This window comes from Sorex fumeus, unplaced genomic scaffold (genome assembly GCF_029834395.1).
Source record: "Sorex fumeus unplaced genomic scaffold, SorFum_2.1 ptg000030l, whole genome shotgun sequence".
Classification (NCBI taxonomy): domain Eukaryota; kingdom Metazoa; phylum Chordata; class Mammalia; order Eulipotyphla; family Soricidae; genus Sorex; species Sorex fumeus.
This window is the reverse complement of record NW_026606087.1, coordinates 26,750,292-26,894,470: the sequence shown is the minus strand read 5'-3', so window position 1 is coordinate 26,894,470 and position 144,179 is coordinate 26,750,292. Positions and strand designations below refer to the sequence as shown.

At 40.8% G+C, this 144,179-nt stretch overlaps 3 protein-coding genes and 1 non-coding gene across 6 annotated transcripts in view; 3 read left to right on the top strand and 1 right to left on the bottom strand.

Annotated features, from left to right (window-relative positions):
- Nucleotides 1-2,626, top strand: part of RAB30 (RAB30, member RAS oncogene family) — a 96,409-nt gene extending 93,783 nt beyond the window's left edge. The window contains exon 5 of the mRNA XM_056116276.1: nucleotides 2,022-2,626. Coding sequence (XP_055972251.1) covers nucleotides 2,022-2,272 — 251 coding nt within the window. The 3' untranslated portion in view covers nucleotides 2,273-2,626. The remainder of the gene's footprint in view (nucleotides 1-2,021) is intronic.
- A 28,583-nt stretch (nucleotides 2,627-31,209) lies between these two features.
- LOC130025651 (small nucleolar RNA U13) lies at nucleotides 31,210-31,311 on the top strand. Its single transcript, XR_008792775.1, has one exon. It is a non-coding gene; the product is annotated as a small nucleolar RNA U13 (small nucleolar RNA).
- A 6,286-nt stretch (nucleotides 31,312-37,597) lies between these two features.
- On the bottom strand, nucleotides 37,598-57,368 carry DDIAS (DNA damage induced apoptosis suppressor). Of its 2 annotated transcripts, none has more exons than XM_056116178.1 (5): nucleotides 57,237-57,368; nucleotides 45,025-45,153; nucleotides 42,390-42,551; nucleotides 41,758-41,875; nucleotides 37,598-40,457 (listed from the first exon to the last, which is right to left on the bottom strand). In XM_056116178.1, exons 2-5 carry the CDS (start codon nucleotides 45,135-45,137, stop codon nucleotides 37,887-37,889), a joined length of 2,964 nt encoding a protein of 987 aa, XP_055972153.1. In that variant the 5' UTR covers nucleotides 45,138-45,153; nucleotides 57,237-57,368; the 3' UTR covers nucleotides 37,598-37,886. The 2 variants fall into 2 exon arrangements, with proteins under 2 accessions (XP_055972153.1, XP_055972154.1); XM_056116179.1 differs by having other exon boundaries at nucleotides 57,230-57,237.
- On the top strand, nucleotides 56,809-141,236 carry PRCP (prolylcarboxypeptidase). 2 transcript variants are annotated; one of them, XM_056116180.1, is made up of 9 exons: nucleotides 56,809-56,940; nucleotides 100,437-100,577; nucleotides 107,567-107,668; nucleotides 113,305-113,486; nucleotides 113,797-113,954; nucleotides 115,042-115,214; nucleotides 129,765-129,929; nucleotides 130,557-130,744; nucleotides 140,320-141,236. In XM_056116180.1, the coding sequence occupies exons 3-9, from the start codon at nucleotides 107,573-107,575 to the stop codon at nucleotides 140,534-140,536; spliced, it is 1,179 nt and encodes a 392-aa protein (XP_055972155.1). In that variant the 5' UTR covers nucleotides 56,809-56,940; nucleotides 100,437-100,577; nucleotides 107,567-107,572; the 3' UTR covers nucleotides 140,537-141,236. The 2 variants fall into 2 exon arrangements, with proteins under 2 accessions (XP_055972155.1, XP_055972156.1); XM_056116181.1 differs by lacking the exon at nucleotides 100,437-100,577 and having other exon boundaries at nucleotides 56,817-56,940.
- Nucleotides 141,237-144,179: the final 2,943 nt, after the last annotated feature.

The window sequence follows — 144,179 nt, the reverse complement described above, 5'->3', positions numbered from 1 at the left end:
ACCACAGAAGTGGCTCCTGTTTACAGAGCCAGGAGTAAGTCCTGAGCACCGCTGACCTCAAAACAAAGAATCATATAAGTTCCGTATGTTGTAATTGACTTTTATGTCTTTTAGTTCCTCTTTTAGCTCTTCCTTAAGATTAATTGAAGCATTTAATCATTGAAGAATTGAATACACTGAAGTATTATAGAATTTTCAAGTGTAAATTTTCTTCCTTTACCTCTCTCACATCATTTGACATATTCTTCTATCACCTGCATTCCTACGTGGATCTACACGTTTAGTTTGGTTTTTGTTCATTTGACTGGGTTGGTTTGTTTTTGTTTTTCTTTATAGCAGAAGTATTTTGGAGTTGTTATTTAGTTCTAATAGGATGGGAGAGAAAAGAAGTTTGTTTTTTTTCTTTTTTATTTCTCACATTTCCAGGGAATGTGTCAGTTCCCTGGAATTCCCAAAGAAACTTAAAGTTTGTAGCTTGAATGTCGTGTATAAACTTATAATTTTAATACATTTCATAAAGTCTATTTCCCTGCAATTATTATTGATGTTTCGACAGTTCCAGTGTCAGCAGGGGACACTTTTTTAAAAAATAAGTTTTTGGTTCAAACCCAAACAGCATACCACTTGCTATCAATACTCAGGTGTTACTCCTGGCTCTGCACTGGAATTACTCCCACTGGTACGCAGGGGACTATATGGGATGCTGGGTATCAAGCCCTGGGTGGCCACATTCAAAGCAAGCACTGAACTCTCTCCAGTCCTTAGGAACACCTTTTTAACCCCCTTTTAGTTTTGTTTTTTGAGTCACACCCAGAGGTGCTCAGGCGTTACTTCTGGCTCTGCCCTCAGGAATTATACCTGGTGGTGCTCAGAGGAGATATGATATTCTGGGGATTGAACCCTGGTTGGATGTGTGCAAGGCAAATGCCCTACCTACAGGACTATCACTATGGCCCAAGGACGGGATGCTCTTTTTTTTTTTCTTTTGTGCTTTTTGGGTCACATCCGGCGATGCACAGGGGTTATTCCTGGCTCTGCACTCAGGAATTACTCCTGCCAGTGCTCAAGGGAACATATGGGATGCTGGGAATCAAACCCCAGTCAGCCGCGTGCAAGGCAAACACCCTACCCACTGTGCTCCAGCCTCAAGGGGATAGATACTCTTTAAGCTGGCTTCTGAGTCCTTTGACATCAGGACCCTGGAGTTCTTTTTGCTTTCTCTGTGTCAGGTATTCCAGACTCATCTTGGGCATTGCCTACACCAGACAGAGAATTAGCCTCTCTCCAAGAAGTACAGTTTCCTTTTAATGAGAAATTGCATTTAAATGCCACAATCCTCCTCCTTACTAGTGGGTTGTTTGTTACTTTTATGCTTTTCAGTATGTGCCTGAGGTCAATTCTCTAGCATTCATGAGGGTGTGGGGAGGGTGGCAGGACAGGGAGACATGGGGGCTGTTGTAGGCAGCTCAACCAAGCATTCTTTAATAAAAAAATGTTTTTAAAATGTTAGGCACTGTAATTCATGGTTCTGTAAATGAAATGGTTGCACCCCCCCTCCCCCAGAGTGACCCTACTGCCCAGTCCACACCCCACGCTCCATCCCTCCAACCAGGATAAACTCAGTTCTGGAGAACAGCCCTGATGATCTGTTACTTTGGATATTTGTTTTTCCCTTATTATGTTTCTTTACATCAGACATGAGGGGCTGTTCTGTATCTGTCTCCTCCTTCTAACTGACTTAACTCAGCATTATCCTCTCCGGATCTATCCATGCAGCAGTAAATTCGTGATTTCATCTTTCCTTACTGCTGACTAGTGCTGTATTGTGTCTCTAAACCCGTTTCTTTATCCAGGCATCTGTTCCTGAGCAGGAAGCCAACAAATTGTTTTGACACTCAGGGCAGAGACCACTCTGGATGTCACATTCATTTCCCCTTGTACATAGCAGAGAATATAGCTCCATGGGAGGGAGCATCAGGCATCCCAAAGCAGTTCACCTTTCTGATTTCATCTGCCCTTAGGCAACAAGATTGATCTGGCGGAAAGGAGAGAGGTCTCCCAGCAGCGAGCAGAAGAGTTCTCAGAAGCTCAGGACATGTACTACTTGGAGACCTCAGCCAAGGAATCTGACAATGTGGAGAGACTCTTCCTTGACTTGGCATGTCGCCTCATCAGTGAAGCCCGGCAGAACACTCTGGTGAACAACGTTTCCTCACCCTCACCCGGAGAAGGGAAAAGCATCAGCTATTTGACTTGTTGTAACTTCAACTAGGGACAGGCAAGAAGAAGGAGAAGGGAATAAGAGATTCCCTGCTGCACCCCAACTTGCTGGAAACACCAGTGATGACCCAGTGGCTTCTGCTCTCAGACCTCCTGGCTCCTGTATGCTTACAAAGCATGGAAGGCCCATGGGCTTGTCCACAGGCCAGCATTAGCAGAACAAATGCCGGTTTCATCCTTTTGCAGTCTGGAGTTGGCGCCAAGAGGACGCTGCACTCGGCACTCTGTGACCTGCAGAGCATGTTGCTTTTGTTTTTTCAAGACAGCTAATAAAGGCACACCCCTTGAAAGTCTGGGGGAACTGTACCGTAGGGATCCCGCCTCACGCTGGTGCAGGGGGACAGGGACTGTGGGGTTCCTGGTTTCCTGGTCTACCAGATTCTGGGGTTCCTGGTTTCCTGGTCTACCAGATTGTCCATAACTGGGAAGGCCAAGGACTGTCTCTGTGGTGTGTGTTGATGTCTCCATGGAGATTTTCAAAAGTATTATTTCTCTTGTCCACAGGCACTTTCGAGACCTTTGCGATGTGAAAAATAAAATGAGACCTTTACCCATGACCAATAGCAACAATTGTTTTACTAACAACATACAAGCTCCATGACTCCTGGTGCTAGTGATTCTGCTCTTTGACAGACCAAACGTTTAGTACATTGTCCTTAAATGCATATTCTAGAAATTAAAAAATAATAAGGGAAATCCATGAACCAACACTTTCTAAAAGTCTCATTACTACCTTTCTAAGGTATACCTGTCAGAAAAGAAAAGATTTTATTTTCCAGGGCTGGATATTGAACCCAGGGCTGCATACATGCAAAGCATGTGCTCTGATGCTGAACTACATCCCTACCCCGGGAAGGAGAATACTTTTCCTTTATTGCTCCCTCTAAATCACTATTATTTCCTTCTAGTTGCTCTTATTTTCTGCCCTTTAATATAATAAAAGTTTGAAAAAAAAAAGACTGATGATATCTGCCCCAAAATTTAGCCTGAAAAATTGAGTTGTGTGAAAAAACAGATCAGATGTGAGCAAAAGAATTGAGAGAAGAATGGGGGTGCAAACTTCAAAGCAGACGACAGTCCTGGGTCATGTCTTATACTTTCTGGTATGATCCATCCTGGATAGACCAAGACTTAGGCTTCTGCTGATGTTTCTACAACGATAAATGCGAATAGTAAAAGATGAAAAGTCTCACAATCCATTTTTTATCTTGATAACTTAGATGATGATCTAAGATGATCTTAATCTTGATTATGCTGAAAATCTGCTAGTAGAATCAGGTGGAGGGGTCCTGTGCCACTGTTTTGTAGTAATGTCACGCTCAGACTCATGATTGTACTTGTCATTTCTTTTCTTTTTCTCCCCAGTTATCTTACCCTTCTTCATTCCTTTTCTCCCTCCCTTCTTCCTCTTCCATATTTCCTTTCCTTCCTTACAAGCATGTACTGCTACACATCTCCAGTTCAAATGGAGATGTTTCTGCCTTTACGTAGCCAATTTTAAAATAGGACTCAAGAGGGGAGACGTGCTGCTGAATGTGCTTTATTGTTTCTTTAGTTCAGACCTTGAGACCTTCTGATTTGTGTACTGATATAGATGCCAATTTGGAAAATAGTAAAACCTGTGTGCTGTTGGTGCGATTAGTTTCTGTTGCTGGCTGCTTAGCGTAACTGAGAGATGTGCAATGGATGAGGACATATCATTCCATGGTTACAGTGGATAGCAGCAGTCTTAATCCTGTTGTGTTGATATTTGAAAATTACTGAATTTTCATGAAATGAGTTATGTAGAGCTATTTGTAGCATTCCTCCAGCAGCTTTCAGAGTGACCAGCCTCCCGCCAATGGGAATTATGAGGTATTGTTTAAGGGTCTGATATTTTTGGTTGATCTTTTACTATGTTTGACTCAAGTCTGCAAGTAAGAGAAAGATCTCTCTCTGAACTTTGGACTGCCTTTGTTTTAGCATGTATCTCTACAGGAAAGAAAAATCATCCTAATAAATAATAATTTATAACAGTAGTTGAGGTTAACTCCCCTATTCCTCCACAAGACAGAAATGAAAGGTATTCTGGAACTAAATTAAGTGGGGCAGAAGAACTCTTTCAAACTTCGAGGAAATATTTCTAAATTCAGATTCATTAACTTTCAGAGAAAGGGTCAATGTCTCCAGCATATATCATGGTCCCACTTTGTCTCATGTCAACAAGTATACTGTAAATAAAGTTGGTTTTCGAACTTAGAGGAAAACATTTGTTGGAGTGTATGAATTTAGTTGAAAAATAACAATTTCTTTTTTTTTTTATTTTTTTTTCTTTTTTATTAGTAAAACACCATGAGGTACAGTTGTAGATTTACAAATTTTTGTGCTTGGATCTCGGTCATACCACGATCAAATACCCATCCCTCCACCAGTGCCCATTTTCCACCACCAGGATAATATCCCTCCCCCCCATCCTCCCATCCCCCCATCCCCCCCTGCCACTGTGGCAGGGCATTCCCCCCTGTTCTCTCTCTCCTCCTGGGCGCTGTCATCAGCCAAAGAGGCATTGAGTGGCGAACATGTTCAGTCCAGTCTACTTTCAACCTGCATCTCCCCTCCTGGGAGGATCCTCCAAACACCCTCCACTTGGTGTTCCCCTTTCTATCTGAATTGTCCTTTTCCCTAGAATACCCAGCTGGCCTCTAAGTTATGGAGTAATTCTCCTGGTGTTGCTCTCAGCTATTCTTGGGTATTAATCTCATATTTTATTAGAAAAATAACAATTTCTAGGACCATGCTTGCATTCTGAAAGGATCAGCTTCCTGTTTACCCATAACCACATGTAGAGATAATTAGTAAATTCTGTTATTGGTTTTCTTTTTACCCACTGTTCTTCCCAGTCAACTAACTGATGGCCATCTCTCCAGGGTCCATCAGCAGGGGCAGAAGAAAAAGTAGTGCTTTAGTGTTTTCTTTTTCTTACTTGTATGAATTCCAGGTTAGGGTTGATGGACTGTTGTTCCATGAGGTATCTCAAGTTTGAAAACCATCCTGAGAGTATTGTCAGTACTGCTATTAGTCAAATAAATGGGATAGTAGAAGGACTTTTCCAGTGACACAGACTTTTTCAAATAGCACTCATTAAATAGGCTCATCTTCATCTAAGACTAAATCTAGGACCGAAACGAAATGCAGAACCCAAATGTATTGATTCACTAGTTCTTATTGTCCTGCTAATGTTTACTAAAATGCATGTTCTTAAAAGCAAAACCTGATTTGTAAGTGGATAAAAAAGAGAGTAATTTGTTCACAATTCAGTTGGACTTAGCCAGACTACTAAGACGATCAAAGCCCATGTCATCTTCCATTTGTGGTGTGATTTTTAAAATTATTTTAATAAAGACATTAAGTATGTGACAATTTAAATGCATCACATCTCTGTCATGGGAGAAATCTGTGAGATTTTATGTTAGCTGATATTCAGAATATTCTAGTATGGCTTAGATTCTATTCCTCAAAGGATGTTATTCTTTCTCCTTTCCCTCTGCAAGGCTTTTTAGTCCTTTATATCCTTTTATTAGATCTGTTGAACTATAGTTACATTTGTTTTATATTATAGAAGGCCAATTATCCTTTGTCTGGATTACCTACAGTAGGCCATTGTCTTTTTCTAACATCTTTTTTCTGTCTTTTAGTAAATCCATGCCCTCTTCTAGAATAAAACAACAAGGAAATAAAAATGAAAGTCAGATGAATTGACCTGTCAATGTGTCAAGTTCTGATTTAGGGTTTGGTAAGAAAGGTAAACCTATTCACCAAAATAAAGATATTTGGATCAAGATTATTTTAATCAATTTAGACATAGTAGAGAAAAGAGGCAGTGTTTATTGGGCTGAATTATTATTTTTCCTTATATCTGTGAATATATGTCTTTGGGAAACTAATTCTTCTAGTGTTTGATCGATGATTAGCCACGTTTCCTCTTTAAACTATTCCATAATTCTTCAAGATCCAGCATCAACATTCAGGGAATGAATGATTTTGAGTAAATGACAGTTGCAGATGATTTTAGTTTTCTTATTCAAGTGGAACATTTTTTACTAGAAATCAGTTCATGCAAATGAGATACTGTGTTTTGATCAGAGGAAAATCTTTTAAAATTTTCCCCACTTATCCAACTGAATGACTTTAGACAGACATCTCATGTTTCTTTTTTATTTTTTGAGGGGGGGGCTCCTGATAATGGCTCAGGGCTCCTGTGGCTATGCTTGGTGATTCTCAGTGCAGCTGACTCACTGACTCCTGTGCTCAGTCCAAGCAGTGCTGGGGGCTGGACTTAATGGCAGGGAAGGAGACAGCACTGAGGTGCTGGGGACTCAGCTCGGGCCTGCACATGTGGACTTGTGTTCCAGCCCCTTGTGCTAACTTCTGGACCCTGTTTTCTGATTTTATGGTCATAAATACTTTAGGGATCTCTGCCTTATTAGCCTGTGGAAGAGCTCTTCTAAGCTTGCTATTTCTTTTTCTGTATTTCTTCTACATCACTTCTTCTTTTTTAAACTGCAACTGGGTACTTACATTCCTCAACATGGTCCTGACAAATGTATTTCCATGCAATTACAACAATGCCTCAGTGTCTTAAGGAAATCAAATTCAGTTTTTTTTTTAAAAAAAACATATCTTTTTGACAAAATGTACTCCACATAAACTATAGTTGGATAATAATTTCGGTGAAGAAAAGGTGTGTTTTGTGTTCTTTTTTCTTTCAGATGTGATTTCTGTGACAAGAACTTAACTATGAAAAGAGTTGCCTTCTTTATAGTCTTAACTCTGGGGTTGAGAGTGTCCTGAATTAAGGAATTTCTATCACCTGAGACAGCTAATTCACATAGTAATGTTTGTACAAGGGAGATGGCATTTCAGTTCTTTTCCTGAGACAATGATGCTGGAATGTTCTAAGCATTTTGGGGGGCTATACTTTATAATTTTTTTTTAAATGACGGGACTGGAGAGAGAGCTCAGTGGGACAGTGAGAGGGCTGGGGCAAATGCTTTGCACGTTGGAGGCCCAGATTCTATTAGGAATAGAAAAGCACCACTTGGCTCCCCCAAATATCACTGGACATGCTGGCCCCAAAACAAAAATTGAGAGCCTGGGAAACATCTCAGTGGTAGAACACAAATTTACCATATTTGAAACCAAGACTTTAATACCTGGCAACCACCAAAATGAATCTATTAAATAAAAATGAGGCAGGACTAAAATGGTGAAGGAATTAAATAAGATGGCTGAAGATATTTGTGAGATTTAGCCTGGGAAAGAAAGAGTAATACAATTCATGTATTAGGACAAGATTCCCTAGTATACAGTGATAGCAGGATGCGTCCTGCAAAGACACTATCGGATCTCAAATTTGGGATCCGTGTTAGAATTTTTTCTAATGGTTGGTTCAGCCAGGAAGGGACGACTTCAGAGAACCATCTCTGTCAAAGATGCTAGATAAGACACTCCCAGAGATGATACGGAGAGGATTCCAGTATAGGTTGGGGGTTGGGCTGGGAATTGAACCAGAAAACCCGTTAATTTTTTATGTTACAGTATTTTGCCCCTCACAGCGAGTTCAACATCTGTTGACACATAGCCGATGATCTTTTATTTAAAAAAAGGTATTGTTCTTCAGCCAACAGTTCATCTCTCCCTTCAGGGAGGATGTTTTTATGTACTGTTTAGATTAAGAGACTACCTTGCCTTTAGACTTAGGGGTACAGTTGTACTGTTAGTCTGTTTATGCCTGGGTGAAATCACAAGCTGGTTACGGAGGTTTTTTTTTTTTAAAAATATTGTTTAGTAGAATTACATAAAATCATGGGAATTATATATTTATCACTTACTAAACATATGTCATGCAGTTTGGTGAATGATTGGCTTCAGGATTTCAAGCTAGGCCTTTTTAGTAACAGCATTTTAGCAACACAGTGAGAATAGGTGACATAAATAGGTAACATAGGACTCATAAATAGATGACTCACTGCACTCCTGCCATGCACAGATGGACTGGTGGGTCCCTGGCATAAAGTAGTCTCAAAGATCAATTTTTTTTTCTTTTTGGGTCATACCCGGCGATGCACAGGGGTTACTCCTGGCTCTGCACTCAGGAATTACTCCTGGCAGTGCTCGTGGGACCGTATGAGATGCTGGATCTCAAACTTGGGTAGGCTGCATGCAAGGCAAATGCCCTACCCACTGTGCTATCGCTCCAGCCCCTCAAAGATCAATTTTTTTAAAGTCGAAAATGACACTTGATAAGTTGGTTTCATGTTCTTGAAAAAGCATGATCTGAGAATGATTTGAACAGAATTGTAGTTGAATTGTTACCTACATAAAGTAACAAAACAAATCTTTGAAAATAAGAGGTGAGGTAACTTTACTATAAGTGGCACATTTCAAATAGGGCCCGTGACCCAAATGGCTCTATCTAGCCTCCATTGTACTCCAAGGCTAATCCCAGGAAGCCACGGGTAAAAGTCACATAAACAAGGGGGAGGTGGATCACAGCTTAGCAAACGTAGTGGGGAGGGGTGAAGGGGAGTGGTGGGGAGACCACAGGAAGAAAACAAGGTCAGAAGGGTTAGAAAGGGAGCTCCAGGAGAAGGTTGAGAAGCTGCACAGGCCCGGATGGAATCTGGTGGATTCTGACTTTGACAACTTCAGATAGCAGATCGCGGGGGAGTGTTTAGATGGAGGATTCACTAGGCTAGCTAGCTGTGAGGAAACCTAGCACTGTCGTGAATTAGCTGTGACTTTGTGCTAAACACAATCTCTGGAGAATCAGTGTCCCCATCTATGCACTAGGTATGATTTCAATTTAATTCAGTGTAATGGTGGAAATAATGTTGAATTAAAAGTAGAGTGCGTCATGAACAGTAAATGCTCCAATCCTAGTTTATTTCTCCTTTCAGATTGTGTGGTCTGATTTGAGTATAGATTTTTAGGATAAAATCAGTAAACCATAACTTCAAAGAAAAGAGCAGCTTCCTTCTGGAAAGGCCTTTTATGGAACTGACACATCCTCCGCCTTTGGGGTTTGCTTCTTGACAGCCGTTTAGAAAGTTCTGTCTCTCTACCCTTCCTTTTTCTCTTTACTCTGTACCTCCTCAATCTCTCCCAACCTACAATTCATCGTTATCAGGAAACTTAACCCTACTGGAATACCTCGCAGTGCAATTTGAACCTCTTAATCTTGATCCCATTCCTAATGGGAAGAAAACTGGGTTGATTCCTTTTCTTTTTTTTTTTCTTCAGAGGCCATGTTTACCGTTTATTAATGACCTCTTGCCACATTTTTTTAAATAACAAAAAAGTTCATTGAGGTCATAATAATTATTCTTTTGGGAAACGTGAGGTTAGTATTTATAACTTCTTTTTCACATTAGGCTTAGATCCTAATCTTATTGTTAACTTCAATTACATCTGTATTATCTTCTGGTTATAACATGTAATTAATAACGAAGTGTGTTTCTGAATAATTATTCTACTTGTGTGACTTGTTTCCTCCTTTTGATAAAATTGGAGTCCCAGTTTTGTCATCTGCTTTTAGAATTTTATTTCATACATTATATTATTAGATAGATATAATTAACAACATCCAAATTTTGAAGGGGTTCTTTGCCTTCTATGTGTGCATTAAATTCTTGAAAAAAAAATTGGAATACCCAATTCCTGATGAAACAAAAATTCATTTACAGAGTAATAAAGAATCTGGTCTGTTAGGATAATTTGCCATTAATTGGTTGAATAGTTTTTGTTTAAGGTTACCCAATTATGCCTCGATTAAAGACCAATAGCAAAACTTGATAAGCCCTCTGAAAACCAGCTGCTAAACATATTGCTTTCTGGAATGTAATCCTTAGGAATAAAACTTTCTTATCCTATACAATTGCAGGATGCTAGTCAAACTTTCTTATAGACTATTTGATAATGTCAATTACTTAACTAATAATTTTTTAAAATCCTAAAACATCCTTTTATCCCTTTAAGGTCTATTGGGACTTTCATATCCCTATTGTAAGAAGTTTTAAATGACTAGAATGCTGACTTCTTGCTACTGTTCACTGCAATATTCTCTAGACATACTGAATGATCATAGCCCCTTTAATTATAAATAATGATAAATAAGCTACAAAGTAGTATTTGGACAAGGATGTGATTAAAACTGCTGTTTTCATGGGGGAATCTTCAAAATTTAAGATACTAAAGGAGATTTTTAATAGTCTCAGAGGAAAAAGTGTGCCCCATATATATTGTTGCACACACTTTAATGCATGACTTTTAATATAGGGATGAAAATAATATGCAAAATATGTCATTCTGGAGATTTTCTCAGCAGCTAGTTGAAATATTTAGAGGAACTGTTTTATGAAGAATTATAAAATTCCTGATTTCCCCTCCTCTGTCTCTTTCCATTAAAGCATGAACCTTTAACATATACATAGTTTACACAAATGTGTTAATTATTGAATTTTATAATCTCAATTCTTAATATTTTGCTGCTGGTTTTAAATATAGGCACTCAGTAATATCAAAATACACCAGAATAGAAAATTTCATCAGTTTCAATACAAGATTTTGATTTGAACTGTTAAGATGCAGATGTTAATGCACTGTATTATGCCTTATGTATTCATGTATTTCTTTTTGCTCAATAAAAAGTCTGTTAGAAATATAATCCCCTGATGGTCGACCTGAGTGCAATTAGCTGAACACATTCTGTAGAAAAGTGATCATATGAAAACTTCAATCAACAACAAAACCAAAATGGGAGAGGGGACAGGAAACTGAACAAAGATTTAAATGAAGTTGCATCTCTTTAAAAATTAAGATATAATTAGCATCATCTAAAAGTAATACCTTTAAAATGTAAACTAAATGTTTTTTTTTAATTTTTCAAAGTTGTACACTTATCAACACTCTCCAGAATGTTTTCACTATCCCACAAAAGAAACTCGATCCCTGTTAGTAGTCAGTTCTCTCTCCCAGACCCCATTATCTGGCATCCACTAAACCACACCTGTATCTATGGATTTTCCAGCCCTAAACATTTCATATAAATAGAATTGTACAATATGTGATCTTTTGTATCTGACTTCTTTCATTAAGCATAACATTTTCAAGTTTTATGTTATAGCATGAATGTATTCTTTTTATGGTTAATAATCTTCCATTCTATGTACATACTGCATTTTATCTGTTCATTTATCAGTTGATGGATATATGGTTTGTTTCCACATTTTGACTATTACAGATAATGCTGCTGCAGACATTTGTGTATAAGTTTTCCCTGTGAATATTTTTTTCACATCTCTCTTAAAAGCAATTAGTGTAGCAAATCAATAATATGCATTTCAGCAGAGGCTCTTAAAATGTTATTTAGAGAATGCAACTATAATCTTAAATGAATTGGTTAATTAGGAGACTCCTAAGTAATGACAACCCCCACCTTCTAGCATAAAGACTTTTTCTACAAGCTTGTTGTTTAGATATGATAATCAGTTTCATGAAGACAGCTTCAATCTTATATACATTGAGTTGTCATCACATAGAGAATTCTGTTCTCATATGCTCTGCATTGATTTAAGGACAACTATAAAGCATGAAGGAGAGGAGTACTATTTTAAGTTTCAAGAATTCAGCAGAATACTTTTTAATATACAGGGTTTTTTTAAAATTAAATGTATATTGACTGTCATTGAAAGTTCAGATTTTCCTTCTTGGAAAAAAGATTGTCACATCACCAACTATTGCAACTGTCCATTGCAGTTTAAGTTTTTATTATGAAGAAATAATTCATGCTGAGAGATTGAGAATGAAAGTAAAAAGAATGCATTTTGTGTGAAAAGGATGAATGTATTAATAACCTTTAATTTGTAACACAAATTTTAAAAGACAAATGGAAATTGCTTCCCATGTACTTGTATAAAAATAAACATTCCTTGTTACCCATTTTTGAGAATATTATATTATCAAAGTATGCAAAAAAGAGCATATAAATTTTAAGCATGCTAATGTGAAATGTGCTCTGGTTTTGGGGATCTAGACCTCTGAGTTTGAACGCTGGATTCTTTCACTGACTAACCATGGACAAGTCATTAAACATTTGCAACATGCGTTTTCTCTGTAAAATAAAAGCTTGACTATAATCTGTAAGCTATCCTCCAATTATATCACACTAAGACTTCTATATTCAAAAAACAAAAATTGTAGGATAATTATGTCTTATGGTAAGAATGATGATTTATTCCATGAGAAATGGAAGAAGTATTAAACTCCATATGTATGGTTTTTGGAAGACACTCCAAAGTGCACTCAGGGATTACTCCTGGACCTGTGCTCAGGGACCACTTCTCATGATGCTTCGGGACCATAAGTGGTGCCAGGGATCAGTTGGCTGCATACAAGACAAGGGCCTCAACCCTTGTACTATCTCTCCAGCCCAAGATGAGATGTCCTTAAGGCCCCTTGCACTAAAATACATTATATGGGTTCGTATCGATGAACAACGGGAGGACAGTGCTACAGTGCTACATACTCTTTAGAACTATCAGTTGGGATACTATCACTTATAAATACTATCACTTATAAGACATATAATAATAATAAGGTAAAGGTAAAGGCCCTCCCGTTGTTCACCGATTTGCTCGAGCGGGCCCAGTAACGTCTCCATTGGAGACTTTGTTGTTACTGTGTCTGGCATATCGAATACGTCATGGGGAGCTTGCCAGGCTCTGCCGTGCGGGCGAGATACTCTCGGTAGCTTGCCGGGCTCTCCGAGAGGGGCGGAGGAATCGAACTCGGGTTGGCCATGTTGGCTGCGTGCTAGGCAAACGCCCTACCGCTGTGTTATCGCTTCGATAGCACAGCGGTAGGGCGTTTGCCTTGCACGCAGCCAACATAATAATAATAATAATAATAATACATAGAATAATGCATCAGTATTGATGCATTCATTAATTACCTGTGTATTCATCAACACTTATTGAACGTGTACTATGAGGAAGGTGCAGGCATCTTTTAGGTTCCTTCAGCTCTGCTAAAGCAGTTATGAATATCACTTAAATCACTTAATCACTTAATCCCCGTTATTCATCGATTTATTCGAGCGGGTGCCAGTAACGTCTCCATTCATCCCGGTTGCGTGCTAGCGTAGCCCAATGGTATCTGTTCGTTTTAGGAACATGTAGAGCCTCAAACCGATCATTTAGGGTCTTGACGAAGAAGTCTGACCATCTTAAAGGTGGGCGTCCACGTGATCTTTTGATGTCTCGTGGAATCCAATCAGTAATGGCTCTAGTCCAGCGGTTGTCTGTAAACCTCATTACATGTCCAGCCCATCTGATTTTTGATGTCTTGGCAAATGAGACAGCGTCTCTGATTCTTGAGCGTTGACGAAGATCAGAACTCCGGATTCTATCTCTCATTTGAGTGAATCGTGATATTCCAAGCATAGTTCTTTCGATTCCTCTTTGAGAGACCCGAATAGTGTTCTCATCCTGTTTTCGTAGGGTCCAGGTCTCTGAGGCATATGTTAATGCAGGAAGAATAGTGGAATCAAAGAGATGTGCTCGTAGTTGGAGGTTCTTTGTCCTTTTAGTTATTTCTTCAATGCTCTTGAAGGCATTCCAAGCCGCTCTCTTCCTCCTGCGTAACTCAGGTGCCAGGTCATTCATCATGTTGATTTCTCGACCTAAGTATATATAACTGTTGCATTCGGAGATGGTGGTTCATAAATGGATCTCAGTTATGAATATGCACAATTAAAAAAAATTCATCCCTACTCAGTTTTTGCCTCTCATCCTGTGCCTTGGTATGCATATTTGAGAGAAGAATTTCTTTTTTTTGGGGGGGGCAGAAATCCCTCCAGATTTATTTATTTATTTATTTTTATTTTTATTAGTGAAACACCATGAGGTAGAGTTGTAGACTTACAAATTTTTGTGCTTGGGTTTCAATTATACAATGATCAAATACCCATCCCTCCACCAGTGCCCATTTCCCACCACCATGGATCCCAGTATCCCTCCCACCCCCCATGCCCCCCCATCCCACCTTGCCTCTGTGGCAGGGCATTCCCTTTTGAGAGAGATGAATTTCTTAAAGTAAAGTAGGTTATGAGACATAGATGGAGTTAGGATGACAAAGGTTTCAAACGCGTGGCTTTGGGCTCCCAGGTATTGTGATTGATCTTAGGTAAATGAGCACAGCCCCTTATAACCTCATTTGTCATAATTGTTTAGCACTTACTGAGCAGTGGGCTTTGCAAAATCACTGTAATTTTATGTTATTATGCGTTGGCAGCTTCCCTGCAGTTGATTTTATTATTTTAGTGTCTTCATTAAAAGGATATTTGAAAATTTTCTTCTGAATTCACACATGCTGTAGTTTCTGCTATTAATAGTAACTTGAACCACATAACATTGCACTTTGTTAAATTTTGGCAATTTTTATGTTTTCTTCCTATTTTTTTTTTGGTTTGGGAGCCACATCTAGACATTTTGTATGTTTCTAATATGAAATACTACTAAACCTTAGGTAGCAAGTATTGGGAGGCAAATATTACTAGTTGGAGAAGAAACTTTGACTTCTAAGAGTTTTATATTACTTAATTTTGCTGCTAGGAAAATTTGAACAAATTATCTCACTTTGCACTTTGCTTATTCCATTAGTTTAATGGGACAGATTTCAAATTTGAAAAGATTTTTAGTATTTATCCGTACACAAATCATTATAGATCACTTGAAGAAAAGTATAAATGTGTGCTTAATTTCCCAAATAACTAAATGTTGATATAACTGTGCTGCTTATTTGAGAAATGCAATGCTTCAAATACATAATTCCTTGGTAAATTTTAAGTAAGCATTTTGAAAAGACCTTGAGGTTCATTATCATTAATTGATCCAATTATTACACTTCTGTTACCTAATATACGCTAACCTGATATATGCTCTCTACACACTCATCCACATCTGCACGGAAAGAATAAGCCAGGATCTATGTTTAAACTGCAATCACGTGGTTGTGCTTTTGGCCAGGTGTTCACCTCTGAATATTTTGAGAACCGAAATATCTTATTTCTATTTCTCACAGGAAACCACATGTTAATAGCATAAGAATACCTATATAAGTTAGTATACACCTATTTATTCAGATGTTCCCCAAAATGTTTTTACATAAGCTTGGAAAAAAGGTTAGTTTTTCAGACTTTGATTTTAGTGGGGAAAAAACCCCAAGAACTAAATGACTTTATGTAACCTAACATTCTAAAAGTTTATTGATGCTCACATTTTCATTTACATTTACTACTTGTTTTATCCTTGTGAACTACTTTCAGCAGCTGCAATAGGATTCGATGGGAGTCAGAGATGAAATCCTGTCTTGAAAAGGAAGATGACTGTTATAGTCAAGTGAAAGGATGACTGGGCCATTCAAATAGATTTCGTAGCTAGTGTTCATAATCTATCACTGTATCACTGTATCACTATCATCCCGTTGTTCATCGATTTACTCGAATGGGTGCCAGTAACACCTCCATTTGTCCTAGCCTTGAGATTTTAGGAGTCTCTCCTTACTTGTCTTTCCCAATGTATTGAAGGCTCTTTCAGGGTTAAGGGAATGAGACCTGTTATAGTTACTGGTTTTGGCATATCGAATATGCCACGGGGAGCTTGCCAGGTTCTGCCCATGCAGGTGGGATACTCTTGGTAGCTTGCCAGGCTCTCCGAGAGGCATATATATATATATATATATATATATATATATAATTGTCACTGTCCTCCCGTTGTTCATCGATTTTCTCGAGCGGGCTCAGTAACATCTCCATTGTGAGACTTCTTGTTACTGTGTTTGGCATATCGAATACATCACGGGTGGCTTGCCAGGCTCTGCCGTTCGGGCAAGATACTCTCGGTATCTTGCCGGGCTCTCCGAGAGGGGCGGAGGAATCAAACTCGGGTTGGCCATGTTGGCTGCGTGCAAGGCAAATGCCCTACCGCTGTGCTATCGCTCCAGTATATATATATATATATATATATATATATATATATATATATATATTATATTTCTCTATGATTTGTGGAACTGTCTGAGCTCCATCAAACATGGTGTGGTAATTATGGAAAATGGGTAGGAAGTGTCTTATGATGTGTCTGGAAAGTGGCCTGGAGTGTGGCGGTGGTTGGGTAGTGGAGGTCATCTGCCAGGGCTGAGTCCCTTGGGGCGGGGAGGGCTCTCACCCCCCCCCCGGGGCGCCCCAATTGAAAACAACCTGGCGCACAGTCCCATAATATAACTATATTCTACTTAACTTTTTTGTTACAGAAAATATCAAGTATGGGTAAAGGGAATATAGTATAATCCACTTCCATAGATCTGTCACCCATCTTCAATAATTATCGATTTATGATCCATCTTCTTTCATCTATATTTCTAATCATTTTTTCAATTTTGTATTATTTCTAAACAGGACCTGCACATTATATAATTAACCTATAAATCCTTCATAATGTCATTAAAAGATAAAAAGGTAAAGGCCCTCCCATTGATCGTCGATTTGCTCGAGCGGGCCCAGTAACGTCTCCATTGGAGACTTTGTTGTTACTGTGTCTGGCATATCGAATACGTCACGGGGAGCTTGCCAGGCTCTGCCGCGGGCGAGATACTCTCGGTAGCTTGCCAGGCTCTCCGAGAGGGGTTGAGGAATCGAACTCGGGTCGGCCATGTTGGCTGCGTGCAAGGCAAACGCCCTACCGCTGTGCTATCGCTCATAGTTTAGGAATAAAGATATTATATGAAAAGATTTTAAAACTAAGTTTCATATTTTCAATATGAAGACGCCATTGGGCTACACTAGCACGTGACAAGGATGAATGGAGACGTTACTGGCACCCGTTTGAGCAAATCAATGAATAACAGGATGTCAAGTGATCATATTCTCAAATGTGTGTTTTTATCTATTTGTATTTTATCTTTTTGTTTTTATTAATAATTCAAAGGCATCATCATCGACAACAAAACAAACACAACCACCCTTCTTTACAATCTTCGCATCCCTCAGCCCAGCTCCAGACACTACCCCATTCTCCTTCCATCAGGTAATCTTAGTTCTGTTCTTTTGTTCCACTGGCTTATTCTAATTTTGTTTGACCAGTTCATCAACTTCATTTACCTTGCACACGTAGGTGAAATCAATCGATGCAATGTTCTTTTCTTTACTAACTTATTTTGCTTTGCATAATTCCCTCGAGTTTCTTCAATTTTACTGGAAAATTTTCTGCATGACAAAATCATGTTCTGTTTCCGGGCCACATCCAGTAATACTCAGGGCTTACTCCTGGCCCTCTGCTCAGGATCACTCCTACCAGAGCTTGAGGGACCAAATATGATGTAGCGGATCTAACACAGGTCATCTGCATGCAAGACCTTCCTTGCTGTAATCTGGCCCCAAGAAGATCTTTTAAAGTACTACGTATACAAATACATCTTCTTTAGCCAATCATCTTTTGGCACTTCGGTTGTTCCATATCTTAGCTATTATAAATAATGTTGCAATAACCCTTGCTGTGGATCACTGTATCACTGTCATCCTGTTGTTCATCGATTTCCTCGAGCAGGCACCAGTAATGTCTCCTTCGTCCTAGCCCTGAGATTTTAGAAAGTGCCACATTCGAGGCTCTTTCAGGGTCAGGAGAATGAGACCCATCGTTGTTACTGGTTTTTGGCATATTGAATACGCCACGGGGAGTTTGCCAGACTCTGCCATGTGGGCAGGATACTTTTGGTAGCCTGCCAGGTTCTCCAGAGTAAGAACTAGAACTTGCTGTGGATATCATTTTTTAAGTGCCAGGGATCAAACCCAGAGCGTACCACTGAGCTACACACCAGGCCCCAGTGTGGATATAATTTTTTGAATTAATGTTTTCATGTTCTTCAGATTCGTCTACCCAGAAGTAGAAGTGGATTGCTAAATCATATACCATATAGGGTTTGTGTGTTGGGCCATGCCTGGTGGTGTTCAGGGCTACTCCTGGCTCAGTTCTTGGGAATCATTGTTGGTGATGCTGAGGGCAACATGCAGTACCAGGGATCAGAGCTGGACCTCCAAAGCATTGAGGTATCTCTGCAGTCCTGGCAGTTTTATTTTTAGCCTTTTTAAGAAGCTACATAACATTTTCAAAATGGTTTCAAACAGTTTATATTCCCACCAACAGCGTAAGAATTCCTTGGTTGCATATCCCTGCCAAGACTATTTTATATTTTGATATGAGCCTTTTCGCAGGTGTGAGGTGGTATCTCATTGCGGTTTGATTTGCATTTCTCTAATAAGTGCTGTTGATCACTTCTTCCTGTGCCTTTTGGCCATCTGTGTGCCTCTTCGGAGAAATGACTCTTAATAGCTTCCTATTTTTAAATTGGGTTGGTTTTTGTTGTGGGTTTTAAACATTATTTACCTTGGATATTAGGCTCCTATCAGATGTATGATGTATTTTGTCCTATTTCAGGAGGTGTTCTAAAATGTGTTCTGCTAATATATTTTTGGCACTACAAAAGTATTGGGGCGGGAGCAATAGCACAGCGGTAGAGCGTTTACCTTGTGTGTGGCCAGCCCGGCCGAGTCGGGTTCGATTCCTCTGCCCCTCTCAGAGACCCCAGCAAGCTACCGAGAGTATCTTGCCCACATGACAAACCTGGCAAGCTACCTGTGACGTATTCGATATGCCAAGCACAGTAACAACAAGTCTCACAGTGGAGACGTTACTGGGGCTGCTCGAGCAAATCGATGAACAACAGGAAGACAGTGCTACAGTGCTATAAAAGTGTTGAACTTGATCTAGTTCCCATTAGCTTATGCTTTCATGTCCTTTGCTGTTATGGTTGAGTATGCAAGGACATCTCTAATGCAGATGTCATGGAACCTTTCACCTATGTTGTCTTCTGTGTTTTTTATGGTTTCAGGTCTTATATCCAGGTCTTTAATCCACTTCAAATTTATTTTTGTATGTAAAGTGTAATTCAGTTTTATTTTTTATATAATAGTTTTTCACACCATCTGCTGATGAAATTTCCCTTTCTTTTGTGTGCTCATGAGTCCCTTAGAGCTTTAGTGTTGATATATAGGTGGGATTGTTTCTGTATTCTTGATTCTGTTCCATAGATTCATGTGTTTATGTGTCTTTCCTTCTCTCTTTCTTTTTGTTTCTTTGCCACACCCAGCTGTGCTCAGGGGTTACTCCCGGCTCCGCACTCAGGAACTACTCCTGGCGGTACTCACGGGCTAGAACCTGAGTCAGCTGCCTGCAAGGCATGTGTCCTACCCGCTGTACTATCACTCTGGCCCCCCATTTGAGGGCTTATTTCTGAGCTCTTGATCTTATTTCACTGACTCATGTGTCTATTTTTACTTAATACCGTACAAATGTAATTACTTTGCTAATTTCCAATAGTTTCAAGTCAGGCAACATGATGCCTCCGTTTTGCCCGCACTCCCCACCCCCACCCCCCTTCACGATTTCTCTATTTAGGTCTTTTTTTGTTTGTGTATCGATTTTGTTTGGGGTGACACCAAGTGGTGGTCAGGGGCTACTTCTAGCTCAGTGCTCAAGTGACCATACAGTGTTGGGGACTGATCTGGACTCTTCCTTCCCACCATGTGAAGCATGCTTTCCAATTCTTTGAGTTATCCCTCTAGCCCTACTTGGGGGGGTCTTCAATGATTCCACACAACAGTATTTTTTAAGTTCAGTTTCCTTAAAACTTCATTAAAAATTTTTATAGGGATTACATGAAGCCTATATATTACATTTGGTAAAAAGGACAATCTCCACCCATGTACTTGCGAACTGTCTTTCCATCTCTTAGTGTCTTATCTTTTTTTAACAATATCTTATAGTTGTCATTAAATAGTAATTTACCTCATGTTAAATTTACTATTTTTGATGCAAATATAAATGTCATAATTAAATTTTTTTCCTGCTTATCATTTGCACATAGGAAAGCGACAGATTTTGTAGATTAATTTTGTAATCTGCCACTTCGTTATACTGTTTCAAGCATCTTGTTTACTTGCTTCTGGGCACACATGATGGTGCTCAGCACTTAGTCCTTATTCTGTACTCAGGGGTCACTTGTGGAGGTGATCAGGGGACCGTAGGCAGTGTTGGGAACCAAGCCGGGATTAAGTACCTTAACCGCTGCGCTAATATTATTTGTCCCTCAAATAGCTTTTAAGTGGAGTCTTTGTTACTGTGTCTGGCATATCAAATACTCTCGGTAGCTTGCCGGGCTCTCCGAGAGGGGCGGAGGAATCGAACTCGGGTCGGCCATGTTGGCCGCTTGTAAGGCGAATGCCCTTAAGGCCGAGCAATAGCACAGCGGTAGGGCGTCTGCCTTGCACGCAGCCAACATGGCCGACCCGAGTTCGATTCCTCCGCCCCTCTCGGAGAGCCCGGCAAGCTACCGAGAGTATCTCGCCCGCACGGCAGAGCCTGGCAAGCTCCCCGTGACATATTCCGTATGCCAAACACAGTAACAACAAAGTCTCCAATGGAGACATTACTGGGCCCGCTCGAGCAAATCGATGAACAATGGGAGGACCGTGGCCGTGACCGGGATATATTTATATGTGTGTATGTTGTATATTCATATAACCTTTAAATAGATTTACCTGTTCCTTCCCATTGCTTTCTCAGGATCAATTTATATTATATGGATTTCTCTTTCTTTGTTAAGAAATGTATTAAAGCACGGTGATTTACAAAGATATTCACAGTTGAGTTTTAGATATACAATATTGCAGCACTGATTCCACAACCAGTATAAACTTCTCTCGGTCAATTTTCCCAGGTTCCCTTCCATATCCTGCCCCACCCAGCCTGCCCTCTTGACAGGCGCCTTTCTATATTTGGTTGTTAAAGTTTGGGTCACTTGATTTCAGTTTTGTGTAATCTCCAGGCAGCTGGGGAACCCCTCAGCTCCCTCTCTCGCCACCTGTGTTCGGTGGTCTCAAGCTACTTCCCCACCCGAAATGGCCCATGCCATGGGTGAATGAAGGGGGAAACAAAGGCCAGGCTGGTTGATGATCAGTTGCCGTTTATTCAGTTCTCCCCACGCGGCTGTTCCAGTCTCACTAAGTTCTCCTTTCTAGTCTCACACTGCTCCTCATTCCTGTCTCCTTCTGTCTCTCCCACTCTTCTCTCCATGCTCCATCTCACGGCTGTGTCTCTCTAGTCTCTCAACAACTCCCCTGCTTTGGGGGTAGCACAGCCAACATATCAAAATCCCTTCCTGATCGCTGATCAGGCTCAAGTGCAGAAATACCACCTAGGGGTGTTTCTCCTCTCCTTAGCCCAATAACTTAATTAACATCTTAATTATCATCTTAATTCTACTTCTTAATATTAGTTCATTTGTATGGGCAAAATAAGATATATACATTGAGCTTGTAGGGTAGCTCTCCTGGGGACATCTCACTATAGATCTCAGACTACAGTGCTCAGGCCAGATTAATCTTTCCCAATCCTAGTAGGGTCCAAATGTAAATGTTACTTTTTGGATCATGACAGAATTTCGTCCATGACCATGCTCTTAACTTATAGTTAAGTATTATGGCCAGGCCATAATATTTGTTAAATATTTGGCCAGGCCCAAATTTGATGCCAGGGTAGCTCACTGCTTGCCGTGGGTCCATCCAGTCCCTTGTCAGGACCCTGGTTTGGGGGTGCTAGGAAGTAAGGGCGACTGAGGCTTAAATTGAGAGAACAGAAGTCCAGGAGTGAATATCACTGGAGTCAATTAATTCCCAAGTTACAAAAGCATAGCATTAACTGACTTCCTGTGTCTATACAAAAAGGACATTGCTCTGAATTAACTATGAAAATGACTTACTTAAGGAGAAGAGAAAAGCAATATTTATAAGTTAACAGAGTCTGATTAGGAGATAAAGGTGATTGACTGGTTGGGGAAGCAGAGCACAAAGAAAGAGGTTATAAATAAACACAGAGGAATAGGAGCACTGTGATGGGAGTAATCCAACAAACCTAAGCTCCCTGTCTCAAGGCAGAAAGGACAAACCAATGTTATCCTACAGTTGTTGACTCTGTTTTGGATATTTGACTGTCATTCCTTAACACCACCTTTGTACCTTGATTTCCTGACTGTCCCTGTTACTTCTCATCTGTCTCTTCCCCTCCTCCCCTCCGCTCTTCCTCCTTCCTATATACTCTGGATATGTGATCATATTAACTGGAGATAATATAGGTCCCCAAATTTGCAGTATTTCTCTATCACAGAGGAGAAAAGATCCTATGTAACAGTCCAAGACTGGATTCTAAAAGCACACGTAAAGTTTCCAGTGACTTTAGCAGACAAAAAGTGGTGGGGGAAACCCCTTTTCCTGCATCTTCAGAGCCAAGCCTACCTGCAGCCTGAAGACTTTCCCTGCAGTCGCCTGGCAGAGGGAGTCCTAGAATAGCATGGTAGGCTCTCCCTGCCTGCCTGGAAACCCAGGGCAGTTTGTCTTCACAATATGTGACCAGAAAATTGCATGATTCCATCTTTTCTTGAAGCTGAGTAGAATCCCATTGTGTATATGTACCATTAAATTAAAAAAATTATTTTAGGCACTGTGGTTTACAGTACTGTTAATGGTAGAATTCTTGCATAAAATTCAGGCCCCACATCCTCCACCAGAGTGTCTGCTTCCTTCTAACATGGCCCCAATGTGCCTGTCCCCCATCCTTATCCAAACCCCCCTTTCTTTTCTTTTTTTCTTTTTTTTTTTTTATTAAATGTATTTACTGAATCACCATGAGAGCAGTTACAAAGCTTTCGGGTTTAAGTCTTGGTCATACAACGATAAATCACCCTTCCCTTCACCAGTGCCCATTTTCCACCACCAAAACCCCCAGTATACCTCCCACCCTCCTCCCTCCCCCTTCCTATGTGGTAGATGATTTCCACATTACTCTTGCTCTACTTTGATTACATTCAATATTGTGACACCCGACGCACCATTATTATTTGGGATTTTACCCCAACACTCAGATCTGTCGAAAAGGCAACATTAGACAATTTGTCTTCTATTGCTAATTATGAATAGCATATGATGTTGCGTGGCTGCAGTAGCAGCTGCGCGATTTTGGAATTCTGAAATTTTAATAATTAAATCTGGAGGGATTTATCCTAAAAGCCACTGAGTTCCAAGATTTGTTTCTGAGTCTCTGGGATCATGACCATTAAGCAGCTTGATCAGTAGCCAGAGGGGTCGTTCGTGGGTGGCAACTTGGGTGAAACCCCCATTCTTCCCACCTGTGGTAGGCTTCCTTTTGAAGACGAGTTCAATTTCTATTGCCTTTGGACATTTTTATTCCCCTCCTATGTTTATATCACACATAAGAGAGACATATCATTCTGCATCTGTCCCTCTCCTCACTTAGCATGATACTCTCCAGATTCATTCACCTACCTGCAAATTACATGATTTCATTTCTTTCTATAATGGAATAGCATTCCATTGAGTTGTATGTCCAGTTTCTTTATCCCTTCATCCTTCCTTGGACACTTGAATTGTTTTCAGATTTTGACTACTGTGAATAGTGCTGCAGTGAACATAGGAGGACAAATATTTTTTCTGAATAGAATTTTTGGCCATTGGGGTAGATGTCAAGAAATGGAATTGCAAGGTAATATGTAAGCTCAATTACTAGTTTTTTTGAGATGTATCCATAATTTCCTCCAGTTGATATTTCTACCAGCAGTGAATGAGGGTCCTCTTATCCCACATCTGTGCGAATACTGGCTGTTGTTCTTTCCGATGTATGCCAGTCTCAATGGTATGAGGTAATAACACTGATGGTTTGATATGCAGTTCCATATGCCTTTTTTCATATACCTTTTGGTCATCAATATGTTTTAACTGAGGAAGTTTCTATCAATCTCTTTACCCCTCCCCCTTTTGGGGGGTATGTTTTTGTGTTTTGGGGTCACACCCAGCAATGCTCAGGAGTTACTCCTGGCTCAGGAATTATTTGTAGCAGTGCTCATAAGACCATATTGGATGTTAGGGGTTGTACCTGGGTCAGCCGCATGCAAGGCAAAACCCTTCTCACTGTACTATTTCTCTAGCCTCACTTCCTCTCATCTTTTGCTAGAATTGTTTTTCTTGTAAATTTTTATTAGTGCTTTTCGTATTTGACCGTCACTGTCACTGTCCTCCCATTATTCATCGATTTGCTCGAGTGGGCCCAGTAACATATCCATTGTGAGACTTGCTGTTACTGTGTATGGCATCTCGAATACATCACGGGCAGCTTCACAGGCTTTGCCGTGTGGGTGAGATACTCTAGGTAGCTTGCCAGGCTCTCCAAGAGGGGGGCGGAGGAACTGAACTCGGGTCGTCAGGTCGGCTGCATGCAAGGCTAACGCCTTACTGCTGTGCTATCGCTCCAGCTATTAACTCTTTTATCAGAGGTTTGGTGAGAAAATATTCTCTTAAGTCTGTGGGGTGTCTTTTCTACTCATTTTTTTTTTTATTGAATCACTGTCAGCTACTTACAAAGCTTTCATGTTTGAGTTTCAGTCATACAATGGTCGAACACCCATCCCTCCACCAGTGTACATTTTCCACCACCAATGTCCCCAGTATCCTTAACCCTCCCTCCCCATCCCACCCCATCCCCCTGCCTCTATGGCAGTTTCCCTCTTACTCTCTACTTATGGGCATTATGGTTTGTAATACAGATAATGAGAGGCCATCATGTTTGGTCCTTTATCTACTTTCAGCACACATCTCCCGTCCCGACTGATCCCTCCAACCAACATTGATTTGGTGATCTCTTCTCTATCTTAGCTGCCCTCTCCTCCAGCTCATGGGGCAGGCTTCCAACCGTGGAGCAATCTTCCTGGCCCTGTCTCTATTGTCCTTGGGTGTTAGTCTCATATTATGATATTTTATATTCCACAAATGCATGCAAACATTTTATGTCTGTCCCTCTCTTTCTGACTCATTTCACTTAGTATAGTACTCTCCATGACCATCCACTTATAAGCAAATTTCATGACTTGAACTTTCCTAACAGTTGCATAGTATTCCACTGTGTAGATGTATCAGTTTCTTTAACTAGTTGTCTGTTCTTGGGCACTCGAGTTGTTTCCAGATTCTGGCTATTGCGAACATCTACTCATCATTTCTTTTGTGGCAAGGAGGAAAATAGCACCAACATATCAGAGAGAGTTTCTCCCCCCCAAAAGAAGTCTCATGTGAAATAACAGGCTTCAGCCAGGAAAAAATTTCTAAGGAGAGCGGGATAGACACAGAAAGATTACATTCATCTGGGGAACATAAAGCAACAAAAAGGGAGATTAACACCCAGGAATGGCTGAGATTAGTACCAGGAATTTTGCTCCATGAATGGAAGGCCAGCCACAGGCTCTAGGTGAAAAGGAAGCTCAGATAGAGAAGAGAGTACCGAATGAAGGGTGTTGTGAGGGCCCTCCCAGGGTGGGAGAAGCATGCTAAAAGTAGTCGATAGACCAAACATGATTGCCACTCAAAGCCACTCTTGCAAAACACAGTACCCAAAAGAAGAGAGAGAGAACAAGGGGGAATATCCTGCCACAGAGGCAGGATGGGACGGGGGGGGGGGGGAATGAGGAGTGGGGGGGGGGATGCTGGGACCCGTGGTGATGGATGACGGTCACTGGTGGAGGGATGGGCACTTGATCATTGTATAACTGAAACCCCAGCACAAAATTTGTAAGCCTATAACTGTACCTCATGGTTTTTCACTAATAAAAAAAGAAAAAAAAATTCTAAGGTGTGGAAACTACCCTGGATGTGTATGAGAATGTGTGTGTATGACTGCTTCTGACTGTGTGTGGGGTATGTTCCTATGAATGTGTTTGTGTGTGTGTGTGTGTGTGTGTGTGTACACCCAGCACCCTAATTCTATAGTTAACAACACAGGAGCAGGGCAGCTCTTGAGCATAAAGAAACCAGAATTTCTGGCAGCCAGGCACCATCAATCTTGCTGGTGCAGGTTATTCTGGATTTCTCCCTCCATAGTAATGACAGTAAGGGCATATTTTTGAGGAGTACGTCACCAACCTTGAGCCAAAAGCTGAGTTGGTGGGAGTGAAGAGACAATTATCCAGAGGATTTTATCCTGGTAGACCAACCCATGCCAGTCTATATCTGACCGCTAGCAAACAAGCCAAAGCCCTGAGACTGAAAACTTCCTTGAGCAGAGTCAGTTATTTAGGAGCTTCCCTTCTGTACTCCCTGGCAGTCCACCAATAAGAGAGCTGGTGCTAATGACACTCACTGCAATCAGTAGATCAATATAAGAAAACTTCAATAAAGACACAGAAATTATACGACAAAAAAAAATTAAAAGTCCAGAGACTATAGAACTTAAGGTAACTGAATTTTTTTTTAAAAAATGACAGAAGTAAAAAAATGCAATCAGGAGCTGGAGAGTTAGTACAGAGAGTAAGGTTCCATCTTTCAAGCATCTCACCCTGGTTCCATCTGCATATGGCCCCTTGAATCCTGCCAGGAGTAAGGCCTGAGCACTGCCAGGTGTGGCCCCAAAACCGAAACCAAAATGGAATCAGTGACCTCAAAGATACAGTGGAAAAAATACGCCCCCACCCCCACAATACATACATCAGAAAATAGAATTTAAAATAATGAACATAAGAGCTACATGGAACAGCACAAAAGGAGAAATGTTTACATAATAGGGGTTCCAGAGAAGGAGAAGTGAGAAAAGGGGGGGGGGCAGAAATTTTATTTGAAGAAATAATAGCTGAGAACTTCCTCAAACTAAGAAAAGTTAGACAGATATAGGAACTAGAGTTTCGAACTAAATGAACTTGAACAGGGTAAGAGAGGTAGTACAGTGGGTAGGGTGCTTGTCTTGCAAATGCCAACTCAGGCTTCATCCCTGGTATCACATATGGTTCCCCAAGCTCCGGGAGTGATCCCTGAGCACAGAACCAGGAAGAAGTCCGAAGCACCGCAAGGTCAGGTGCAACTCCCCCCACCCCAACAAAAACAAACAAATCACAAATCAACAGACACTAAGACACAATAATTAAAATGGCAAAAATAAAAGAAATAAAGAATCCTAAAATCAGCAAGGAGCAAAGACTTTATGGAAGTTAACCATTTACATCCTGCTCCCCAGCCCTCGTAAGATTATCAGCAGATTCTCATTACACATTCTCTTGTCCAAAAGGGAGTGAGTGGGCATGATGGACACTGAATAGAAGTGCTCAGTGGAGGGTATCTACAGCCAAGAATGATTAACAGAACTAGGAGCGGAGGGCGTGGGAGGGGGAGGGGAAGGGACTTAGGGGTAATCGTGGGAGCATCTTGAAATCCTAGTGGAGGAGGATTGATGTAGTAGCACTGCAACTATCAAACAAGAACTTTAATGCTAATGTAATCTATGATCCCTTGATAAAAAAAACCCCAAACACTTAGCTATATTATCGCTTAGGTTTAAAGGAGGAATAAAAAGCATTTCAGAAAAGAGATAGTCATTATTTTAGCACTGTAGCACTGTCCTCCCGTTGTTCATCGATTTGCTCGAGTGGGCACCAGTAACAAGAAATTGTGAGACTTGCTGATGCTGTTTTTGGCATATCAAATAACATCACGGGGAGCTTGCCAGGCTTTGCTGTGTGGGCAAGATACTCTTGGTAGCTTGCCTGGCTCTCCGAGAGGGGCGGAGGAATCGAATCCGGGTTGGCCATGTGCAAGGCAAACGTCTTACCCACTGTGCTATCGCTCCCGCCATATTTGGAAATAAAAATCAAAATATGTAGGAGATAAGCAGAAATACCAAATACAATAGAATAAGGTCTATTTTAAAGCTTACTGATCTGTTTTAGTTTTGCCTTGCAATGCTCTGGGTTTATTCCCCATGACAGTGCCAGGCATGGGACCTGGCCCCTGTGCACAGGGGCATGCCCTCCAACAATCTGAGCAATCTTTCACCCACTGAAGTTTACTTACTTGGGGTGTGGGGGCGGTCTCCTCCACGGTTCTCCTCCTCCTGATTTCAGCCAACCTGACTGCTTATTGAATTTGAGGGTCTGAGGACCTGGAACTACCTGGATCTGTGGTGCTCTGTACTTCCTGCACTTATCCTGGTGCTGCTTGGGGCCTCCAGAGCTCTATCTGGCAATGCTAAGGGGACTGTGTGGTGCTGGGGACCAAACCAGGGTCAGCTGCATACAATGCATGTTCCTTCTCCATGGTCCCTTTCTCCATGGTCCCTAGTTCTTAATTTGATTGTTAAATTTAGAAAATTTTAAAATTCAGATATTGCCTTTATTCAGTTATAAATTTATATATTTCTTAAAAACAAAACCACATTGCAGGCCAGATAGTACAGGAGATAAAGCATTTGACTTGCAGATAACTGACTGTGGACTGGAGCAATAGCACAGCGGGTAGGGTGTTTGCCTTGCACGCAGCTGACACGGCTGACCAAGTTCGATTCCTCCGCCCCCTCGGAGAGCCTGGCAAGCTACCGAGAGTATCTCGCCCGCACGGCAGAGCCTGGCAAGCTACCCATGAAGTATTCAATATGCCAAACACAGTAACAAGTCTCACAATGTTACTGGGCCCGCTCGAGCAAAATCGAAGAACAACGGGAGGACAGTGACAGTGATAACAGACTGTAGTTTGATCCCTGGCACTGCCTAGGGTCCCTCAGCACTGTCAGGAGTGACCCCTGAGAACAGAACCAAGAGAGTTCCTTATTCCACTGTGACCCTATATATAATCACTATAATGACGTACAAAACACCATATTATTTATGTTGACATTTAGTATATGTACACATATTGGCATATTTTCTATTTCATTGTTTCAAGTAGTTATAATTTTGTGATATTATTTTGTTCAATCCTACATTTCACTCAGTGGGTTGGCCTATACCAATTTTTTAATTATTTTTTATGGATATGGGTCATGCTGTCCTGATTGTTTGGTTGAATAAATTTGGATTTTATTTCAGATATATATCTTAAGTGGGTTTCCAGATTCTACTTTATTTCTATTGAAAAGCTTCTTTTTACTTTAATTATCTGAATTTAACTCAGTTGGATTCACAATACAAAGCCTGTCAGGATAAGTTCAAATTTCTCCCCAGTTCTTCCCATTCTCATTGGATACTTTCTTCTGACCTGTACATGTGTAATTTTAGGGTGAGTCAGACATGCAGGCACCTTTTATGCACAAAATATGAATTCAGAAATAGTATAGCAGGTAAAGGCGCTTGCCTTGTGTGTGGCCAAACCCAGGTTTGATCCCCTGCACCCCATATAATGTGGGCCCTGCCAAGAGTTGCCCCTGGCACAAAGCCAAGAATAAGCCCTGAGTACTGCCAGTGTGGCTCCAAAATCAAACAGAAAACACCAAAATATGTTACAATTTTCCTTTCCTTATGTGAGGGGGGTGGGGAGCGGGGGGGGGGGGGGTTGGGCCACACCAGCAGTGCTCAGGGCTTACTCCTGGCTTTGCACTTAGGGATCACTCCTGGCAGAGCTTGGGAGACCATGTGGGATGCTGGAGACCGAACCTGGGTCATCTGCTTACAAGGAAAGCACCCTACCGGCTGGGCTGTATCTTCAGCCCAGTGTTAAACTTTCCCACCACTTTTACTTCCCAGCTCTCTAGTATCTGAAGTACATTTTCAATTGCTCTAGTTATTTTGAACTCTCATGATTTTTGAAGGTCAGGAATCTGTCCTCTTCAATTGGAGTTTCAGCCGCTCTGTACTGTGTCCTATCTTCAGGTCAGAAATCACAAAAAGAGGGTACATATGCTGCCTGAGCCCTTGTGTTGCTTGCGCCCATGTGGCCGAGCACATGTGGGCTGAGCACATGTGTTGCCCGCATCTCCCCTCTTGAGATATGTACTTTCATGCTTTCGTGTCTAATGCTAGGATGTGTGTAGGGGCTCTCTCCGCCCTTGGAGAAGCCCGTGTTCTCTCTTGACTATGTTACTCTCTCATTCTCTTCCTCTCCAAAACCCCCAAATAAAATCTATTTACTACCAAAAAAAAAAAAAAAAAAAAGAAATCACAAAAAGGACCCACCCCCAACCTCTCTTAACCTTTTCTCTTCTAAAATGACATCATTAAAAATTGCCATATGAGGCTGGAGTGATAGCACAGTGGGTGAGGCATTTGCCTTGCATGTGGCCAACCCGGGTTCGATTCCTGGCATCCCATATGGTCCCCTGAGCACCTCCAGGGGTGGTTCCTGAGTGCAGAGCCAGATGTGTAACTCCTGTGCATTGCCGGATGTGACCCAAAAAGCAAAAAAAAAAAAAAAATTGCCATGAGTTTTTAATGCATACAATGACTTTAGCTCATTGTAGCTAATTCTGCTTTTGTTCCTATTTTATACAAAAATTTCTAAATACAAAAAAACTATTCTGCAAGAATGCTACTGAAATATGAACTTATATTGCCAGGGAAGTGACACTCTCAGTTGAAACAAAATCCATTATAGTAATGTGTAAGAACTGTCAGAATGTGAATCCTAATTCCCTCCCGTATCATATCTTTTGCCTTTTACAACTGTACAGAACTCATCAGCTATACTTACCTTCTATCAAAATTCCAAACTTGTAATCTTTTAGCATTATCTGATTGATATTATTTGAAATTAATCTAATTAAATATCTATGGTTATAATTTTATATTTTCTTATTCATACAACACATACTATTTGAATAGACAATCTGTCTGATATCCATGAAAGTTGCTTCACTTACCTGGTTGCTCATTTTCATTAAATTGTTAGTTTATAGTGCAAAAATAGTAAAAATAAACTAAAATCAGGACTGATCTATATTCTGTATAAAAGAAACTTTCATCAGAATCCTTTTACAGTTCATTAGCATCATGATTGGGTGTTCACGTTTGTATGACATGTGCTTCCCTTAAATCATGTTACATACTTGGCACATTACCCATCTGACATGGGAAAAAAAGAGAAAATTTTATCAGATCTAACAATGAAACTTAACTCGTGGGGTGGCGGTGGAGAGATGGTATAGCAGGTAAGGCACTTGCCTCACCCAAGACTAACCAGGGCTCGAAGCTTGACAATACACATGATCCCCTGAGTGTCGTCAGAGTGATTCCTAAGCACAGAACCAGAAACAATTCCTGAGTGCTGCCACATGTGATCCAAAATGAAAAAACAAACAAAAAACCCAGAAAACACCAACTCATGGTGAAAGGCTGGAGTAAGGGATTTCAAGTCATCAATCAGAAATGCAGGAGCAGCTATATTCATATCTGATAAGCTTAGCTTTTAACTACACAAGATAAAACAAAGATGTATACTATATAATGGTCAAGTTCTATCAAGAAGATATCAATATCTCTGCAGCCAACACATGTTGCACTAAATATCACTTACTAACAAGTAATCTTACATAAGGAATATCTAAAAGATATTGACAAAAACAAAAATAGTAGATCTCAACACAATACTTACATTGATGAATAGATTATCTTTTCTAGACAACAAGGGAACAAAGCTTTAATAAAATCAAGTAACTGACCAGACAGACTTAACAGACTTTTAGAGAAACTGTGATCTTAAAAGAAATGAATACACATATTTTCATGTGCACGTGAAACATGCTCAAGGACAGATCACATGTTGGGATGCAAAAAAAAAACCTTCAATAAATTATAAGGAGAAACTGGATAAATATAAGGAGAAACAATTCTTTTTTCTGGAGGGCCAGAGAGAAAATCAATGGGCTGGAGTGCATGCTTTGATTGCAGGAGACCCTGATTTGATTCACGTCATTGCATGGTCCCCCAAGCATTGCCAGGAGCAATTCATGAGCACAGAGCTAGGAGTAGCTCCTAGGAAATACCTTCTGATGCTGCCCAAGAAAAATAAAACAAAAATTTATCTGGAGAACAATGAAAATGAAGAGATGAATTACAGCCATTTAGCAAAGGCCCTCCCGTTGATCATCGATTTGCTTGAGCGGGCCCAGTAACGTCTCCATTGGAGACTTTGTTGTTACTGTGTCTGGCATATCGAATTTGGCAAAACTGTTATAAAGAGGAAAGTTCATGATCAAAAAAATAAATAAATAAACCTTTTAATGGGAAAAAAATTTTAAATAGCTTACCTTAAAATCTGAAGGAATCAGAAAGAAAACAAAGAGGGTTGGAGGATAGAACAGCAGATAAGGTACTGCCTTGTATCAAGCCTTGTATCTCATCTCTGGTTAGATCCTTGATACCAAAGATGGTCTCCTGAGCCCCTCTAGGAGAGATCCTGAGCACAGAGCCAGGAGTAATTCCTAAACACAGTCAGGTGTGGTCCAGAACCATGCTCCCCACCCCTGCCAATAAAGTATCTGTGTAAGAAAAGGAAACAATTAGGGGCTGGAGTGATAGTACAGCAGGTAGGGCGTTTGCCTTGCACGCGGCCTGATCCGGGTTCGATTCCCAGCATCCCCTATGGTCCCCCGAGCACCCCCAGGAGTAATTCCTGAGTGCATGAACCAGGAGTAACCTCTGTGCATCGCTGGGTGTGACCGAAAAAGCAGAAAAAAAGAAAGAAAACAATTTTAAAAAATATATATAAATGAAGTAGAAATGAGAAAATCTACAAAGATCAAAAAAATCTAGAGTTGAGTTGAAAGAATAATAATAATGATAAACTAGGTACATTTTAAACAGGTCTGAGAAAAAATACTACTTAAGAATCATAACTGAGTGAGGTGAAATTATATTCCATGGAAATGTAAATGAGATTGTTATAAATACTTATTCTGCAAATACATAGATTTACTTAAAATATGCAATCTAGAAGAAACGGACTCAGTTTTGGAATCATACAGCCTTTTGAAACTAAACCAGATAGCTTGAACAGACTGACCACAAGTATAGAAATTAAAACAGAAATCAAATTTTTCCCTAAGGAAACTCTTCATCTAGCTCCAGATGTTTTCATTAGTGAATTCTGTCAAACTTTCACAAAGAATATCATGCAAAAAAACTTCTTAAACTCTTCCAAATTTGTAAAGAGTGAATGCCCTCAAATTTTATGACCAAAAATTATTATGACCAAAACTATGCAAACACACACACAAACACACACACACACACACACACACAAAACCTAGAGTGATATAACTGATAAACAAAGATGCCAAAAATCGTCAACAAAATTTTGATGAATTAGATACAGTAATACATCAAAAGAATTATACCTCATGACCAAGTGGAATTTCAAGGATACAAAGATTGTTCAGAATATAGTCAATTAATATACTACACCACAGCAATAAATATAACATGATCATATCAGCCTATATTAAAAAGCATTTAAAATCCATGTCTGATACATTTTGATAAATTTGTAATAAATGTCTCTATGATAAAAGACATCGACAAATCTGTAATTACTACATAATGAAATAGAAGACAAAAAGAAATGAAGGACTGGAGTGACAGCACAGCGGGTAGGGCCTTTGCCTTGCAGGCTGCTGACCTGGGTTCGCTTCCCAGTATCCCATATGGTCCCCTGAGCACCACCAGGAGTGATTCCTGAATGCAGAGCCAGGAGTAACCCTTGGGCACCGGCAGGTATGACCCCCCCCCAAAAAAAGAAATTAAAAAGTATCCACATTCTTGTATTAGAAGAGTTAATATTGTTAAAATGTTAATGTTACTTAAAGCTAACGAAAGATCCAAAACAATTCCTATAAAAATCCCAATGGCGTCTTTCAAGAAAATAAAGCAAACAATTATAAAATTTTGCAGAAACACCTGGGAATTCAAAAATCAAAAGAATTATGAGAAAAAAGAAAAATGAACACCTTACTCTCCCTAATAAAAGTATGCTTCAGGGCTAGGGAGATATTACAGGGGGTAAGGAATTTACCTTGCATGTAAATTGCCCCAAGATTGATCCCAAGGACCATATAAGGTCCCCTAAACGCTTCCAGGAGTGATCCCTGAGCGCAGATCAAGGAGTTGAGCACCACCTAGTGTAGCCCAATCAATCAAAATCAACCAAATAAAAAAGTATATTACAAAGCAGTAATAAATATAGAACTTGAGCACAAATTGATGCACAAACCAATGGAATAGTTAAAAAACACCCAGAAATAAAACCATATAGATGTGAACACATAATTTATGACCAAAGAGCCAACAGCATTAAATGGAGAAAGGAGAGCCTTTTAAAAATGGCGTTGACAGTTTGTAGGGCTCTTGTCTTGCACATGGCTGATTTGGGCTCATTCCCTGCATCTGATATTGTTCCCCAAGCCTGCCAGGGGTAATTTCTGAGTGCAGAGTAACCTCTGAGCACTGCTGGGTATAGCCCCCAAACAAAACAAAAAAATAAGAGTGTGTTGATCATTATTTATTGTTGCACTCTAAGATATGGGATCATCCAGGTATCCAATGACAGCAGCACCGCACGGATTATGAAGATGTGGTATATACACACAACGGAATACTATGCAGCTACAAGGAATAATGAAATGATGTAATTTGCTGCAGCACTGCGGTTGAAACTGGAAGATATGTTGAATAAAGTAAGCCAGAAGAAGACAAATGCAGGGTGATCCCACTTATCTGTAGCATATAGAATACTGGAAGAGGTATTGTAGTAAAGGGAGATGCCATGATGACCGTTTATCCCAGTGTTTAGAGAGAAGGACAGAGGAAAGAAGTCAAGAGACGAAGAAAAGAATGGGGAGCAATGAGTGAACAGGCATCAGGGCTTCAGTTATACTGGTGACATAAGTGAGGGGTATAACCATATATCCAAAACACAGACTCAACACTGAAAACATGAGATCCAAGTTGAAACCACAGGAACTTTATAATGGGCTTGTCAAGTGGACAGTAGGGCATGGGCTGGGGGTTGAGCGTGGAGAGGGAATTATGGGAACACTAATGGAGGGAAGCTGACGCTGGTGGTGGGACTGGTATTCAAATATTATATGCCTAAAACTCAACTATCAACAACTTTGTAAATCAGTTTTTTTTAAATTAAAAAAAATGGTAGTGAGAGAACCAGACTGCCAAATGAAAACCAAAGGGTGGGGGGTGAAAGCCCCAAACAATACCTCCTCCGAAATGAAATGAATTATTTAGCCACAGAAACAAAAATTACTGAGAAATGGATTGAGAGACTAGGGTTAGTACAGAGGTTGAAGCATACATCCTGCCTACTGGCTGGTGCTAGTTCCATACCCTGCACCATTCAGTTCCTTAAACACTTCTGGCTGTAGCCCTGGAGGTACCTAGCACTGCCAGAGTGGCCTGGGGTGATTCCTAATACCAGAGGGCCCCAGCAGTACTGTACGCTCAGTCTCTGGAAAGTTGACCAAGAATCACCGTGAGGGGATCTCAGATCTCCTCAGCACCACTTGGAGCTCCCTTGTCCTCAAAGGATTGATGTCTAATGGATTCGGTTACAAGTTCTGAAGCTATAAAAAAACAGAAGGTGATGTACTTTTGGATGTCAACCTCTGGCATTTGGAGGAGATTGGGAAGTCTGTCAGGAAGGCAGGTAGCAAGGTTGGAAACAGGTAGAGAAGAGGGCCTTTCTATACAGTGATCTGTCCTTAGATACATTATGGATTCCTACCTTTTCGTCGTTTCTGCTGATTGGTTACACCCTATAAGATGATTTGTTGGAAGTGGTACGGAAAGTATCATGTTAAGCGAAATGAGTCAGAAAGAGAGGGATAGACACATTCGTCTGGGGAACATAAAGTAACAAAATAGGAGACTAACACCCAAGAATGGCCGAGATTAGTACCAGGAATTTTGCTCCATGGCTTGGAGGCCAGCCACACGTGCTAGGGGAAAAGGGAGCTCAGATAGAGAAGGGAGCACCAAATAAAGGGTGTTGGGAGGATCCTTCCAGGATGGGAGAACCATGCGGAAAGTAGACTATAGACCAAACATGACTGCCACTCAATGCCTCTCTTGCAAACCACAAAACCCAAAAGGAGAGAGAACAAAAGGGAATGCCCTGCCACAGAGATAGGGTGGGATGGGGGGGGTGGGGGTGGGAGGGATACTGGGACCCGTGGTGGTGGAAAATGGGCACTGGTGGAGGGATGGGTACTTGATCATTGTATAACTGAAACCCAAGCACAAAAATTTGTAAGTCTATAACTGTACCTCATGGTGTTTCACTAATAAAAAAAAATTCTGAACAACAACAAAAAGATGATTTGTTGGAATAACCAATTGTGTTTCATATGCAAATGAGGACATGGGATGACTGTGGGACCACCAGGCTGCACATGCCCTTATATAGATATATAAAATGTCTGCTGACCTTATGCAAATAAGGTCCAGTGGATAATCAGTCATATCATGTATGTAAATTAGTGTATATGAACTTCAGAGAGCTGATCTATCTTCTCTTTCCAGTACCGCCCTACTCATTTCCTAAGTAACATCAATTGTAAGAATGAATTATTTTGAGAATGAATTTCTTGAGGTTGTTATCTTTTTTTTATATCCCAGGCATGCCAGAAGTGATCCCTGAAACAGGAGTAAACCCTGAACACCCACTGGTGTAGCCTCCAGGCTAAACCAAACAAAAAAAGGTTTAGATTAACAACTAAAAGAAAATCAGCTTGACCACAATATCACATAGTATTCTGGTATATGTGCTAATCAGTCATCAAATTGGTTCGTGTGTGTATAATGTACACATGTGTGATTATCATAATTTTAAGAAAAACAAAATGAATAATACTGATGCAGAAAATCATGAGCATGAGATTTTTCTTTTAGATAAAGTTAGGAGTCTATGTCTAATGTTTCCTTGGTAAACATTCTGGTGAAATAATTTATAACTTACTTTTTGTGTGATACAAGGTAGCAGTAGCTTCATTGTAGCTAGGTTTTAAAATTCATATATAAAAATCCATGTCACTACATCTTTTAAAAAATTACATAAGGCATGAGGCGTTTTTGTAATATAAGGTGCATGTACCACAGCAGCTGGCCTAACATTGGCAGATATTTTCTGATTTTAGCTATCAATTAAGCTAGATTTTGGGGCCAGAGATATAGTACGGTGCTTGCCAGGCATGCAGTTGACTCCAGTTCTATCCCTGTGATCACATAGGGTGCTTTGAGCACTGCTAGAAGTGATCTCTGAACAGAGCCAGTAGTAAGCCCTGAGCACTGGCACTGCTGCCAGGTATGATACCAAAACCAAAATGAACTAAACAAGACTAAGTTTTGGTTTACAAAAGCTTTATTCTGAAATGTACATGTAAATTTAACAAATATTTTTCACAAGCAAAATATATATTAAAGTACATTCTTCAACAATGTAAGATAAAGTGCCAAACTGTAACAGAATAACACAGGGAAAAACAAGGCTTTACGTCATCTTAAAAGGTGCAACAGAACCGCTTTTCTACTCTTATTCTTGCTAAAAAAGGGGCAAAGAATGCTTTCCATAGCACTGGAAAAAGTTTTCAAACTGATTTACCTTTACAAGTTAGTAATTAGATTCAGGTGATTTCTCATTAAAATAATTCAGGAGACCAAGCACTGTTCGTTTCAGGAACTGGAAGAAGCCACTTTTCTGAACATGGAAGATAACGGCTGACTTCTAAACAAGCATCATGCCCCAAAACTGACTCCCTGGAAATCCCGCCCGCCCTTGTTCTGATATGCGTCTTCTGTTTGGTAACCAGTGCTTTAGTTACAGTCTTTAAACTTAACTCCCTCTTAATTAAACACTTTTTAGTTCTTTGTTTGACATATTTTAGTTTCTTCATTGGTAACTCTTTTTGATTAGAATGACAGGAAGTAAGACATCTCTTACCCAAGACTTGGAATCCAAACATTTCTGAAGGAAATACTTTTTTTGTGGAAGGAGGAACACATTCATCAATGTCAGTTTCAAGACACCCAGTAATAGGGCAGTTGTTGGAAACCTCTGGTTGTGTAAGAGAACTTTCGGATTTCTGCTTGAGTGTTAAAATAGCTTCTGGACAGCTAGGGATGGCCTGCTGCATGTAATTTTGGGAGGAAATATTTGTTTTTCTATAGTTAGTATCAAGACCTGTAAAAAAATTAGGTAGTATTTTGGAAGTTCCTTTCATTCCTTGAATTCTTGTTCGGTGGAATCCTGCAAGTGGAGTAGACTGTGAACATGGAACAAAATCTTGACTATCTTCAAATTCATATTCTGAATCTGAATGAAAGTAAGGGGGAGAAAAGCATGTTCTTGAGTACAAAGAGGCAGACTTGTTTTCCAAGGATTTTTGTGAAGATTGACTGAAATTTTCAGAAAGTGGTTTCGGTGAAAATTCAGATTCCATATGAGGACTCTCTGACAAAGAAGTTCCCCACTGCAATAAAGTATCCTGTGATTGTTTTGTGATTTCTGTTGCCATGTCTATTTCTTTGTTATTATCATCAAAGAGGTCAGCAGAAGCATTGTAGCTACCTTCATGACCAGAACAGTTCTGTGTTAAGTTAGTGCTGATATGTTCACAAGGCATTTCCTTCAAGGTATTTGTACACCTATTCGAACTACTGCAAAGATCTTCTAAAGGATACGTAAGTTTTCTGCAAATTGTAAAATTATTACCTTGATTCTTTAGCCTCTTTAAGTCGCAAAGGTCAGAAACATCACTATATCTCTTAGAGTGAAAAGTTGCCAAGTTCTCACTCATTTCTAAATGTGATATTTCTCCAGGTTCATTAAAGTATCGAATATTGAGAGAAGTGTGGTCATTCTCTGAAGTACTGTGCATATGTGAAATTTCAGGTCTATGTGGTGGAATTTTGATATATTTAGGAGTATTTCTTGTCCTTAAATCTTCTGAAGATGAAAACGCAGCTGACAGATAAGGATTTGGTAAAAAACAGTTGGATATATCTCTTCTAATACTACTTTTAGAGACAATCTCAGCTGTGTTATCTCGTGGTGAGTCCATTTGTATACTAGGACTTGGATTTGCTTCACAGTAAGAAAGGTTGTTGTCTTTGCTAGAACTTGCTTTGACTGTTGCTTGCGACAACCTTAAAGAGACAGGTGGTGTACGCAAGGCTCTTGTGTTTTTGGGAGTCACAGATGATCTGCTATAGTGTGCATGTAATTTATCAGTGTCACTGTCTAGGTTACAATTCCCACTTTTGGCATCAGGTTGAGAAGTGGCAATCTCACTTTCAACAGCTGCCAGAAACTTGTTTAGGCTTTCAGAGAACGGCAGTTCATCCCAAATTTCAGAGTCACAGTTCTGGGAACCATGAGCTTTCTCTTCTAGTCTGAACGATGAAGGTGTACAACAGCTAGATCTCCCCTGAAAACTAAGGTGGATATCTACATCATGATGCTGGTGAGCTGTTCGCTCAAGTGGGGAATATCTAATTTTAATATCGCGTGCATCGTGGAAGGATTTTGTGTTTCTTGTCTCTGGGCACTCTTGTATTTTCAAAGGAAACAACTGAGAATTATTAACTTCAATTTCATGACAGCTTTGAACTGCACTTGGCTGAACAGACTGTAAGTCCAGTGCTTCGTCCAACTTTTGTGTTAAACCCTTCTTATCCATATATGAAATAAAGCTCCAAGAGCCCTGAATGGCACTAGAGTAGCTATCGGAATTAGTGACCTTTGCCAAGGAGGGACACATTTTGTGCTTGTGATGAGTTCCAATAGCCTTGCATGGTTCAGAAGCCAGAAAACCTTCCTTTTCTTCTTCTTCTTCATCATCATCATCATTATCTGCAGGTTGTGAATTAACGGAAATGAGTTCCAGTGAGAGCTGCCAGGATCTTGAAAATACCTTTCTACTATGGTACCCAGAAAGACAAGAACTTTTGTCAGAGCCATCTATGTTGCTGAGATCACTATCTGAGTGTTCTAAAGCAAGGAGGTAGCTATTACATGCCTGAGAATCACAACGATGCTTTTTGAAATCCAAAAGTTGACAAAAGTAGTCAAAGACAGTGAAACCTTGAACTCCTGGGTCTGGAAGAAGAATCTGGCAAGCTACAAGCTCTCTAACTTCTTTATTTTGGTCAAAGAACTGCTTTCTGAAGTTACTGGCGTCTGAACTGTGCCCATAATGGTTTTTAAAATTCTGTAAAAGAAGTTAAAATAGATTTAATGGATAATTTTCTTAGCCTCTGACTGAAATGTGAAACAGAGAGAGGAAAAAAGAAAACATGTAAAATTATAGTCCAATTCTCATTACTTCAATTCCTGCAGTAGCAAACTTTTGTAGTAGCACAAATTCCTATAGTGGCAATAGTACGAGATATAATCCGTAGAATAGACACTTGTCCTCAAGTTCTGGTTCCAATAGCATTTACTAGTGTTGGGACTTTAGAAAATTTCTAAGTTATAGTTTTCTTATTTTAAAAATAAAGATAAAATTGAAAGATTATTGCATTAGTACTAAAATTTGGAAAACAGCAATATTAGCAAATACCTACTGCTGAATAAATGGCAGCTATCATATTTCTCATCCCCCCTCCCTCCACCATAAGTTTTAAGGGAATGAATTTAAGGGCATGTCTAAATAAAGAAAACAGTCAAATATTTTAATAAAGCAAAAGTCTATGGCTTCTGATTTCACCTTCCCTTTGAGTTTTTTCTCTTGTAGAGAGCTATATTCCCCCTTTGAAAATCCTCTTTCTAGTACATATCAGGTCTGTTTAGATAGATAAGAGTTTCTATACACTCTCTTCAGTGTTACTGAGACAAATGCTTCAGAGGCACTGCATTAAAGACTCCTGTGACTGGCAAGTCACTTTTCTGATTAAGACTGTCCTTCCTGTTCTTAGAGTTCTAATCACTACATGGCCTTAAAGGGTAGCTCTTTCACTCTTTTTTTTATAGAGGATAAAAACTGAAGATCTAGAGGGCTTTGTGGTTATTACCGTAGTTTGTTTTTGGGCCATACCCAGCTGTGTTCAGGGCTTACTCTGGGCTCTGCACTCAGGGTTCATTCCTGGTGAACTCAGGTGCTGGGGACTGAACCTGGCTCAGGTGTGTACAAGGTAAGGACCTTACCCAATGTACTGTCGCTCCAGACCCTGAAAACCGACCTGATAGATAGTTTACAATACAATCTAAACAAAGTTTGGAGAGTAACATAAAACAGCAAATATCAAAACCTAGTACTTCTGAATTATGATCAACTTAGATTTTCTAAGTTTTGAAAGCATTTGCACTAGGCTGTTCTGGCATTTAAGAGGAAGTTGTCACACACAGTGTGACAACAGATCACCTAAAACCAATGTTTACAGTTTAAAGTGCTTATGCGGTACACAGTTATGACTTCTAAATAACCTATTTAGAAATTCAAATATAAGCATTGTATCAAATTACTATGGCAGTGCTAACAGAATTCTAAAGAGAAAACTAATCTCAATTACCGTCACTCCAAAAATAAAACTTCGTCCAACGAAGGATGCTTCAACTGCTTTAGTCAGCAGGTTCTGAACTGCAGTACTGTTCAGAGTTTCTGGAATTCCATCAGAGTCCTGTAGGTAACTTGATTAAAAAGAAAAACATGAACAGATAAATTACGAAATTTTAACTTGCAGTAAAAGTTAAAGCTACAGTAAATCTGAAAATGTAGCCAGAACCTTTTGAGTGGCACAAAGAGAAAAAAAAAAAAAAGCGTAGGAACTAGCATTTTGTGCACTCGGGTTTTCCACCACTGAGGAAAACAAAAATAAGTGTTAAGTGTGAAAAGGTGGATTTCTAATGGGCGAATATTCCCTCAAATGGCTTCTTACAGGGAAAAGAAAGAAAAAAAACAACTGCCTGTCATAGAGGCAGGCTGAGGAGTGAGAAGGAAACTAAGGACACTGGTGGAGTAAAGAGGACATTAGTGAAGAAACTGGTGTTGAAACATTGTCAAGCTGAAACCATGAATAATTTTACTACTTTGTAATTCATAGTGATCCAATAAAAACTGACAACAAAACAAAACATGCAACTTCAAATTCTACTGATACGCCAGGGCAATAGTTAGGAGAAAGAATGCTTTAAATATTCTTACCTATGCAAACCAGTAGCTGTAAGACCAAAAAATGTGTCTAAGCAGCTTCCAAATACAGTAATGGCAAATAATCTGTTTGATTCTGCAACTTTTAAGGGAAGTTTATATCTATACCTGACATTTTCAATTTCACCAGTAGAGCCACATTTTAGACAATTAGACCTGAAAAAAAAAAGGGAAAAAGTTATAAAAATGTCGACTATTTTTTCATATAGTGTGCAAGTATTTGTGTGCAAGTATTTTCATAAACATATCCTAAAACTATTTTGGACCAACATCTTGAATTTTTTTATCCAAAACGCGGCCTTTACTGATTTAAATTAAATAACATATTCATGACATTATGATTGGAGTTTAAATTCTGCACCGTGGGAGAAAATGAAGGCAAATGCCTGTAATTCTGTGGGGTAGGAAGGTCACCATTAACACCTGGAGGTATAAAACAGACTAGGGCTAGGGGCCAGTAAATACGAAAAGGTTAGCACCATACCATCAGAAGTTCTGGAATTTAATGTCTATGCAGTGTTCTCAACAATATAACTTTAACTATGGCCAAAAGCTTTTTGTTAAAAGCTACAAGTCAAGTATAACTCCACTGTCCTGTAGCTGTCAGGTCTTGGGATAGTTACTAGAACCCTTAAATCTCTGTTAATTAAAATTCAATGAGGATAAAAGTAAACAAAAGTGATCTAGTACCAGATCCTGCCAAATCCATTTCCTTCATAATTGCACATCTAATTGCAGTCATTGCGACTTATCATTTTCTTCCTTTCCAGCTGTTTGTAATGTGTCCTAATTCTAATATCCATCTTTTATGTTCCTAATTTAGCAGGCTGGCCACTTAAAATGTTGGCTTATCCCAAGACTTTTTTTCCTTCGTATTGCTAAAGATCAAGCTTAAGGAGTGGCAAAAAGCAAACAGAGATGGTCATAGTTGGGGCCAGAGAGACCGCAGAGTGAGTAAGGAGCTGATTTTGAAGGCATGAGTTCAAACACTGGCATCCCATTTGGTTCACTGAGACCTGCCAGAAGCGATATCTGAGCACAGAGCCAGGAGTAAGCCCTGAGCATCGCTGGGTGTGGCCTCCTAACCAAACCAAACAAAAATAACCCTCCAAACCAAACCAAAAAGCAGCGGCCATAAAAGTTGTACATTTGGTTGCTGCTGTAGAGCCACTAGGGGGAGCCTGAAATCCACGCTCCCAAGAAGCTTGGGCAATGGTTAGTCCTACATACTAAAAATTCAGGACATGAGGAAATGGGGCTACACCCCCTTCTCATGGACAGGGAGTATTAACACTGTCAAAATGGCAATTCTTCCCAGAGCATTATACAGATTCAATATAAGGATACATATGGCATTTTTCAAAGAAACAGATAAACACTCCTGAAATTCATATGAACAATAACCGCTCCCCCCCCCCCCCACACACACACACACCTGCCTCACCCCTATGGATAGCTATAACATATAACAATCCTTGGGAAAAATAAGATGGGGCATCATTTTCCCCAGCTTCAAATTGTACTAAAAAGTGGTAGTAATTAAAACAGCATGGCATTGGAATAAAGGCAGACCCACAGATCAATGGAAAAGAGTTTAATATCCTGACATCGATCCCTAAATATATAATCAGTCAATCTTTGATAAAGGAGCAAGAAAAGCCTCTTCAACAAGTAGTTCTGGAAAAACTGGGAAGCTACAGGCAAAAATAAGAACTAAGACCTCTTTCTAACACAAAGCACAAAAGTCAGAGGGAGACGGGGAGGGAAGAAGAGAGAGAGAGAGAGAGAGAGAGAGAGAGAGGGAGAGAGAGGGAGAGAGAGAGAGAATGAATAGTGCCTGCCACAGAGGAAGAGGGTGGGAAGGAACCTGGGGACACTGGTCCTGGGAAATGTGCACTGGTAAAGGGACAGGTATTGGAACATTATGACTGAAACCCAATCATGAACAACTTTGTAACTGTACGTATCACTGTGATTCAATAAAATAATAAAAAAAACTAAACAACTCCCATACCACTTTCAAGTATATCCCAGAAATGGGCTGTTATTTTTGGAGGAATATGGTTTCTGGGCCACACCTGATGATATATAAGAACTCTGTAATCAGGGTTGCTCCTGGCAGTGATCAGGGAATTATATGTAGTGCTTTGGCTTGAAACAGGGTGGGCCATAGGCAAAGCAACCATCTTGATCCTTGTATTATGTCTTTGGTCCCTAGGATTTTTTTTTTTTTAAATCTTTTTACTTTTGGGCTACATCCTGCTGCGATCAGGGGCTATTCCTGGTTCCGCACTAAGGGATCACTCCTGGCAGCCTCAGGGATCCAAAGCAATTTGGTAATGTGCAAGGCCTGCCCACTATACTATCTCTCTGGCCCCTAAGTTCTATAAGTTCTCTTCAAAGCACTGTTAATTTGGAAATGTCGCTCAAGTAATTAGTCAATTCTGTTATAATATCTCTAGCACCACAAAATTTTTAAAAAAAGAAAAGGAGTTACAAAAATAAAATCAATGAGAGATATAACTTAGTATGGGAAATTTAGTCCTACCTAACTTGTCTTTGAATTTTAGAAAATCTATAGTGTATAGTGCTTAGTGGATTCTCTAATGTATATATGTTTTACTTTTACCTGTTGGAGACTAGGATTATCCGAGAGAGGCATTTCTGACATGAAGGATATATAAAACTTGAATTTTGGAGAGCAAGAACTGAGGCAAGAATAAACTTTCTTCTTCTGCTCATGTGTTCACACTGCGGCCTATAAAACAAAACAGTCAATGGGATAAATGGTAAATCTTTAATTGCACATATATAACCGATTTCTTAAGAAAACTATCTCCTTTATAAAGTTAAGGGATGCCTGTTTGTTATAGTGACAGTGTATTAAGAAACCTGAAATTTTGGTCATAGGAAAAAGTCAGCAAAAAATGAAATTTGCTGTTTCATGATGGATGTGCAGAGTATCATGCTGAGTGAAATGAATCGGGAGAGGGAGACACAAAACTATCTCACTCATATGTGTGATATAAAGAAACAGTAGGGGGACAACTAAAACCCGAAGGCAATAGAAATGAGCAAGAAAACTGGTCCTTAGTAGGAAGCTTGCCACTGGGGGGAGGGGAAGTGGGAGAGGTTATGGAAGGACAGCTATGACAATGATAAAGAGAAGTGGTCACTCTGGACAAAGACCAGGAACTGAAAGGAGGTAAAGTGACATGCAGAATGAAAGATGTATCTATGTCACTGATCCATTCTTAAAGTGAGCACAGAAGAAAAACAACTGATCATGCCTAACTATTAATTGTTCTGGGACTCTTATGTATACATAACCAGTAGAGCTGCACCCAAAGCAAGTACATATATATTTTATTTATTATTTACTTCATTGAATCACCGTGAGATACACTTCAAAGCTTTCATTTTTGGTTTCAGTCATACAATGATTGAACACCCATCCCTCCACCAGTGCACATTCTCCACCACCAATGTCCCCAGTATCCCCCCACATCCCACCCCTCCCTATGTCTCTATGGCAGACAATTTCCCTCATACGCTCTACTTTTGGGCACTATGGTTTGCAATAGAGATACTGAGTGACTACCATGTTTGGTCCTTTATCTACTTTCAGCACACATCTTACATCCCGAGCGATCCCTTGAACCATCATTTACTTGATGATCCCTGCTCTATTCCAGCTGCAAAGCAAGTACATATTATTTAATTTGATTGTCATCTTAACCCACATGGCAATGTCTAAAGACAAGAAAGGGTATGTGACTGAGTACACAAGGGGAAGAAGGCAGAAAGGAAAAAGAAAACCATTACTAGTGCTAACTTCAAGCTCTTTGCTAATGCAGTGACTGATGGAATGTATGTCAGCAAAGGTATCTGTGAAATGCAGTTTGATGTAGGGTATAATATGGCAGTGTACAAAAACATCTGTGAGCTAAGGAAGAGAAAACAGGCCAAGTTAGGTCCTGAGAATGCTGCTCTGGTCGTCTTAAAAACCTTAACAGAATTCAGCTTCCATTCCATACAATGTCTTGGGTCATCTGGTTCCACCTTTCTGAACGCATTTTATACTGCTCTCCTGTCCTTCAACGCATCCTAGTCTTCTTTCCACCTCAGACATACCCACTGATTTCTACTGAGGCTTTTATGTTCACTTGTCCCTTTATCTAAATCTTTATCTCTTTATCTTTATTCTTCAGACAGCTGGTTCATCCTCACCTGCTCTATCTCAAGTTGACATTTCCTCCCGTTATTTATTTATTCTAGGCTTTTGGGCCACACCCAGCCATGCTCAGGAGATACTGCTGGCTCTGCACTCAAGAAATCATGCCTGACAGGGGCAGGGGACCATATCGGATGCTAGGGATTGAACCCAGATCTGCTGCACGCAGGGCAAACACCCACCTGCTGGAGTATTTCTCTGGGCCCCTTCCCGTCTTTTTAGTTTCTAGGAAATCACCCATTTTATTCCAGCATGGTACTGAATAAGCTTGTGAGATATATATATATATATATATATATATATACATATATATACACATATATATGTCATTTTACATATTCATTTGCTTATTTTTTTGTTTATTCTATTCTATTCCTACTAGTCTAGCATTTTTATAAAAAGACTGGTCAATCTTAAGTTATACTATGTCTTCCAGTGCTTAGAACACATTAAAGTTCTCAATAAATATTCATTAAAAAACTGCCAAATCCTCTAATTGAAGAACAAGTTTATAAGAGTAGTTATTTACCATATAAGTGGAATTTTTCCTTTTTGATTTAATGCACTTCCCTGCTCCCAAAGCAATTCTTTACTAAAAGGGGATGTTTTTTGTTAATATAGGCTGATCTACAGCCTATATTATTATACTTCTACAGTCTCACCAGTTGTCTTTGTTGATTTTCTTTTCTATTTGGTTTTTGGACCACACCTGGCAATGCTCAAGGCTTACTCCTGGCTTTGCACCCAGGGATCATTCCTAATAAGGCTTGGGGGATCATCTGGTTTGCTAGAAATTGAACCTCAGTCCGCTGCTTGCAAGGTAAGCACCCTACTCACTGCACTCTCTCTCCAGCTCTTGTCCGTCTTATTTTGCTGGTTTTTATTCTCCCCAATGTTCTTTCTCTCAGTTCTCTTCCTTGCTTTTTATATGCCTGCGATTTATGCTAATGGGAACATAATAATAATACTGAGTTGTGTGTTCTCTCCCCTCCCCCAAAGGCCCCCATCACAAGTTTCCTACTCTTCCATGTCTAGAATGTATGTTCACCTCAAGGCCGTTGTTTATTTTTCCTTAAGGCACTTTTGGGGAGAGGGGCTGAGGATGATGAAAAAGGGAAGTAATCAGGTACACCAGCAATGTGGGGGAGTGGGATAAACATGGATCCAAACCACAGAGTTAACAATGAAAACATGCTAATCAAACTGTCACACTGTCTTCCCGTTGTTCATCGATTTGCTCGAGCTGGCCCAGTAACATCTCCATTTTGAGACTCCTTGTTACTGTGTTTGGCATATTGAATACGTCACGGGGAGCTTGCCAGGCTGTGCCGTGTGGGTGAGATACTCTGGGTAGCTTGTCAGGCTCTCCGAGACGGGCGGAGGAATCGAACCCAGCTTGGCCGGGCTAGCTGTGTGCAAGGCAAACGCCCTACCGCTGTGCTATCGCCCCAGCCCAAATCAAACTACAAACAGCAAAAAAAAGTGTCAAAAAAGGTGGCAGGCTTTTGGGGGATGGGGTGGGGAATGTGGATTGGAGAGAACTTGAGAACACTGGTGACGGAAGTTGACAATGTGGTGGGAATGCTGCTAAAACATTACATATCTAAAGCTCAGCTATTAATAACTTTGTTAACCATAATTAAGTTAAAAAAGTCATTTCAAAAAGATAATTCACTAGGAAACAACCCAGATTAGGTGACCCTACTTATTATCACTGTCTATATTGCAAAATCAAGGCTTACTCCTTTAATTTATTAAATTATTTTTTTTTTTTGCTTTTTGGGTCACACCTGGTATTTCTCAGGTATTTCTCTTACTTCTGGCTCTGCACTCAGAAACCACTCCTGCAGTCCTTGGGGGACCATATGAGATACTGGGGATTGAACCCTGGTCAGCCACGTGCAAGGCAAATGCTCACCCTGCTATTACTATCGCTCCCGCCCTGAGCATACAGTATTAATCCGTTTGACATACCCATATGTTTTGAGGAACCATGGTAAGATCCTAGGAGAGCCTGGTTATAATCCCAGTGTCACTTTTAAAAATTTGTCAATCTGACTCCTGCTATTAACTTTGTGTATCCTAAACTAGCTTTGCCCACATACCATCAAATATACATACTTTTACCAAATTATAAAATACTGTTGTGAATACCCGACAGTGGACATTACATAGCACCTTATTGAACTTTTAATTATTTGCAGCTTATCCTCAACTCTTTTCTCCTTCATATGGTCATACTGTGAGCAGTCTTTGGGCTCTAAACGGACAGTTTTATATCCTACAATTATATGGTCATCCATCAAGTGCTATTCTTTACACAACTGTTATTAGATCAAAGTTTTCAGGAATGAATTAAACCATTGGCATTTAGGATACCATGCTATGTATTGTGGGGAAACAAAAATAAGACATTTTCTGTCCTAAGAAACATTTACTGCCGAGGGGCCCTGGTGATAACTCAGTTGCAGACCACCGCAGCCTGGATCTGTGTATTAGACGCCTGGCACTGCTCCATACGCTGAGCTCCATCCCAGCACTGCCGACTGTGATCCCTGATGCCAGAAGAAGTGTGTAGCTCCTGACATATTGCCAGAGTGAGCAAGCATTGTGATGGAGTATGTATGCTCTGGCTAGCACTATATCCAAAGTGAGCAGTACAGCCAAATATGACATCATTCGCCACTGCAGCACCAACCAACAAGAGGAGGAAACGTTTAGTGTTGAACTGGGCAGACAACTCACCAACAAATGAAAAGCTTACATAAACAAAGACATATAGAAATTATCTTCTAAATTATTTGTGCAAGCATTTGTGCTTTTAATTAAAATTACTTTTTAAATTATAATTACTTTTTAAATTATGATTTTGGTAACATGAACACAATAATGGCAATGCTTATGTTATTGGTGTACAAAGTTACTACACACCACTACCACAAAAATGCTGAAGACCCTTCACTCCTCTTCCTATGCCACTACTTTATTCCCTCCACACCTTTCCCCTCACTTTGTTAATCTCAGTTTTGAAATATACAAGGCTGAAAGGTCTGTCCTCATTCCACACTGTCTATTCCCTTGTTTTGTCTAACTACAATATTTTCTGTTGGTTAAGTCGTCTTTATTTTAGGGTTTATTGCCCTCTAATGGATCAAATAAGTATGCCTGGAAAACCACAAGATGGCAAACTTCAGAATTAAAACAAAAAATGTTAATAAATTTTTATTTACGTTTTTAACCTGGTAAAGCCAAGCAAATGGTAAAAACCCATACCATTCATTGCCTGGGAGGGATATAAAGTTTTTCATATCCTTTTAATAAAAGACTATCAAGTGGTGCTGGCAAAACTGGACAGCTACATGAAAAAAACTGGCTTAGAACTCTAACAACATGTACAAAAGCCAGATCAAAATGGATTAAAGACCTCAACATCAGACCAGAATCCATAAGGTAAAATGAAGAAAAAGATCAGCAAAACCTTCTACGATATTGAAGCTAACGGTATCTTCAAAGATGAAACACCACTGACCAAACAAGTGGAATCAAAGATAAACAAATGGGCTATCTTAAATAAAGCTTCTGCATCTCAGAAGAAACAGCAACCAGGATACAAAGACAGCCTATAGAATGAGAAAGGATATTCACCCAACACCCTTCAATAAGGGGTTAATATCAAAGATATACAAGGCACTGGTTGAATTCTACAAGAAAAAAATATCCAATCCCATCAGAAAATGGGGTGATGAAATGAAGAGAAACGTTCTCAAAGAAGAAATTTGAACGGGCAAAAGATACATGAAAAAATGCTCTTCTTCACTAATCATCAGGGAGATACAGATCAAAACAACAATGAGATACTGAGATACCTCACACTACAGAGACTGGCACACATTCAAAAGAATAAGAACTAGTGCTGGTGTGGATGTGGGAAGAAAAGGATTCTCCTGCATTGTTGGTGGGAATGCCGACTGGTCCAGCCTTTTTGGAAAAGAATATGGACATTCCTCAAAAAAACTAGAAATGGAGTTCCCATTTGACCCAGCAATACCACTTCTGGGACTATAGCCTGGAGCCCCAAAACACACAGCAGAAATATCATCTGCACTCCTATGTTCACTGCAGCACTATTCACCATAGCCAGAATCTGGAAACAACCTGAGTGCCCAAGAACAGACGACTGGATGAAGAAACTATGGCACATCTACACAATGGAATACTATGCAGCCGTCAGGAAAATGAAGTCATGAAATCTGCCTATGAATGGATGGACATGGCGAGTATCATGCTGAGTGAAATGAGTCAAAGGTAGAGGGACTGATACAGAATGACTGCATTAATATGTGGTATTAAAAATAATATGTAAGGTAAAAGGTAAAGGTAAAGGCCCTCCCGTTGATCGTCGATTTGCTCGAGCAGGCCCAGTAACGTCTCCATTGGAGACTTTGTTGTTACTGTGTCTGGCATATCGGATGCTCTCGGTAGCTTGCTGGGCTCTCCGAGAGGGGCGGAGGAATCGAACTCGGGTCGACCATGTTGGCCGCTTGTAAGGCGAACGCCCTACCCGTTGTGCTATCTATCGCTCCAGTATATATATATATATATATATATATATATATATATATGCAGACTAATATCCATGACCAAGGAAAACAGGGCCTAGGAGGACTGATCAATGGTTGGAACTAATCACAAGTGTGTGGGTTCCCAGTATGATAATAGCAGGGAATTATCATGCTGGACAAGATATGAGTATTGAAAGTAGGTAAAGGGATATTCTTGATAACCTTTCAGTATCAAATCCCAAAAGGTGGGGGGGGGGGGGAGAGGAGAGAGAGAGACAGAGAGAGGAGTGATGGGAGGGAACCTGGGGACACTGGTATTGGGAAATGTACACTGGTGGAAAGATGGGTGTTGGAATACTGTATGACTGAAATCCATCATGGACAGCTTTGTAAGGATCTATTTCACAGTGATTGATTAAAAAAGTCAAGAAAAGACTGTTAGTTGTTCCCATTGCTGTTTTTATGATGTTTCCTATATGACACTTGCCATCTAGCTATGGTTTCCCCACAGTCTAATGTGTGGTACGAATTCATGTTTGTTGAATAATGAACAAAGCATCAAACATGAGTAGATACTTAAAACAGGAAAATTTAATGATAAACTTGGGAGAAATTTCATGTGTGGTGTCTCCAGCAATTTGTTTTCTCAACTATACTGGGGAGGATGGTAAAATATTTTATTTCTTTGAGCTCCATCACATTCAGCAAACCATATTCTAGTTAACAAAGCTCACTATACTTGTCAATTAACTTTTATGTATTGCTAGGTGGTGTTGGGAATAATATAAGCCATAGATAAAATAGTCGTGGTCCCTAACTAGTTATCACATCTAATACAAGAAAAAGATAATAAACCAATCATACACAAAAGTTCACTGAAATTGTAGTAAATACCATAAAGGAAATGTACAATTCCTGCATCCATTTTTTATACTTACCAAGTGATTCTCAAATTTTGTTGCACATCCAAATCAGTCAGTTTGATAAAATATAGATTTCTAAGTCCAAGTTCCAAACTTAGATTAAGTGTAGCATGAGGACCTTGAACTTGTGAGGTATTCTAACAATTTCCAACAAGTTCCCAGGCAACACTTATTTTGTCCAAACATAGAAACCACTGGTCTAGCCACTGGAGGTGACTGATGGTGAACACCTGTGATTAATGCTGTTATTATTTAAATCATCAAGCCTGGCGGTATCTTTCAGTATCTTGCAGTCTTGCAGTTCACTATGTAATTAATTGCTCTTATCTAGTATCAGGTAACTTTTTAGCTAGATCATTATGGAGTTCTTAGAAGAATCTTATAAATCTTATAAGCATCTTATAAACAACCTACAAATACCCATGCCCATATACACACGTAATCTTTTTTCCTTTCAGAAAGTTAGAATAATTGGATCATCTTAGAAAATTTTAGAGTAACTCTTATAGTTAGATAAAGGAGAAAAAAATAAAATATTTAATATGGAATGGCATATAGAAAGGGTGATGAAGATTATAGAAGTCTAATGTGTGGATCCCATTTTATTTATCTGTGTCACAGCCAGAGTGGCTCAGGGTTACTTCTGGCAGGCTTGGGGGGCCAGGGCTCAAACCCAGGTTGGCCACATGGAAGTCAAGCACCCTATCCACTGTACTATCACTCCAGCTCTGAATGTGTGAATCCTGTTTTAAGAAAGCTTACAGACCCCAGAAACCTAAGTGGCTGGCACCTGCTTGCAAGATGGAGGTAGATGGTATGGGGTCTCTACCCATGGGAGGGAGTCCTCAAGACTAGTGGCCTGCACCCTACCCCTCCAACACAGGAATACACTGGAACTCTGCATGTGGTAACCTGAACCTCTATCTTTAGCTATATGCAGGCCTAGAACAATGGAAGAAAAAAAAAAAGGAAATCAGTTTTATCAGTGGATGGTGACAAAAAGTCTAAAAAGATCTTCAATTGTATCAGATCTTTCTAAAATGCCTGAATAAAACTTAATAACAATACTCTCAAAGCTAAATGATCTGAAAAATAATTTGAATGACAATATATAAGCTTGAAGAGAGTGATGGGAAAAATGAAAGAAACTATTTAGGTAGAACTGAAGGAGCTATAGAATACAGAACCGAGTCTCAGCAACTGAACAGAGGAAACGGAAAATCTAATCAGTGACCCTGAGGACAAGATACACAACTCCGTCAATTAAAAAAGAGGTAATAGTAAGGTGACTGGGATTAAAAGAATTTAACGTGCAATTTGCTGCTGAGTAGATGGAGTGGGAAGACATTGTGTTAAATGAAGTAAGCCAGAGAAAGAAGACAAAACACAGAATAATATCACTTACATGCAGTATTTAGAGTAACTAGGAAATGCAATGGTTTAAAGGGGGGATGGCTAGGGGGCTGGAATGACAGCACAGCGGGTAGGACATCTGCCTTGCACGCGGCCATCCCGGGGTTCGATTCCCAGCATCCCATATGGTCCCCCCAGCACTGCCGGGAGTAATTCCTGAGTTTCCTGAGTGCATGAGCCAGGAGTGACCCCTGTGCATCGCTGGGTGTGACCCAAAAAACAAAAAACAAACAAACAAAAAGATAAAGGGGGGGGGATGTCTAGATCATCCTTGGCCCCAAATAGAGGAACAAGGAAAGAAATAGAGTGAAGATGAAGGGGGGAAGATGAGGGGCAAGTGGCAGGAGTCAAGGGGATTCAGGTACATCGGTGGTGTCAAGGAATTAAAGAGCGAAATATCCAAACCACAGAGTCAACAACAATGAAACTGCAAGACCCAAACTTTAATAACCAAACTTAAAGATGCCCATCAAGGTGGCAGGGAGGGGCAGGGGCGGGGGAAGGATAGGAGAGGGAGCCTGGGAACACTTGCAGAGGGAAATTGACACAGGTCGCTGGATTAGTGATGGAACACTGCATGTTAAAAACCCAACTATAAATGTCACTCTCAGTGCTTTAATAATAATAGAAAAAGAAAACAAAATAAAAAAATTTAAGAGATATAGTTGATAATATCAGAAGGAAAAAACTCAGAATTACAGGAATTTTAGAAGGAATAAGGGAAAGGGGCTAGCTGAAGAAATAATAACTGAGAATTTCCCCAACCTGAGGAGATGCACTGATCCAGAAGGCTCAAAGAGAGTGGAATCGAAATAAACCCAAACGTAAAAACACCATGCCAGATACAGAATGACTGCATTCATTTGTGGGATATAATGTCTGGTCAGTGGTTGGAAGCTTGCCACAAACTTGTCAATGATTGGAAACTTGGTGGGGGGGAGTGGAGGGGGGACGAAGGGCAGTTAGGATAAAGAGACAATATGACAATAGATGGAAATGATCATTTTGGATAGGAAGTATCTAGAGTGTCGAAAGTAGATAAAGGGATATGCCTGATAATATTTCAGCATCTATATTGCAAACCATAAGGCCCAGAATTGAGGGGGGGGCAGAGAGGAGTGAGGAGAGGAGAGGAGAGGAGAGGAGTGGAGAGGAGAGGAGAGGAGAGGAGAGGAGAGGAGAGAGAGAGAGAGAGAGAGAGAGAGAGAGGAATTAGAAATCTCCCTAAGAAAAAACTCCAGGTCCAGATGGGTTCACTATAGAGTTCTTCCAAATCTGCAATAAAGGTTTATTACGTATACTACTTATACTCTTTAAAATATTAAAAAGTGAGAATTCTTTCTACAATTTCTATGAAGCCAATGTGACTTTAACACCAAAAACGGACAGAGGTATTAATAATGAAAATCAGGCAATACAGCATACCACATTAAGAAAAGGAAAGATAACTTCATATTAGTAGATGCAGAGAAAGTTTTTGACAAAATTTATCTATGATAAAACAAAACAGGAATAGAAGCAAGGTACCTCAAAAGAGTAAGGTCTTGTACAATAACCCACAGCCAATAGCATATTGAATATCGAGAAACTAAAGCCTTCTGTCTGAGCTCAGGCACAAGTCAAGGCTATTCTCTTTCTCCATCATCATTCAATGTAGTTTTGGAAATCCTTACCAGAGCAATCAGGTATGAAAAAAGAAATTAAAAAAAAACGTTCAAATTGGAAAAGAAATCAAACTATCATTTTGACAGGCAACAGACTGACATCCGAAGAAAGTCCTAAGGGCTTGAGAGATCGTTCAGGGGTCAAGGTCCTTTCCTGCCTCGCCTCTGGTGCATCCAGTTCAAATTCTGGGCCCCACGAAGGCGCCCCAGGCCCTGCTAGAATACACGCCGGCGCACAGTCGGGACGAAATGCTAATCGACCTGTGCAATATCAAAAACTTTCAAGTAGATCCAGAGAGAGTAAAGGGGGTTTAAAGCATCATCTGCCTTGCACGAAACAAGTTCGGTTTCCAGCACACAATTCCCTGGGCGTTGGTGGGGACCGCGCTGAGACAGACCCAGGAGCACCACCTGCGTGGCCCTTCGGGTGGGTCTGGGCGATTCCTGGCATCGCGGGACCCGAACAGCACCACTTCTGGGGGCATCCACACTGAAAGGTCGATTCAGGTGACCCTAAACTGGCGGGAAGAGCGGGGGGGAGGCACCACAGAGTCGAGCCCTTTCTCCCCACCGAGCAGTCGGGAACCGGCGGCCCCGGCAGCGCCCCGGGCAGAGCCCCACCCGCAGGCCAACCGAGTCCGCGCTGCTCCGGACGCCTCCCAGCCCCCGCCCGTGGCCGAGGGGGACCGACTGCGAAGGGCTTCGCGGGGGCGGCTCCGGCCCTCCCTGGGGCTCCCGGAAAACCCCCGCCCCGGAGCTCCTCACCCGAGGGTCCCGGGGAGCCGCGTCCTCCGGGCCGGCAGCCGAGCCGGCAGCCACCCGCCTTCCGCTCGAATCTCCCGCCGCCCCTTCCGCCGGAAGTGACGCGCGGCCGGGGCGCCTCAGAGCCAATCAGAAGGCCGGTCGCCGGGATCACGTGCTCGCCCCGCTGGGTGTTTAAAAGTCCCGGGGGCGGGGCTGGAGGTGTGAAGCGGCGTCTTGCGGGGCGGGGACCCGATGGGGGGCGCGGGGGCTGGGTGACGGGGTCGGGGTGAGGCGATGAGTCGGGGTGCAGTGGGCGAGGGGCGCGCAGACCCTGAGAAGGACGCGATGGCTCCGCGGGACGTCCCGGCCGGGGAGAACGGCGGCTCCGGGAGTGTCCGGGACCCGCGCGACCCCCGAGGGCGGGTCCGTGCGGGTGGGCGGTGGGGGAGCCGCCCGGTGGTCTCCTCTGCGGCCCTCGGCTCGCGCGTGCGTGGGAATCCCCGCCTGCCCGCGCCGGCTGCGCTCGCCGCCCGAGCCTTCGAGGCCGGGGGCCGGGGGCGCGGGGCGAGGGACGCTGGCGGGTGCGGGTCGCGGCCGGCCAGGACGCGGGTGGTGCTGGGGGACCACCTCGCCGGCCACCGAGCTGCCTCTCCAGCCCCGGGGGGCGACCGCGCTGCAGGACGGCGCTGGGGGCGGGCCCGGGCTTCCCCGGGGAGGAGCCTGGCGGCGGCGGGCGGGGTCCGAGCCGAGCCGGGCCGGGCCGGTCTGCGCGCGTCCCCCGGATCCCGGCGCCCGCACCCGCACCCGCACCCGCACCCGCGCCGCCGGCCGCCAGCCATGGGGCTCGGGGCCCTGGCGGTTCTGGTGGTCGCCTCGCTGACGGCCGGCGCCACCGCCCGCGTCCCGCCCGCCCTGAGAGCCTTCGGGGGTCTGCACTCGGCCCCCGGCTCCAAGGCCCGCAGCTCGGGGGCCCGGGAGTTCTCGACTCGCTACCTGCAGCAGAAGGTGGGTGCGGGCGGCGGGCGTGGGGGCCGTGGGGGTCGTGGGGGCCACGCGGAGCCAACCGCCCAGCTGTCCCGGGGCTCCTGAGCCTCCGAGGAGAGCGGGACCCGCTGGATCTGGGCAGGGACAGACTTGATACTGCACTTGCCGGAGAAGGAGCCCCGAGTCTCACTTCTCCCTCGGTTCCCCCGGGGATGCGTCCGCCCACCACCCTCCCGCGTTTGGCCGCAACAGTCACTTGACCTTCGTGTCCCCCCCCCGCCCGGGGATGCTAGGATCCACATTCCCGGACCTCACACCTCGTTGAAATGATTGGATGCCAACCCAGATGCCTCCAGGCTTGGAGACAGTCAGCTTCTTGCCCCACGGCTGATCCGGAATTTCCCGAGTTCCTCTTAGATGTATCCCAACAAGATGTATCTTGTTAGATGTATCCCATCGTGCTAGACCTGAACTGCTGACCTGTCATAGGCTCTGCTGGTTTTGATTTTAAATGTGATTACCAAACACTCAAAGTGTCTTTGAATGTTGCGTTAGTGGCATGTGGACGCGATGAACACCGATCTTCATGAATATTTAACATCGTTTTGAAACTCGGCAGTTTACTAAAGTTGCCGCGTGGTACATCGCAAATGGAAAGTTTGTATCTCTTGACCTTTCTCATCCCCTCTGCGGTTGCGTATTTACTCTTTGGTGTCAATTGAAATGGACCGTGCGTGCATTCGTTTGTTTCTGGACTCTGTTCTGCTCGGCTGATCTGTGATCTAAGGTTTGATTTGAATATCATTCTGTTACTCTGGCTTTGTCTCAGTTAGGAATTAGGGAGTTGTAAGTTTTTTTTTTAACAGTTTTGAACTTCTCCATTTTCCTTGAGTTTGAACAGATATGGGTGAAAGGCAGAGTGCTCTAGCACCCCACACTCTTTCTCACCTCTTGAACCTAGCCTGAGCTTTATTCTTTAATGTTTATTTATTTTTTTTTGGAAGGCCACCACAACCACTGGTGCTTGGAAGACCCACTAGTCAATGCTCAGGGTACTTGTGGTCCCGGACATGCCAGGGATTGAACCTAGTCCTCATACAAAGCAGGCACTCTAGCCCTGAGCTGTCTCCCTACACTGTGCTGGTGTTTTCTAAGTGATTGCAAGTGGAACTGTCAAAACTGTGATCTCTTAAACCTTTAGATGAAATGATGAAAAAAAACAAACTTTCAGCATAAAAGGGTGGAAAGAAATGGTCGATGGCGATCAAATGATGTTAGTTCCTTGTTTATGTTCCTTTGCTGTAGACTGCTTCCTACTTTTTAGAAATACAGCTTAATACCATTTCTCTAACCTTTTTTTTTTTGGTGGTTGCAAAAATCTCTGGTTCTGCTCAGCCACTTTTTGTTTTTTGGACTACGCCTGGCGGTGCTGGGGATACTTTCATTTTGGTCCTGGGGGTTGCTTTTGGAGATGCTTAGGGAACCATGTGTACGCTATGGGATTCCTGAAGCATGCGATCCAACTCTTTGAACTATCTTTCTGGCTTTGCTCAGCCACATGTTGCTCTCGGGCTTCTCTTTATTTATATGTTTATACAAATATTTTATATATTCCTATTTTTTTTTACCATAGCCATTCTCCTTACATTGATGCCAATGTAGTATCATTTAATTTTTTCAAGAAAAAAATTTCATATAGGTATTTATTGTGTAAAAATGGTTGTAGTATTTTCCAGTTTTGGGCAGTAGGTTTTTTAGTTGGGAATAACTGCATGTAAACTCAATTTAAATTAGTTTAGAGCACATGAAATACTTATTAAAAATTTATATGAGAATCACCATGAGATATAGTTACAAAGTTGATAATGATTTTCAGCCATACAATGTGCCAACATTGTTCAACAATGTACTGTTTTTTTTTTTCTACTTTCTTGGGTTGTGTTTGGATTGTTTATTTGAACTTTTTTTGTGTTTCCCAATGTAGACTGGTATTACTGTGAATTTCCCTCAGCATACTGCTTTTTCTGTGTTCCATATATTCTGATAGATTGTGCCTTCATTCTCATTTGTTACTAGGAAATTAAATAGTTTTCCTTTTATTTTCTTCTTGACCTGGTAGTTATTCAGTAGTAGGTTGTATTTTCCTGTCTTTATTTATTTATTTATTTATTTATTTATTTTTATGGGTATTGTCTATCTGAATAGCATTGTAATCTGAAAAGATACTTGATATGATTTCAGTTTTTATGATTTTATTGACACTTGTTCTGTGTCTCAGCATGTGACATACTGGAAAATGTTCCATGTGTATCGGAGGATGTGAATTTGTTTGGAGATTTGTGTGTAGAGAACCTTGTAGTTATCTATTAACCCTAGCTTTTCTAATTCTTTATTTAAGGCTCTTTTTCCTTCACAGATTCTTCAGTTTGGTTGATTTGTTCAGTGGTGAGAATGAAATAGTAAAGTGTCTACTATAATTGTATTATTTGATTTGTGTTTCTTTAGTTCTATTAGTAGTTGCTTGATTATTTGGGGGATTAGGGTTAAGTCACACTGATAGTGCTCCAAGGCTTTGTTCTGAGGATCACTCTAGTGCTTGTTCACAGAGATTGAGCTGAATTCAGCTGTACACAAGGAAGACATCTGAAACCATGTGATATCTCTCTTGGCCATGCTTTATAAGTTGATGATTATTTAGCACATAGGTCAGTGAGTATTCAGTCCTCTGATATATGAATCTTTTAATCACATATCTTCCATCCCTGTCTCATTATCTTTTAGTTGCAATCGAGTTTGATGCAACTAATGGTACAGTCATCCCTGCCGCGTCCGGCGCTGTGGGGCCGAGCCAGGGGAGGGCCGTCATGGTGAAATCAGCACTCTAGTCACACAGGGTTCCGTCATTCAGGAGATGGCATGAATGCGTGCGTGCGTTTATTCAGAGCACAGGTACAGACTTAAGTATGTTTCCACAGCCCACCCAAAAGAAAGGAAAAGGGGATGGGACGTGGGAAAGTGGATGGGACGATGAATAGAGCCATGCACTGTTGGTCAGTCACAGTGGGCAGAGCCACCTGGTGACCCTTTCAACCTAATGCTACCGGTCGGAGCGGCCTGCTTTGTCACAGTTTTGACATATCCATAGAGACTGTGCTGTTCCTCATACATCATTTACAAATCATTTACGAGGGTGCATTTTCCCCAAACTGAAACCTCCTGTACTGGGAAGTTGCCCAGCTTTGAGCAGGTCAAAGGGGGAATGAAAAATCAAGCATTCTTTTAGTTGCTCAGTAGGCAACAATCCCCACTTTTTTAAAAAATTTACTTTAAATTTCTATTTTAGTTTTGTTTTTGGGCCACACCCAGTGGTGCGCAGGCCTTACTCCCTGGCTCTGTGCTTAGGGATCACTCCTGGTAGGGCTCCGCAGCAGCAGAGTGGTGCCAGGGATCAAGCCTGGGTCTGCAATATGCAATGCAAGCCCCCGAACCACTGTACATGAATGAGAATGAGAGCCTATAGACAACTAAGTACAAAAGAGCTAAATAAAAACTGTCACTGTCACTGTCCTCCCATTGTTCATCGATTTGCTCGAGCGGGCCCAGTAACGTCTCCATTGGAGACTTTGTTGTTACTGTGTCTGGCATATCGAATACTCTCGGTAGCTTGCCGGGCTCTCCGAGAGGGGCGGAGAATCGAACTCGGATCGGCCATGATGGCTGCGTGCAAGGCAAACGCCCTACCACTGTACTATCGCCCCAGCGATAAACACAAAAAATTAAAATAATTAGTGTTTGGTTTTGGTCCTCACCAGTGTGCTGGGGGCAATTTCTGGCTCCGTCGTTGGGAGTTGCTCTTGGAGGATCATGGGAAGTATTCAATGTGTGGTATGCTCCCACCCCATTGCACTTTTTATTTTGAGTCTGTGTTATGATTATAGTTCAGGTGGATCTTTTGTAAACAGAAGAATGTTGTCCACTTCCCCCCCACCCCACATGCACACCTCTTTTCTTTTTCCTGTTCCATTCTGACACTCTCTGCCTTTGGCAAATTCAGCCATTCACATTTAGAAAACTTATTGTTTTAATGGCAGTGCCATACAAAAGTTACTTCTGTTTTTCTATGTGGATTTTGGGAAATTTTTGACCTCTTATTTTCTCGTTTACTTTGATATCTGCCTCTTCTGTAGTGATCAAGTAATATTTACCTCTTTTTTTCTCAGTGTACATATTTAAAATTTTCCCCTTCTTTTCCTCTGTTGATGTCATGCGCACACATAAACTCGCGCAACACCTACCCACACACTCTCTCACACTTATTTGCACGCTTGGTTGTTGGCTGTGGTGCTTGCACAACTTAGTAGTTCTGTGCTGCAGGTACATTTCTTTAACATTTCTTTAGTTGCAGTGCTTTAGTCGTGATGCTTTTTTTTTTTTGGTCAGGAACCAGCCCTAGGTGAATAGGCTTGAAGCGGGAGTGTTGTGAGGATTAAGGGGGGGGGGGGGGAACAGACAAAAAGAGAAAAAGCACGAGATTGGGGACTAATAGCTTCGTGGACCGAGAGCCCCAACTGTCCTCAGCTTACAGTATTTATTGATTATAACTATTGAATATCAGAAGTACAGACATTCAGTATTTTTTGGGGGGGGTTTCTTTCAGTTCTTTTTTTTAAAATTTTTTGTAGTTTTATTTATTGAATCACCGTGAGAGCAGTTACAAAGCTTTCGGGTTTAAATATTGGTCATACAATGAAACACCGATACCTTCACTAGTCCTCATTCTCCACCACCAAAAACCCCAGTATGCCCCCATCCCACACCCTCCCCCTATCTGTAGGGCAGATGGTTTCCATATTTCTCTCTACTTTGATTACATTCAGTATTTTGACACCAGACCCACCATTATTTGGAATTTTACCCCAACACTCAGATCTGCTGAAAAGGCAACACTAGACAATTTGTTTTCTGTTGCTGGTTATAAATAACATATGGTGTCACGTGGCGTAGTAGTGGCCACAAAATTTTGGAATTCCAAAGTTTTAACAATTAAATCTGGAGGGATTTCTGTAAAAACCTGCTTGGTTCCAAGATTTGTTCCTGAGTCTCTGGGATCATGGCCGTTAAGCAGCTTGATCAGGAGCCAGAAAGGCCATTCATGGGTGGTGACTTGGGGTCTTGTTGGGATGGGGAGGACAGGGCCAGCTCCTCTCTCATCCTGTGAGGCCCCACATTTCTCATCACTTAGGGCCCAAACCTGACTGCCCAATGGCCTCTGGAGGATGGCGGCCACCGAGCCACCTAAGGGGAGCAGGCGGAGGGACAACACCCTTCCCCCCCTGGGGCGGCCCGGCAACAGTAACCGACTACGGGGTCCAGACGCATTTCTGCCAAAAGCCACTGGGTTTCGAGATTTGTTTCTGAGTCTCTGGAATCATGGCCATTAAACAGCTTGATCAGGAGCCAGAGAGGCCATTTGTGGGTGGTGACTCAGAGTCTTGTTGGGATAGGGGGAAAGGGCTGCTCTACCCCCATCCCATGAGGCCCCATGTGTCTCGTCACTGAGGGCCCAAACCTGACTGCCCAGTGGCCTCTGGAGGATGGCGGCCACCGAGCCACCTAAGGGGAGCAGGCAGAGGGACAACACCCTTCCCCCCCTGGGGCTGGCTGGTGACAGTAACCTACTGCAGGTCTGGACGTATTTACGTATTTTTTCCAAAAGCCTCTGGGTTCCGAGATTTGTCTCTGAGTCTCTGGGATCATGGCCATTAAGCAGCTTGATCAGGAGCCAGAGAGGCCGTTCGTGGGTGGCGACACAGGGTCTTGTTGGGACAGGGAGGAAATGGCCGACTCCACCCCCATCTCTTGAGGCCCCACATGTCTCGTCACTGCGGGCCCAAACCTGATTGTCCTGCGGCCTCTGGAGGATGGCGGCCACCGGGCTGCCAGGGGAAACAGGCCAAGGCACGAAACTTATTCCCACCTGGGTTGGCTCAGCACTGGTAACCTACTGCAGGGACTGGATGCATTTCTGCCAGAAGCCGCTGGGTTTGAAGATTTGTTTCTGAGTCTCTGGGATCATGGCCATTAAGCAGCTTGATCATGAGCCAGAGAGGCCGTTCATGGGTGGCGACTCGGGGTCTCATTGGGTTGGGGAGGAAAGGGCCAGATCCCCCCGCATCTCATGAGGCCCTGTGTGTCTCGTCACTGTGGGCCCAAACCTGACTGTCCAGTGGCCTCTGGAGGATGGTGGTCACCGGGCCACCATGGGGAACAGGCCAAGGCACGAAACCTATTCCCACTTGGGGTGGCCCAGTGCCTGTAACCTGCTGCAGGAACAGGACACATTTCTGCCAAAAGCTGTTGGGTTCTGAGATTTGTTTCTGAATTTCTGGGATCATGGCCATGGCCATTAAGTGGCTTGATCAGGAGCCAGAGAGGCCATTTGTGGGCGGTGACTTGGGATCTCATTGGGGTGGGGAGAAAAGGGCTGGCTCCACCCCCATCCCATGAAGCCCCACGTTTCTTGTCACTGTGGGTGCAAACCTAACTGTCCAATGGCCTCTGGAAGATGGCGGCCATCGAGCCACCTAGGGGGAGCAGGCGGAGGGACAGCATCCTTTCTCCCCTGGGTTGGCCTGGTGATAGTAACCTACTGTGCGGTCTGGACACATTTCACCGAAACCTACTTGCTTTCGAGATTTGTTTCTGAGTCTCTGGGATCATGGCCATTAAGCAGCTTGATCAGGAGCCAGAGAGGCCGTTCGTGGGCGGCAACTCGGGGTCTCATTGGGATGGAATGGAAATGGCTGGCTCTACCCCCATCCCATGAGGCCTCATGTGTCTCGTTACTGTGGGCTCAAACCTGACTGTCCAGTGTCCTCTGGAGGATGATGGCCACCTAGCCGCCAGGGGGAACAGGCCAAGGCACAAAACGTGTTCCACCTGGGGTGGCCCGGCACCAGTAACCTATTGCAGGGACCAGACATATTTCTGCCAAAAGCCGTTGGGTTTCGAGATTTGTTTCTGAGTCTCTGGGATCATGGCCAGTTCGATCAGGAACCAGAGAGGCCATGCCTCCGGTTACATAGCTGAGCTGGAGGTGGTTTGTGGGTGTGTCTCCCACATACCTAACTTTTGGCTGTTTACTTTCTTGGTAAACTTTGCCCCAAGTATTTGGGGTCTGGCCAAAGGCACAACAGCAATTTTAGGGTATCTGGAAGTTTGAAGACGCCATCAGGCTGCTGATGTACTCGCCTCACAGGTACAGATTGACCTATTGGCGGCACTCTTTTAGTTCTTTTCTTTTTTTAAATTTTTATTAGTGAAACACCACGAGGTACAGTTGTAGACTTACAAATTTGTGTGCTTGGGTTTCAGTTATACAGTGATTGAGTACCCATCCCTCCACCAATGCCCATTCCCCACCTCTAATGCTCCCAGGATCCTTCCCACCACCCCACACTCCCCACCCCCCCTTCCCACCCCACCCTGTGGCAAGGCATTTGTGCTCTCTCTCCTATTGGGTGCTGTGTTTTGCAAAAGAGGCACTGAGTGGCCATCATATTCGGTCTAGAGTCTACTTTCAGCATGCTTCTCCCATCCTGGGAGGATCCTCCCAACACCCTTTACTTGGTGCTTCCCTCTCTATCTGAGCTACCTTCTGCCCCATCATGTGCGGCTGGCCTCCAAGCCATGGAGTGAACTTCCTGGTACTTATCTCCCTATTTTTGGGTGTTAGTCTCCCATTTTGTTACTTTATGTTCCCCAGATGAATACAGTCTTTCTATGTCTGTCCCTCTCTTTCTGACTCACTTCACTTAGCGTGATACTTTCCATGTAGTACCACTCCTATGTAAATTTCACGACTTCATCTTTTCTAAAAGCTGCGTAGTACTCCATTGCATAGATGTATCAAAGTTTCTTTAACCAGTCATCTGTTCTCAGGCACTCAGGTTTTTTTTTTCCAAATTTTGGCTATTGTGAACAATGCAGCAATGAACACAGAAGTGCAGATATCATTTCGACTGTACTTTTTTGCCTCTCCAGGGTATATTCCCAGGAGTGGTGTTGCTGGGTCAATGGGAGCTCAATTTCTAATTTTTTGAGAATCGTTCATACTGTTTTCCAAAAGGGCTGAACCAGTCAGCATTCCCACCAGCAGTGAAGGAGAGTCCCTTTCTCGCCACATCCGGGCCAACACCGATTGCTTTTGTTCTTTGGGATGGTGGATCAGTCTCTGCGGTGTGAGATGATATCTCATTGTTATTTTGATCTGCATCTCTCTCTGATGGTTAGTGATGAAGAACCTTTTTGCCATTCGAATTTCATGTGACTTTTTGCCATTCGAATTTCTTCTTTGGGAAATTTTCTGTTCATTTCATCACCCCATTTTTTGATGGGGTTAGATGTTTTCTTCTTGTAGAGTTCAACCAGTGCTTTGTATATCCTTGATATTAACCCTTTATCAGATGGGTATTGGGTAAATATCCTTTCCCATTCTGTAGATTGTCTTTGTATTCTGGTTACTGTATCTCTTGAGGTGCAGAAGCTTCTTTTTTTTTTTTTTAATTTTTTATTTATTGAATCGCTGTGGGAAAAGTTACAAAGCTTTCAGGTTTAGGTCTCGGTCATGCAAATATCAAACACATTTCCCTTTACCAATACTTATTTTTCACCAGGAAGAACCCCAATAAACCCCCCCCCCCCCATGTCTGTGGGGCAGATGAATTCTAGTTAACACTCTGTCTACTTTGACTAGCTTCATTGTTTCGATAAAAGTTGCACCATTATTATTTAGACTTTACCCCCCCCCCCCCCCAAATCAGCCATGCTGAAAAAGCATTGTGAAATGATTCGCTTTGTACAGCTGGGTTCAAGAATTAAATGATGTCGCGTGGCCACTATAGCAGCCACGCGGTTTTGGATTTCTGCTATTTTACTTATTAACCCTGGAAGTATTTCTACTGAGAGTCAGATAATTAAGAGATTGGTCTCTGTGCTCTGGAGTCATGGCCGTGCTGGAGAGCCGCTCGTGGGGGCAACTGGTGACCTCGGTGGGGCGTGAAGGACGGTCCGGAACGCCCCCGGTCCCATGAGGTATCTGTCGCGCCCCCACCCCCGGCTCAGATCTGCTGTCCACAAGGCTCCCATGTGGCCGCCATCTTTCTTTCCTGCAGAAGCTTCTTAATTTAAGATAGTCCCATTTGTTTATCTGTTCCCACTTGGTTGGTTAGTGGAGTGTAGTCTTTGAAGATACCATTAGCCTCAATATCGTGGGGGGTTTTTTCCGACCTTGTCTTCAATGTGGATTTTGGCCTGATGTTGAGATCTTTAATCCATTTTGATCTGACTTTTGTGTCTGGTGTTAGGTCGAGGTTTAAGCCCATTTTTTCGCATGTGGTTGTCCAGTTATACCAGCACCATTTGTTGAAAAGGCTTCCCTTGTTCCAAGAAGTACAAACATTCTTTATTGGATTAGACTTTTAGTATCTGAGGATGTTTTAAAACATCTTTTTTAAAAATCTCAGGGCTAGGACGAAGGAGACGTTACTGGGGCCTGCTCGAGGCAATCGACGAGTAACAGGATGGTCGTGATCGTGATCTGAGGATGTTTAGTTGAACAGGTTTAGTTCGAACAAAAATCTAAACATGGGTTCGGTTAAACATAAATATAAACAGATATAAAGCGATTCCTTCAGGGGAAATTCTTCTAGGAGATCTGCCAGCAGATGGCATCCCATCCCATCTTGGACCACAGCGTTCGTTCTGGATTCTGGTCCCTAACAGTTTTTCACATTCTGGTTAAAGTGCTCACTTGGGGTTATTCTGGTGCTCAGACACATCCTGGGAGTCTCACTCCTCGTCCTAGTGCTTGCACATCTTTTTGATAATGCTGTCTGTAGTTTGCACCTTTTCGTGTGCTGGGTTTGCATGCATCTGGTCATGTACAGAATTCTGAGGTTATTGCATGCCTTGTGGGAGCAACTGTATAGCCATTAAGGAGGGACATGTGCAAAAAAGAAAGTGTTAGGTAATGAGAAAAAGGAGAGAGAAAGTAATATTCCTTTAGAAGGGATGGATAGTAAATGACCTAGGGAAATGAAATTTGATTGCAAGCTAGCTTTGAAGCCTCATGCAAGTGAATAAGACACTTAACGTGGCTATATGTTGTTCTAGTTATAAAAGTTTTTTGGATTTGGCCGTGGAATTGGTGGAGACTTTTTTATAATCAGAATTTCTTGTTTCGCAGATATTAAAAGAAAGTGAAAGAGTGAGTGTCTGAGGGATATGGCCAAAGATTATTTTAATATTCTTATAGGTCATGGAATTTAAAACAAGTAAAAGAGGGGAGCGAAGATGGAGTTCTGGACAAGAAAAAAGTAGGTTATATGAGGTTGAAAGATTGAAAATTGGAATAAATGAGAAAGCTGAAAAGATGAGAGGAAGCAGAGAATGCTTGAAGTTGAAGTTTGGTGTGATTACACACCCTGGGACTGATAAGATCTAAGTTTAGTAGTCAAGATAGGTAAAGGTAAGATTATTGGAGGAGAGGAGAATTCAGGGAATCCAAAATAGCCAAGAATTATGAAAGAAGTTATCTTGGAATGACAATGGACAAGGAATAAAATCTTCAAGGTAGAGGGATAGAGCATTGCATCAGCAGATCACTGTAACGAGAGGGATAGTGGGGTTTTAGAAGATGATGAGGCCATAATATTTAAAGACAGTTGGGGGAAAAGGTAGGAGGACATAAGAACCATCCTGTCTCCATGCCTAGGAGGGAGAGGCTTGAAAGCGAAATCAACCACCACCTAAGAAAGTCAAACATGTTTATAATTTTTGTAATAGCGTAGACAAAGTATAAATCAAAATATACTAGAGCCGGGGAAATAGGCTGGAGCAGATGCTTTGCATGTGGGAGTCCTGGGTTTCATCCCAGAAATCTCACTGTCCCCTGAGCATCACTGTGCTGGGAATGCTGTGCATTCACAAGGCAGAAAGGGGAATCTGCCTGCCTCCGTTCAGAGAAGGCCTCAAGAGTTTCAGACTGAAAGAGTCTTAATTTGTCTTTTTGCAACCCGTGATTCCTCTTTGACTTCTGTTCTTAGGAATCAATAACTTGAATCACCTTTTGTCTAGTCAAACTACTTTTTACTTAGAATCTATGATGATTCCCTATTGTTTGTTTAAGTCAGATTAAACTCCAGCTGTTAGGGGCGAGTGTTACTCTACCCTTATGTTAAAGGTAAAGGTAAAGGTAAAGGCCCTCCCATTGATCGTGGATTTGCTCGAGCGGGCCCAGTAACATCTCCATTGGAGACTTTGTTGTTACTGTGTTTGATATTGATGTACTCTTATGTTACAATCTTTTATACCCAATCTTAGCCCCTTTGTTAAAAGACCCATGGCAATGGATTCCTGGAATGTAATAACCAACTAGCCTTAAGGCTGTCAAAACACAACCATGGGGCCTGGTTTAACTAAGGGAGGGCCCCAAATCACCTTTCCAGTTTGCTGATCCCGAACCTGCAGTTCCTTTCCTATTTCCATGCTTTAGACCACATGTTTTGATGTTTTGATGCCTGGAAGATTCTCTCAGGTCCTACTGCTGTGCCCCTCCCTCCCCTCCCCCCCCCCCCCCCCCCACGCCCCAGTCAATCCCTTCTGTCTTTCATCCACCTTGCAGACTCTGCTCTTTCAGGATCCAGTTTTGTAATCTCATGGGAAGAGTGTGTTTGGTCAGCTATTTCTTTGTACTTCTCTTAGCACGTGTGTCACCCCTTGAGATGTGTAATTTCATATCTGATACTGATATGTGTAGGGGCTCTCTCTGCCTTTGGGGAAGCTTGTGTTCTCTCTTGAATGTGTTACTCCGTCTGTCTCTCTTGCCCACCTTCCCTCCCTCCCTCCCCTTCCTCAGAATCTCCAAGTAAAATCTGTTTTTACCTCACTGCTCATCTCCTCCTGAAATTCTTTTCTGTGGAAAAGACCAGAATCCAACAGGCCTGGGCACGGCCTAGGACTGACTTTTCTTTCCTGCAAAGAGCAATTCCTCGCTCTAGCCTGTGTCCATGACTCCCCAAGAAATTGGGTGGTGGGGAGTAACTCCTGTGCTGCACAGAACAAGTGGATGTCAGGTGTGGCTTGATGGCTACCTAGTGAGGCTGGCAGGACTCAAGGACTCGAGCCTTGCAGGGGCTCATTGCAGACTTTAATGGTCCTAGCTTCTCAGTGGGTCCTGGGGTGGCAGAGGTGTATCAGGAGAAAGTGACTGTCGTTCTCCTCTTAGCTTCACATAAATCACCTGCAGGTCCACTAGCATCAGTTTTACTTAGATATTGTCTTCATAAATGTCTTTATCCTTCTCTCTTTGTTTCCTTTACAGTTTATTAAATCTGATAGCAAATCCTCTATCAGGATTTTTTAAATTTAAAAAAATTAAAATTTTTCCAATAGTGTGTACCAAATTTGTTTTGGAATAATAGGAATTCTTAAGTGTTCTCTTCATCAATGCTGTGGGGACTAAGCACTGCTATGAATTCCTCTTTCAGTCCATTGATGAAATCCTTTCATGTCTTGCTTTGGCTTAGTAACTCAAAGGGACAGACGCCACCTACTTGGCAGTCTGTCTTTGAAAGTCTACCAACCCCTAGATTAGGAAATGAAATCCAGCTAACTGTATTTTCTTTAACATCCTGGATACTAGTGTTATCTTTAGACACTGTTTAAAATAATAGTACCATTCTTCTGTTTAATGAAGTACTATCATTGTAGAAACTATGCAACTGAAAATTTAAGCTGTTATTTTTAACTTTTATGAGAAATCTGGCTATTTGAATCCTGATTTTAATTATATGATTCATCCACCAAAGAGAAAATAAGTAGTCCCTTGAGATACAGATTTATAAATATGCAATCATAAATGATATTACTTTTTAAAAAAATTTTTATTAGTTAAACACCATGAGGTACAGTTGTAGACTTACAAGTTTTTGTGCTTGGGTTTCAGTTATAGATATTACATTTTTTAATTAATTCTTTCTTTTTGGGTTTTGGGTCACCTCTGGAGTTGCTTGACGGCTACTTCCAGCAGCACGTGTGGGGCCTTGTAGTGTGTGTCAAGGATTGAACCCAGGTTTCTGCCTGCATAGCTTGTGCTCGGTCCATTGGTCTGTTTCTCCAGTTCCTAGTTTGTGGCCTAGAGCTCACAGGTTTGCTTCAGGTAGTACTTGGAACCATGGGATGTTGAAATTCAGTCTAGACCTCAGCATGTACTCAGCCTGTTGAGCTTCTTAGCCTACTAAATCATCCCTCCTTTCCTCTTCCTTCCCCCCTCGTCTTCCTCTCTCCCTTCCTCCCTCCCTTCCTTCCTTCCTTGCTATTTTTGGACTGCACTGGTGTTCTCAGGGCTTACTCCTGACTCTGTGCTGAGGGATCATTCCTGATAGTGCCGGGGGGTAAGGGACACATGTGGTGCCAGGTATCTAACCTATATGCAAGGCAAGTACCTTATTCCCTGTTTGATCTCTCTGGGCCCTATATTTAAATTCTTTATAAATAGCATACCCAAGGGCAGTTCTGATTTAGCTTTAATTTATTTATTTCGCCTACCATTCCTAGCATTTGTAATTTTTATGGTGGTAAATGTGTACTGAAGGTGTATTGCATTGTCACAGTACTCGTAATGGTACAGGCAGAAAGGCAATAATCAAAGCCTGTTGCCCACTGGATCACATCATGTTTAATGTATAAAGGACACTCACTTATACTGACTCTCCGTCTTGCTGCTGACATCAGTTTTGAGACAAGCGTTGCTGGGGGTCTGGACCACTGCTGACAATACTTGACCAGATATTGAACTCAGGGTCTTGCACATGCTAGGTATGTCCTTTACCACTTGAGCCAAATCCCTGTCTTTTTTTTTTTTTTCTTTTTGTGTCACACCCGGCAATGCACAGGGGTCACTCCTGGCTCTGCGTTCTGGAATTACCCCTGGCGGTGCTCAGGGGACCATACGGGATGCTGGGAATCGAACCCGGGTTGGCCACGTGCAAGGCAAACACCCTACCCGCTGTGCTATCGCTCCAGCCCCCCAAATCCCTGTCTTTATTAAAACTTTTCATTATATTACTTTGCAAGATCATGTACTTTTTGTTTTTTGGGCCCATTCATGATTGTTTATAGAGGACTTTTTCCGGTTTAGTGGTCATGGGTTGATCACGGTTGAATCTCAGTGGTGCTTGAGGTTCCAATGGGTTCTGGAGTACCTGTACCTGCTGAACTCAGAGCTTATGCTATGCTGTAGTCCTTAGAACTATCTCTTTAACCACAAGGTAATGGATTTTTAAGTGAATGCTGAGAATAAATTGCTAAGCTTGTAATTTATTTTTTATAATTCATAATTTCATTCATATTTATAATTTCTGCCTCGTAAGTGGCAATATTAAACACATAATATATATTGCTGTCTGTGTGTTTGATAGTGTTTTCAGATTTGGGAAGTATATGCTAATAATAATTTTCAAAATTTATTAGTAATAGATATCAGGCATCCATTTTCTACAGACTCTTGCTAGGCACTTGTACACAGGTATTACCCACTTTAATCATTGTAAAATTCCTGGAATAGTTAATTTTTTTTCAGTTTGCATAAAGGAAAATAAGCCTAACAATATTAAGTGACTTCATTAAGTGACAACATGAATTCATATGTTTTTAGTAGAAGGTAGAATTCACTCTCAAACTCAGATCTTTTGTGATTCAGATTCCTCTCTCCATTAGATTGTTCGTGGTTTTCAGAAGGGAAAAAGTTTCTGAAAGATGTTATTGGCATTGCTAAGGTTTTATTAGTAGAAAAAGGGTTGCGCGTACCTTTAGGCCTTAACATCCATTGTTCTGGTTTTGAAACTTAAGTTTTCCTGATGGTGTTTGATATAACATATTTCACATCCATGTAATCTAACAGTCTAAATTAAGTGAGGAAGTACACTACAAACAATTGCCCGGGTTCAGTAGATAGGAAAGTGAGGAAGTACTTGTTGTCATTTGTTAGTGAATTTTTATTTTTGTGCTGTTTGAACCACAGGTCACACTGCAGACACTATCCTTTAAAACTGTCGGAAACTCCTGTTACTTCCTCAGCTGATTACCTCTTCCTTTGAAGGAGCAGTTCATACAGTTTCAGAAGGGTCTAGTGAGGACCCTATTCTCCTGGGCATTGGATGTTTCCTTCTATTGAAAAATTGTAAATGACAGTGACTGGCGTACTCAGTGTCTGCCCAAACCAGGCTTTTTGTTTGCCTTTTTTATGCTATTTAATTATAATACTACACTTTAAGAGAGCAGGAATTTTTTACTTCTTACCTCTTCGTGATCTTTTTTTTTAATTTTCATTTCATTTTTATTTTATTGAATCACCATGAGATTGAGTTACAAGCTTTCATGTTTGAGTTACAATCACACAATGATCAAACACTCATCCCTTCACCAGTACACAATCTCCCCAGTAAGCCCCACCTTTCTCACTCTCCCCTGCCTCCGTGGCAGACAGTTTTCCCCATACTCTCTACTGTGGGGTATTATGGTTTGCAATACAGATACTGAGGTTATTATATTTGGCCCTTTATCAACGTTCAGCACACATCTCCCATCTTGAACAATCCCTCCAACCATCATTTTCTTAGTGATCCCTTAGCTGCCTTCTCCCCTCGCTCATGAGGCAGGCTTCCAAGAACTATCTTCAGGGCCCTTGTGTCTACTGTCCTTGGGTGTCAGTCTCATGTTATGTTATTTTATACTCCATAAATGAGTGGAGTCCTTCTATGTCTGTCCCTCTCTTGCTGACTCATTTTACTTAGCATGATCCTCTCCATGTCCATCCAAGCAAGTTTCATGACTTTATCTCTCCTAACAGCTGCATAGTATTCCATTGTGTAGATGTATCAAAGTTTCTTTAATCAGTCATCTGTTCTTGGGCATTCAGGTTGTTTCTAGCTTCTGGATATTGTGAACATGCTGCAATGAACATATAGGTACAGAAGTCATTTCTATTGTGCCTTTTTGCACCCTGGGTATATATTCTCAGAACTGGTATTGCGGGGTCATATGAAAGCTCAATTTCTAGTTTTTGAAGGAATGTCCGTACTGTTTTCCAGAAAGGCTGGACCAGTGGGCATTTCCACCAACACTGAAAGAGCGTCCCTTTTCCCCCACATCCATGCCAGCACTGGTTGCTTTTGTTCTTTTGAATGTGTGCTAGTCTCTGTGGTGTGAGATGATAACTCATTGTTGTTTTGATTTGTGCCTCCCTGATTAGTGATGTTTTTATGCACCTTTTGGCCATTTGTATTTCTTTTTTGATGAAACTTCTCTTCTCCCCATTTTTTTGATGGGATTGGAAGTTTATTTCTCATACAGTTCCACTAGTGTCTTATATATCCTAGATATCAATCCCCTATCAGATGGGTATTGGTTGAATATTCTTCTCCATTCTGTGGGCTTTTCTGTATTTTGGTCACTGTTTCTTTTGAGGTGCAGGAGCGTCTTAGTTTGATATAGTCCCATTTGTTTATGTTTGTTTCCACTTGCTTGGTCAGTGGTGTTTCATCCTTAAAGATGCTTTTAGTTTCAATGTCTTGGAGAGTTCTGCCTACATTTTCCTCCACTTACATTGTGGACTCATGTCTGATATTGAGGTCTTTAATCCACTTTGATCTGACTTTTGTACCTGATGTTAGACAACTTTTGCACCTGGTGTTAGTTAGAGGTCAGAGTTCATATTTTTGCAGATGGTTATCTAGTCTTCCCAGCACCACTTGTTGAAGAGACTTTCCTTGTTCCACTTCATATTTCTTGCTCCTTTGTCAAAGATTAAGTGATCATATATTTGAGAGTCTGTGAAAGAATATTCAACTCTGTTCCATTGGTCTGTGGGTCTGTTTCTAGCCCAATGTCATGCTGTTTTAATCACTACTGCTTTGTAGTACAGTTGGGAAAGGTGATTGCCCCCACCCCCCCACCCCCAATCTTCTTCTTCCTAAGGATTGCTTTAGCTATTCATGGGGGTTTATTGTTCCATGTGAATTTCAGGAGTGTTGTGTCTATTTCTTATAAAATGTCATGGGTATCCTGATGGGGACCACATTAAACCTGTATAGTGCTTTGGGGACTCTTGCCATTTTGATACTGTTAATCCTCCCTATTCATGACCAGGGGATATGTCTCCATTTCCTAGTGTCCTCTTTTATTTCTTGAAGCAGTGTTTTGTAATTTTCCTTGTATAGGTCCTTTATTTCTTTAGTTAAGATGATTCTGAGGTACTATTGTCAACGGATTGTTTTTTAAATGTCTCTTTCTTCTCTTTTGTTATTTGTATATAGGAAAGCCATGGACTTTTGGGTGTTGGTTTTGTAGCCTGCCACTTTACTATATAGACCTGTTGTTTCTAGGAGCTTTTCTGTAGAGTCTTTAGGGTTTTCTGAGTATAGCATCATATTGTCTGCAAATAGTGATAGCTTGACCTCTTCCTTTCCTATCTGTATGCCCTCGATACATTTTTTTTTTTTACCTAACTGCTATGGCCAGTACTTCCAGTACTATATTGAATAGGAGTGGCGAGAGTGGGCAACTTTGTCTTGTGGCCGATCTTAGAGGATTGAGGTCTTTAATCCACTTTAATCCACTTTGATCTGACTTTTGTACCTGATGTTAGACAACTTTTGCACCTGGTGTTAGGAAGAGGTCAGAGTTCATATTTTTGCAGATGGTTATCTAGTCTTCCCAGCACCACTTGTTGAAGAGACTTTCCTTGTTCCACTTCATATTTCTTGCTCCTTTGTCAAAGATTAAGTGATCATATATTTGAGAGTCTGTGAAAGAATATTCAACTCTGTTCCATTGGTCTTTCATCTTTAAGGATGAAACACCACTGACCAAGCAAGTGGTCAGCAAGCTTTTAGTTTCTCCACATTGAGAATGATACTTGTCGTGGGCTTGTGGTAGATGGCTTTGACAATATTGAGGAAAGTTCCTTTAATGCCCATTTTGCTGAGAGTATTCATCATAAATGGGTACTGTATCTTGTCAAATGTTTTCTCTGCATCTATTGATATGATCATATGATTTTTGTTATTTCTTTTATTGATATGATGAATTATGTTGATTGACTTGTGAATGTTAAATCATCCTTGCATTCCTAGGATGAATCCCACTTGGTCATGGTGTATGATCTTTTTGATGAGTTGTTGGATTCCGTTTGCTAGGATTTTTTTGAGAATCTTTGTGTCTGTGTTCATCAGAGATACTGTCCGATAGTTCTCTTTCTTGTGGTATCTTTGTCTGCTTTTGGTATCAGTATGGTATTTGTTTCATAGAAACTGTTTGGAAGTGTTTCTGATACTTCAATTTCCTGGAAAAGCTTACAGAGGATTGGGAGTAAGACCTCTTTAAAGATTTGGAAGAATTCATTAGTGAATTTATCTGGGCCAAGACTTTTGTGTTTGGGGAGACTTTTTATTAACACTTCAATTTCCTTGATGGTGATAGGTCTGTTCAGGTATTCCAGGTCTTCTTGGGTCAGCCTCGGGAGGCTATAGGAAACCAGGAATTTATCTATTTCCTCGAGGAATTACTTCTGGTGGTGCTCCAGGGACAATATGGACTGCTGGGTATTGAACCTGGGTTAGCCACATGCATGGCAAAAGCATTCCCACTGTACTATCGCTCCAGCCCCTTCCGGAAGAGTTTTTCACAGTCAGAAACATTAAACTTTGCTGACCCTTTTTTGAATTTCCAGTCGCTGTATTTCAGGTGACATTCTCTATTCGTATAATTATTCTTTATGCATACTACTTTGATTTTCAAGATGTCAGAGCACAACACTTGCTTGTTTCCTTCTGTTAAGAAAGTACCCATCTCTTGGAAGCACTTCTTTAGCTGGAAAAGTGGTGAGACCTTTAATAGAATTCTATTCAACTATGAGAAAAAGCAAGTTTGCAGTTTGCTAATAGAATGGAATTGGAGGATGAATTCACTCATGCTAAGTGAAGTGAGTCAGAAGGTAAAAGACAAATACCTGATGCTGTCTCTCATATGCAGAGTATAAAGGAACAAAGAGAGGGTTTAAACAATGCAAAGAAACAGACATCAAGGGAACCTGAAACTGAGGAGACTGGGACAGAAGATTATCAACCTGTGATAATGGTGGAGGAACTCCTGTCAAAGATCTACAGTTTTAGAACATTGACTTCAATAGTATTGTAAACTGTGCTCACTCAAAAAATTAATTAAAAAAGTGAGGTCTTCTGTTGTCCATTTGTTCCTATTTCACACTTCAGTTTATTTACTTCCCCTCCCTCATCTGTCTTACATATGTCTTAATAATTAAAAAAAAAAACCAAAATAATTACAGAAACCCTAGTTGATTTTTGAATTCCATCTTCTTCTTTTATTTATTTCTTTTTCTTTCTTTTTTATTTTTATTTTATTTTATTTTTTTATTGAATCACCGTGAGATAGTTACAAAGTTTTCATGTTTGAGTTTGGTCATGCAATGATCAAATACCCTTCCCTTCACCAGTGTGTATTTTCCACCACCAAAATCCCCAGTATAGCCCCCCATCCCAAACCCTTCCCTTGCCTGTGTGGTGGACAATTTCCACAGTACTCTCTACTTTGATTACATTCAATATTTTGACTCCAGATCCACCATTATTATTTGGAATTTTCCTGCCACTACTCAAACCTGCTGAAAAGGCATTACTAGACTATTCGTATTGCTTGTTATAAAGAACATACAATGTCGTTGTGGCCGTGCACTCTAGGAATTCTAAAATTTTAATAATTAGGATCTGGAGAGATCTCTGCAGTGAGCTGTGTTTGTGTGTCTCATGGCCATTAAGGAGCTTAATAAGTAGCCAGGGACAGTTCGTGGGCATCATCTCAGGGTCCCTTCAGGGCAGGACCAGAGGGACTGGCTCCTCCCCTATCTGTGAGGCCTGATGGTTGCCGTTACTGCCCCCAAATACCTGGGCTTTTCATTGAGTTCTGGAAGATGGCGGCTGCTGAGATTCCTAGGGGCCAGGCGGAGGAACAGCACCTGCCCCTGTCTGTAGGAGTCCTGTTGAAAGTCGCCTATTGCAAAATACGGAGGTGTCTCTGCAGTGAGCTGCTCAGTTCCAAGATTTGTTTGTGTGTCTCTAATTTTCTTTTAATTCTTCTTTTAAAATTTCAATTTGATTGATCCTATTATTCCCTGTATATGTGTGTGTATTTGCATGTTATATATATATATATATATATATATATATATATTTCCCCCTCCCTCACTCTCAGCAGTGCTCAGGTCTTATTCCTGTCTCTGTGCTCAAGAATCACTCTTGGTGGGACTTGGGGGACCATATGGGATGCTAGCTGTTGAACTCTTATTGGTTGCATGCAAGGCAAGCACCCTATATACTATACTCTCCTGCGGGAGGGCTCTGGCCCTCTCAGAAAGTATTACTGCTATCTGCCTTGCTCAGTGAAAGTAGACTTAGAAAATGCAAATGAATTTTAGGATCAACCTTTAGAAACAGAGAAGTAAATTTGCTAGGAAAATGCTATTACTATATTTTATTAATTTTTATTGCCTTTAATTACTAGTCATTACTCATTGATCATTTTATTATTTCAAACACTGTATGCTGGGATGTGTGATAATGGCTGTATCTCTCTTCTTGGAGTGCTTTTTATTCTTTTCTCTTACAATTCCTGTTTTTCCTTTGCTTTTCAGGTCTTGTATCACCTTCTCTGTGCCAACTTGTTTGGATTGCTTTGCTTCTCTCCCACAGCCCAGAAAATTGATGATTGTCCCTTTTGTGTTCCCCTCTGTACTTTTATTCTGCTGAATTACTGGAGTACAATGATTTGTGTTGGTGTCCTTCGTAAATGAACAGCTTAAATACTGGGATCCCATCTCTCACTGTGTCTACGGTGTACATTCACTACAGTGATTTGAATGAGTAACTGACTCAAGCTGAATTGCCGACTCCCTTTTCTAAATATTCTAGAACATGGATTTTATTTTTGTAGCACTAGTAACCCAGCTAGATGCTACTGGACAAAAAGAAGCTGCTCATAAGCAGCTCTTGCAGTGCATAGGTCAGCAAACTAGAGGTTTGAAAAAGGAACAAGGGCAGGGGGCGAGGTGGACATGCAGAAGGTATGGCTCTCACTTGTGCTTGGGTAATTATTTGCTAAAGGGGTGGAAGTTGTCAATATTTTAAGAACTGACTTTTCATCCTGGGTCTTAGAGGTTGTGCCTTAAGAATGGGTGATGCGCAAAACACAGTACCCAAAAGAAGAGAGAGAGAACAAGGGGGAATGCCCTGCCACAGCGACAGGGTGGGACGGGGGGGGGGGATGGGGGGTGGGAGGGATTCTAGGACCCGTGGTAGGGGAGGATGGGCACTGGTGGAGGGATGGGTACTTGATCATTGTATAACTGAAACCCAAGCACAAAAATTTATAAGTCTATAAATGTACTTCATGGTGTTTCACTAATAAAAAAAATGATTAAATTAAAAAAAAAAGAATGGGTGATGCTTACACTGTTAAGAATCTCCTATATGGATGTATACATGCCACTCAGAATGATGTGTGTTCAAAACCAATCACACTTTCAAAACAAACAGTGCTATTTTATAGTAGTCTCTTATAAAATGTCTTTGATTTTTTAATTGATCTAATTGTTAATGACTTTCTTCTTATTGGTCACCCAGGACAGAAAACTTTGAGATGATATGATTTGTGTACCTTATCTCCACACCAAAGTCCAGACAGTTACCTTTTCATGATGCCTTCTTAGTTTCTGCCCCTTTCTTTAACATCTTCAGAGTGCCATTACCTTGCGCATACCTATATAGCTCCAATAATATAGGTTAAACTATTGTAATAACCTCTCAGCCCTGTGTTCTCTTTTGGCCTCAGCATAGGCCAACTGGTGCCACAGTTTCTTTCCTCTCCCATCTCTTCTCTTATTCAGGCCTTTTTTGACCCTGCTTAAACTCCTTCTCAGAGAAACCTTCCTTAACTGACTCAGCCACAGAGGTAGTTCGTTTGCCTTGCACGCAGCCAGCCAAGCCGAGCCGGGTTCGATTCCTCTGCCCCTCTTGGAGAGCCTGGCAAGCTGCCGAGAGTATTCAATATGCCAAACACAGTAACAAGAAGTCTCACAATGGAGACGTTACTGGGCCCGCTTGAGCAAATTGATGAACAACGGGAGGACAGGCTATATACAGGCTATAACTGACTCAGCCTATCTCTCTTTCTTGGGTCCCCCTCATATTTAGAGTCTCAGTCATTCATATGACTGTTGGCCATATTGTATTTTGGGAAATGGCTCTAGCTGCCTGCATTATTATTGTATTTTAGGATGTGATTTAACGGATTAATATCCATAGAGTAGAAGGCTCACTAGATTTAGGATTAAATATGGTCCCACATGGATTTAAAGGCTCAGGACATTTTGATTATTAAAAAAAATTTTTTTTTTTGCCCTAAACTGGGGGCTGGAGTGATAGCACAGCGGGTAGGGCATTTGCCTTGCACGCAGCCAACATGGCCCACCCGAGTTCGATTCCTCCGCCCCTCTCGTAGAGCCCGGCAAGCTACTGAGAGTATCTCGTGGGCACGGCAAAGCCTGGCAAGCTACCTGTGACGTATTCAATATACTAAACACAGTAACAAGTCTCACAGTGTTACTGGGCCCGTTCGAACAAATCGATGAACAACTGAACAGTGGTACAGTGACACAGCCCTAAACTGGTCCTCTCCGCCCACTCTAGGTTAGCCCAGCAAGCAGAGTTCCTACCTATTGCTAACTCCTCTAAACATTTTTTTTGATCGGCATGATTTCAAGTTCTGTGGCTAAGTTGTTTAGTAGTAAGCAATTTAGGTAAATGTATTCTGACCCAAAAATTAAATTCATAATTCATTAATGGGTCTCAACCTCCATTTTATATAGTAAAACCTATTATATATAGTAAAATTCTGTTATAGTAATTAATAAAAGTAACCTTTTATATAGTAGTAACCTATTTTGTAATAGAGAATTAAGACTTGGAAGATAAAACTAAAAACTCTTTCTATAGAATGAATGTAAAGAACTGAAAAGAGGTCTATAACTTGAGAGTTCAGAGGAGAGTGAACTGCATGGTGAAAATTACTTTCTGTTATATAGGAAGATGATTCTATTTAGGAGAGAAGGGACTTGGCTATTCTTTAGAAGTCAGAGATTTCCTTTCTGTTTTTTTTTTTTTAATTTTTCCATCTCCTTCCACAGTGGCAGGAGGGAGTAAAGCACATTCATTTCCTCTTTACTAACCTTGTTTTCTTTTTCAAAGTTTCAATGCTTATGTGCTTGCATAATGGTTGGGCTGGTAGTTGGGGTTTTCTGACTTGAATTGTACTTCTAAACACAAATGAGTGAAGGCAGAGTACTGCAAGGGAAATTTATTTCTTGTTTAATACTTTACTACTTGTGTGATGAACAAAAGACTTAAAAATGAGGAACTGGAGGAGGTTCTAGGCCATGGGAAGAACACATTATCACTTTCAAGTAGTTATAATTACCCTTTTTGTGGTAGGTTGCTTAGATAACAGTTTATTTTATTTTTTTAAAAGTTTATTTTCATAAAGTTGTTCATGATAATGGATTACATTCAATATTTTAACACCAGTCCCATCACCCTTACATCTTCTCATCACCATTATTTTGAATTTTCCCACCACCACTCAAACCTGCCAAAAAGACAGATGCTAGGTAATTTACTTTGTATTGATTGTTATAGACAGCATAAGATGTTTTGTGGCTGCAACAGCGGCTGCACACTCCTAGAATTCTAGAATTTTAGGTAATTAGGGTCTGGAGAAATCTCTGTCGCTAGCTGTTCTGTTCTGAGATTGTTTTGTGTGTCTCTGGATCATGACTGTTAAGAAGCTTAAGTAGCCAGTGGGAGTTCGTGGGTGTGACCTCCAGGGTCTTATAGAGATGAGGAGATGAGAAGGACCATCCCATCCCCTATTCCTTGATGCCTGGACTTAGCCATCACTGAACCCCTGTACCTGCGCTTCTCACTGGGTTCTGGAAGCTGGAACTCTTAGGGAGCAGGTCAGGAGAACAACGTCTGTTCCTGTCTGATAATAGTTTTACAGAGGGAATGGCTTGTAGTAAGCAGCATTGGTAGACTATATTACATCTGAGTAATTTCTTTTATAATATAATTTTTTCTGTTTCTTTTGTAAAGTTTTATAACTGAAGTCAGCCTTTGAGATGAAGCTTTTCTTCTCTATTCTTCTCTAGCTTTTCCATGTGGCAGTTCTATTATCTTATAGTAGATACTTATGTAATGTCTACTTTACATTTTTATTAATAATTTTATAAGTACATTATAAGTACAGAATCTCCTGCTCCCGTGCCAGCCTGTCTTCACCGGGGCCCCTTGGAGGGGGGCAGGTTGATCCTCCCTTCCTGCCCCAAGAATAACCCCAGCAGTCAAAAACCTCCAGAACCCAGCCACAGCCATGCTCAAGGTCAACTCTCCACATGCTCGGATGAGCCTCACCCATGAAGGATCCGGCAGAGGAACCCAGGTATGCGGGACGCATGGCTGAGATTTCCAAGCCAGCTCTGATTGGGGCTGGGTCTCCTCCACCCAGACCCCCAGTTTTCCAGTAGCTTGGCAGTCACACCCACATACTGCCTCTGGCGCCCTGTAATCTCATCAACGGCCAAGATCCAGACTATAAAACACAGGTCCTGGAAGAGAGCAACGCAGTATTTCTGGGAGCCGAAAACCTCTCGGAGAGCCCAGCAAGCTACCGAGGATATCCCACCCACACAGCAGAGCCTGGCAAACTACCCATGGTGTATTTGATATGCCCAAAACAGTAACAATAATGGGCTTAATCCCCCTGACCCTAAAAGAGCCCCCAAAATGACATCGTTGGGAAGGACAAGAAAGGAGAGGCTACTAAAATTGCTCTTCATACTCCTGGAGTGAGCAGATGCCATTGGGCTGCACTAGCATGTGACAGGGATGAATGGAGACGTTTACTGGCACCCACTCGAGCAAATCGATGAACAACGGGATGGCAAGTGATACAAGCGTGAAGTGATAAGTACATTTATTAGATACATAAATTATGGAGGTCTCGGCCCCGGAACCCGCGTGGCTTTGTCCCTCTGCCAGTACCTTCAGGTGTGCGGAGAGTGGTCTCAGCATGGTGGTGGCTGGTCCTGGAGGTCTCCGGCTGCCGTAGCCCTGGTCGGGGCGGGGAGGAAAGCTCAACCCGCTCCCCTCCAAGGGACTCCGGGAAGGAACACCGAAGCGCGGGGGCAGAGACTGCACTGCTCTCGTCCGGGATCTGGATTTTATAGTCTCTGAGTCTTGGCCGCTGATGGGATTACACGGCGCCAGGGGGCCAGGTGGTGGGTGTGACCCCGCCTACTGGAATTTGGAGGATCTGGGTGGAAGATGCTCGACTCCAATTCGAGTAGGCTTGGAGGTCTCGGCCCCGGAACCCGCGTGGCTTTGTCCCTCTGCCAGTACCTTCAGGTGTGCGGAGAGTGGTCTCAGCATGGTGGTGGCTGGTCCTGGAGGTCTCCGGCTGCCGTAGCCCTGGTCGGGGCGGGGAGGAAAGCTCAACCCGCTCCCCTCCAAGGGACTCCGGGAAGGAACACCGAAGCGCGGGGGCAGAGACTGCACTGCTCTCGTCCGGGATCTGGATTTTATAGTCTCTGAGTCTTGGCCGCTGATGGGATTACACGGCGCCAGGGGGCCAGGTGGTGGGTGTGACCCCGCCTACTGGAATTTGGAGGATCTGGGTGGAAGATGCTCGACTCCAATTCGAGTAGGCTTGGAGGTCTCGGCCCCGGAACCCGCGTGGCTTTGTCCCTCTGCCAGTACCTTCAGGTCACACCCACCACCTGGCCCCCTGGCGCCGTGTAATCCCATCAGCGGCCAAGACTCAGAGACTATAAAATCCAGATCCCGGACGAGAGCAGTGCAGTCTCTGCCCCCGCGCTTCGGTGTTCCTTCCCGGAGTCCCTTGGAGGGGAGCGGGTTGAGCTTTCCTCCCCGCCCCGACCAGGGCTACGGCAGCCGGAGACCTCCAGGACCAGCCACCACCATGCTGAGACCACTCTCCGCACACCTGAAGGTACTGGCAGAGGGACAAAGCCACGCGGGTTCCGGGGCCGAGACCTCCAAGCCTACTCGAATTGGAGTCGAGCATCTTCCACCCAGATCCTCCAAATTCCAGTAGGCGGGGTCACACCCACCACCTGGCCCCCTGGCGCCGTGTAATCCCATCAGCGGCCAAGACTCAGAGACTATAAAATCCAGATCCCGGAACCGCGCGGCCGCATTCGCGGCCGCGCGACATCTTATCAAAACTACTTTGGACAAACTTGCAGGCTATCGAATGTAGCCTGCCCACAGGGCAGAGTCTGGCAAACTCCCCGTGGCCTACCAAATATGCCAAATACCAGTAACAATGATGGGTCTCATTCTCCTAAAGAGCCGTGAATATAATCTCAGGGCTAGGATGAAAGAGACGTTACTGGGGCCTGCTCGAGGCAATCGACGATTAACAGGATGATGAAATGAAAATGAAATGATAAATTATGAGGTCCATTTACAGTGACTCCATATACTTACAACACAAATGCTATCTCTATGGAGAACATATACTTAAAATATGTCCATAATGTGTGAATCATAAATGTCTGTAAAAATATATCATTTATAGAACAGAGCTGGTGACTCAAAGAGTTCTAGGGGTTCTGATGTGAATAAGAAAACGTGATATAGCATGATATGGGAGGAAGAATATAATCTCTGCTTCCTCAGGTTCTTGTGAAGAACAAAGGGCAAGAGGGAACAATATGCAGTTTGATCAATAGATTCTTTATTGGGGGATGGACCCTCAAAGAATGCTTCAAGGGCCTTCAGGGCTGTACTTAACGGTGTTCAGTGGCTGGGGAGTGGGGAGGAATGGCATAGTGCTGGGGGGTTGAAGCTGGGTTCTTGTGCATGTAGGCTTGCCCTTCTAACCCCTAAGCCATAGCCCCATTCCCAGAGTTTATCAGCCCACATAGGGTTGATTTAGCCTTGGGATTTATAGTAGTGTCGCAGGTATATGATTTGTAGATACAAATAACTTCAGTGCAGGCCACAATGGAGAAACCTACAGATAAAACTGAAGTAACCATGGAAGCACAAAGAAGTCAGGAAAGCCAAGGAATACTTTATATGGGAAGTGGCATTGAATAGATTGCCCTGACCTTTTTCATACAGTAAATATATCTCATTAGAAGGCAGTGAATATCGAAGACTTAATTTATCATTGCCTGCTTCAAGACTCCTGATCTCTGTATTCTGTTAACATTAGATCCACCTGAGACTGTTGGAGTGAAGCGAGCTCTCTGTTGATAGGGGGGAACAATGTAAGCCCGAGAAATATGATAGTATTGTAAATCACAGTACCTTATAAAAATGGTTGATAAAACAAATATACAAGTTGTTTCACCTCTTTTATGTGTTCTGAGTATTTGCTTGCTTGCCCTCTGTTCCTTTCATTAGTCAAGGCACTGAGGTTAGGAGTTCTGTCTCTTGTATCTCTAGACCTGGCGCATGATAGGTATTCCGAAATACTTGTAAATATTGGAGGAATGACCATCGCTGCTTTATTATTTTTTTCTATAACTTCCTAGCTCTGGATTTTGTCATACCACATCTGGAGATGCAATACCAGAAGCACCTGAAAATAATCAAAGAACTAGCTTGGTTGTATTTGAACTTGCTGTTATTGTTTTGAGCTTTTTGGTTTTACCCAAGGATATCCTTTTCCCTTACTTTATCTTTTTACAGTGCCCTTATCACTCAGACCGGATGAATGCTGAAAACAATAAGTTTTCTATAGAGCGTATTTTTAAGTTGATGATAAGTCCCAGGAGACCGTTTTATAGTGAAACAGGAAGTGAAATGTGATGTCGGAGTTCCTTCAGAGGAAAAAGCTTAGGCAGCTACTTTCTTCAGTGACTTCCTTTTGTGGATATTATTCATGTGGGAATTTTTACAAGGCTTAATATTTCAGAGTTCAACTCTTTAAAGGTATAGATTAATCATTTCATTTCATTTCATTTCATCATCCTGTTATTCGTCGATTGCCTCGAGCAGGCCCCAGTAACGTCTCTTTCATCCTAGCCCTGAGATTATATTCAAGGCTCTTTAGGAGAATGAGACCCATCATTGTTACTGGTATTTGGCATATTTGGTACGCCACGGGGAGTTTGCCAGACTCTGCCCTGTGTGGCAGGCTACATTCGATAGCCTGCAAGTTTGTCCAAAGTAGGAATGAGACAATAAGATGTCATAAAAAAAAGTTTTGATAAGATGTCCGGGATCTGGATTTTATAGTCTCTGAGTCTTGGCCGCTGATGGGATTACACGGTGCCAGGGGGCCAGGTGGTGGGTGTGATCCCTGCCTACTGGAATTTGGAGGATCTGGGTGGAAGATGCTCGACTCCAATCCGAGTAGGCTTGGAGGTCTCGGCCCCGGAACCCGCGTGGCCTTAATCTAAGCCACGCATAGATTAATCAATGTAATAAAAATAACTAATGTTTGTATGGTGCTGAGGATTGAACCCGTGCATGAGAGGCATGTGCTTTTCCACTAAGCTTCTTGGCCTCCAAATAATTTCTTAGGAGAGGCGTTTGGGCCACATTCAGCTATACTTGGGACTTACTCTTGGTTCTACACTCAAGAATCACTGCTGACAGGGTTTCATGGCATAATACGGAATGAAACTGGGTCTGCCACATGCAGGGCAAGTGCCTTCCTCACTGTTCTATCTCTCTGGTCCCCAAATATAACCTTTAAAAAACAATCTCTAAATAGAGAACACTAAGTTTTCTCTTTTAGTGATTTATACAGGACCTTCCCTGGGACTGATGGAGAAGTGCATTAGCATTCTATTACAGTATCCTATTTATTTACTGCTTTTAAAAATAGTTTATTGAACAGAAGTAACCATGTCTTTTACTAGAGGAAAACAGGGGCTGTTAAAGTTTGAGAACTGACTCCCAAAACCAACACAGTAGCTTAGAGCACCTGCCTTCAGGATTGGTCATGACTTAGAATCCCTGGTGTCCAGTAGGTATTAAGTGCTATCTCGGCAGCTCTGCTCTTTGAGCCAGGCGGTATAGTTGTCTGTGATCCCAGATACCACAAGTAATTCCTGCTGCATTGCAGCACGGTATTTGGGAGCACCTCAAAATGGGGTGCAGCCCTTGATTAGCATCGCAGCTAAAAAGAAATGCATGTTCCGTGGACAGAAAATATGATCCCTGGTGATGACTTGTCGGAGCATCCCAATGATTACTGCAAGGACCACAGCTGGAACATGGTCCTCAACTCCGAGTGGAGCTGCAAGCATCACAGATAAAGGAGGGCTCCCCACTCCAAGTGTGTGAGCACTGCCACTGGCTATCTACCTTCTGGCTCGCACCGCTGCCTGTGCAGCCCCAGCCATTGCGACAACAGTGTCAGCAAAATAAAAGTGGGGAGGGGCAATTTAGAACAGGTTGGTGACTAGTAGGTAACTGTACAACTTCTTGAAATAGGTTCTGTAGGAAAAGGATAGAATAATGTCTACATTTTTTTTTTTAGCAGCTTTCACTAAATGCTAGGAAAGCCCTGATGCCATTAGAACTGTCACCAGTTTACTGGGGCTCTTGACACAGTCAGAGTCAGTACAGTATTAGATATTAAAAGGCAAGAATGTTCATTACAATTGTTCAGAAGACATTTTTCACGGGGTGAAGGAGAAGGGACCACACCCAACGATGCTCAGGGGCTACTCTTGGTAGTTCTCAGGGTGCCACATGTGGTTTAGGGATTGAACTGGGGCCAGCCATTTGCAAGGCATGCACCTTATTCACATGTACTAGTTCTCTGGCCCCAGAAGATGTTTCTTTGTTTCTGGGTCACTCCAGTTGTTCTCAGGGCTAGTACTCCTGGTTCTTTGCTTAGGAACCACTTATGACTGGTCTTAGGGGATGAACCCAGGCTGGCAGCAAGCACGGTAAATCCCTACCCTCCGTACCTTATCTTCAGCATCCTTACCCCCCAATACTTTCTTAAAACCCCAGACCATAACCACCCCCCCAAAAACCAAAAAAACAAAAAACCCCAGGCCATAGAATACATAGAAGGAAATGTAGATAGTGCTTATTGGTATCAGCATTAGTGATTTCTATGCGGACTAGATTTCAACAACTAGAGAAGTCAGCCAATATAGACAAATGGGCATACGTCAAATTCAAAAGCTTATATGTAAGGAAAGAAAATATCAGCAGAGTGAAGAGATAACCTGTTGTATGGGAGAGGGTGCACTCTACAAGGCATTGACGTCCAAGGTAAAGAACTCATATAACTCAACATCAAAAAGCCAAAGGAACCCAACTAATAAATAGGCAGTCGGGAATGAAGAGTACATCAGGGAAGGCATTTGATTTGCACCTGGCCAGCCAAGTTTGATCTCTGGCACCACGTGTGGTCTTCCTGAGCACTTCTAGGCATAATCCCTGAGACACGGCCAGGTGTGGTCTGAAACTCCAAAATAAATAGATCTGAATAGACATGCCTCCAAAGAGAACATCAGATGAACTTTTACTATTTGCTGAAATATGGAAGGAACTCGAGTATATTATGAAAGAGCAAATCAGGAAAAGATTGTCTGTTTTACCTATGTTAAGGAAACAAAGCAGGTGAATAAACAAAATAAAAGTAAACTAGTAGACTTTGACAAAAGAACTTTAGTTACCAGAGGGGTAGAGGGTGGGATGAGAGTAAAGGGGAAGTGAATTCCAGTGATTTTTGGGGGAAAATTTCAAATAATTCTGGTGCACTGGTGGTGGAATTGGTGTTGCAATATTGAATGTAATAAATCATGAACAAATTTTAAAAATAAATTAAAAAGCTAATTCCCAAAATGTAGCATTTTCTTGATAATATCAAGTTTCTCCATTACGCTGAACTTGGGGGACATCACAACCTCAAACCTACCACCATTGTGCTATACCAAGGCCCCAATCCTTCCACAACCCAAACTAGAGAGTTATTTATGCCAGATGTTGAAAGTAACCAAGTCACCTGAGAACTCAAAGATACAAGAGTGAGACTGTCACAAGCCAGGGTTCGTGAGTCAGCTGACTTTGAATATCGGCACACACACACACACAAAACCCAGGAGAGATAACTTGGGGAGTTGGGGGTTGGTGAGTATTGGAGACATTCTTTTGTTTTGATTTACACACATACATACACACAGAGCAAATTTCTTTATTTCTTCTATTGTTGGACATTTGGGTGACAGTTGTACTAAGTCTGCCAACAGTTTCTGGTGTTCCTGACTTATAATCAAACAAACCCTGTCCTCCCATTGTTCATCGATTTGCTCAAGCGGGCCCAGTAATGTCTCCATTTTGAGACTTGTTGGTACTGTGTTTGGCACATTGAATACGTCACAGGTAGCTTGCCAGACTTTGCCGCACGGGCGAAATACTCTCGGTAGCTTGCTGGGCTCTCCGAGAGGGGCAGAGGAATTGAACCTGGCTCGGCCGAGCTGGTTGCGTGCAAGGCAAAAGCCCTACCACTGTGCTATCGCTCCAGCCCCTTTTTTAGTCCCCTTTCAAGTTTCTTCATAAAATTCCTCATAAAATTCAGCTGTGGGGAAAATGTATTTTGCATGTTGATCAAGCCAGTATTTTGCATCACATTTGGATGGACTTACTGAACACAAGTATGTTTTTTTTAAATAAGCTTCTATCATATACATTTTGCAGAGAATTGTCATTTCTGTTAAATAATGGCACTGAGGCCCGTAGTTCTAAGTCCTTCCCGGTTCCCAAACTGTGACTATAACTTTGTGACAAATTCAAATACACTTTAGGTTTTATATTTCAATGAAAGGCTAACTAGCCTCTTTTGGCATCTATGATGTTTACCTTTTATCTTGATTAATTTTCAATTATTTATCTTCCTGTTTTTCCCCAAAGATAGAGAGTTATTTTTTTCCTCAGATGCCTGGATGAACTTACTTTTATGAGTTGTTTGTTTGTAGATTTTATGTTTGGGTTTTCCTCTTGGCATGTGATTTGTCACTAGGCAGAATACGTCCTTCTACAGTATTTTACTTCTCTTCCAAAACCAGTACTAGATATATGCATAAATGAACTTAAGCTTAATCTTGGGAACTTTGATTTCTGTTCATTATTTGGAACTTTGCTCTCTGCATCCTGGTGGGTCTGGGTTATTCTTTCTTTTGTTTTAATTTTAGTTTTTGGGCAACTACCAACAGTGCTCAGAACTCCTGACTCTTCAGTCAGGGATCACTTCTGGAAGGGGACCATATTAGGTCCTGGAGATTCAACCCAGGTTGACAATCACCCTTATTGTTTTTTAACCAGTTATAGAATTAAGATATAATAAAGGCCCTCCCGTTGATCGTCGATTTGCTCGAGCGGGCCCAGTAACGTCTCCATTGGAGACTTTGTTGTTACTGTGTCTGGCATATCGAATACTCTCGGTAGCTTGCCGGGCTCTCCGAGAGGGGCGGAGGAATCGAACTCGGGTCGGCCATGTTGGCCGCTTGTAAGGCGAACGCCCTACCGCTGTGCTATCACTCGCTTCTCGGCCTTTTGGCTAAGATCAAGTGTAGAATTAAGATATATGCTTTAGTATTTATAGATTCACTCAGTCTTAGAGAATGAGTAGAGTCATTCATGACCTTCTATGTGCCACAGTATTTTTCTAGTCATTGGGAATTTAATAGTTGACAAAATAGTCAAAAATCTATTTCTTTTCCATTGAAGAGCTAATTAATAATTTAATTATATTCACCATTAATTTATAAAATCAACCTTAGATTTCAGTTGGGATTTTCTTTAATTGAATTTTTTCATATCTACATCTAGTGACAACATGATGAATCTAATCTCCTGTTACTTTCCCCAGTTGCGGATCACAGGGTGGTCAGGGATTCCCTCGGCTCTCTCGCTGCTGCATTCAGTGGACTAGGGCCCGGGATGGCCGATGCCAACGGGCAGACGAAGGAGGAAACGAGGGCCAAACTGGATGGTTAATGATCAGTTGCCTTTTATCCCACTATCCCCACGCACCTGTTCCAGTCTCTTGAAGCCCCTTGTTCCTGTCTCCTCCTATCTTTCCTGCTCATGTCTCTGCACTTCCTCTTGCAGCCATGTCTCTTGTCTCTCCACGCGCCTGCTCCTGCATCCCCTACATTCTTCTCTCTCTGTCCACCTTGCTAGTCTCTACGTGCACCATCTTATTGCCCTGGTATCTCTCATCCCTCTTCAGCTCCCCCACATTGGGGGTAGACACCACACCTGTCTGTCCAGTTAGCACAGTCAACATATCAAAGGCCCTTCCTGATCACCCATCAGGCTCAAGGGCAGAAAAATCACGTAGGGGTGTTTCTTCTCTCCTTAGTCCAATAACTTAATTAACATTTTAATTAACACCTTAGTTCTGCTCCTTAATATTAGTTATTTCGTATGGACACAGTAAGAGATACATTGAGCTTGTAGGGTGACTCTCCTTGGGGACATCTTGCTATCGATCTCAGACTACAGTGCTCAGGCCAGATTAATTTTTCCTAATCCCAGCAGGGTCCAAATCTAGTTATGGCTTTTTGGGTCATGACAGAATTTGTCTATGACCATGCTTTTAACTTCTAGTTAAGTCCTGTGGCACATTGGCCAGGCCCATTTCCATGTCAGGGTAGCTCATAGCTCACAGCTTGCTCTGGGTCCATCGAGTCCCTCTTTGGGACCCTGCTTTTGGGGGTATAAGGAAGTGAGGGCAAATGAGGCTTAAGTTGAGAGAACAGATGTCCAGGAGGTAATAATATCTGGAGTCAATTAGCTCCCAAGTTACAAAGACATAGCATTAACTGTCTTCCTGTGTCTATACAAAAAGGATATTGCTCTGAATTAACTGTGCAAAGGACTTAAGGAGAAGAGAAAAACAATATTTACAAGTCAACAGAGTCTGATCAGGAGGCAGGTAATAGACAGGTTGGGGAAGCAGAGCACAAAGAAAGAAGTTACAAATAAATATAGAGAAATGGGAGCACTGTGATGGAAGTAATCCATTAAACCTAAGCTCCCTGTGGCAAGGCAGAAAGGACAAACCAATGCTATTCAATACCCAGTGAACTATATTGTCACTGTCCTCTCGTTCATCGATTTGCTTGAGCGGGTCCAGTAACGTCTCTATTGTGACAATTGTTACTGTGTTTGGCATATCGAATACGTCTCAGGTAGCTTGCCAGACTTTGCCCTGTGGGTGAGATACTCTCAGTAGCTTGCCGGGCTCTCCGAGAGGGGCAGAGGAATCGAACTCGGGTCAGCCATGTTGGCCACTTGCAAGGCAAACGCCCGAACTGCTGTGCTATTGCTCCAGCCCAATGAACTATATTATTGTCATAAATACAGTTTTTGACTTAAGCTCTTATCAGAACAACGGTTCCTGAATATGGTTTGTCTATACAGCAAATTATGCTTTCTGGAAGTACTCTTCTTTTTTTTTTTTATATGAAACATGTTCTTATTCTTCAGCATTCAGCTCAGATATCTCTGGAGCTCCCACAGCACTTGGTGCTTAGAATCATACCATCATGCCTGCAGTATACCCATTTCCTTTTAGATTCAGAACTTGAGAATAGAAATCTAGCTTCCACATTTCTCTTTCTTTAATGGGGCAGGGGGACGGGGGTGGGTGGGTGGAGGAGTTTTAGGGAAGGGGAAGGCTTTAGGACTCCCATGCTGCGTTCAGGTGGACTAGAGTCCTATGAGAGATTTTCATTCAGCCAGGCCTGCTGTTCAGTGCAAGGGGCAAGAATGCAGTGGTGTTCCAGCCCTGTGGTACTAGGGATCATCTGGGCCACCTGGGCAGTGTTGACACCTCCAGATCCACACCCATGGTGCTTGGGGTTCTGTAGGACTGCATCTATGAATACAACTTGGTTTAGGCCCTTGCTAGACATGTGCTCTAACTCCCTGTCCGCACTTTTTTTTTTTTGGTGGGGGCGGGGGGAGCGGCGGTCAGGATGGGGTTACACCCAGTGGTGCTTAGGAGTTACTCATGGTTCTGTGCTAACGGTCAGGAATTACTCCTGGCAGGGCTCAGGGAACCATATTGGATGCTGGGAATCGAACCCAGGTTGGCCGTGTGCAAAGCAAGCACGCTCCTGTTACACTATTGTTTTGGCCCCTCTACACATTTCTACTTTTATTTAATTTTTTAAAAGAAATTTAACGCTGTGATTTACCAAGTTGTTCATAATACAGTTGTTCCAGGCATTAATATCCCAACACCAGTCATACCACTAGTGTGCCCTTCCCTCCACCAAGGTCTCTGGTTTCTCACCTGATTGCCCCAGCCTGCCTCCTTGCAGGCACCAACAAATTTATGTCATGTTGTTTGTTACAACACAAAGGAAAATAGAATTATCAAAATTCAGATTGGTAGAGTGAGCTTATGGTAATTCACTTAACTTCCCGTTAGTCGTCGATTTGCTCGAGCGGGCACCAGTAACGTCTCCATTTGTCCCTGTCGCGTGCTAGTGTAGCCTAATGGCATCTGTTCGCTCCGGGAACATGAAGGGCCTCAAACCGATCGTTGATGATCTTGACGAAGAAGTCTGACCATCTGGTAGGTGGGCGGCCACGCGGTCTTTTGACATCCCGTGGAATAATTATGATAATTATGATATGAATTATAATTATAATTATGAATAATTATGATAATTATTATACCACAATGATGCTACTAGCTTTTAAGTTGTCTGAAGCTGTACTGTGCTGGTTAGTCCTGGCTGAGCTTCTGTTTTGTTATTTACGTTCAATGAGCTTGGTGGTCTTGTATGCAACTTTCCAATCAGACTTGCTGTGATTCCACTGGGCTGACGGTATGAAATTTTGTCATGCTCCAGGACCAATAGATCTGGAACAATTAGCTGGCTTGGCAGTTTAATGAAATTTATTTATAGAACTGTGCCATTTCTGTGTTGGAAAGTCTTGGGTGTGGCTGTGGGCTGCTGGACCTTCAGGCAGAAATATGAATCTTCCCATTCCAATTCTTAGAAGACCCCAGAGTTCTCAGCCTGGACCATTCTACCTAGGAAGATTTGGCAGTATCGTGTTCTTCGGAGATGTGATGCTGAGCTCTTTCTCTGTTTGCCCCCTCTCCATATTTTTTAAGGAAACAAAGTTAATTAGATGTGATTAATAGATGAAATTTTGACCAATATAATACAACTACATTTGAATATTTGTGGAATAGAAATGTGAACATCTTTATATTATAAAATCAGACATATATATTAAGGGAAATATTCAATGTTTATAAATCTATCTTTAAGTTTTCTTATAAATTTGAATATATAGGATTCTAACTTTAGAATAGCTTCATTCTCCTTCAGAGTTATTATACTGTTACAAGAATAACACGTATTTTGATTTATAATATTTGACTCCTGGTTTTCAAAAGAAGGTTGGTGGGCAATACTGTTTTAAATTATATGAATATAAATTTATTTTGAAGGTTTAATATAGTTGGTATCGCTGTATAATTTCTGTTGTCGAGTTTAAGTTTTAAGTTCTCTTCCTCACCTTAGATTTTATGAATGTAGTATTTAAAATTGAAATGGTTTCTACCTCTCTAGTATTTATACAGCAGCGCCCTCTGATGGCATAACATTTCCTAACGTGTAGTTACTTATATTCACAGGGCTACTTTGTATCAAAATCTAAAGCTGAAAACTCTGACCAGTAAGTTCTGGTACTTAAAGCTTCCTAAAGCTATGGAAAGTTGTTAATCATGTGCGTTTCCAAAGTTGTTTAGCTAACAGAAGATGTGTCTGTTTGATTGTACTTTCAGTTCTTTGGTAAAATTTCACTTAGCTTTTATTATATGCCTGGATGTATAACTAGGACCAGCAATATGATGACTTTTTAAGAAGTAAAAGATATTGGGTAGTATTACTGGGATTTTGCCTTTTTAAAAAATCTGTGATTAATTAAGAATGATGTTAGGGACGAGAGGGAAAGTTTAACGGGTTAAACACATGTGTTGCATGTTGGAGGTCTGTGTAGGGTACCCAGTACTGCCATAATCCTCTGCTTGGAGTATCTTATGAGCACTACTGGGTGTACCCTTGCAAACGATACAATACAAAACAAAACAAAACAGGAAAAAAGACTTAAAACTAGTAACTTAATGGCAATGATTGTGTCAGTTGGTGAAAAGATAAAATATATAATGTCACATATTCTTCAATATAATGTCTTGGAGATAATGTCCTTCACTTTGCAAATCAAGGAGAAAGATACTTTAGTTCCTTAGGTTGGACATCATAGTCATCCTGTCCGCAGTAATATGTAATAATGACAAAAACTAAGTTTTGTCAAAGGAAGAATTGGGTATGACATAAAAGCACATGACAAAGAACCATATTTGACTTTTATTTACTAGTCATGTGACTTTGGGAAATTTGTCTGATTTTTTGATGGTTTCTAAATCTCTGTCATAAGTCTGGTGTAGTGAAGATGTCGGGTCCCATGTATATAGTGGGTCCTTTTTCCTGTTCTCTATGCGGTCTCTAAATTGCCCCCCCCCCCCCCCTTCAATCTTAACAGCTTTGTTTCTTAATGATGGTCATCATTACATTTTATTTCATTAATATTTTTTCTTGATTTTTTTTCTTTTGGGAAGTTTTAGAGGTGCATCATTGAAAATCATCATGTACCACGTTAAGTTAATCATTAAAAGTTCAAGTCTTATTTTATTATAAATTGTCGCCTTTCCCCCAAGGAACTGCCTCTTTACTCCTTCCATTCTGGTAACCATTAATTGATTTTCAGTCCAAAATTTTGTTTATTTATTTGGGGGGAGTAATAATATTGTTTATTCAGGCTAAGAGGCATTTGGGGGTCATTCCTACCTCTCTGCTCTGGAGCAACCCATGGTGGTGCTTGGAAGACCATTGATAGTGTCAGGGAATAAAACCCAGGTGAGCTCCAAGACAAAGAACCTTAACTCGGTGCTATCTGACCCATCAACTGTTTATTTTTATTTAATTTTGTCTGGTAGTTCTCTCTACAGACCACATATAAGAGAAATCATAAATTGTTTTTCTTTATCTGTGATTTAGGGTTTTTTGATTGTAACTTTAATTTTGTTTTTTATAATTTTTAAATTTTATATTCATAAGGTTCTTCACATTCATTGATTACATTCAGTATTTCAGCACCGAATCCACCACCATTACACCTTCCCACCACCATTATTTCAAATTTTCCCACCACCACTCAAGCCTGTCTGCCACAGGAAGATGTGAAATAATTTATTTTTTGTTGCTTATTATGAATATCATGAGATATCATATGGCCGCAGAAGCAGCTGTGTGCTCCTGGAATTCTAGAATTGTAAATGATTGGGGTCCGGAGACATGGCTGTAGCAAGCTAATCCATTCCAAGATTCATTGCTGAGTCTCTGGATCAAGGCTGGTGACATGCTTAAATGGCACCCAGAGGCAATTCGTGACAGCCAAGACCCTAAAGGGGTGGGGAGGTGGGAGGGGACAGCCCATCCCTGCTGCAGCCATGTGGCCTGGACTTTTCAGTCCCTGGTCCTGTATACCTGGGGTTTCTTCTGGAAAAGTTAATTAACTTTAATTTTGAGCTGTTTTAAAATCCAAATAATTGCCATGCATGTGTGAATGCCTGTATTTGACGTCTGGCGTACCATCATCTTTCTCCCCTCCGTCACATCCAAATAATTATTTTTGCCACAATAAACATTTACATTTGTTTTCTTATTTTAACTGAGATACAGTTACAAGCTTTCATGCTTGGGTTTCAATCATACAATGATCAAATATCCATCCCTCCACCAGTGCACATTCCCCACCACCAATATCCCCAGTATACCCTCTCTTCTTAGCTCTTCCCCTGCCTCCATGGCAGACAGTTTCCCCCATACGCTCTCTACTTTGGGGCATTGTGGTCTGCAGTACAGATACTGAGAGGCCATCACGTTTGGTCCTTTATCTGCTCTCAGCACACATCTCCCATCCCGAACGATTCCTCCAACCGTCATTGTCTTAGCGATCCCTTCTCTATTACAGTTGCCTTCACCCCCAGCTCATGAGACAGGCTTCCAACTATGGGGCAATATTCCTCGTCTTTGTGTCTACTGTCCTTGGATGTCAGTCTCATATTATGTTATTTTATATTCCACAAATGAGTGGAGGCCTTCTATGTCTGTTTCTCTCTTGCTGACTCATTTCACTTAGCGTGATCCTCTCCATGTCCATCCACTTATAAGCAAATTTTATGACTTCATCTCTCTTAACAGCTGCATAGTATTCCATTGTGTAGATATACCAAAGTTTCTTTAACCAGTCGTCTGTTCTCAGGCATTCAGGCTATTTCCAGATTCTGGCTATTGTGAACAGTGCTGCAATGAACATAGAGGTGCAGATGTCATTTCTACTGTACTTTTTTGCACTCTTGGGATGTATTCCCAGAAGAGGTATTGCGGGGTCATATGGAAGCTCACTTTCTAGTTTTTGAAGGAATATCCATATTGTTTTTCAGAAATGCTGGAACAGTCCGCATTTCCACCAAACAGTTGTCACAATAAACTTAAACTTATTTTAAAGATGTATTTTCAGAACTGGGAAGATGGCCTTAAGTGCTAGAACACAGGTTTTGTGTGCAAGAGTCCTGGGTTTCATCTTCAGCAGCACATGGTCCCCTAAACAAAAAATCAGGAATAGTCCAGAGCCCTGCTGGTGCTGACTCAGAAACCGAAAACCAAAAATAAAAAAGATGTTCTCTCTGTTCCTTCTTGTCTACTCATTTTCATGTATCTACAAGGTAAAGATGGGAAACGTCTTTTTATTTCATGGAACTTATTCTAGAAAGATGTGGTCTATGTTACTAGAGCTGTGTTGCTTTTTGAGGTTATGCTTGTTTTGCACTTATTGAAGTTATCTTAGTTATACCCAACTGTTAAAATAATGAAGTGTTCCAGTTCCACCTGGGCCAAGTTACCTCATCTTCGTAATCCCAGTTTCTTTAGTTGAATATGGGGTTCAGTGGTTTCTACCCATGACGTATTCGATATGCCAAACACAGTAACAACAAATCTCACAATGGAGATGTTACTGGGCCCGCTAGTGCAAATCGAGCTGAGCATTGTGTAGAAGCTCCAGTTCCTAACAGCAGAGGGTGCACTGCCCCTAGTAACTGGGCTTCGGGTTTCGAAAATGCTTTTTCTACAGCAGAAGTTGATGTTCCTGTTTTTAGCTCTTTACAGAACACTGAACAAACACATAAAACCCCTCAGAAAATTTTGACACTAAGAAACTTCTTTATAGTTCTGTGAAGGGCTCAGCAACTTCTTTTACCTTACTTACCCCAAGTACTCATGCTAAATCCCAAGAATATAATTTCACACCTCTATGTGTATGGAATATTTCCTGTCCCCACCACCACAATTCCAGTGCTTTCACATTATCAGAGTGAGCCCTCCTGTTCACTCTTTCTAATCTCCGTTTCCTCTTTCCTCTGGTAATTCAAATATATTTAAATTTTATTTTTATTAAGACACTGATTTACAAGGTTATTCATAACAGTTATAAGAGACTTTATAACAGGCGTACAATGTTCTAGCGGCACTACTATCACCAGTGTCCCCAAGTACCCTTTCACTGCCTAGCTTTCCCTTTTGGCAGGCAGATAACAAATTCATTTTATATTGCTTGATCTAACAAAATTTAAAAAAAATGGAAAATGGCATTATCAGAAAATAAGTCAATTAAAATCAATTTAACCTTTGTAAAGAAATTAAAATCATTTATTATGGTATAATACTTATTCTTATATAAATAAGTTTTCAACCCTGGCATTTAAAATACTGTCACCGTAACTGTCTCTGTCCTCCCGTTGTTCATTGATTTGCTCGAGCGGGCCCAGTAACATCTCCATTGTGAGACTTGTTGTTACTGTGTTTGGCATATCGAATACGTCACGGGTAGCTTGCCAGGCTTTGCCGTACGGGCACGATACTCTTGGTAGCTTGCCGGGCTCTCTAAGAGGGGTGGAGGAATCGAACCCGGCTCGGCTGGGCTGGCCGCATGTAAGGCAAACGCCCTACCCGCTGTGCTATCGCTCCGGCCCCCTAAAGAATCTCTTTTAAAGTTTCTTATAAACTGTTTTCAAGGTTATGAATTCCCTAAGCTTTTACTCACTCCTGAATCTTTGTATTATTCCTTCATATCTGAATGATAATGTAATTGGATAGAGTATTCCTGGTGAGGTCTTCATTTCACTGAATTTATGTGCTATATCTCTCCATTTTCTCGTGACTCTAGTGTCTCATTTTATAGATCTGTTGTGACTCTTATTGGCTTTCCTTTGTATGTAAGCTCCGTTTTGATCTTGGCTTTCAGTATTCTGTCTCTATCTTTGAACTTTGTTATTTTGAGTACAAGTGTCTTGGCGTTTCCTTCATTTCTTCTATTTTCGCTGGGACCTTTTGGGTCTCTTGGATCTCAGAGCTGGTAATCCTCAACTCTGGGAAGTTCTATCAATGATTTCTTTAACAATTGTTTCTTCGTTACTTTTGACTTCCTGTTCTTAAGGGACTCCTGTGAATCTTATATTGTTCCTCTTGAACTCTTCCCATAGTTTTCTGGTATGGAAGTTCATTTCTTTTCAGACTCATTTTCTGTTCTTTTCATTTCCTCCCTCTCATCTTGGAACGCCTTGTTCTTTTGCTCAGCTGCACCAAATCTGCTATTTAGTGCTTCGAATGAGTTATTTTTTTTAATATCATCTACCATATTCTTCATTTCTTTTTGTTTTTTCATTTCAGCACTCATGTGCTTTGCTGCATATGCCTTGGATTCTTTGAGCTCATTAAACATCCTTACTTCAGTAGTATTACTGAAGTCACATTCTGATGATTACCGAGCTGCTTGGTGTTCTTTGGGCCGTCTGTGTTATTGTTTTTGCTAATTGAACTTAATTGGACTTGGTGGGCTTTTACATGTTTTCCCCATTAGTTTTCTGGTGTCTTTGCAGGCACCTAATTAAGTTGGGGCTTGCTCTTCTCCTTCTTTGCCAGTCTTAACTGAATTACAGGAAATATAACTGTGTCCAGAGTGATTTGTTGAGTAGGTCTGTGTGTTTCAGGAGTTGTGGTGTGGGCCCATTATTGTGGTGCAGGTCAGGTGTGGAGACTTAAGGACTGAGCTAAAAGGACAGGGTTCTGCGTCTTGTCCTGAGTAGACCAAGTGATGTCAGCCGGAGGTTACACATGGAATTGTGGAGCTGCGAACAGAAGTTCAGGAGCTGTAGTGTGGGCCGTTTAATATGAAGCAGGTCGGGGCGGAGGCTGCTGGGAGAGCCAGAAGGGAGGTAATGCAAATATTTTTCACAGAACTATTTGGTAGCGGCTTCCTTTGATTCATTTTCCTCCCCATGATTATCTCAGGTTCTGGTAATGCCACATGACAAGCATAATTTGATCTTGATTTTTTTCACATAGCTGTGTAGTAGCTATTGTGTATGTATTCTCCAACGTCTTTATCCAGTCATCCTTTTGATGGGCATGTTGGTTGATTCCAATTTGGGGCTGTTATGGATAATTTGCATTGTTTGTTTTTGAGGCCATATTCAATTGTGCTCAGGGACTACTACTGACTCTGTGTTCAGGGATCACTCCTGACAGTGCTTGGGGGAGCATATTTGGTGCCTGGGATCGAACCAGGGTGTGCCACTTGCAAGGCAAGTGCCTACTTGCTGTACTAACTTCCCAACAATAATTTCCATTTATTTAAAAAATATCTATATCTGTATATGTATATGTATATCTATATCTATATATTTTTTAAATAATGGGTTCATGGGCCCGAGTACAGCACCACCAGGAGTGATCCCTGAGTGCAGAGCCAGTAGTAAGCCCTGTGGACATCCAGGTATGGCCCAAAATAAACCAAAAAACTGGGTTCATTTATCTATTTTCAATTTTTTAACATTATGGTATCTTTAAATACTTGGTTTCATTTATCGTACAGTGAAAACTAATAGTATTTCCTTATCTCACAATTAAAAATAAAAAGGTAAAGGTAAAGGCCCTCCCGTTGATCGTCGATTTGCTCGAGCGGGCCCAGTAACGTCTCCATTGGAGACTTTGTTGTTACTGTGTCTGGCATATCGAATACTCTCGGTAGCTTGCCGGGCTCTTCGATTAAAAATAGTTTCAGAATAAAAATTTTGTGATTATAGTATTTGTACATTTTAATGAAAGAGTAAATTTAATTATTCGTTAATCTCATTTTAGTTGCTTTTCTTTGAAATATGTTTTCTTTTTACCATAGGTTGATCATTTTGGATTTCATACTGATAAAACTTTTAAACAGAGATACCTAGTTGCTGATAAATACTGGAAGAAAGATGGGGGATCAGTACTATTCTACACTGGAAATGAAGGGGACATTATCTGGTTTTGCAATAATACGGTAAGTTCAGATTTATGAAATTTCGGTGCCAATTTTGCCTTTTTTCATAATAAACTGGGAGAAATGTTTTGAATTACATGTGATCGAATATTGTGAATTTCTTTAAAAAGTGGGGTCAGGGAGTTACTTCAGTGGTCATGACAATGTGCTTTGCACATGCGAGTTCTGTCTTTTGATCTCCGGCACCACAGGGTCCTTAATGTACCTCCAAGTATAGCCCTGGAGGCCCCGAGGCAGTACTGATTATAGCCCTGATGACTTCAGAACCTTTGGCCCTGAGCACAAGCACACCCTTAACCCACAACTAAACCATAGGCCTGCCAGATTGCGGGCTGAGTATCATCAAGAATGTTCTGAGACCCCCCAGAATTTTGGGAGACCCTCATCCCGCAATTTTAAATAGCAAAAAGATAAATTTAATAAGAAAAGGTCGAAGTAAATTAATAGCAGTTCACAGAGGAATAAATGCAGATATTCAGTAAACCTGCAAGTTCAGACTTGAAGAATTACACATGGATGAAATACTATTTTTGTATCTTTTTTTGTTTCTTTGTTTTTTTGATCATGATCACTGTAAGGCTGGAGCGATAGCGGATCTTCCCAACACCCTTTATTTGTTGTTCCCCTTCTCTATCTGAGCTGCCTTTACCCCTAGAGTGTGCGGCTGGCCTCCAAGCCGTGGAGTAAACCTCCAAGGTGAATTATCTTAAAGTAGGTCTGAACTATATTTTTTCTGGTGTCAATTTACGGCATAGCACCTGATATTCAGGAAATGTTAGTAAATATTTGTTGATCACAACTGAATTGTAAACAAAGATAGGAACCCATTTATATTGGAGCCGGAGCGATAGCATAGCGAGTAGAGCATTTGCCTTGCATGCAGATGACCCGAGCTCGATTCCTCCGCCCCCCTTGCAGAGCCCAGCAGGCTACCGAGAGTATCCCACCCACACAGCAAAGCCTGGCAAGCTCCCCGTGGTGTATTTGATATGCCGAAAACAATAACAGCAAGTCTCGCAATAGATATGTTACTGATGCCCACTTGAGCAAATCGATGAACGACGGGAGGACAGTGCTACCGTGCTATTATGGTCCAGATTTCTGATTATATTAGGAATATTAAAAATCTTTTTGTTCCCATTTTTAAACTAAAGAAATGTGACTTACAAAGTTACGGACACTTGAATTTTATGCCTATGATATTTAAACACCAATCCTACTCCCTTCTACCAGTGTTCCCATGTTGATTCCACACCTCACCCCCGACCCCATCTTCTCCTGTCAACTTGACAGACATATTTCAGTCTCAGTGGTTGCAGCTTAGAACGCACATTTTCAGTTTTGTTGAGTTTTGTGGAGTTTTTGGTTTTTGGTAATGCTTGTGCCATTCATTTATACCACCAGTATAAAATGAAGCACTCAGGCCATTATTTCCAAATTTCTTCTTCTCCCCTTTATTTCTTTCTTTTTCTGTTCTTCTCCTCTCTAAACACTGTGGTCAAACCAACCTAGGCATCCCCCATTTACTACTTTGTCTTCTCAGGTATTTTATATATAACCACAGATAAGTTAGGTCGTACAGTGTTTTGTCTTTCTGTGAGAGTTCCTTTTTCACCACACAAGTCTCACAATGGAAATGTTACTGGTGCCTGCTCGAGCAAATCGATGAACAGCGGGAGGACATTGTGGTGCTACAGTGCTATTTTTGATTCGTGTCATTCTCATTGGCGTGAGATGCTATTGTCAGCTTGATTTGGATTTCTCTGACGATAAGTGATGCTGAGCATTTCTTTCATGTCTCCACTGAGTCTTTGCTCGTCTTCTTCTGAGAAGTGTGGATCCATTTCCTTTCCCTCTTTTTGGATTGGGTTTTTGGAATTTTTGTTGTTGCCGTTGTTGATCATTGTGAGTACTTGATATATCTTGGATATCAAACCTTTACCTGATGTATTAATGCGATTTTTTTTGCCTTGTAGAAGCTCTTTAATTTTATGTAGTCCCATTTGTTTATTTTTTATTGTGTTGCCTTTGCCAGTAGTATCAGATCATTGAAGACAACTTGAGGTCCAGATTTTTAAATGTTCTGCCTATATTTTCCTCAGTGTACTTTATCGTTTCTATTTGGATCTTCAAGGTCTTTGATCCAAGGTGTAAGATACTGATCCAGCTTTAGTTTCTTATACGTAGCTATCCAGTTTTCCCAGCACCGTTTGCTGAAGAGGCTATTTTTTTTTTAATAATTAGAGTATTTTATTTCATTTCTTTCTTTTCTTTTCATTTAATTAATTAACTTAATCACTTAACTTCCCGTTAGTCGTCGATTTGCTCGAGCGGGCGCCAGCAACGTCTCCATTTGTCCCTGTCGCGTGCTAGCGTAACCCAATGGCATCTGTTCGCTCTGGGAACATGAAGATCATGATCATCAAACCGATCGTTGATGATCTTGACGAAGAAGTCTGACCATCTGGTAGGTGGGCGGCCACGCGGTCTTTTGACATCCCGTGGAATCCAGTCGGTAACAGCTCTAGTCCAGTGGTCGTCTTTAAATCTCATTATGTGACCAGCCCAATTTAATTAATTAATTTATTTTATTGATTCACCATGAGGTACAGTAACAAAGCTTTTTGAGCTTCGATCATACAATCATCAAACACCCATCCCTTCACCAGTGCACGTTTTCCACCACCCAAATCCGCAGTATCTCCCCCGCCCCCCCATTCCACAACTACTACTGCCTGTGTGGCAGAGAGTTTGCACAATACTCTCTTTTTCTACTTTGGTTACCTTTGATATTTTGAGACCAATCACACCACCACCCATACCTGTCAAAAAGGCAATGCTAGACAGTGTGTTTTGTATTGCTTGTTATGGATACAATGTAATGTCGCTTGGCCACAGGAGTGGCCTCATGTTCTGGGAATTCTAAAATTTTAATAATTAAGGTCTGGAGAATTCGCTGCAGCAAATTGCTCAGGTCTGAGATTCATTTGTGTCTCTCTGGATCATAGCCATGGGGGAGCTTAAGTAGACGTTGCTTGTATGTGGGCGCCATCTCAAAGCCCAATCAGGGTCGGGGGGAAGTAGCCATCTCTGCAGCAAGATGCTTGGGTACAAGATTCGTTTGTGCGTCTCTAAAGAGGCTATCTTTATTACATGTTCTCAGCTTCCTTGTTGAGAACTAATTGTCTATATAGATGGGGTTCTGTCATCTAGAGTATTTGATTCTGACCCATTGATAAAGGGGTCTATCTTTGTGCCAGCAGTTTTGATCACTATAATTTTGTAGTACAGTTCCAAATTAGATAATGAAATACCTCCTGACTTCTTATTTTTAAGAGTGACTTTGGCTATGTGTGGTCTTTTCTGATTCAATTCAAACTTTATTACTGTTTTTTCTAGATCCTGGAAGAATGACTTCTAAATTTGAATGGGGATTGCAAATATTATAATATGTACTATTACTATCTAATTAATATCTTAGGTAGGATAGTAATTTTTAATAATATTGATTCTTCCAATCCATGAACAAGGGATATGTTCCATTTCCTAAGGTCCTCTTCTGACTCTTATTTATTTAATTTTTTATTTTTTAAAATTTTTATTAGTGAAACACCATGAGGTACAGTTGTAGACTTACAAATTTTTGTGCTTGGGTTTCAGTTATACAATGATCGAGTACACATCCTCCACCAGTGCCCATTCTCTACCACCAATGATCCCAGTATCCCTCCCACCCTGCCTCTGTGGCAGGGCATTCCCTTTTGTTCTCTCTCTCCTTTTGGGTGCTGAGGTTTGCAAAAGAGGCATTGAGTGGCAATCATGTTTGGTCTATAGTCTACTTTCAGCATGCTTCTCCTATCCTGGGAGGATCCTCCCAATACCCTTTATTTGGTGCTCCCTTCTCTATCTGAGCTGCCTTTCCCCCTAGCATGTGCGGCTGGCCTCCAAGCCATGGAATAAACCTCCTGGTACTTATCTTGGCTATTCTTGGGTGTCAGTCTCCTATTTTGTTACTTTATGTTCCCCAGATGAATGCAATCTTCCCATGTCTGTCCCTCTCTTTCTGACTCATTTCACTTAGCATGATACTTTCCATGTAGTACCACTTGTATGTAAATATCATGACTTCATCTTTTCTAACAGCTACATAGTACTCCATTGTGTAGATATACCAAAGTTTCTTTAACCAGTCATCAGTTCTCGGGCACTCAGGTTTTTTCCAGATTCTGGCTATTATAAACTGTGCTGCAATGAACAAACAAGTGCAGATGTCACTTCGACTATATATATTTTTTGCCTCTCTGGGATATATTTCCAGGAGAGGTATTGCTGGGTCAAATGGGAGCTCAATTTCTAATTTTTTGAGAATCGTCCATACTGTTTTCCAAAAGGGCTGAACCAGTCGGCATTCCCACCAGCATTGAAGGAGGGTCCCTTTCTCGCCACATCCTCGCCAACACCAGTTGGTTTTGTTCTTTTGGACGTGGGCCAGTCTCTGTGGTGTGAGATGATGCCTCATTGTTGTTTTGATCTGCATCTCCCTGATGATTAATGATGTAGAGCATTTTCTCATGTGCCTTTTTGTTCTGACTCTTTTTGTAAGGGATTTAAGGTTATTATGGTGTAGATTTTCATGTCTTTTGTTAAGTTGATTCTAGATACTTGATGTTTTTGGATACTATTTTATGGGATAGACGATAGCACAGCGGTTAGGGCGTTCGCCTTACAAGCGGCCAACATGGCCGACCCGAGTTCGATCCCTCCGCCCCTCTCGGAGAGCCCGGCAAGCTACCGAGAGTATTCGATATGCCAGACACAGTAACAACAAAGTCTCCAATGGAGACGTTACTGGGCCCGCTCGAGCAAATCGACGATCAACGGGAGGGCCTTTACCTTTACCTTTACCTTTTATATAAGAATATGACTAATGTTTGTATTGTATTGACTTTTTAAAGCTGTATATTCCTCTTACACTTTATATAAACACCGTGTTTTACAAAGTTGTTCATAAGGATCTGTTACATTCAGTATTATAACTCTAGTCCCCCTACCAGTCCCGCCACCATTGCATCTTTCTACCACTATTATTTTCAATTTTCCCAACCACCCCTTAAGCTTACCCCCATAGCAGACCATCAATAATTTATTTCATATTGTTTGTAACAAGTCTCACAATGGAGATGTTACTGGGCTCGCTCGAGCAAATCAATGAACGGGAGGACAGTGACAGTGACAGTGTTATAAATAGAATACTAAAAGGAGGATCAAAAAATGTTTCCTTAGAAGAAAGATACAGAAGAAAGTGATACAATTGGAGTTAAATTTTTAACTGGGTGGCCTTCAGATATGTGTGTAACCACAGGGGCTTCCAAAAGTACAGGGAGATATAGGAGGAGTGGGGGAGGCAGCTCATCCCCAACTCTGTAAAACCCTGGAGATTTCAGTCACAAGACTCGCATACCTGAGCTTTTCAACAGATTAATTTCTGGATGAAGCTCGTCCCAAGCAGTGGAGTCTGGCCAGGAACTGTAGAGGTTTTTAGCTGCTGGGGCTCTGTTTGGGTGGTGCTGGACTCACCTGCCCCTCCTCTGAGATGCCTTGGACAACACAGCAGGGGAAGAATCCCTGCAATTTGGTCTCTTTTACGATTTATATGAGTCTCTAGTTCATGGCCATTGAGTCTGTGTATTGACTTTATAGTCGGTCATTTTGCTGTATTTGTTTATTTTTCCTAAGGGCTTTTTGGTGGACTATTCAAGGTCTTCTGTGTATATCATCATGTCGTCTGCAAATAGTGATGGTTTGAATTTTTTCTTTTCCATTTTGGATTCCTTTGATTTGTTTTTCTTGCCTGATTGCGGTAGCCAGACTTCTAATACCATGTTGGAGGGAGTGGACATCCTTGTCTTTTACCTGATATCGGAGGGAATTCCTTCAGTTTTTCACCATTAAGGATGTTGCTATATATAGATTACAGGGTTTTGTATAACTGAGTAAGAATCAGGAGCTTCAGACAACAGTGAGACATAATATTGAGCATTATATTATGTGGAGCACTTGAAAAAAATATAAAACCTTTGAGATACATGCAGGCAAAGGATATCTTATTAGACTGTGAATAATGCTGACAGTGTCACTGTCACTGTCACTGTTCATCAATTTGCTTGAGCTGGCCCAGTAACATTGTGAGACTTGTTGTTTGGCATATACCTCACGGGGAGCTTGCCAGGCATTGCCGTGTGCACAGATACTCTCGGTAGCTTGTCGGGCTCTCCAAGAGGGGTGGAGGAATACGAACTTGGGTCGGCCCTGTCGGCCCCATGCAAGGCAAACACCCTACCCGCTGTGCTATTGCTCTAGCCCCAATGCTGACACATACGTTACTAAATGTTAGTAGATTACATGGACCTACTATGAAAAATAGAAATACCTCGAAAATGGTTGCAGGCAACTAATCACTTGTTACGGTCTTTGTGAATTGGTTTCATTAAATTGCTTCCCTTCAGCCTCAGTTAAACTCCATAGATGTTTTTCTGTACTATTTTCTCATTTACTTATTTGTTTTATATTATAAATTCCTATGAATAGGCGACTAACTTAGATATCCTAAGATCTGCCCTACAGTGTTGGAGTACAGTGCAGTTTGATTAATTTAGACAATATTCTAAGGCTCAGGTGTCAGAATAAGTCAGAGTTTGGAAACTTGTAGCTGGGCACTTTCAGGTTGTTTTTCATTGTTAACTGAATTAGTATGAGATTTATATTTAACAGTGAAATGGTATCATTTATAGCAGTGGCATCATTTATCTGTAGAGCAAATATAGTAGATGGTATCGTTTGTGTGTAGTGCAAATATAGTAAATTGTGCAGTTTCTCGGAGAAATTTTTTTTGGTCTGGTTGAATGCTCATTGCATATTATTTGTAGAAAGGTTTGATGGTTCTTTCACATTCTGACTTTAGACTGTGAGTAAATATTTTTTCTTTCTAGGGGTTCATGTGGGATGTGGCTGAGGAATTGAAAGCTATGTTGGTCTTTGCTGAACATCGATATTACGGAGAGTCCCTACCCTTTGGCCCCTCGTCTTTCAAGGTAACTATGCATTTTACTTTTAAGTTTAAATTTGATATTTTGAAAGTTTAGAACATCTTCTCGGTACATATCCTATAGTAAAAAAGAAATAATAATGAACTTAAAGTCAAAACATTTAATCCTTTTTTTTTTTTGTATACAATTTGAACAAGTTGAAGGTTTTGAACACTTTTTGTTTTGTATTTGGGCCACACCCAGCTATGCTTAGGACTGCTCCTGTCTGTGTGCTCAGTGATCACTGCTGGGGTTGCTTTTGTTCAAGGAATCTTACTGGGGATCGAACGATGGTTGATTGTGTTTGCAAAGCAAGTACCTTACACACTCTACTATTTTTCTGTACCCTGCAAACCGTTTTGCTACATTAACAAATTTTAATTTTTATTAATTATTATTCAATATTAATAAGTTTTCAACTCCCTGTAATGTCTAAAGACTATGGAGGGAACACTGCAAACTGTCACTGATTGTTTTTGTCCCCTGGTAAAATACTCCACCATTCTATGTGTGAACCTCCACTCTGCAGTTCTGGGTTCCTACTTGTGTATGGCCCTGTCTCCCCCAACCCCCAGATATACGCAGCCATAACGAGTCACGCCAGCTGACATTAATCTTTCAAACCTCTCTATCAGGTGTGATGTACTCAATCTGCACTGCAAACTGGCGGTAAAATACACGGTCTTAATTTTACTGCCAGAATACTCCCATAAAAAGCCAGGCAACTTAATGGAAGGAACTAGATTTTCACCTCCCTGTCTGAATTAAATGCCATTAATGTCGTTACATAATAATGGAGATAGTGTGAATAACTGAGGCGGCATAAACATTAGTTCATTAATATAAATAATGAATCAGATCGGGGGTAACCAGAAATCTAAAATTCCACTGTCAGCACCCATAAAATTCCTAAGAACAATGGTGACACAAAGGAATTCAACTACTCTGGCATATACAGGGACAGGTTGAAGGCAAGTCCCTGTTTATAAAAATTCTCAAACTTGCTTATGGAGGACCACAACACAATACTCTCATGCAGTATCACTTGAAATTAAGCAGTCACTGGTAGAGAAAAACCTTAACTCAAAGAAGAATTGATTCAGAATACCAAAGAATCATGTAAATTGAATCTAAGGACCTAAAGAATACAGCAGCAAGCCATAGTAACAGATCTGAAGTGAAGCGTTGTACCTGTGAACATGAAGACATAATACAAGCCAGTGACAATAATGAAGTGGTGAAAGAAAAGAGAAGTAGAATGGGAGAGAAAGTAAGATTCTTAGTAGACAGACAAATCTCCAAAGAGATGCGAAGCCTATGAAACTCCCAGGAACACCAGTCTTTGGGCTGACAGTTCTGGGGCCCTCTTGGGTGTTGAACTGAGTCTTTGCCCTGCTGAAACCCCAGAAGCTGCACCCACACCCAACAGCCTCTGGCATATAGATGGCCCAGCTTCACCGCTTCACAGCTAACCTCAGAAGACACCAAACCAGAGAAACTCTAGACACATTGGTCTTCAAATTCTGGGGCCCTCTCAGAGGGGGAATTGGCCAGATCCCCACCTTGCTAAAGCCCCAGCAGCTGCATCCATACCCCACATTCTTGGGCATATAAACAATCCCAGCTTCAGAGCTTTACGACTTATCTCAAGAGATGCCAACCTATAGAAATGTTCAGTTTTACAGCTCCTGGAGCAGCATTAGCAGTCATGTAACACCTTCAAATTCCACAACACTGACAACCCAGTAGGAGCACAGAAAATTAGATTGGAAAGTAGCATAGAAGCCCACTTATCTCAATAAACAAAAACAAGAACACAGAAGGTTCAACTAGCAGCAAACAGCTCAGTAAATTCTTAGTGACTTTAATACCATCATCGTGAGATATAACAGTTTTCACAAATTTTCTTTTACTCTTTTTTGATAATTCCATTTACAGTTTTGTTGTAAGCAGCATTATAAAATAATTTTGTATCTGTGAAGGGGTCTGGCTTGTGGGGTAGGTGGGAAATGGGGACAGTGGTGGAGGGAAGGTCACACTGGTGGTGGGATTCGTGTTGAAACATTGAATGCCTGAAATAACTGTATTATGAACAACTTTGCAAACATGGTATTTAAATAAAGTTAGAAAAATAAGATAGTTAATCGATAGTAAGAGGAGTAATCTATGAATTTTAATTACTGGAAGGAGAGGATAAAGAGAGAGGGGAAGAATGAATGGTGGGAGAGTTAATAACTTAGAACTTCCCAAGTCTCTGGAGGGAGGCTTCTGCCCAGGTTCAGGAGACTCACAGAATACCAAATAGAATAGAGTCAAATAGAACCAAGACACATTGTAAGAAAAATGGCAAAAACCAGGGAGACAGATTACTTAAGCATCAGGGGAGAAGAGAATCCTCACATACTGGAGAATTGTCCCACTGTAGCACTGTCCTGGATTTGCTTAAGCAGGCCCAGTAACATTGTGAGACTTGTTGCTACTGTGTTTAGCATATCGAATTCGTCTTGTTTAGCATATTGAATTCGGAGCTTGCCAGGCTTTGCTGTGTGGGCAGGATACTCTGGGCAGCTTGCCAGGCTCTCCAAGAGGAGCAGAGGAATTGAACTCGGGTCGGCCGCATGCAAGGCAAACGCCCTACCCGCTGTGCTATCCGTCCAGCCCAAATTCTAGAGAATTAATATAAAAAATCACAATAGATCTCACATATGAAACTGAACAAGCAACATAAGAGTGAAATGATATATTCAAACTATGAATGAAAAATAACTTACAACCTAGATTTTGTTATCCAGCAAAGCTGTCATTTAGGTTTGAGGGAGGGATGAAAACATTCTTAGCAAAATCTTTTGTAACTGAACCAACTCTGCAAGGATTACTAATAAGTCCATATAAAGAAAAAGACAATTTCAAAGAAATTGCAAAAAAAAAAACCTATAAAGAGAAAATTGCAAAACCAACTAAACCCCACACAGAAAAATGGCAACACCACCATTTATATTAATAAACCTCTGAATGTGGTGGACTAAACTCTCCCTTTCAAAGCTGTAGAGTGCTTGGAATTATCCTGATATTTTTATTAGCTATTTAAATTAAAGTTATTCCAGCAAACTAAAAAAACCTGTTGTGAGCATGAATTTGTTCTTCAAACCATGCAGTATCAATTTTATGTGTAATATAAGAATTATATTTAATTCTACCCCGGTTTGACTTCCAGCACTGCAATATGGTCCCCACAGGACCTCCAGGAGTGAGGCTGAGCATAGAACCAGTTGATAGCTTCTGAACACCTTTGAGTGTACCTTACCCCAACCTCCCCCCAAAACATTAACTCACATTGAAATAATCTGCAAAATAACAAAAATCCCACATTTTATATTGCAAATCTAATACGTGCATTCTAGCAGCTACATACTGCATGTGTGCATTTAAACTTTGTTTACGTATTTGTGTTTAGCTCTTAGTGAAAAGTTGTTCTGGGGAAAGAATTTGGTCCTTTGTAATGATTAAAGCCTTGGGTATACTGGAGGTGACTTTTGACAGCAGACATAGCATTAGCAGGGAGTCAGTATGATAGTATGATAGCTTACATTTATTAAACATGTGCTATGTTTAGATACTATTTTATGTATCTCACACATCTAAAATACAGAATTCTGTGAAATGATGTATCCATGCATCCCATTTTTTTGTATGGGGAAGTGAAGGCATAATCCAGTAATTTTTTTCAAGCTCAGATCTAAGCACTGATGGTAGAGAGACCCTTCTAAAACTGTCTAAAATTGTGCTCTGTATGGCACCATCTGATTACCTGTGTGCAGGAGACATAGTGTTGGGACAAGTACATGTGGCTTGAAACTGTGTATTCTGGATTCATGGTACATCTCTGCTCCCTGTAAGAACTGCTGCATACAAGACAGACAGAAAAGTAAAACCTACACATCTCCAGCTAAAAATTTAAAAAATCATTTAATTATATATTCTCTTCTCTTATTTTTTAAGCAAGAGATAGTAGTAGACCCTGAGGTGCTGGGTAGAAATCACTAAATTCAAGCTAGAAAGGGCCGGGTCCATTAATCACCATTTGGAGAACACCCAGATTGAGGGGTCACAGTGATGATACAGTTGACTTCTGTAAACAGGTGCTTATGTGAGAAGTTATTTGTTGCAGAAGTTAGTGCTATCTCAACATATCGGCAGGCCAAATTCCAATAGAGCACTAATCATCTTTCTTTTAAATATATACAGTTAAAAATCATGAAGTAGACCTAGGTACATCAACATGGATCTAACTCCACAAAAAATTTGGTGTTAAAAAATAGTTCTATGGCTCAAGTGGTAGTGTAAATGCCTTAGATGTGTGAGACCTCAGTTTCACCCCCAGCACTGTGCCTAGCCCTGGGAGTAACCGTGGTGGTCTTTGATCACTGATAGGTGAGCCCCCACTACCAATTTAGGAAAAAAGTTCCAAGTGATAATCTTCCAATTAAAGGATAATTGGCAGAGTAAAACAAGCTCTAAATGTTCAGTTTGATGAGTTTGTACGTTTTTATGCTTCTTTGTAATCATCACATTGAACAAGATGGAAAACACTTTCAACATCCCAGAAAATGTCTGTTATCTCTTCCTGGTTGATAATCACTTCCCCCACTAGTGTCAAGCACTATTTTAGTTTCTATCTTTTGTGAGTGTGTGTGTGTGTGTGTGTGTTTAATTATTTAATATTCTTTGACACTGAGAAAATTCTAATTGGATATTATTTCTCCGATTAGACTGGAAACATTGAGGGCACAACTCAGATTAAGAAGGTTAAGGTATTTGTGTTGGGAGAAAAATGTAAGGAGAAATAACAAAATAACTAAAATAAATAATACTTAACACAATATTTAAAACCTGGTGAATAGATGGGCATTGGAGAAAAAGAAAGAAAAACTCAAAGTCAATACAACAAATGATCCATAGTAATATATCAAGATTTTGAAAGATAAGATTAAATGTTTTACTTGTACCATTGAACTTATTTGTTTTGGTCTAATTCAAGCCATCTTAAAGTCTGTGCTTCATGCTCGCACCAAGCCTCATCCACAAATGAACCTTTTCCTGGACAGCCACATGACATTTCATAGGACACATCCTACCCATAGTCCAAGAGTACAGCACTACATTTGATGGGATTCAAAGTAGGATGCAAACAACCTTAGAGGGAAATATTATATTATTTTGGTTCTGCTTTGGGGGAGGGATTGAGGTTCAGCATGGAAACATCTGAAAATACGTTCGTGGGAAGGTGTAATGGTGTGGGATTGGGGTTTGAATATTAAATCTAATCAAATATTGTGAACGACTTTATAAAATTAAAAATTAAAAAAAAAGCTGTAGAGTATGGACGTTTCTCAAAAAATTAGAAGTTGACCCATTTGACCCAGCAGTACCACTTCTGGGATTATATCCTGAGGGTACAAAAAAGCACTTCAGCTTTTGATTTGATTAGACACTTTAACTCAATTGCCTAGAAATTCTGTTTGGAGAAAAACTTAGATCTGACTCTGGCCTTTTTTTTCCCCCTTAATCCTTGGATCAATACAATACCTGAATTGTCATTTTGTCCACATTTATCCTCATTCTTTTTTTTTTTTCTTTTTTAGGATTCTAAACACTTGAATTTTCTGACATCAGAACAAGCTCTGGCTGATTTTGCAGAGTTAATCAAACACTTGAGAAAAACAATAAAAGGAGTTAAAAATCAACCTTTCATTGCCCTAGGGGGCTCATATGGTGGCATGCTTGCAGCCTGGTTCAGGATGAAATATCCCCATATGGTTGTTGGGTAAATACATTTATTTTATACATAAGTACTTCTTATATTTTAGGCAGTCTTAGAGATTTGGTTTGGGTTTGGGATAAAACATTTATATCCTGTTGTTCTAAGATTTGTGGTTTCTATGTCATTAATAGTTTATGCTGTTTTTAAAAAATGTTCTTTCGCTATCACTATCATTTCAATATTTCTCAGTGTTCAAAATTTATCTCACTGTTTCTCCTTTTATAAAATATTAGCTTGAATTTTGGAATTTTAATTTCCTGAGTTACATTTCTCCCCATTCCCCTTCTCTTTCCTTGTTTTTCTTACCATTTAGAGCTCTTGCAGCCTCTGCTCCCATTTGGCAGTTTGAGAATATGGTACCTTGTGGTGTATTTTTGAGTATTGTCACTAAAGATTATAAGAAAAGTGGCTCAAATTGTTCAAGAAGCATTCGTAAGTCCTGGGATGCCATTAACCGACTTGTAAATAAAGGTAAGTTTCAGATAAAATAATGTAAAGTAAAATAAAAAGTAAAGGCCCTCCCATTGATCATCGATTTGCTCGAGCGGGCCCAGTAACGTCTCCATTGGAGACTTTGTTGTTACTGTGTCTGGCATATCGAATACTCTCGGTAGCTTGCCAGGCTCTCCGAGAGGGGCGGAGGAATCGAACTCGGGTCGGCCATGTTGGCTACGTGCAAGGCAAGCATCCTACCACTGTGCTATCGTTCCAGCCATAGCACAGTGGGTAGGGCGTTTGCCTTGCACGCGGCCCACGTGGCGGACCCGATAAAATAATGGAAAAGTGGATTTTTACCTTTTCCTTGTTAAATTCAGTACTTTTTTAGTAAACTTATTTAGTATGACATTCATATTATAACATATATTGAAGCCAAAATACACAGCTTGATGAATAATCACAAGTGAATACATAATGCAATCAGTATCCCAGATAAGAAATCTCATTTTTCCCTTTCTAGAGTACATATGCCTAGCTTGTACTATCCACTAATATGGATAGTATTTTTAATCTATTAATATAGATAATCCTTACCTAATTACTGTTGCCCCATTACCATTCTTTCTTCTAAAACTATATAGAATTTCATAAGTTTGCTTCCTCATGGATTTTTGTAGTTTAGTTTTAGTAAGTGGAATTGCATGTTAGTAAGTGGAATTGTATGTTTAGTAAGTGGAATTGAATTTTTTCTGTGTCTCTTGCTCCGTGCAATTTTAGTTGTGCCTTGTTTTTCAGTTATATCCATTTTTAAAGCTATAGTTTATGTATTCTCGTTGTATTATCCATTTGTTTATTTTTTTTAAATTTCCTATTGCTTGTCTCATTTATTTTAATAATGGTTTTTGTAGGGGGGATAATTCATATTACTAATTCTGGAAAGATCTTCAAGGATAGACAGTATACTTACCAGGGATTATGCAATTGTTTTAAAAATAGTAAATATTGAAAAAATATCCTTAAAGATTGAGTTTTCTCAAATACCAAGCAAAGAATAAATGATCTATAAAGTCTTCTATTGAGTACTTCTTCTTAGATTTCAGCAGTGTCATTCTATTCCCAGGTACTGGCTTGAATTGGCTTTCTGAAACCCTTCATTTGTGCAGCCCATTAGAAGATTCTGATGATGTTGAACGCTTAAAAGATTGGATCTCTGAAACTTGGATCAATCTCGCTATGGCGAACTACCCATATGAGTCAAACTTTTTACAGCCTTTGCCTGCTTGGCCTATCAAGGTAACAGGAAAATGTCCTTTAGTCTCTTTTAGCAGCACACCTCTTGTTTTTCTGTGCTTAGTCTCTGGCCTTCAGAACCAGAGGACGTCCCAGATATCCATGGTCACTAGAGTTTGTCAAACTGGGTTTGAATCTTGCTTTGTGTTATTTTCTGTTTACTTAAACTTGGACATTATAGTTAACTTTTCTAAACCTGTTTTCTCATTTGAAACTGGATATGAATTCATGAATTGCAGTCATAAGACTGATAGTTATTAATACAGTAATTTATCAATTTCTGTGCTGTGCACTTTATATACATGGTTTACTTAATCTTTATGAGATATGTGGGGCACATGGAGTTATGTATGTGTAAGCGTATGATCAGTGCTTAGTAAATGTCATGATAAGGGCTGGAAGGATAGCACAGCGGGTAGGGTGTTTGCCTTGCACACGGCTCACTCAGGTTCGATTCCCAGCATCCCATGTGGTCCCCCGAGCACCGCCAGGAATAATTCCTGAGTGCATGAGCCAGAAGTAACCCCTTGCCAGGTGTGACCCAAAAAGCAAAATAAATAAATAAATGCCATGATAGTTGTAGTGCTATAATTTAGTCGACCGCTAGTACTTTCAAAGTGTGTTGATACTTTCACATCCTAAGTGAATGATCTTCATGCAACAGAGAGGAAAGGAGAGAGCACACACTTGGATCCTAAAGGTGAGGGCTTCACCCAAAACCGTCCTTGTGATCTTGAGCAGGGCAGTCTTTTTCTCCAAATCTCCATGTCGTCTGCAGAAAGGGATAATGATACATATTTAATTGGACTTATTTGCCGAGGATCAAGTGAAAGGCTGGAAATGAAAACAATCTGGAAAATTTAAGGACATATTGCACCTTAAAATTTGACATTCTTTTCAAGACAAAAATATTTCTTTTGATTTTGGGGTCACATCAAGTGGTACTCAGGGGTTACTCCAAGCGCCATGCTTGTGGGTTGTTTCTGGTGATGTTGAGTTGTCCATATGTTCTGGGGATTGGAACTCAGACTTTCTACATAGAAAGCATATATCAGCCCTCAGCTATTTCTCCGGCCCTTCTACTTGCATTCTTTACTGTATATGCTCTTTTATTCCTTTGTAAAGGCCATTCTTAATTTTAAAGGCAGTACAGTTGGTAATTTAGAGAACATACGGACTCTAAAATGAACGCTGGAATTATAAACAGAATTGATAATGTGAGAATCAGACTTAAGAGCATTTTTATTTGTCTATTTGTACAATTAAATGTACACCCGACTTAGTTAAAAATTTTTTTGTTTGTTTTTGGGCCACGTCTTGCTAGTATTCAGGCTTATTCTTGGTCTGCACTCAGGGGTCACTTCTGATGAGGAATAGGGAACCATCTCTCTGGCCCTGTTTAAACTTTGTAACCCAAATTAACTGGTTGTTATTAGTGATTTGTTCCATTTAAAAGTAGAATGACTAAGTATTTTGTTTGCTTTTTTTCTCTTTTTTGGGTCACACCTGGCTATGTACAGGGGTTCCTCCTGGCTCTGCACTCAGGAATTACTCCTGGCAGTGCTCGGGGGACCATATGGGATGCTAGGAATTGAACCCGAGTCGCCAGAGTGCGAGGCAAATGCCCTATCCACTGTGCTATTGCTCCAGCCCCAGAATGATTAAGTGTTTGCTCATAGCAGGCGAGAAGTAAATGAGTATTGATTAAATTTAACTTGACAGGACTGGGTCTGACTCAGTGGAAGAGTGCTGCCTTGCATGTGTAAAACCTGGCACATTTTTTTTTTTTAAGAAGTAAATAGTTTGAATTTTTTGTTTCAAAATCATTTACAGAACAGCTCTCTTTCATGGAAATAATAGCTAGGTCAAAACAATGAGGGAAAAAAACTAAATCTAGGGCTAGGGAGATTGTGAGGGGCAAGGTGCTTGGTTTTGCAAATGACCGATGCTAGTTAAGATTCTTGGCACTTCATATGGTCCCCTGAGCACAGAACCAGGAGTAAGCTCTGAGAACAGCTGGATGTGGCCAACTTTCCTCTTTTCCTTCCAAAACAACACAGCAAATCTAAATCTAAATCTATTATTCTATCAGTGTTCAATTCCCAGTATCCCGTATCGTCCTTCAAGCACTATCAGGAGAAATTCTTGAGTGCATGAGCCAGGAGTAACCCCTGTACATTGCCGGACGTGGCCAAAAAAGAAGAAAAAAGTCTACATTAATATCTTATCCATAAATACTAGTAGTTTACCATTTATTAAAGCGCTTCATATAGTCTATCTCATTCAGTCCTCAAGAGATACTGTGTAGGAAAGATATAACTCCACTCTTATTGAGAAGAAGACATTTAAACGCAACTAAGCGGTGGTGGAAGCGGGATTTAAATTAGGTCCTGCCATTGTTCAGACTCTGATCATTTATATCACAGAGTATTAGTAGGAAACTAAGTTTGGGTGACTAGTTAGCCATGGTGTGATAAGTACCAGTTTAATTCTGTATTCTGTATATGAAATGAGAGTTACATTTGCCCTCTTAGAGAACAAAAGAGTTGTGAGATGATAAAAACATATGGGGGATTATCTTGTATTTTATAATGGTTGGCAGACTTTATCTTTAGATGACCTTTTAGATTTTTGGGCCATCTGGTTTCAGCCATATATTACTCAAATATTACTCCTTTCAGATATATATCTGTAAGGAGAAAGTAGCCATAAACAATAGATGAACGAGGATGACTGTGTTTTAGCAATACTTAATTTATAAAGCAGAGAGCTGATTGGATTGGCCTAGGGCTACAATTTGCTGACCCAGGTTTTGGATACTACATTCAGAAGTTTCAGAAATGAAGACTGTGGTTGGTCAAAGTTAGACAACAGAAGCTCTGAGCAGCCGAATAGTAGCTGCTGAGGAAAAGATCAAGGAGCTAAAAGATTAAATGGAGAAAAACTAGAAACAACATACGATGAAAAGAAGTCTGAAAAGAAATAAATAGCACACCAGAAAACTGGGGAATGAGTTCAAAAGGAACAATTTAAGAATCCCCAGAGTCCCAGAAGAACAGGAAGAATAATTCTATGAAGAACCAATAGTTAAAAACTTGATAGATAAGACTTTCTTCCTCCTCAGCATTGAGGAATGCAGGCAGGCACCCAGATCCAGAATGCTCAAATGGTTCCAGTAAAAAGTAGACTCAAATAGGAAAAACTCCAAGACATTGTACTCAGAATGACAAAAGCCAGAGAGACAATATTGAAAGCATCAAGATAAAAAAAAAAGGAACTTCTAAACAACGAAAAGCCCTAAAGAGCCACAGCAGATCTTTAAATGAGGCTCTCCAAGTCAGATGGGAATGGAAGGATATTGTACAAAGACTCCACGAAATAAACACTTCACCAAGAATACGCTATTCAGCTGAATTATCATTCAGGTTTATAACTATAGAGAGCTTCATGCACAGGAAACAGTTTAGGAAATTCATTGTCTTGAAACCAGTTTTATAGGAAGCATTAAAAAACTTTCAGTGGCTGAAGTGATAGTACAGCAGGTAGACCTTTTGCCTTCTACACTGTGAACCCAGGTTTAATCCTCGGTATCCCATATGGTCCTCCGAGCACTGCCAGGAGAAATTCCTGAGTGCATAGCCAGCAGTGATTCCTGAGTGCTCACCCCTGAGCACTGTCGGGTGAGACCCTAAATGCCAAAAAAAAAAAAAACCCAAAAAACTTCTTTAAAAGACAAACTTTTTAGCGCTTGGCCACGAGTATTGCATTTATTCCTGATGATTGTGGTGACATTTACAGAGTAAGATAGGTCTGTTTATTCATAGTCTGCTAAATGATTTTATACTTTTACAATAATTTTTCAGTTACATTGAATGTTCTGTGTCTATTCAGATTTTTTTGCATTTGTAGAGTTTTATTATGATCTTAATAATGCAGATACTTAAGCATTTTCTGTAATATAATATTTTCTAACATAAAGCCTATATTCCCTTTCTAGGATAAAATACACTTTTATACCTTTATAGTCCTATTCAGATTTTCCTTTAAAATTTTCTTAGTTCTCCTCTCCTCACTTACTCAATTGTGTATTTGTAGGCTTGACTAATTCATGTTAATTTTAAAATATATTAGCTTAGAATTATTTACGCTTAATTTAAAAAATTTCTATGCCTACAAAAAATGATCTAGAAAAATTGTTTTCAATTTATCATTAATTTACAGTTTTATGGAATTTGAGTTTAGTTTTAATCTAAGTGTCAATCACCAGTTCCACAATAAACTTTTGAAAAATGATCTCATACGTGGGATATAAAGAAACATAGTAAGGGAACCGCAAATGCCAGAGTCATTAGAACTGGAGATTTTGCCTATGGAACTGAGCTTACTTGGGAGGGGGAGGGAGGGGAGGTCATCTGGGACACTGAGGGAGGGAAACAACTCTTTAGAGATGGCTATGCGGTTAGAATGATGTTTGCATTAAAAGTATAATGAACAGTATTGTAAATTTAATAAAAATGCTAAAACCCCAAAATTTATGTTGTCTACATCGTTCTCCAGTTACACTGTATCTGATTTTAGACTTTTCCCACTACATGTATTTCTCCCAAGCTTTTAGCTTCAGATCACTTTCATTCACTGTTCATTCTGTTTCTCCTTTCTTGACCCTCTCTGTGTTCTCCCAACCCACTAATCCTTGGAACACTACCCAGTTGGGGACCGCTCTTTCACTTGGATAATTCCATTTAAGCAGAACTCCTCCTTCCTCTGATACACTTCCTCCTTTCTAAAGGGTTGACAAACAGCCATCCCTATTTGAGTCTTTAACTCGGGTTTAGGATGGTGATATAATATGTAACAAGTGGGTTATGAAACAAAGCTGATGATTTCCAATTCTGCCTCCACATTGTACAATTTCTGAGGACACCACCGCCGGGGACTGAATGCCATTTTTTGTGTCAACTGAAGTATCGTTCTTCCTAATTTATCTCTGGACTTAGCATACACAGACCCCATTTCTTTTATTTAGTATTAACAGAGGCTGCAACATTCATGCAGAAATAATCATGGAATTGGCTGCTCGAACACAAGGAAGAGGAGAAAGGGGAAATAGAAACCCCCTCTGTCATTTGACTGCTGTGTCAGCATAAAACTGCTCCGTTTCTTTTCAAGCACAGTTTTTTAAGGACACTGTAGAGTTATTTTATTTTGGGATTGCCTTAGCTGACAACTTACCAAATCTTTTGGCTTACTCTTTTAAGGGTGCGGATAGATACAGTGAAATAATAAGACATAAGATGGAAAATCTCGTACGATTGTCTTGGCATTTGATAATGTATGCAACCTCTCTGGGTGGTTTAAGCGGTTTAGGTACATTCTATGAAAAGAGAGCTTTTACTGACAAAACTAATGTGATTATCTGAGTGAGTGTGAGAGGGGTATTGAAGCTGTAGAGAAAGAAAATCTGTTAGAAAAGCTGAATGTATCTGCTTAATTCTTTCTCTAATGTGGATGGACCACGCTCTCTGAGAAGAGATTGGTCTTTTTGTTTTGTTTCAAACCTGCCTTCTTTCCTTCCTCTTAAAATTTTTTCCTTGCTCCCCTTTTCTTCCTCATACTTAAATGTTTATCTTCATAGGTGTGGAAAATTTAAAGCTCTTAAATATATTATAATCTTTCTCTGGCATACCGAGGCTGAGAATATTAAAATACATAGTGTAGAGCTGATTAACTTGGTACCAATACTAACATAATAAGTATGCTATTTTTATTATTTGTATGCACTTTAAAAGCAGATTTAAGATGAATAAATAATGTTCTTTTCTAAGTTTTTCCAGAATTTTCAACTTTGTTCTAGGAAGAGAAAGTGAACTTGGTCTGTTTATTACATGTGTTGGTTGGTTCTTAAGCCTTAGTCACTTGAATCTATTTACTCGCTTTTATAATGTTCTACAATTGCATAATAAAATAAAATCTGTATCATCACAGAATTCCTTCCAAACATTTACTCCCCCCCCCAAAAAAAAAACCCTTAGAAAAATATAGAGACTGTCCAAGAATCAAATGTTTAAAATTTAGGATTGAGATATATTAAGAAACTGTTTATATTGGTTTCCTCCTGCTATGATTTAAAAAGTGGGTATGTACAAAATGGAAGCTTTAGGATGTTGTCTGCATTGTGTCCAATTGCTGCTACTTTCTGGTTGTGTAGTTATGAGCAAATTTCTTGCCATTTTGGACAGAGGGTTGGTGGGGTTTCTAAGCAGCCCTTGGGAAGCTGGGCCTCTCAGTTTCGAGACTCACCCAGCTGAGCCAGAGGCTCCGAGGCAGAAGTGCTGCTCCCGGGGCCCTGCAGTGCTGGCGACCACTAGAGCCACTCTGGTGCTTGGGGTAGGGGAACAGGTGGCCCTGGAGCTGAGACTTTGAACCATACCCCTGCAAGGCACGTTCCTCCACCCCCTGAACTTTCTCCACAGCTCTCAAGCAAGTTTGTTAACGTCTCTCTGCTTTAGTTTTTTCCTCTGCAAAATGGAAATAGACTTATGATAGTGGATTTTGGTCATCATAATACTTCACTAGGACCTGGTATTGATACTAATTACTTACACACTAAGATAATGCTAGTTACTTAGTCATTATTGCTGTTATTGTTATCCAATGGGGCTGGAGCAATAGCACAGCAGGTAGGGTGTTTGCCTTGCACGCAGCCAGCCCAGGTTTGATTCCTCTGTCCCTCTCAGAGAGGCTGGCAAGCTACTGAGAGTATCCCGCCCACACAGCAGAGCCTGGCAAGCTCCCTGTGACGTATTTGATATGCCAAAAATAGTAACAACAAGTCTCACAATGGAGACATTACTGGTGCCCTCTCGAGCAAATCGGTGAACAATGTGGGGGACAGTGCTACAGTCTTTATTCCATTACCATACCATTTTGATTGTTTTATTTTTGTAGTATGATTTAAAATCAGGGAATATGATATCTTCCCATCTTTTTTTCTCAGAATTTCTTTAGCAATAGGGGGTGGACAGGGTTGGGGTGGCAGGGGTGGAGGACAGTGCTACAGTGCTATTGTTATCCTATAATATTAGGAGACAGATTATTATGCCAGGGCTTTGTGGCCAAGATATAAGTTCAGAGACTTTATTCAGAGTTTAAAAATTGCATATCTGTAACTAGACTCTCAGAACATATTTTCCTCTTTGTGAAAAGGGGGGTAGTAGTTACAATATTTTTTCCCTGGGTCTCTATAGGGAAAGTCCCTGACCTCAAGGGCATTCACTGATTGTACTAGCAACCTTAGCCTAACAGCCCTCATATTAGTGCATTTATGACATAAGTAGGAATGCTATTTTTTACGTAGAAATTAGGTATAAGACACTGCCTTCTCGTGGTTACCAAGTAGAACAATAAAGAGACTACCTGAAGGAATATTTTGGAAGACAGTTTTTGGGCAGGAACTTTTCATATTATTTGATTAGATCATAGCTTGTCTTTTTTTTTTAAATTTTTATTAGTGAAATGCCATGAGGTACAGTTGTAGATAGGAGACTAACACCCAAGAATAGCCAAGATAAATACCAGGAGGATCATAGCTTGTCTTAAGGAAATAATCAAAAAATCAAAAACCAAAATTGCCTACCTCATTGAGTGAGTAATATCAGCATATTCACAGTCACTGTCCTCCCGTTGTTCATCGATTTGCTCGAGCGGGCCCAGTAACGTCTCCATTGGAGACTTTGTTGTTACTGTGTCTGGCATATCCAATACTCTCGGTAGCTTGCCGGGCTCTCCGAGAGGGGCGGAGGAATCGAACTCGGGTCGGCCATGTTGGCTGCGTACAAGGCAAACGCCCTACAGCTGTGCTATCGCTCCAGCCCCACTTCAGTAATTTTTTGATGTGAGTGTTGGAGGTTGGAGAGGGGAACTTTATTCCCTCATGCTACTTAAGCTATTAAGTATAAAGGATATGTATAAAAACAGAAACCAAAGATCCTGGTTTTAATGCTAGAGGATAACGCTTGTACTCAGAGAAACTCTGTTAGAAAGAAACTTAGAACTGGTAGTGTGGCTTATTGGTAAAGTACATGTCTTACATGTATGAGACTGGGGCTCTATCCCTGGCAACCCCCGCCCCAAATAAGGGGAGCTTTGGAACCATTTAATATTTTCTTTTGTAGTAAACGTAAGTATTTTGTAAGAGCTTCAAATATAACATAAATTTGGTTTTTCAGACCTTCTGTCTAGCATACTGTTAGAGATACTAAATTGGTACTTTCTTTTTTTTTTTTTTTGCAATTTCAGTTTGATTTAATTATTTTCTTGGTTATGTTTTCTTTAAATTGGTACTTTCTAAAAAGGTAGTTGGATAGCTTGTAGCACAGGCCTTAAAAATATTTATTTATTTTTTTTGTGGCTGGAGGGACGGTTGGGAGAATAAGGTGTAGGTCTTATGTCTTATGTGCAGCTGACCTGGTCCCCATCTCCACAAGGGCCCTCAAGCATTGCTAGGTGCAGCCCCGGAGGCCTTCAAACACTACCAAGTGTAGTTCTGGAAGCCTCTAAGCACTGCTGGAGTGTCCCTGAGCATTGTGGGGTCTAGGCAGCATTAAAAATTCCAAGAGAGGACCCCAGGCCTACCAAGCACCACTTGGGATCCCATTTCCCCCAAATGTTCATTTTTATTTTTTTTGAACTGCTTCTTGTGAGAATTATCTCAAAGAAATAGTTCAGGTTGCTTATTAAGGCTTAGCCTTGATATTTGTTGTAGTCTTATTGGTGATAATGAAGGATTTGGAATAGTGTAATTGGTTAGTTGTGAGCTCCAACTGTCCTTCAGTTCCCTGTTCTCCTTGCTGTTTTCTGGATTTTTGTATAATGGTTTCTTTCTTTCTTAAAGTGTGTTCCTTATCACAGGATACCATCCACTAGGGATGCTCTGACTTCATAAAAAGAAGGTGGACTCATGATTGCCCTGAACCTGGATATGGGCTCTCTGTTAGCAGAGGCCAGTGTGTGCGCCATGATCCTCTCTGTGTGTAACTTTGGCTGCTGAGACCCACGGTTATCAACAGGTTACTGACCCTACTGTGTGCATGCTTTTTCAGCAGTGAAAGTAGCTGCCTCCTTTTCTGTATCTGACAGTGGTTCAGTGTTCTAACTCTGCAGGGGGATCTGATATAGCTTACGAGTCATAGTCACATGTTGCTCTTCTTTTCCTGAGTTTTAAGCCATTTGTTGAACATATCATTGCCTTGCTTTTCCCATACCCAGCTTTTTATTTTTATTTTTTTACTCTTCTTCATTCACTACGCTGTGCTTTTCTCTGCATTTAGTATGTTAACTTCATAAAATTGTGGCACGTTTGCATAGACCCAAGTCCACATTCAGAAAAAATTACTCATTATTCACTGTTGGGAATACAAAATTTAATAAATCCTATTACTGATTCCTGATTTTTTTTTCCTTCTTTTGGGTCACACCTGGCCGTGCTCAGTGATTCCTGAGTGCAGAGCCAGGAGTAACCCACACCTGGAGCACTCAGGAATTACTCCGGTGCTCGGGGGGGACTATATGGGATGCTGGGGATCGAACCCTGGTCAGCCACGTGCAAGGCAAATGCCCTACCTGCTGTGCTAACACTCCAGCCCTGATTTCTTTATTATTTTGAGTATTTCTGAATGGCATGTTTTTTTAGGAGGATCTTCATATAAAAGTGCTATACAAATAAATGTTAAGTATTCACCATGAGTAATTGAGAGTTGCTGGAAGAGTAAAACACTGTTTTGCCTCATTTCTTCAACTTTAATTTCCTTACTGCTCTAGGCTTGGTGGATTTGTGAAGCTTTTGGTTTGGTTCAGCTTTGCTTCTTTATGAATACCCTAAGTCTTAATATATCTCTTTTTTTACTTTTTTAAAAAATCGAATCACTGTGAGATAGACCCTTACAAAGCTGGTCATGATTAGATTTCAGTCATACAGTGTTCCATCACCCATCCCTCCAGCAATGTACATTTCCCAGCACCAGTGTCCCCAAGTTCCCTCTCCTCACCCCACCCCCAACCCCTTGCCTGCCTCTATGGCAGGTGCTTTTCTTCTCTCTAAATCTTAATATATCTTATTTTTAGGACCCCACAATTACTTTTTAAGGATATTTCTAGCTATTTGGATAATCTTAATTTCAAACTTTTCCTAATTGCAGTGTTTCCAAAACCCTACTGGGAATAATGCACATACTCTGTCCCTTTGGGAAAGTCATATTACAGAGGGGCATGTTCAAGGCTCTGATTTAAAGGATCTTATTAAGTCTGCAATCAAGAAAACTTCATATTTGCTAGAAGAGTTCCTAAAATTTGAAAGCCTCCACTCACCAAATTATCATTTAACGTTCGACAGCAATATTGTGTTGCCAAATAACTTTGGTGAGAGACACTGTGATTTTTTTCCAGTAAATCATTTCCTCTGTATTTTTTACGTTTCCCCCATTTTTTTTTTCTTTAAAGGATGGTGTTACTGGCAGCTAGTCTTTTGGAGAACTCTGATGAGAGTCTGGGCCTGCTCATAACTGTTCACCTTCTCCTTTCCCTCCTGGAAGTACATCTCAGCCCGTGCCCACTTCCTGCTGCTCTGGCTCTCTCTCGAAGCAGGTTACCTGCATTCTTTTTACTCCTCTTTTGACCATCTCACTTTTTTTTTTAAGTTACAAACTCATGTTTGAGCTTCAGTCATACAATGATCAAACACTCGTCCCTCCACCAATGTATATTTTCCACCACCAATGTTCCTGGCATCCCTCAACATTCCCCCTCGCCCCACCCCGCCTACCCCACCCCCTGCCTCCATGGCAGACACTTTCCTTCGTACTCTCTCTCTCTGCTTATGGATATTATGGTTTGCAATACAGATAGTGAGAGGCCATCACGTTTGGTCCTTTATTTACCTTCAGCACACATCTCCCATCCCGAGCGATCCCCCCCAACCATCATTCACTTAGTGATCCCTTCTCTATCCCAGTCTCCTTCTCTCCCAGCTCATATGGCAGGCTTCCAGCCATGGAGCAATCTTCCTGGCCCTTGACCACTCACTTTTGTTGTTGTTAAAATTTGCCTGTTTTATCTCTTTTGCATAGGCAGTAAAGGGCAGACACAGATCATTGAATTCATGTCAGTAGTTGGAGGGCTCACTCGGAATGGTAGATACGTACTGCAAGTAGGCTGTAGACCAAGCATGATGATTGTTTAGTGCCTATATTGCAAACTCTAACACCCAAAAGGAGAGAGAGAGTGAGGGAATGCGTCTGCCACAGAGGCAGAGGGTGGGAAGGGTGGGGGTGGCAGGAGGGACACTGGGAACATTGGTGGCGGAGAATGGGCACTGGTAGAGGGATAGGTACTTGAACATTGTTTGATTGAAATGTAATCATGAAAATTTGTAAGTCTAACTATCTCATGACGATTCACTAAAATAAAAAAAGATGTTAATAAGCGTTGTAAATTTAATAATTTGCTTTGCCATCGGGATTGTTTGCAGTTTTATAAGGGGTGCTCCCCTAAGCAGTAGAGCAAAGTGGACAGTAGGTATAGTCTGTAACCAGAGTCAAGGTTCTGAGTTTCTAGCTGGCTGACCTTGAATAGAATGATCTGACCAACAAAATAACTTTCCTCCCCTCCCCTTACTTCCCCTCTTCTCCCTTCCCTTTTCTCTTCCTCTCCTCCTCTTCCCCTCTTCTCCCCTCCCATTTCCTCCCTCCTTTGGAGGTTGTACGTTTGCTTGTGATGCAGTGAACATTATAAACCCATGAGGCTTGCGCTTTCAGTGGCAATACCCCTGGGATTACACTCAGTGATATAGGGCAGTGCTGGGGTTAAACTAGCAGCCTCACACCTGGAAGGCAGGCACTCTGTCACTGAGCCAAATCCCTGCACTCCCTGGTGTATTTATTTATTTATTTTTTAAATTTTTAAAAAATAAAAGAGACACCATGAGGTACAGTTGTAGACTTACAAATTTTTGTGCTTGGGTTTCAATTACACAATGATCAAATGTCCATCCCTCCACCAGTGCCCATTTCCCACCACCACCACGGATCCCAGTATCCCTCCCACCCCCCACCCCCACCATCCCACCATTCCACCTCTGGCAGGGCATTCCCTTTTGTTCTCTCTCTCTCTCTCTCTCTCTCCTATTGGGTGTTGTGGTTTGCAAAAGAGGCAATGAGTGGCAATCATGTTTGGTCTATAGTCTACTTTCAGCATGCTTCTCCCATCCTGGGAGGATCCTCCCAACACCCTTTATTTGGTGCTCCCTTCTCTATCTGAGCTCCCTTTTCCCCTAGCACGTGTGACTGGCCTCCAAGCCATGGAGCAGAATTCCTGGTACTAATCTTGGCCGTTCTTGGGTGTTAGTCTTCTATTTCGTTACTTTATGTTCCCCAGATGAATGCAATCTTTCTGTGTCTATCCCGCTCTTTCTGAGTCATTTTGCTTAACATGAAACTTTCCATGTGGTACCACTTGTATGTAAATTTCATGATTTCATCTTTTCTAACAGCTACATAGTACTCCATTGTGTAAATGTACCAAAGTTTCTTTAACCAGTCATCTGTTCTCGGGCACTCAGGTTTTTTCCAGATTCTGGCTATTGTAAAGAGTGATGTATTTATTTTTTGGTTTTGGGGCCAAAGCCAGTTGTGCTCAATGCTTACTCCTTGTTCTGTGCTCAGGGATTTCTCCTGGCAGGACTTGAGAGACCAGATGCAGTCCCTTGACCAAATCTGGGTTAGTTACATGCAAGGCAAACATCTTGCCTGCTAAATGATCTCTCCAGTTCCACCATGTTATTTAACAAATTTATTTCAAAAGAAGTTATTTGTATACTCTTAAATATTTAAACTTAAACACTTTAATTGGAGTTTAATAGTTATTTATAGTTTTGTTTTATTTATTTTGGATTTGGGAGACATACCTGGCAGTACTCAGGGCTTAGTCCTGGCTCTGTACTCAAGGATCGCTCCTGACAGTGCTTGTAGGACCATATATGGTGCTGAGAATTGAACCAGGGTTGGAGGCATGCAAGGCAAATGCCTTACCTGCTGTACTATGCCTCTGGCCCTATTTTTTTAAAAAATTTTTTATTAGTGAATCACCGTGAGGCACAGCTACAAACTTACGAACTTTTGTATTTCAGTCATCCAATAAGCATTTACCCATCCCTCCTCCAGTGCATAGACTCCTCCACCAATGTTCTCAATATCTTTCCCACCCCCCCACCCCATCCCCCCAACTCCACCCCTCCTCTGTGGCAGGGCATTTCCTTTTGTTCTCTCTCCTTTTGGGTGTTGCAGTTTGCAATAGAGGTATTGAGTGGCCATTGTGTTCTGTCTATAGTCTGCTTTCCACACGCATCTTTCAACCTGAATGGGTCCTCCCAACATCCTTTGGTCTTCCCTTTTTTTATCTGAACTGCCTTTTCCCCCAGCATTTGAGGCCAGTTGGTTTCCAAGCCCTGGAGCAGACCTCCGGGTCCTTATCTCTACTAACCCTGGGAGTTAATCTCCCATTCTGTTACTTTATATTCCACAGATGAGTGTAATCTTTCTATGCCTGTCCCTCTCTGACTCATTTCACTTAACATGATACTTTCCATGTTAATCCACTTATATGGAAATTTCATGACTTCATCTTTCCTAACAGCTGCATAGTATTCCCTATATTTGTTTTTTGAAGTAAAATTTTCACATACTAAAATGCAGAAATTGTATTCTCTATTATGTCATCCTCTGAAGATCAGAACTATTTCCTACCCCACTTCCCCTTTCTGGTGAGTCCCTGCCTTTACTCCCAATCCTGGACCCCTCAAGTATTGTTTGTGATTTTAGTATTCGAAATGCAGATACCGATTACATAGTCTAGTGATAGGAATATTTGGAAACTGTAGAATTGCTTGGTAATGCTTCTTATATCAGAGACATTAGAGTTTGATGCAGTTTTAGATAAATTTTACAATTTTTTTTATTTTTATAAATATGTAAAATGTTTCTGTAAGCAAATGTTTAATTACCAGATGCCATGCTAAGATCTTGGATCAAATGAGTGCAATACTATTGGACCTCTGCTAGAATTAGGCACAGGGATATAGAGGAGACACAAAAAAGCAATGTTCTGTTTCTCCTCAGTTAAGGACCAAGGCCAGGCTGATCTCAGAGAGGAAGTGATACTTAAGCCCAGCATTGTATGGATCGCTGTTTGCCGCTAATTGGTATCGTGGGAGAGGGGGAAGGAGCATTTCAGGGTGAGCAAAGGCAAAAGAGAGGGAATGAGTTTGGGATAGTGGGAATGTTTAGCAAGATTGAAGGAAAAGCCGTCGGAGATGAATGAGTGGTAAGCAGGGGGTTGCATATCATTTTTAAAGGACATTATAGTCATGTTTCAGAAGTTTTCAGATGATGCAGTTAGATATGTATGATTTTTATAATGAACAAGTGAAAATCATACTTGCTATTTAATCAACTGTAGTTTTTTTCTTTTTAACTTTTGCCATTTATCTCTCCAAAATGACAGGTGGTATGCCAGTATTTGGAAAATTCCAATGTGAATGATACGCAGCTGCTGAAGAATATTTATAAAGCTCTGAATGTGTATTATAATTACTCTGACCAGGCAAGCTGTATGAATCTATCAGCGACAGCAACTAGCAGTCTTGGAACGCAGGGCTGGAGCTATCAAGTGAGTGTGTATGATTTTCCCCAGTGGGTCTTACTTTCACTTCTGTGATTGTGCTTAACAGAGTTTACGAGATTTTGTCATCGGATTTGATCCAGGCTCTTGACTGAACATTGTGAGACAGGGCAACCTTTCTCTTGCATTAAGTTTGATCATGTTTAATCGTCATCACATATATTTCCAATACCTGTGTCAGGCACCCTCTAGATTCCAAAGATAAAAAGATGAACGAGACATAGCGCCGTCAGCTGTAGCTTGGTGAAAAAGAGAGGCAACTCGGTTGTTAAAATAGAACTTGATAAATCATATAAAGGGAGCGTTTTATGAGCACAGAAAATGGATGCGTAACCTGAGTCAGAGTCTCTCTTTCTTTATGTAACGAGAATAGTACTTCCTCTGAAGAACTGTTTTGGGGGTTAAATATAACAAATGTGAAAGAGAGCAGTTCCTAATTTCCGTGATTTCTCAGTCAGACCTTTTCAGGAACAATGAGAGGCAGGAGGCACAACGATGGGGAAGGGGCTCTGCAGCCAAACGGCCTGTGTAACAGCCTCGCTTTGCACACTGCACGCAATTTAACTTCCTTGTGCCCCATTTCTTCAATGGTTTCTTTTCTGGTTGCTTTTTCAGGCTTGCACAGAAATGGTCATGCCTTTTTGTTCTAATGGCATCAATGATATGTTTGAGCCTCACCCATGGAGCCTGAAGGAGTTTTCCGATGACTGTTATAAACAGTGGCACGTAAGACCAAGGCCCTCTTGGATCCCTACTTTGTATGGAGGCAAAAATATCAGTTCCCACACAAACATTATTTTCAGGTGAGTTTTACTGGCCCAAGGAAAAACTTTGGTTAGTGAAAACATTTGTTGACTGCTTAGAAAATAGTATAGCATCCGGCAGTGGCATTCGTTCTGTTTTTTTTATTCCTTGAATGACAGAGGATGCTGAGAGGAGACTTGATCTAACATACTGTTACAAATGTGCCTGAAGACTCAGAATACAGTAGTAGCAAAATTAAAATGTTAAAAAAAACCTCCAAAAAATAAAGCAGCAGTTTTGTTCCCTCTATGCTTTATTACTGTTAATATTAGTCACAAAATCACAAATCACAAATCATCCTGTTAATCGTCGATTGCCTCGAGCAGGCCCCAGTAACGTCTCTTTCATCCTAGCCCTGAGATTATATTCAAGGCTCTTTAGGAGAATGAGACCCATCATTGTTACTGGTGTTTGGCACATTGGGTACGCCACGGGGAGTTAATATTAGTAGTAATGTAAAATTTTTTCATTGTTCAACATTAATTAAAAAATTGAAGTAACTATGGTGTATAAGAATGTAAATATTTTTAATTTAAGGGGAACCATGTTGCCATTCTTCATCTGCCTCCAATCTCTTTCTGTATCACTGTCTACTGGAACCTTCCCATCTTCTTCGTCACCCGCTAAAAGTTTGTGAGTGTCATGTGTGGTGCTCGAGATCAAACCTAGAACTACACACATGCAAGGCAAATGCTCTAATCCGGAACTCTATCTCCAGTCCCTTGCTAAAAGTTTGCAGTTATTTTTCTACTATGTTCAGTTTTTAAAGTAAGGGGCCTAACGTAGCAATGCTTGGAGGTTCTTTTGGTGACAGAGATGGAACTCAGATTCTCAACATACATACTTAGTGTGAAGAGCATACTTAGCATATGTTCTACACTTGAGCTAGCTCTCTAGCCAATAAATGCTTTTAAAGTCCCTGCTCTCATCAGTACTATGTAAGGTGGCACTGTAGCACTGTCCTCCCATTGTTCATCGATTTGCTCGAGCGGGCCCAGTAACGTCTCCATTGTGAGACTTGTTGTTACTGTGTTTGGCATATCGAATACGTCACGGGGAGCTCGCCAGGCTCTGCCATGCGGGCAGGATACTCTCGGTAGCTTGCCGGGCTCTTCGAGAGGGGCAGAGGAATCAAACCTGGGTTAGCTACCTGCAAGGCAAACACCCTACCCACTGTGCCATCGCTCCAGCCCACTATGGAAGGTATTCAAAATAAATTATTTAATTAAATCCTCACAACAGTCCTGTGAAGCAATACTTATTTTTTCACTGAGGAGAAAAAGCGAGGCCACTGCAGTCAGTTTCTTGACAAAGATTACCCAATTTTATTTTAGTTACTGGGTGATGAAGCCAGATCTCAACATTGGCTTGACTGCAAAACCTTATACTTCTGGTTTGCTTCTAATTGGACTTATTTGTCACATGATTATAATATATATTATCTTATTTCAGAGTGAATTGAAACTCTACGTATATCTTTGTTACCACTTCAAATTTTTCAAATTTTGGCTAGAACATTATGTTGTCAGTATATAGAGAGCAACCAGCTAAAATATATATGGAAGCATCAGAGAAATATCATAATCATTTCCCATTATGTCATTCTGAGTGTGTACTTGGAGGAATTCAGTTGTGTTTCCAAAAGTATGATTGGATTTTTGTTTCCTGTTGCATCAGACATTGTATGCTTCATTAATACGAGAATTCAGTCCATTAATCTTTAGAAACATTATTATCGCTATGAAAGAGTTTGTGGCTATTTTTCTGTGAGGGTCTAGGTGGTTTTTGCTATTCAGCGTTTTTATAGACCACTCAGTATTCCTGGCAGTGCTGGTTTGGATGCAGCATCTTCGTCTGTTTGTCCAAGAATGCTTTTATCTCTCCCTGAAATTTGAGAGTAGCCCTGTAGAGTAGAGGACTCTTGAATAAAGATTCTTTTCATCCAGTAGTTTGAATATATCATTCCATTCCCTTCTTGCTTTGTAGAGTTTCGTTTGAGGAATTTGATGTAATTTTTTTGTTACTTCTTTTTTGTTTAAGACATTGCTTTTTTGCCACATCGAAGTATCTTTCTCTGTTTGGTTCTAACTCTTTTGATTAGTTTGTCCTCCTGTTTGAAGGTTTTTTTTGTTGTGGTTGTTTTTTGTCACTCTTGGGGCCTTTTGGATTGGTGTATAATTCTCCCTCCTCAGACTAAGGAAGTTCTCGGTTACCTCTTCCACCAGCTGGTTTCTGCTTTCTGTTTAGTGTGAGGCAAGAGGAAGCTTGGACTAGGACATGGGGGTCTGGTTCACAGGTGGCAGGAGTGAACAGAAGTCAGGAGATAGAGTTACCTGTGGCCTGCTGGGGCAGAAAATAAGTGTGGGCTGGGAGTTAGGGGTCCTCATTAAAGTCTGTGGGGGCCAGAATGGGAAAGAATATTTACCCAATACACATCTGATAAGGGAATAATATCCAGGATATACAAGACACTAGTAGAATTGTACAAGAAAAAAAACCTCCAACCCCATCAAAAAATGGGGAGAAGAAATAAACAGAATTTTCCTCAAAAAAGAAATACAAATGACCAAAAGGCACATGAAAAAATGCTCCACATCACTAGCCATCAGGGAGATGCAAATCAAAACAACAATGAGGTATCATCTCATACCACAGAGACTGGCACACATTCAAAAGAACAAAAGCAACCAGTGTGGAGTGGATGTGGGGGAAAAGGAATGCTCTTTCCCTGTTGGTGGGAATGCCCAATAGTCAGCCTTTCTGGAAAACAATATGAACAGTCCTTAAAAAACTAGAAATTGAGCTTCCATATGACCCTGCAACACCACTTCTGGGAATATATCCTGAGGATGCAAAAAAGCACAGTAGAAATGACATCTGTACCTATATGTTCATTGCAGCACTGTTCACAATAGCCAAAATCTGGAAACAACCCAAGTGTCCTAGAACAGATGACTGGTTAAACTTTGGCCCATCTACACAATGGAATACTATGCAGCTCTTAGGAGAGATGAAGTCATGAAATTTGCTTATGGATAGACATGGAGAGTATTATTGTAGGTGAAATGAGTCAGAAAGAGAGGGACAGACATAGAAGGACTGCACTCATTTGTGGAGTATAGAATAACATAACATGATGCCGACACCCAAGGATAGTAGATACAAGGGCCAGGAGGATTGCCTAGCTGGAAGCCTGCCTCATGTGTGGAGGGGAGAAGGCCGATGGAATAGAGAAGGGATCACTAAGAAAATGATGGCTGGAGGAATCAGTCGGGATGGGAGATCTGTACCAAAAGTAGATAATGGACCAAACATGATGACCTTCCAGTGTCTGTATTGCAAACCATAATGCCCAAAAGTAGAGAGAGAGTATGGGGAATATTGTCTGCCATGGAGGCGGGGTGAAGATGGGAGGTGGGGTATACTGGGGAGATTGGTAGTGGGGAATGTGACTGGTGGAAGGATGGGTGTTTGATCATTGTGTGATTGTAACTCAAACATGAAAGCTTGTAACTTTCTCATGGTGATTCAATAAAATTAAAAAAAAATAGTCTATGGGGGCAAGTAGGAGCCAGGAGTTGTGTTTACAAGCATCTGGGCAGGGGAATGAGCTAATTTTTAAAGAAAGAAATGAGATAGGTAAGGGTTTTTTTTTCCAACCCTTTTCTTATTTTTATAATCTTTTTAATTTTTATAATCAGTTTATTTTATTTTAGTCTAGTTTATTTTTGGCCACCCCTGGAAGTGCTGAGAAAAGGAAGCCAGAAAGCTAGGCACTCCCAGCTTTGTGCTCAGGGATCATTTCTGGTGGGCTCAAGGTTACATGGGGTGCTTGGGATTGACCCTAGGTTGGCCATGTGCAAAGCAAGTGTCCTACCTGCTATACTATCTCTCTGGCTTCTCTGTGTTTTATAGATACAGTTTTGATATGAAGGCCTTTAATTCACTTTTGATGAACATTTGTTTATGGCGTGAGATCTAGTTCTAGTTTTTAGTTTTATCTCATACATACAAATACTCCTCTATGTGAAGGTCTTGTTACTCTTAAATAAATCCTGCACCAGAAGTCATATCGTAATCTACAGGGGAGAATGTAATCAGGTCTAAATAGCATATATTAAAAAAAGATGACACAGAATGGGGAATGAAATTCTTTAAGTGAAAGCCCTTAAGAAGCAGTGTAGATGATAACCCCTTCTTTAGAAAGGTATCTTTTCTGTCACTGATACCAAAGGCTAAACTGTCCATGGGTATTCGTCTCATATATATACATATATATGTAAATATATATATATATCATGCCATCAAGTAATGCCTGAGGCAATAGAATAAAGCAGAGATTTCACAAGAAATCTTACTTAACACAAGTAACTATACAGACTAACACTTCTCTACAAATTAAGTTCTTTGCCAGTTAAAAACAGAGTTGTAAGTTTCATAGCTTAAACAAATAAGGGCATAAACTGAACCAGTACTATATCCAGCTTTCCAATCTAGGTTATTCCATATATATATATATAATATATATATATATAGCTAAAATCAATTACAAGTTATGGCTGAACAAATGCTAAGGACAATTTTTCATATAAGTCATTTTTTATAGACACTAAACTTCATCTTGCACACTGAAGTTATCAGACATACAGGACAAAGTCAGAACTTTGGTATTTGAGTTCATTCTTCATTTAACTATTAAAAACTACTATAATAGACTATGAAAACAATTGTAAGTAGTGAGTATGTTAGTTCTTCACTCATTTACCATTGCACATAAAATGCCAGCTCTATGTGTAACTCATTGGCCCAATTCAAAGGTCTAGCACTGAACAACACTGTTAGAATGATACTCACCATTCTCCTAAGCTTCTCCATTGTAATGGTGCCATGATTCTTGATTTGGGGCAAAATCTACCAGTTCTTCCTTGTCCGTTGTTTCAGCACTTTCTGTTTACTCTCGAAGATGTTATGTGTGAGCCTAAGCATTTTTCCCAGAACCAGTTATTGAATGGGCTTTCCTTGTTGCACTTTACGGTACATTGTGATAACTTAACTATTTTTCCATCAGAGGGCTTGTTTGCTTTTGTGCTTTCATTTTGGTTCCATTAACCTGAAAAATCAGTCTTTTTTTCCCAATAGCAGGCAGTTTAAATTATTATAGATTTGATATATAGTTTAAATCAGGGAATGCAATGCCTCTCATTATCTTCTTTTCCACAGAATTTCTTTGGCTTTTCTTGGAGTCTATACAAATTTTAGAAGTGTTTGTCCTAAGTCATTGAACAATGACAAGGGAATTTTGGTGGAGATCACATAAAAGGTGTAAATTACTTTGGGTTGGATGATCATTTTAATGATTCTAAAACTTCCAATACTTGAATAAGGAATATGTTCCCTGTGAAGAAATCGAAACTTTTTTTTTTTGCACTATTTGGCCAGGAAACTTTCTGTTGTGGTGCTTCTCATTTGTTTTTTGCTTTTTGTGTTTTAATTTTTGTTTGTTTCAATTGAATTACAGTAATTACAGTTACAAAGTTGTTGATGATTGAATTTCAGTCATATAACATTCCAAGACCCATTCCTTCACCAGTGTAATCTCTTTACCTACTTTCAATACTCAGATTTTGTCCAATTATCATTGACATAGTGGACCCTTCTCTGTCCTAACTGTACTTCCCCCAGACCCCCACCCCTGCCCACACACCCCACCATACATACTTATGGCAAGCTTCCAATCATGGACCAGTCCTCCTGGCCCTCGTTTCTGCTGTCCTTGGGTATTAATCTCATACTATGTTTTTCTTTTTTTTATCACACAAAAGAGTACAGTCATTCTCTTTTCCTCTGACTCACTTCACTCAGTATGATATTCTCATGTCCATCCATTTATAAGCAAATTTCATGACTTTATTTTATCTCCTTGCTGCATAGTATTCCATTTTGTAGACTTACCATAATTTCTTCATCCAGTCATATATTCTCAGGCACTTGGGTGGTTTCCAGATTCTGGCTATTGTGAATAGTGATAGATAGAAATAGTGAAGATAGAAATAGCGAACATAGAAATAGTGAACATAGAAATGAAGAGGGCACTTCTGCAGTGTTTTTGGGCCCTGAGGGTGTATTCCCAGGAGTGGTATTGTGGGGTCATATGGAATCTCAATTTCTAGTTTTCTGAGGAATGCCCATATTGTTTTCCAAAAAAAATTGGAAAACAGTTGGCATTCCCACCACCAACAAAGAATTCCGTTCTCCCTGCATCTGCTCCAGCATTGGTTCTTGCTTCTCTCTCTCTCTCTCTCTTTCTTCTTTCTTTCTTTCTTTCTTTCTTTCTTTCTTTCTTTCTTTCTTTCTTCCTTCCTTCCTTCCTTCCTTCTCTCTCTTTCCTTCTTTCTTTCTTTCTTTCTTTCTTTCTTTCTTTCTTTCTTTCTTTCTTTCTCTCTCTCTTTCTTTCTTTCTTTTCTTTTCTTTTTTGATATGTGCCAGTTGCTTTGGTGTGAGATGGTATGTCATTGTTGTTTTGATTTGCATCTTCTTGATTATTGATGTAAAGTGTTTTTTTTTTTATGTGTCTTTTGGCCATTTGTATTTCTTCTTTGAAGAAGTTTCTATTTATTTCTTCACCCCATACTTTGATTGTGTTGGATTTATTTTTCCTGTGAAGTTATATATGCAGTGCCTTGTATATCTTGGATATTATCCCTTATCATATGAGTGTTGGGTAAATAAATAATTTTTCCCATTCCACGGGCTTTCTTTGTATATTGCTCACCATTTCCTTTGAGGCACAGAAGCTTCCTAGTTTAATGTAGTCCTAATTGTTTATCTTTGCTTTCATTTGCTTAGTCAGTGGCATTTCATCTTTGAAGAGGTCTTTTGCATTACTGTTATGGAGGCTACTGCCTACATTTTCCTCTGTGTACCTTATGGATTCAGGTCTGATATTGAGGTCTTGTATACATTTTTATTTGACTTTTGTGTTTTGCCAGGCATTAGAAAGAGATCAGAGTTTATATTTTTGCATGCAGCTGTTCAGCTTTCCCAGCACCACTTATAAAGAGGCTTTCCTTGCTCCACTTCATGTTTCTTACTCCTTTATGAAAGATCAAATGATCATATGTTTGAAGGTTTGGATATTTAACTAATATTCCACTGATCTGAGTGTCTATATTTATTCCAATACCATGCTATTTTAATTACTATTGCATTGTAGTAAAGTTTGATGTTGGAGAAGGTGATAACTCCCATCTTGTTTCCCAAGGAATCCTTTATCTATTAGTGGGGGGTTATTATTCCATATGAATTTCAGGAATGTTTGATGTATTTCTTTGAAAAATGTCAAGGACACCCTTATAGGGACTGCGTTGAATCTGTAGAGAATGCTTTGGGGAGTATTGGCATTTTGACAATGTTTGACCTCCAGATCCATGAGCAGGAGATGTCTCCATTTCCACATTTCCTTTTTCATTTCTTGAAGTAGCATTTTGTAGTTTTGTTTGTATGGTCCTCACCTTTCTAGTTAAGCTGATTTTGAGGTACTTGATTTTCTGAGGCACAATTGTGAATGGGATTGTTTTTTAAATATCTTTCTTCCCTTTAATTATTTGTATATAGGAAAGGAAGAAGCCAAGATTTCACTATTTGCAGATGAAATAATACCAAGAAAATCCTAAAAGCTCTACAAAATATCTCCTAGAAACTATAGATTTGTACAGTAGAGTGGCAGGTTACAAAATCAATATCCAAAAGCCCATGGTTTTACCATATGCTAGTAATGAAAGAGAAGCCATGGACTTTTGTGTATTGATTTGTACAGCTGTTTATACCAAAGGGTTACTGATAGTACCTTGTTGTTCTGATGAGTTTCTTTGCCATGCAATGCTATTAGACCTTAACAAAGGACTTCTGAACTAGCCACTCTGTTTAGTTGACCGAGATACAAAGTCGGTGAAATATGGTTGTTCATCCACTAGCTTCAATATGAAAAGTGTGTTCAGTAATAATCTCAATAACAGTTTAGAGAATTAGAGCTGACATCAGATGTGCAACTCCCTAATCTAGGTGCTGGGGTCAGAGTCCTCAGAGTCTCGGGCCCAAGGTCAAGAACCCGACTGTGGTAAGAGGGAGAGGGTGGGCATGTCTGGAAGCACACATGGGTTAGGAGAATTAGAACTGATGTCAGTTGGTTCAACTCCCTGATTTAGGGGCTTGGATTAGCAAGGAGGAAATCTTCAGGGTTATGGTTCTAAGATTTTCTGTCTGGAGCCTGACTGTGGCGATGCTTTTGTGGGTTTTTTTTGTGTGTGTGTGTGTATTTTTGTTTTCTTTAAATGTGGTTACTTTGTGAATTATTCATTTTAAATGCTGAATTTTGTGATAGATTTTTATCTCAAACGCTGTTAGTAGATACTGTTGAGTATGTTGTATGAGATTGTATCAGTTTACTTCTTTACTTTCTTTGGTTTGGGGGCCATATCCAGAAGTGCCCAGGGTCTGTTCTTGGTGTTGTGTTTGGAGGTCAATTATGGCTGTGCTCTGAGGATCTGACCTGGACTCCATTCCTTTGAGCTATCTCTCTGACCATCTGTTATTATTTTTTCCTTTAATGAAGCCATAGCCTGTTTACATTATTCTAAAATGTGTGAAGCAATCAAGACTAATTTAGCAACACTTAACTTTATAGCTGATGTTAAAGTGCTTTAGTAATGTTCCAATTTTCTGATTTCAGATCCAAGACAATTTTTTTTTTGCTTCTACCACCCTGGGCTGGAGCGATAGCACAGCGGGTAGGGCGTTCGCCTTACAAGTGGCCAACATGGCCGACCCAAGTTCGATTCCTCCGCCCCTCTCGGAGAGCCCGGCAAGCTACCGAGAGTATTCGATATGCCAGACACAGTAACAACAAAGTCTCCAATGGAGACATTACTGGGCCCGCTCGAGCAAATCGACAATCAACGGGAGGGCCCTTACCTTTTTTACCTTTACCTACCACCCTATTTTTTTTATAGTACTATACTAAGGAAAGTACTGCTTTAGAAATCAAAGGAAAGTTTTTAAAGTTTAATATATAATTGGGAATTAAAATTTGGGGAGTCTTTGTCACCATTGGATGATGAAATGTCCTAGGAAAAAAGGACAGCTGTGACTGAGAGACTCTTATGTGCCTGACAGTTGTGCTCATTAAATACTTCCATATGTGCACTTGATTATTCTTACAAGAACCTTCTGAGGTGGGCCTTGCTATTTCAATTCTACAAGTAAGGAAGCCAGGTCATGTCCATTTATATAAAAGCATATAGATTTTGAGTCATGAATTTAGGATTGGAATCTGGATTTCTAAATTCCAAGTCCTGTTCAATCTGAGCTCATTTATGGGGCACCACTGTCCTCTGTTTTCTCATAACTGATTGTAAAAATATTTAAAAATCTAGTACAAAGCACTTTTCTATGTGATAAATTAAACCCTTCGATAAGATCCTCCAGATTGTAATTTTAGATGTTATGTTTTCTATTTTATCTAGGTATAGATAAGAAAAACCAACAATCTTATTTTTTTTCTCTTCTTCACTTGCAGCAATGGCGAACTAGACCCCTGGATGGGAGGTGGAGTAACCAGTGACATTACGGATACCTTGGTTGCAATAATGATACCAGAGGGGGCCCACCATCTAGATCTTCGTGCCAGCAATCATTTTGATCCTGTGTCTGTGTTACTAGCTCGCTCCTTGGAAGTTAAATATATGAAGCAATGGATTCAAGATTTCTATGACAGTCAAAGAAAGAAGTACTAAGCAACTTTTGATTATTTGCAGTTTTTCTTTTTTCATGTTCACTTCGCCCATATTCACTTTGGTTTCTCTTCATAATGAGCCCCACCTTTCCCCCCACGCTGTTTATCATTATATTTAGGGAGGTGAATCTTGAGATAGACGAGAATCATTCCACAGCTCAGGTCCTTGCTGTCTTGGTGCCACCACCTCTGGTAAGAGCTTCTTTGTGACAGCTTTCCTCTACCATGAGGCACCCTCCTAACTGGAATAGAGTTCCTGACTGCCTTTTGCAAGAGAAAGACCTACTTCTTTGTTTCTTTGCAAGCTGAGATTTCTTTCATCTTTTTTGTTTGTTTTTTTGGCCACACCCGACAAAGATCAGGAGTTCCTCCTGGTCTGTCCTCAGGAATTTCTCCTGGTGGGTCTTGGGAGACCATATGGGATGCCAGGGATCGAACCCATGTTAGTCGCATGCAAGACAAGTGCCCTCTCTGGCCTGAGATTTCTTTCAGCTTTGTGATTGAAGTCGAGCTCATTTGTTACTTCTCATCTCTGCCCTACCTAAGTGAAAAGACTAAGATAGATTAAAAAAATAATAATAATGTAATTGCAGGTGGTAGGGAGGATGTTGATGCCAATCCAGGAAAAGGGAACCCTTTCTTTTGTACTTGATTTAATGACTTTGATCTGTTCTGTTAATAAAGAATAAGGCTGGACCTTCTACCTGTGTGTGGCTTTTGAAGCTCACTCTAGCTGATGGGAATGCTGTGTGCACAAGCTAGTTGTTTTGGAAGGACCTTTAATTTTCTCTCGTCTACTTGGCAGCTTTTCTTAGTTCTGGGATACTTGCCACTAGGGTACTGCCAGTAAGAAATCAGGCCCTTTTCTATTCCATTTCTTTGTTTTTAAGGTCAGTTTTGTGATAATTTGGTTAAATTCTGCCAGTTGAGGAAAATGACTCCTTTGCTTTTCATTCTGGATCTGAGCAAGCTTTTATATGCTGTGGTCACCGATGATACTTTAGTAAAAAGCCTTTAAAAACTGATGAATCAGCTATTCAGAAGGTAGAATGTAGTAGAGTATTTTCTTTCTTAAATTATATTTTCTGGTGGTTGCTGCTGCTGTCAATAAAGGCAGGAGGGTCAGCACACTAAGAGGCAGGTGCAGGAGGACTTTTCTGTATGGTGTCCAAAAGACAGGCTAGCTAATTCATGCAGGCAGCATATTTGACATTAATAAATGGCCGCGTCGTTCCTATTTCCATGGGGTTGGCTTCTTTCAAGCCGTTCTTACACTAAGACCTTTCTTCAGAAGAGCTTTTCTAGGATAACAAATAGGGTTGGATCAAAACCTTTCAAGGGACACAGAGAGACTCATAGTTTCTATTCCATTGAAAGAAAGATTTCTTCCCCCTTGTCTCATTCTATTTTCTCACAATAATATTTTTTTTTCCTTCATCCTCCTTGGGAACATTTTCTGCTCTTAAAAACTGTATTTTAGCTCTATAATTTCTAAAGTGCTTACTTTGTTAAAGAGCAGATTTAGATTTTGTCTCGGGTCAGAGACTATTTCCCTTTCCCTGGTATCTGGGAGATACAGAAAAATCTTTGTCTAGTTTTGGAAACCTCCAGTTCTCATTGTAATGAGTTGTCCATCAAAGCACTTGGTTACTGTTTTCATTTCAGCATCAGAGAAAAGTCTGCTAGGGTGAGAATTTAAGGGTCAAAACAATACCAGTATTCCTTCTTTGTCAGCTAAGAAGTTATATAATACTGAGTTAAAGGGCTTAGTAGGCTATATTCCCATTATTTTGGGTTACTATTAATTTGATAATAGTTTGATTGAAAGCACCCTTCTTGTTTAAATATCTTCAAAATACCTGTCATTTCATTTAATAGTGATGATTTGAATGAGTTTTATTTTTATGAAGAAAAAAAATTGTCCACCAAAATGATCATATTTCCATGTAAGTATACCTTGGTCCCATTACATATTTTTCTATGTACATTTCATGATAGAAACTTGTCCCAACTATATAATATGCAGAATTTCAATTTTAAAATTGGTAAGAAATTAGAACACTAAATAAGCCTTATTATTGAAAGCATACCTCTAATAAATAGACAGTGTTTTTGAAAGATAGGAAAAGGACGTAGAGTTTGAGATTTCTTATTTTTGTTTTATATTAGCTTGATTTACCTGGAATCAGTGAGTAGAACAAAAGAAATATAGGGATCTATCTTAAAGGATCTACAGAGCCAAGGTAATCCAGAGGAGCCAATATCTAGAATATTAGAAAGTAAAGGCACCTCATGTATTGTACAACCCAACTTCATGGCCTGTAGGTGAATGATGGCATTGTTACCATGGAACGAGGACTTCTCTAAGACCTCATAGCTTTACTTTTGGCAACATGAGGCCTTGGTTTTAGCTTTACTGGTGGTGTTTTTCTTTCTTTCATTTAGATTACTTTAGTCTCTGGGTTCAAACAATAAAACTTTAACAAACCAGCTTAAGCAAATGAGGAAATTTTTTGAGACATTTCCAAGACTTGGAGCTAAGAATTCTGTCACTGTCCTGTCACTGTCCTCCCGTTGTTCATCGATTTGCTCAAGCGGACCCAGTAACGTTTCCATTATGACAATTGTTACTGTGTTTTGGCATATCGAATACGTCACGGGTAGCTTGCCAGGCTTTGCCGTGTGGGCGAGATACTCTCGGTAGCTTGCCGGATTGTCCTAGAGGGGCGGAGGAATCGAACTTGGGTTGGTCATATTGGACGCTTGCAAGGCAAACGCTCTACCTGCTGTGCTATCGCTCCAGCCCGAGAATTCTATAGAAATGAAATTGAAGTCTGGAAAGTCATGAGAATCCTAAACTGCTGCCATTTTCCCCCTTTCAGTAGAGGTCACCAGTTATCAGCTTGAAGGAGGGATTTACTTCTTTGAGATTTATGGTTTATCTCAAAGTGAGATTTACAGTTTAACTCAAACTGGTGTTTGCAGTTTAAAGTGTCTGCAGACACCAGAATTACTCAAAGCACCTGTGTATTGATTGCTGTGCCCCTCCTGGCGCTTGTGATGTGTCTTAGGGCTAGATCTTGGGAAATTATATTTGTCACCAGTTCCTTGTTGATGCTTGATGATCATATTTTGAGAACCACTAATTGGAAAAATTATCAATTTGAATTATAATTTGATGTTTTTTAGGAAATATATACATCTTCATTTTATCTCTCCTGTTATCCTGTCCAATCCCTTCTAAGTAGAAACCTGCCAAATCTGCTCTTTCTGTAGCCACAAAAGGCCCAATCCCACTGCCGCTGGAGTGCTAGTCAGTTGAGAGATCCAAGTGATGGTTCTAGAAAAAGATTTATTGGGAACAGACCCACAGGTTGCAAGATGGTAGACTTAGATCCTCAAAGCAGTTATTCTAGTGAGATGTAATCTAACAGGTAACTGAATCACAGGTCAATCAGAGACATTACTGGGCCCGCTCAAGAAAAGTACTTAAATCTGAAAGAGTGAGACAATCTTAAAAATTATATTCATCAACTGGAGAGATTGTGCAGCAGGTAGGGTGCATGCCTTATTCCAGTTTTGATCCCTGGCACCATATATGGTCCTACAAGTACTGCCAGGAATGATCCTTGAGCATTGCTGGG

Bases quoted from the DNA above. Each gene is read 5' to 3' on its own strand.
- PRCP (XM_056116180.1), top strand. From the start codon at position 107,573: ATGTGGGATGTGGCTGAGGAATTGAAAGCTATGTTGGTCTTTGCTGAA. The intron at 115,215-129,764 runs GTAACAGGAAAA...CCAAAATGACAG, and splicing joins TGCCTGCTTGGCCTATCAAG to GTGGTATGCCAGTATTTGGA. The intron at 130,745-140,319 runs GTGAGTTTTACT...CTTCACTTGCAG, and splicing joins CACACAAACATTATTTTCAG to CAATGGCGAACTAGACCCCT.
- DDIAS (XM_056116178.1), bottom strand. From the start codon at position 45,137: ATGAGCAGAAGAAGAAAGTTTATTCTTGCCTCAGTTCTTGCTCTCCAA. The intron at 42,552-45,024 runs GTAAAAGTAAAA...TTTTTTTTTCAG, and splicing joins ATAATCCTAGTCTCCAACAG to GTCTAATTGTCTAAAATGTG. The intron at 41,876-42,389 runs GTAAGAATATTT...TTTTTAATCAAG, and splicing joins ACAGCTACTGGTTTGCATAG to TTACCTACAGGACTCTGATG.